The 144,179-nt window shown below is 41.8% G+C and overlaps 1 protein-coding gene and 1 non-coding gene across 5 annotated transcripts; both read right to left on the reverse strand.

The window, feature by feature from the left end:
- Positions 1 to 12,155: 12,155 nt before the first annotated feature.
- MME (membrane metalloendopeptidase) lies at positions 12,156 to 79,543 on the reverse strand. 4 transcript variants are annotated; one of them, XM_073359628.2, is made up of 24 exons: positions 75,284 to 75,325; positions 74,833 to 75,002; positions 73,747 to 73,782; positions 67,669 to 67,830; positions 65,162 to 65,242; positions 64,080 to 64,175; positions 63,854 to 63,972; positions 62,626 to 62,691; positions 57,889 to 58,023; positions 55,125 to 55,226; positions 51,006 to 51,142; positions 50,811 to 50,904; positions 47,708 to 47,836; positions 44,267 to 44,365; positions 39,993 to 40,073; positions 38,776 to 38,879; positions 36,503 to 36,561; positions 28,270 to 28,389; positions 27,381 to 27,514; positions 22,305 to 22,370; positions 18,910 to 19,005; positions 18,443 to 18,519; positions 13,791 to 13,927; positions 12,156 to 13,506 (listed from the first exon to the last, which is right to left on the reverse strand). In XM_073359628.2, exons 1-23 carry the CDS (start codon positions 75,298 to 75,300, stop codon positions 13,828 to 13,830), a joined length of 2,280 nt encoding a protein of 759 aa, XP_073215729.1. In that variant the 5' UTR covers positions 75,301 to 75,325; the 3' UTR covers positions 12,156 to 13,506; positions 13,791 to 13,827. The 4 variants fall into 4 exon arrangements, with proteins under 4 accessions (XP_073215729.1, XP_073215733.1, XP_073215731.1 ...); XM_073359632.1 differs by lacking the exons at positions 12,156 to 13,506; positions 75,284 to 75,325 and adding exons at positions 76,110 to 76,224; positions 78,986 to 79,543 and having other exon boundaries at positions 13,514 to 13,927; XM_073359630.1 differs by lacking the exons at positions 12,156 to 13,506; positions 75,284 to 75,325 and adding an exon at positions 78,986 to 79,543 and having other exon boundaries at positions 13,514 to 13,927.
- Positions 79,544 to 96,809: 17,266 nt separating this feature from the next.
- Positions 96,810 to 96,912, reverse strand: LOC140917804 (U6 spliceosomal RNA). Its single transcript, XR_012160996.1, has one exon. It is a non-coding gene; the product is annotated as a U6 spliceosomal RNA (small nuclear RNA).
- Positions 96,913 to 144,179: the final 47,267 nt, after the last annotated feature.

The following is a 144,179-nucleotide window of genomic DNA, read 5'->3' on the forward strand; positions in this document are numbered from 1 at the left end:
ATGCTTGGATTCAGTCTTGTGTGCTTTTACCCTATACTATACAGATTTCATGGAGGGAGATCAGATTTCACAGTCCGGGACACATTTATCATGGCTGTGAATTTAATATTTCATGCTATACACATATTTACATTTAACTATGGGATTCAAATACAATTTTTAGGCATGGTCAGTTAGACATTACGGCCTCACATGCTGGATTCAGAGGAGACTATCCCAAACCCATCTGTGATCATGAATAGTTGCACCATTAACATTCACTACTCAGTTGTTAAAATTACCTCCAATAGCATCCAGTTTTACCCCAGGTTCTTGTTGCCTTTTCTCTGTTTGCCGTCCCTTTTGGAATATTGTGCAACACATCTTATGTTCTAAAAAAGGTGGTCACAGCATCATCCTATCAGTGGCCTGGAAATCTAATGAGAGCTTCTTCCCTTCCTCCATAAGGAGTTGAAATGGACAGATCAGAAGTTCAAGTTTGGAGTTTTGGCCACAAATTTCAGTGAACTTGAAACCCTACTCAAAGCTAAAGTGCTTCTATTTGCATTGTGATATATTCCATTGCAGTGCCAGCTTTAGGAGATAGCTAGTTCAGGAAGTAGTCCTACGGAGCTCAGGGAGAATGAGCGAGCTAAATGTCTCCCTTTGAAATGCTGCAATGCCAAGGTTGCATGACCAAACTTGGATGTGTACAGATTCACACAGGCTAATTTCACAAGGCTCTGAATGTTTTCCCATGAACCATTCATCCTACTCTAATAAATAGCCTCAAGCTGTATGCTGGAAATGTTCAGGTTGATTGTGGTAATGCATTTTTAGATTCACATAGAAAATTACTCCCTTGAAACCAAAAACTAAAGAAGAAATAACACCAAAAACCCACTAGCGCATAAATCGGTCAATTACTTGCTGAGAAGATAATAATCTGTGATAACCCTTTTTTTCAAAAAAGTTTATTTTTTTTCTTACTGCTCTGAAGAAAGGCAAAGGGTCATTACTCTTGCTTCTCCTCCCAGGAAAGTATTAAACAGCAATAGGGAAAGGGTTCCTGAAAGAGCAGAAGTTAAGTGGTGTAACTGACTAACAGACTAATGATTCCGTATAGGCCCAAGTTCACATTTTGCTTTAGTCATAAGTGAAATAAGGTTAGGGATCTCAGTCTAGTGTCTAGACAGAAATTCATCCTTCGCATAAAACCCTCAATTAACTTACACCAACTGAGAGTCTGTGCTTTAGAGACACCATTTGCTATAATAATAGGAGTAGACGGAAGCACTGGGGATCATGATTAAATGCAACGGCAAAACTAAGCTGAGTAGGATGAACAAAGCTGTCAAATTTTGCCACCTATTTATGGCCTATAAAGATCTATTTCTAGAGTTGCACCACAAAATGCTCACATAACTCTCTGACCCCACACGAAGTCACACTGTGACTCCAACTGCAAATTATGTAATCTCCAGTTGCTTTGAAAGACTAAAACACAACATGCAAATGAAAAGGGGCTATTTTATTTAATTCATTTATATATTTTATTACATTTTCATTTACAGTATTTGGAAAATGAAGTTGACAGATGTAACCAAATATTTTGATTACATTAATTGCTTGCACAATAAACGCTTGCAGCATGGTAAATCATCTTTTACTTAAACATAGTACTCAATCAGATACATGATTTTTTGAATGCCAGGACAGTCTGCAAATAATAGATAAAAGAGGTATTGACAGATGTTCACATTATAGAATCATAGAATATTAGGGTTGGAAGGGATCTCAGGAGGTCATCTAGTCCAACCCCCTGCTCAAAGCAGGACCAATCCCCAATTTTTGGCCCAGATCCCTAAATGGCCCCCTCAAGGATTAAACTACACAGCCCTGGGTTTAGCAGGCCAATGCTCAAACCACTGAGCTATGCCTCCCCCCATTAGTCATAAAGCATTTCCAAACTGAGTTCAGCTAATACATTAACTCTTTATGAATGCTGTCATAAAACTGTTAAAGAGAAAGAAATAAAGAACTTCTACATCTTTCTCTGGGTGATTAGATTTATAATGTAATTTTTTGCTAAATACTAAAGTGCTGAATGAATAAATAGCCACTGGAAATAGGAAAACTTGGCCAATTTAATTGCACAAAAGTATTCACTGGAATAGAAAAAGTCTGTTGCAAAACAACACCTCTCACATCTCTGTCCATTTTGGGGGATACATTGTACCTCCAGGCCACATGGGGACACATTCAGCTTGCTTTTATCACATGAGCAGTATTTGGGCTATCATGCAAAAACAGTTGTTAGCAGTACCAGATGGGAAATTTGTGTGGCTGTGCTCTTTCCCTGCCATATAAATTCATTTTTCAGAGAACAGCACTGTTCATGTCCATAGGGCCCATTTCACCTTTGCTTACATGTCTGTAGTTGGCACTGAGTTTTGCGTTGGAAGTGTTGTCACAAGTACTGGAGGCCAGCTGGGATTCTCCAGGTCACAGTCCCACAATTTGGAGTGTTCTCAGGAAAGGGATTCCAGACTCAAGGATGTAGTTCTTACCCCTCTTGGTCCAGCAGAGCCCAAGGTGGTTGACATAACTCCTGCGGGAATTGTGCGCCACTGCGTATGCACAGAATTTATGTCCCCTACTGATTTATTTGTGTCCCTGCAGAAAAATGACTTTCTGACAGGGAAGAAAAGGGAAGCTGCAAGAGTGGTCATGTGGCCCTCCCCAGCAGTATGTTTTGGGTGCCCAGGGAGAGGGTCCTGGAGACAGAGAGAAGGTAAATCACGGTGGGGCAGGGGGCAGGACTGGGGAAGACAAGGCTGGTGGCTCCTACCCTGTGCCAGGCTCAGCTGCTAGTCCTGGCTGGACTGGGAAGGACAGGACTTCCTCTTCCCCTGCATGGCATCTGGGGCCGGGTCAGACCCACCCCCAGATTTCTCCCCCAATGCAGGAAAGCTCTGCAAACTTCACCCCCCCCTCCTGCCCTCCGCTTCCTGCACCCATTGCTCCTCAGCTGCAGGGGGATGGATCCCTGTCCGGGGAGTTGCTCCCGCATCTGCCTAACCCCCATGCATCCAGACCCCCTCACACCCAAATCCTCTGGCCAAGCGTCACACTCCCATACTCAGAACTGCCCCGACCAGTCCCACTCCCCCTGCACCTGGGCTACCCCAACAAACCACCCGCACCCGGATCCCCACCCCACCGAGCCCCACTTCCCCAGCTTCTGGACTCCCCACTGAGCTCCCCACACCCAGAGCCCCCGCCAAGCTCTATTCCCCCCCCCACACAGAGACCTCCTCCTGCTGAGCCCCAACCACCTTCACCTGGACCCCTTTGCAGAGTCCCATTACCATTGTACCCAGAATGCCCCAACAAGCCCTTGTGCAGCCAGATCCCACCCTGCACCTGGATCCCTCACTGAGCCGCCTGTATCCAGATTGCCCCACACAGAACCCTCTCAACCCACACCTGAATCTCCCCCACTAAGTCCCTCCACATTTGGATTCTGCCTTGCTAAGCCTGCCTGCTCACACCTGGTGCACCTGGCATGGAGGGCCAGGGTCCTGGGGTGTTTCTGGGGCAGGCCCTGGGCCTTGCACTGTGTCAGGGTTGGGCGCAGCCTCACTACTCAGTCCGGGTCCTGCGGGGGAGCTGCACAGTGATCTCCCACCTCTGTGCCTGTGCTCCCCAATGCCATGCTGGAGGCTTCACATTTATTTGACAAATACAATTTTCAGAATTTAAAAATATTGTGCACAGAATTTTTATTTTTTTGGTGCAGCATGCCCTCAGGAGTATAGCATTCAGGACATGCTACAAATCCTGTCTATTTCCCCAGGTCTTTTTCTGATGGGGTGAGTTGAATGGGGAGGGAAGTAGGTTGAGGATGGAAAGCTTTAGTTTTTAGTCTGGATGGGGTTTGGGAGTGATTAGTCCATTGGTCTATGCCTGTACAATCACTCCCCTTGTGCTCCATACTGAAGGCATAAGGGGCCGGGTGGACTAACACTTCTTACTGCTGCATGGCCTGAGTTGGAATCCTCTGTGTATTTTTAGTGTTTGTGGTTTTTTCGTTTAGATACTATACTTTAGTTTCTCTCTGCCTCAGGGACCCTCTCCCTGGAGAGAAGGACTATGCCTAGAGTCCTGGGATTTAAGACTGTCCTGGGGTTTAACTCCGTTGGTGGTGACAAACATCAGCACTGCCTTTACTGCCTGGGGGAGGCTCATATCTCTGCCAAGTGCAGAATTTGCAGCGTCTTCCCTCCCTGAACCAAGGAGGATGAGAACTTCGACTGAGGAAGTACCTCAGGGAGAAGACCATGAGACTCTCCTCCCCTGTTTGTACATTGGCTTCAGCCTGCAATGAATTGGAAAGGAGATGACCAAAGGAGATAAGATGTTCACAGGAGATGGAAGCCAAGGATGGAACCTTCAGGGAAAGCAAAGTGGAGGGGTTTAGCGAGAGAGGAAATTCGCATTTGACATTCACTAATAAGGAGAAATTGAAATGCTCAGAGATTAGCATATTTGTCTTTCATGTACACCTTGATACAGTCAGTGTGAGATTCTCTTTTGCTAAGAAAATTGAGGAAGAAGCAGTTGATCCATGCTTTATGGGACATCAGTTAGTTTTTTCTCCCAGACATTACTATTTCATGGTGTCTCTGTTAATGCCACTTTCATTCTACATGCATTTTTCCTTCAACAAAACCAATCCAAACCCCAGATTTTCATTGGCGACATTATAGCATTAGGAGCCATGTGCATTTTATGGAAAATGCAGACACTTGGTAGCACATTGTTTCCATCACTGGTACGTTGTTTATTCATCATGGTTAAGGCTACGATTTTGTCACAGAGGTCACGGTGATCATGGAAATCGTGAATTTGAATAAAGTCCATGAATTGTTGGTAGTTGCTGTAAAAACTGAGTGGTGTTGCGACCTAGTGCACAGGGTTGCAATGCCACTCAAATGTGGCCTGTCTCCATCTACAGAGGGGCGGACAGACCAAACCTGAGAGGCATTGCAATCCCATGTGCCAGGTTGCAAAGCCTGGAGCAGGGAGCTGGGCCTAGCTCTGTGGCAGAGGAGCTGTGGGTGGTTGCAGGGTGAATGTGGGGTGGGCTTGCACCCCAATCTTCCCCCTTTTTCTGACATTGTTTTTTCTCCCATACCTCTGCCAGGAAATTTACTAAACATTTCTGTGCCAAAATTGTGGACTTTATAATGGTTATAACTTCAACTTGTAAATCTGACAGTTTATTGTACAGTGAGCTCTACAGAGATCCAATGCAGTCACCCACAAGTTGAATTCCTGCTGTGAAATCTTCAGGGCATTTAAATGTTTGATTGAGGAAGCAGTAAAATATAAATGTAGGAGTCAGTGACATTTCCTTGGCCTGTTGTTTTTAAGGCCTTTGGTAAACACTTTCTATCTTATATGTTTTATAGGGCATATCTATAAATATTTCCCTGACATATTCATGCTTAGAGAAGGAAAAACCTCATTGTGGTTAATTAGTTTGCATGCTGTGATGAAAAGTGTGTTTTGATCTTCAGTGCTGTTAAATGTCAAATATTTCACCTCTGAATGAGGAGTGTTATGGGTTTTTTTTTAAGAAAACCAAGATTTTGCCTTCGCTTGAGTGAAAGAATCATATTCACTGCCTCATGGCTGAGTAATGAGGCTGCTTCTAAATCAGAATATTCTGTTGTTTCAGTTACTAAACCTGCTTATTAAAAACAAGGGAGAGTACAGCATGCACATTAATAGCACTTCTGCTTGAACACTTGAAGTCAGAATTTTCAAAAATATCTCGTTGCCTAAATCACCAGCTTGGTGCCTAGTTGAGCATCTGAATGAAAGGTGGGGGCATAAGTGATTTTCAAAGGGATGTCAGAGGTATAGGTAGGAGTCCTTCCTCCGAGGCAGCCCTTACCCAGTTTAAGAAACCCACATGGGTGCTTATTCCTTTACACTCCCTGTCTTCCATTCATGGTCATATGGAAAACCCCTCCCATTGGTTATTCCTATTTTCAAAAGTGACTTAGGAACCTAAATCAATGTCATGCAGGCTCCTCAGTGCCTAAATAACTTTTGAAAATGGGAGTTAGGTGCTTTTAAAAATGTTACCCTTACCTGTTGTCCAGGTATCTCATGCAAGTTCTAAATAAGTAACATGTGGTTATTTCTTGGAAGCTCTGTGTAGGCACACTGAACTTCGATTTCATTTGCCCATGTCAGAAAGATCTGCCACATTCACCGAGCACACAATTAACATCAAACCAGTGAAACTATGTGTCAAGGTTCCTTCCCCACTCTGAACTCTAGGGTACAGATATGGGGACCTGCATGAAAACCTCTTAAGCTTACTTTTACCAGCTTAGGTTAAACTTCTCCAAGATACAAACTATTTTACCCTTTGCCCTTGGACTTCCACTGCCACCACCAAACATTTATCTGGGTTTATTTTTATTAGGAAAGCATCGTTTGGAAACGTCTTTCCCCCCAAAATCCTCCCAACCCTTGCACCCCACTTCCTGGGGAAGGTTTGGTAAAAAACCTCACCAATTTGCATAGGTGACCACAGACCCAAACCCTTGGATCTTAGAACAATGAAAAAAACCATTCAGTTCTTGAAAAGAAACATTTTAATAGAAGAAACAGTAAAAAGAATCACCTCTGTAAATCAGGATGGTAAATACCTTACAGGGTAATTAGATTCAAAACACAGAGAATCCCTCTAGGCAAAACCTTAAGTTACAAAAAAGACACACAGACAGGAATATTCATTCTATTCAGCACAGCTATTTTCTCAGCCATTTAAAGAAATCATAATCTAACACATACCTAGCTAGATTACTTACTAAGTTCTAAGACTCCATTCCTGTTCTGTCCCCGGCAAAAGCATCACACAGACAGACACAGACCCTTTGTTTTTCTCCCTCCTCCCAGCTTTTGAAAGTATCTTGTCTCCTCATTGGTCATTTTGATCAGGTGCCAGCGAGGTTACCTTTAGCTTCTTAACCCTTTACAGGTGAAAGGATTTTTCCTCTGGCCAGGATGGATTTTAAAGGTGGTTACTCTTCCCTTTATATTTATGACACTATGTCATTTCATTTTTTCACACATTTTCTTTTATATTCTGTATCTCACTGGAATTTAACATACTTCCTTCCCCACAGCCCATTGTCACAGGCGAATGGACTGTAATATAAAACAAAACAAAAACCACACTCACCACACAAAGGGTCAGCTTCCTCCAGGACAGAACTGACTTCCTCCACAAATTCTACAACATTAACAACCTCCCTCAGAACACTGTCCTTGCCACCATGGATGTCACTTCCCTGACACCAACATTCCTCACAGTGGTGGCATAGCTGCCTGCCTCACATATTTACAAGACAATGGACAACCCTCAGATATCCACCCAAACACATCTCCAAACTCATCCATTTCATCCTCACCCATAACAATTTTACATTCAACAACAAACACTTTATCCAAACCATGGGAACTAGGATGGCTCCCCAATGTACCAAACTCTTCATGGGCCACCCTGAAGAAGAATTTCTGGACAAGTGCACTATGAAACTAATGATATACCTGAGATACATCAATGATATTTTCATCCTCTGGACAGACTACTTAAATTGCATCATAGATTTCTACCACAACTTCAACAACCACTACCCGTCCATTATTCTCTCTCTGGAACACTCCCACACTAACATTAACTTCCTGGACACCACAATCAGCTTCAACAATGGAACCTTACATACATGTGTATAAAAGAAACCCATGGATCACCCTGCCTACCTTCACAGATCCAATAACAGCCTCAAACACACCAAGAAGTCTGTTATCTACAGCCAGACCACAGAATATGCTCTGAGGAGAAAGTCCAGGATATACACCTTAACATACTCAAAACCGCCTTCACCAAACAAGATACTTCACCAGAGAAGTAGACTGCATCATGAAATAGGTCACTGAAAGACCCCAAGAGAACCTGCTTCAATACAGAAAGAAAACCCCCTCTGACTGCACACCCCTCGTTGTCACCTACCACCTCACACTGGAACCCATACCGAGTACCATCAAACAACTACAATCCATACTCAAGGCAGATCCCATCCTAAAATAAATCTTTCTTGACACCCCCCAACTTCTAACCTTCAAACAACCCTCCAACCTCTCCAAGTTCATTATCAGAAGCAACCTCCCCAGACCAAGACACACCAACTCAAAGTGGCACCAGACCCTGCCAGAACAACAGATGCAAAACCTCCAGACATATCTCTGCTGCTACAATGATCAACACCCTCCCAAAAACCACCTTTCAAGTTCTACACATGCCTATTACATGTGGTGTACCTCACCAATGCACTAAATGCCCCAATAACAACTATGTGTGTGAAACCAGACAATAACTATGCTGTCAAATGAATTCACACAGGAAAATGATGAAGGACAAAGCTATCACCTGTGGGTGAACACTTTTCACACAGCAATCACTCTATATCTGACCTTTCAGTCCTCATCCTCAAAGGGAACCTGCACAACACAATGTGGGAGCTTAAATCTGTAACTTTGCCAGACACTAAAACTCATGGTCTTGATAAAGACACTGGATTGATGGCTTATTACAACAATCTGTAATCTACTAACCCCTCTTTCTGTCCTATGCCTACAAGGGCGATAACCAGCCACTTCACCTGGTATGTTCCCTTAGCACACATTCTAACTACTTATGCTAAACTATGTGTTCAATCTTGTATTTAGCTGTGACACTCTGAGTACCTTTCTCATACCTGAGGAAGAGCTCTGTGTAGCTCGAAAGCTTGTCTCTCTCACCAACAGAAGTTGGTCCAACAAAAGATATTACCTCACCCACCTTATCTCTCTAATAAGAAAAAAAAGGCAGACAATGAAACATAGGGGAAAAATCACAAAAGAGAAATCTGGCCTCAGCAAGTCGTCTGGCCCAACTGTGATAGGGGTAGAGGTTCTGCTTCATCAAACAATTTTTCTGCTGCTGCTGCTGTGGCCAGTGTTTTTTGGGTACTTTCCATAAGATGAGTTGCTTCTTACTGCCAGCCTGAGAGAAACAACTGAACTACTGAGCAACATCATTGGCCATGTATTCCCCTCTCCTTCTCCACTAAGTTAGCTGTCTTCTCAAGCTGAACATGGCTAAAACAGAGCTTCTAGTCTTCCCCAACCAAGCCTCCCTACTACTTCTTTTTTTGGTTACTAGGGAAAATAACACCATCCTTGCCTGCTTCTCATCTTCAGCTTGGACGTCTCTCTAGGTTCTCACCTCCAGGCTATGTCTAAATTTTGCCGATTCTTTATGTAGACCATCTATAAGATAGGGCCTTTCCTGTCCATCCAGCTAAAACTTGTGCAAGCTCTCATCATCGCATGTCTTTATTACTGCAACATCCTTCTCTTTTTCCTTGACAAATGCAATCCTGCCCCACTCATTTCCATTCAGAATACTGAAGCAAAGATTATTTCTCTAGTCTGTGGCTTTGACGATGTCACTTTCTCTTTGCATTCCCCATTGTCTCCCCCTTGTCTATTGCATGAAACATAAGCTGCTTGTCTTCACTTTCTAGGCCCTTCACACTCTAGCCTCACGCTACCTATCCTCTCTTATTTGTTACCAAGCTGTTGACACCAGCCTCCAATGCACATTTGTTAAACTTTCCAACAAGCACCTTTGTGCTTTCTCATGCTGTCCCTCGTGCTAGGGAAAGAAAAGGTTAAAGAATATTTAGGTAAGTTTGATGTATTCAAGACAGCAGAGCCTAATGAAATTAATTGTACGGTGCTTCAGCTAGTTCCCGAAGTACATCTTGGAACCATTAGCGATTATCTTTGAGAACTCATGGAGGATGATTGAGGCCCCAGAGGACTGGAGGAAGGCAAACAAAGTACCTATCCTTAAAAATAAAAAGGACTTGGAGAATTATAGACCACTCAACCTAACTTTAATTGGAAAGACACTGGAACAAATTATTAAACAATTAATTTGTAAGCACTTAGAGGATAATAGGGTTAAAAGTAATAGCCAACAAGGAATTGTCAAGAACAAATCATTACTTAATTTTTTTCTTTGAAAGGGTTACTACCTTGGGGGTGGTTGGGGGTGGGAAGCACTAGGCATGATATATCTTGATTTTAGTAAAGCTTTTCACATAGTCCCACATGACATTCTCATAAACAAACTAGGGAAATGTGAAACACATTAAAGATTGTGAAGCATTCAGACAATACAATAATGGAGGCCATATAAGTACCTAAGATAATAGATAGAGTGGGGTGGGAGAGGGATCCAGTAGAGAGAGAAATCCAATACACAGTTGTCTTTTTTTTCTTGTTATTCCTATCCTGTAATCTCCTTTCTTTGGGGCCATTATGTGATACTTTAGGCCCGAAAGGTGTTCTGTCACTTCCTGCCCTGTAACCATGGGTGCCTCTCTGCTGTACAGCTTCGGCTCAGAGCCCTGATGCCAACAGCACTCTAGCCTCACCCTGGCTTTGATCATCCTGGTTACTCCTTGTAGGGTGACACCAACAGTCTTTCCGGTCCTGGGTCTCTCTAAAACTGTTGCCTCTGTAGCCTCCAGTCCCTCTCACTGGGCCCTCACAGAAGATATTCAGTTTGCTGCCTCCAAAGAGACACCATACATACCAGCCTGCTAGTTTAGCTGAAGGTCCGCCCACATGTAGTTGAAACACACAGCATTCAGATAGTTTGTGGTAAAACTAAAACGAAGTTCATTAACCAAAAATTTAGGATTAAGTGGGTTTCTAGTACAAATGAAAGAAATATGAAAAGTTACAAACTAAACATGCTTTCTAGTGACTAAATTTAACTTCAGGAAGTTACAGTCTGAATATAAGGAGGTTTATCACCTATCTTCAGTTTCCATAGACTTTCAGCCTCCTTGGTTGAAAACCTCTATTTGTTTTTCCTCAGATGTACAAGAGCCCTGGCCACTTGTATCTGTCCAGTAATGGATACCAAAATGGCTCTCTATCTTTGCTTATATCTTCCAAAGTTCAATGACCTTATCTCCAGGAGGTTTCCTGGAGTTGCATCTTCCATCTCCTATTGTTAAGAGGCCATCCCCCACACTGGTTTGCCTGATGACTTTACATTTACATGCAAGGTAGACAATTTCATTGTCTCGCCTTGCTCAATTTACTTTGGAAACACATTCAAGAACCACATACCTTTGTCTAAGGTGGGGGTGTCTTAAACCCTGTTTGCCAAACACATTTTAAGAAAATATTTCCAACACATATTTATAATTCATATATCACCTGTACATACACCACAAAATAATATTAATGACCAGCGTGGCACCAGTTTAGATAAAATATCTTACAGGGCACCTTTTAGGTACAGATTAGGACAATAGCGAGTTGGAGCAATGAGTGTGCCAAGCCTGATATGAGTTATATTATGGTGTGCCCTCTGCCAGTTGGCACTGAGGGGCTCCCTAGGTCACACATTGCTATCCCCTTTGCTGTGCCAACAGGGGGACCCAGATGGAGTGGAACTGGGATTAGAGTTCTCTTGTGCAAAGTGGGGAGTAGAATTTGGAAAGCCAGCTCAGGGGTCTACACTGGGAATACAGTGCAGAGCCAAGTTGTGTGGGGCTCTGTCAGGATCTCCGTACAATGGGCTTTGGCAGCACAGAGCTGACAGATGGCCTGGGGGCTGCCACTATGTTGAGCCACTGCTGTTGTCCTTTGTCGAGTGGTGATGCAGTGGCTGGTGAGCTGCAGTAGCATCCACAGAGTATTTTTTCCTCTTGCTCCTGCACTAAGCCTGACTACTTGGGCAGGGTGCAGGAAGAGGACTTGGTGCTCTATGTTTTGATGTATTTTGTTTGTCAGCCTGGTGTGATGAACGCATGTGAGACAAAGACTAGCATAGTCCATTCTGGTGTAATTTCCCTAGGTTCCAAATTATCCATTTATTTTTTTTAATTATCATCAAATAATTTGAGTTCTCATGTTAATCATAACAGGCACCCCAGGAGTTTGGAATTTCTGTACCTCTACTGCAGACGACACATCTTTGTTACTGCACATCTCCCACAGAAAACACACATACACTGCAGTCATTGTAGACAATAATGAGCAGTTGGCTCATAATTTCAATTTATTATCAAAAGGTTTTCCTCAGACGACAAACTTGGAAAGCTAAAATGAACATAGTTTTACCCATTATAGAAGTCATTGGAGGTATCTGGTGTTTATTTTTGGAAGTCTTAACTAGCTTCGATAGAAGAAGCAGTAAGTTCTTGGCAACCTGCAGGAGGGCATTTCATATGTATCATAGTGTATTTAAAGCCTTTTGCCAGTACCAATTAAGGATCCAATCTTGCAAACACTTGTATAACTCTAATGACATAACCAGTCTCATTGACTTCAAATGGACTACTGACATCAACAAAGTCAAAGTATTTACTGGATCAGGCCCTAAAAATTGAAAAAGTGAGTCTCAAAAGTTGTTTTTTGGTGCATCCCTTTAGAGATCTGTTTTATAGGCTTTGTCATTTCATATCATACTATGTGTAACTAAAATTTCTCAATTATATGCAGCCACTGATAAAATATATAACAATAACTTCAAGTCATAAGTGTAGCTCAGAATTAAAAATAAAAACTATGATTTATATATTATTACAAATCTTTTTAAAAGACCAAGTTTAGAGAAAGCAAGACAACTCTTAGAAACCTGTGAAGGGGTCTTTGATCACAACATTACTGATTGTAAACTCAAAAATTAATAAATTAGCTACATTTTCATTTTGGCTGGAAGGCGGTAAATAAAACCAAGTAAATAGCCTTTAAGCATTGGAATAATTACTGAGAAATTATTTAAGTGAATTACAACAGGTCTTTGGACTTTTCTCATATAAATCATTTCAAGTAAAAATGAAAACAAACATTTGGTAGAACACATTTATCATGACAGAAGAGGGTACAGAGTCTGACATTTTTTAGATGAACTGTTGTCTGATTATACTTTGATGTCCAAGCAGTAGCATAGCCAGGGGGGGAGCGACTGCTCCCCCTCTGAGCACAAGTGGCGCCTTTTTAATTTATAGGCTCCTTTTTTAATTTTTACTCACCCGGTGGTGCTCCTGGTCTTTGGCGGCGGGGGCCTTCACGCGCTCCGGCTCCTTGGCAGTACTTCGGCAGCACGGGCCTTCACGCGCTCCGGGTCCTTGGCGGCATTTCGGCGGCAGGGCCCTTCAGTGCCGCCGAGGACCCGGAGCGCCGCCTGGTGAGTACAAGCGGGTGGTACCTTTTTTTTATGTCTGCTGCCCTGTTCGCTCCACCTAGCTACGCCACTGTGTCCAAGATAATGTGTTACTTAATATCTTCTTCCTCCATCTGATCAGAAATATCAGTATACATTCTCAAAGGAGTAGGTGATTAAGTGTTCCCCAGTGAGAATAAAAAAATCTGTAGACCAAATGGGAAACAGAATTAAACTATAATAACAATGTTGTTTAAGAGTGAAGAAATAGGTAAACAATTAAGTGATTTATATTTTGCAAGGTTTGGTCATAAAAAAGCAGTTTATATATTATATTTGCTGCCTTGGCTATAAACCTTAATTTGAAGAATTGATTGTTTTGAATTTCTGATCTCACAGATATTGTTGGTTTTTTTGTCCACTAACAAATGACTTTTGTAGCACATTTCCTTCCCCCAGTCCTCCCAGTAAGTTCCAAATTTCTGTTTGCCTGGAAGTTTGTCCTTGGGGTGCCTGGTTTATAGCTGTCACCAAACACGGCACTTTTTTGCAGGGTCCATGTACTCTGTTGTGGTGCATGAAAAGGCCTCGGTAAACTCTGCAGAGTTCTGCAATGATCCTATGATCCTTTAAAACAAAAACAAAAAGAAGTTGGTACCACTAATTCTCTTTAAGACCCAACTTAAAATAAAACCGAACTGTTATTTTCTGCACCTCAAAATATTTCAGGAAACATCCATAAGCATTTTCAGGTTATCCCCCTTTCTCCTCTAAAATGGTAGTGGCCCACCTAAATTTTTATTTTTCCAGTTTGCACATTCCCTATCACATATAAAAGAAGGCGACCCGTAGAAACACAGGCCTGATATTATTTCCATTGATGTCTATTGGAGTCAAACTCTCATTGACATCATAGGAACAGGGTAATGGCCTTTTGTTCGTTTTGCTGGCAATTTTTCTGACAGCTCCATTTGTGCTTTAAGTCCTCTGTAAAAGTAGGTAAAACCTAGAGCTGGAGGAATATTGAAGATGTTTTTTGTTAGTATTCATTCCATTTGACTATAGTCATGCCCCTTTTTCTGGTCACTGCCCACAAATATTCTAGTGAACAAGTTTCCTGGAAGAAATGTTGACATAAACAGTAGATTTTAAGTGAATTTTGGGAAATGCTAGTCAAAAGCAATTTTCAGATTTGTATTGTGAAACCTGACTCTGAGAATTACACCCTTCCCAGGGCAGAAATATACCCTGTGACCTATACATCTAGTCAAAACAACTCCAGTATTTAGTGTCAAATATCAAATAGTGGCACTGAATTGATTGTGAAGCAAGAATTATTTGCAGAAATCATTTTCTGAATAATTTCAATAACAATTAGATTCAATATAATCAAGAACTGTCTGTGGAAATTGTGAGCAGTAATAGAGGTGAAGCAGTTTATCTGATTACATTTGTTACAAATTACCGGATCGGCCCTGTAAAATCAAAAGGGGAATATTTGGTAAGTATTTTCAGGAGCCATCAGCAGCACATGGGACCAAATAGAAGAGAGAGAAGACAAAGATTGCTTTCTAGTAAGTGATCCAGAAAAGCTTTGACCAATCCCAGGGCTGGAGCTACTGAAGTAGGATTTTGCCAAAAACATAGCCAAAAATATTCTGTGTGTCATAAAATCTTACTTATAGCTGTCATTATTTTTGATCTATTGGCAGTGGAGAGCAAATCCTGCTTGCTTTAGTTATGTCACTAATACCAATAAGGTGAGTCAGATGAGCAGGATTTGACTTGTATCTGTCATTATATCTGATTTGTTTTAAAATGGAATAACAATCAAATGCAAATTATCTGAAAAATTACTTCATTTCTTTTTCCTCCTTTAGATACCAAAAATCTAAGGCTTCCTTTCATATTTATTTTATTATACTTAGATATTGTATTCTATTGCTACATTTATTCTAATTGTAACAAATGTAATCTGATCAACAACTTCAGGTATATACAAGCTTCTGTCATTCTCCATCCAGTGCTCAAAACAACCAATCCATACGTTAAAAACATATAATGCAAATAACAAAGCAATATAAAGAACTGCCCATCCCACCTTGACAGAGAAATAAATCAGCTCCAGCAAATGCAATAGGCATAAAATAAACCTATACATTTTGAGTCCATATGACTTTTTGATACAAAGTCATTAATATCCTGGTAGTTTTATATGTTTAAGTTAAATATGTTGTAGTTTTAGATACAATTCTAATATGTACAAAGATGCTTTAGATTTTAGAGCTTTATGTTGGGCCTGATCCTGCAAATCATTACTGAGGCAAGCTGTCCTGGCAATATCAGTGAGATTTCTCATGTAAGATGACTTGTGTGAGTAAAGGTTTGCAGGATTAGGCACGTTTCGTTTGTAGCCACCTATATAGATATAAAAACAGTAGTGAGACTTAACGTATGACATTGAAGCAAAGTGCATCCAAATATAAATGCATAAGGACATCAAGCCGATCACAAGAACGAATGAACTGTACAAATTAATAACACAAATATGAGGCAAAGCTATAACGAACTGCCACAGATCCTCATTAACATTGTGCCTAGATTCAGCGGCTTGCAGGAGTTTTAAATATAATTGCCTTGGGGAGAGGTTTGCAGATAACACAGAAACGCCCACACCAAAATGCCAATTAATGACAACAGCAGGAACAGTCACTGCTTTCACCAAATATTTGAATATGTGGGATAAGCAATAATTCTCTGGTAAAGAGAGGGGGTTAAGAAAAAAAGCCCTTTGGAAGTGATGTGCTGAACTGTATCAGAAGATAATGTGATCAGCGGGAGTGCAAGTGCTGTAGGGTTCACAATGATTTTTGTGGCTAGCACAGGTATTGTGGCATCTACCATTCTGACGAGACTTAGCCGATCGGATATAGAAGAACAAACGCAGTGTTTTTATGTAGTTCAAACGGAATGTTGTGCTGGTTTAGGTTAAAATTTAAGGGTCCTAATCAGCCCACACCGTCTGCAACTTCTGGGTACCTAAGCCTCATAAGTTGGGCCCTATCAAATTCACAGTCCATTTTGGTCAGTTTCATGGCCAAGGGTTTTTAAAATTAGTCAATTTCATGTCTTCAGATTTTTACATCTGAAATTTCAAGATGTAATCATGGGGGTCCCAGCCCAAAGGTGGGAGGGTGGCAAGGCTATTGTGTGTGTGTGTGGGGGTGTGTGTGTCATGGGATTGCCCCCTCACTTCTGCCCTGGTGCTGGCAGGGGCACTGCCTTCAGAGCTGGGCAGCCAGAGAGGAAGGCTGCTGGCTGGGCACCCAGCTTAAAGCCAGCACCAGCACAGAAGTGAGGGTAGCAGGGTATGGGGGCATGGGTTACCATCTCTGTGGTTTTCCCAGCAGTCTCCCACCCAAATCGGGGGCTGACAGCTGGAGCTGCAGCCTCTCCGCATGGGGGAGGGTGACAGCTGGAGCTGCAGCCTTTCCGTGTGGGGGAGGAGAGGTGACATCTGGAGCAGCAGCCTCTCTGGGTGGGGAGGACACAGCTGGAGACGTGGAGCTTCCTGCAGCTGGGGGAGACCCCAGAGGTGGGTCTGACCTGCCCTGGGAGCAGCCCCTGCAGGGGAAGAGGAAGTCAGGCAGCCTAGCTGACTCGTTAGACTGTCAGGAGTACTGAGCAAGTGCAGCTGCAGGGCCTTCCTCCTGGCACCCCCTCACGCACAGAGTCAGCTTTCTCCAGAATGGGTTGACTTGCCAGGAGGAAGGCCCTGCACCTGCTCAGTACTCCTGACAGCCTAACAAGTCAGCTAGGCTGGCTGATGGACCGCCCTGCCTGACTGGCTGAGGAAGCTAGCAGGATGGTCCTTAAGCTCAGCAGCAGCAGCAGGTTGGTGGTTGCTCAATGCACATGTCCACAGAGTCTCTGCTTCCCTGTGCTTGTCTCTCTCCAAGCCCTTCTCCACCACTGCTCCAGCCTAGACCTTGCCCTGCACCCAGTCCTGTCCCAGCTTTGCTCTTGGCTCTGAGCCAGCCCTACTGCTGCCTTCCCTGACTCCTGGTAATGCAGTTCTGAGCCTTGGCTCTGATTTCTGGCTCCCACTCTGTCTTGACCCTTGGTTCTGGCACCTGGACTCTGATTTTGGTTCTGACCTTTGGCCCTGGTCTGACCCTATTTCACCCCTTGGCTCTGGCATTTGGACTCCTACCACTAGGCATGATCACCTATGACTCAGTTGCCTGATGGGAGGAAAAGTAAACCAATTCTCCATCACGCCACAGTGCGTGGGTCTGTTGTTGCTCACGGGGTGGAGAATCTTTGTTACCAGCCTTTTTTTCTTCCCTCTTGTTAGGGAGAGGGAGGGAACAGGGACCTTGTTTCCCTTGTGTTTGTACAGTGCCCAGTACAATGCTGCCCCAGTCCTGTTTGTGGCCCTTAGACAGTGCCTCAGTACAATTAAATAATAATAATGTAGGTCTAAGGATGCAGTCACACTGTCTGTGCCATACCAGTGAAGGAAAAGACCCAATCCAGACAATAAAAAGCAAAACAAAAGAACCCCTAGAGTTCTGGAAGGTGCTCCTGCTTCTGATTTGGTGTGATGCCTGCGTACCTTTAGGCAAAGAGCTCCCACCATAGAAAAAGGCCCATCCTCCTCCCTTCTATTATCCCTGTTTGTGGGGAGACCATTTGATTTCTTCATTTTTCCCTGGCTGAGCCCTCTCTCCTTAGAGCTGTCAAGAGAGACATACAAACTGAAATCCTTGCCCCGATGAAGTCAGTGGGAGTTTTGCCATTGACTTCAGCAGAGCCAGGATTTCAATCCTAGCCTTCAGGCCACGGAGCCCCTTAAGTCACTTCCTTGTCTGTCTTTCGGCCATCTTGGGGAGAACCTTAGCAGAGGCTTAAATGAACATGATCATAGGAGGCAACAAGGAAAGGCCACAGGCCTGGATGTCTGCAATCTATTCCCGGCTCTGTCACTGACCTGCTGTCTGACCTTGAGATAGTCATGTCACTTCTTTGTGTCACATCCATAAAATGAGGATAATGATACTTGCCCTGCTTTGTAGAGTGCTTTGATATCTACAATGAAAAGCTATCTTACAGCCGAGGATGATGATTATAAACACTGACCTGAATTTGCCTGGGCTATGCGTATCAGTTTTAATGGAGTTGACAGCATATTCTGGACGGTATGTTCCACACCATATCTAGAAACGTATCAGAAAGAAAGTGATTTGTTGTGAATAAGATTTTTCAGGAGAAGTGTTGCTTTAGTTTTATTATGAAACATTTAATGCTGGAGAACACATTTCAAATTGGACCACAGTGAAAAAATGTGGATTCTATAAAATCCCACATACTGTAGTACACTTTCACGGGCATTTGAGCCTAGAAGACTGTGCCTAGCAGACTTACTCCTGCATGAATTCACGTGTGTAGCTAGGATTAACATCCTGTCTGCTTTGCTCTGGACTCTGCTCAATTTAACAACCTTGCCAGCTCTTGTTAGAATGAGAAAAGTCAGACTGCTGTTCAGCTTATGGTGAAATTGTAACTCAAAATTATTTTCAAACCTCCAGTCAAGAAGGATACAATACCTGTGCAAAGTTCACGAAGAACAGCTGCTTATGGTTCATGTCAAGCCCGGGAAGCAGTTTTTCTTTTCCGTTTTTTTTGACAAAGTTTTCGTAGGCCTGCAAAACGAATGGAGCAGAAATGTTATGGTTTCCTATTTCCCTTATCAAAATGGCACTTTAATGAGAAGGAACATGGATTATTTGACATACTACAGCAAGACTATTTTAGGTATCCTCTCTGGCTGAATGCCACCCATGTGCAGAAAAAGAGTGGCCAGCACAGGAAAGAAATGCAATGATCTGATTGACACAGGGCCTGATTCTCCTCTCAGATCAGTTTTACAGTGGTGTAGCTCCACTGAGTTCAGGTAGTTACTCCTGATTTATACTGGGGTAAGTGAGGGGAGGATTAGGTCCAAGGAATGCAATTTACTGGTAGAAAAGTAAACACAGCAATATCATTGTCTCAGTAGGACAGGTGTGATAGCTGACAATATATCATGCCGTCGGCATCCAGACGTCATGCACCTTTTTATAGGAAAGATAATGTATAGGCGAATTGTGTTTGTATGACAATAACTGTAGAGACACAAACTCTAGACCAGTGGTTCCCAAACTTCTTCTGCCGCTTGTGCAGGGAAAGCCCCTGGCGGGCCGGGCCGATTTGTTTACCTGCCGCGTATAACCTCCCCACTTCAGCAAGCTTTACATTAGTTAATATTTTATCAGATCCCATTTAACTGTCATGTACTCATGCTGCATTTCCCAGCATTACTAATTACCTATGGCTCGATTGTCCCCTGCCATGGTTATATCCAGGGTTTACATTCTTATTGAGTATTTTCTGGAGTCCTCCCCCCACATCCCTCTCCCAAAATCCTATAAAAACTCCAGCGGGTTTGAAAATGTTTACCAGAGCTCTGCCCCGGACAGTACCAGGTGAATTTTAGCCCGGCTCATATCTCCTTGTGGACAGGGGGATTGAACTTCCACAGAAAAGAGAGAGGGGCCAACTTCCAAATCTGGCAGGCCCCATGGAAGCTCTGACCCTCAGCACCTTGGGCTTGTGCATGTTCCTTCGGAGCCACTCTAACAGAGACTACCCCACCACAGCCCCCAGAGGGGCTATGTAGAAAAGTTAATGCAGCCTGATATTGTGCTGTCTTCCTAAAGTACAGTGCATGAGCCCAGAATAAGGAGACTATGTTCATCTCACCCACCCACTCTTCCTCTCAGACCACCTGGACTATGCAGAGTGCTCTGCTGGCTAGGTGCATGGACTGCAGCATGGAGTGTACTGAGCTCCTTCTGCGCATGAAGGACCCCTCTGTGCCTGGGCTCCAGGGGGCACAGTCTGTCTCCAAGATGATTAATGTGTAAACAGAGGCTTTATTCTGCTGTTTAATCAGCTAACATTTCTAACCTGATCCTTTCCATGATACTACAGTTAGAGCTGTGGGGTAACAAGTTTCAGTTGCAGGAAAAATCACCATCTTCTCTGATTTCAGACAATACACAAATGTGTCATTCTGTTCCCAAATTCTTTGTTTTCTCCATGAATGTAAGTAATTTCAAGTTATTTAATTAAATCCATAGGCTGTTACCACAGGAATTATGACAATGCTTCAGTTATAAGACCTCTTTGATCAGAATCTGGTCTGACTTATAAGACCTCTTTGATCAGAATCTGGTCTGACTTACATGGTGTAAATGTGGAGTAACTCCACTGCTCTTGCTCCATATTTACACCGTAGGCGATCAGAATCTCATTCATACCTATGTCTGGTGTAAAACTGATTTTGTGGTGACAAATGCAACATTTCCTTATGAAAAAGGAAATTTTCCCTAGGGCTACTTTTATGAAAATGCAGGCCATTTTTCAGGCTGTAATTAAGTTGATTTGCTAGTTTGTGGATTCTTTTTATTTTGAAAAGAAAAAAAAGTGTTCATTGGCAGAAATGGTGAAACTTTTCCCTGAACTAAATTCTTGTAAAAAATCTGTTGTCATCCAGTGAAACTTGCTCCTTTCACATGTTCATAATACAGACCATATCTGTGATATCACAGTAACTCTGAAGACCCAGTTCCTTCTTGGTAGTACTGCTGACTTGCTATTATTCCCTGTGCTAGGTTTGCTCTGGGCTCCCATTGACTTGAGACAGGATAATATCCTGTGTATTTGTGCTTTCCTGTTTAAATGCTACATAAACCAGGTCTTGGATTTAGCTTGTACGTAGCAGTATGACATACCAGCTCCTCTTTCTGGCTGCTGCCGTCTTGTCCAGAATCTAAGCTTTCCAGGAACTCCCTAGTGAACTGAGTATAACTGATGCAGTGATTCCTGTGTTTGCAGAACTTGTAACAATAGCTCTGAGAGGTCTGAGCTGCCCCATTTGTTCCAGGGGTGCTCTGGTATGGAGTGATATTACATAAAGTGTCAACATTGTGAAATATTTCACTCTGATTAAAGTGGAAAAGGAGAGGGTGGGTCATATTATGAGGATCTACATCATCTGCTGTGATGGAGACCTCACTGTGGTGCCACAAGAGTGGAACTGGGAAAGTACTGCCATTTTACCATTCCAAACCCAAGAAGCCTAGAAGAGCCTAGCAGGGCATCTGGGCCTAGGGTTGCCAACCCTCCAGGATTGGTCTGGATTGGTCCAGGATTGGTCTGAATTGGCATCAATTTCCCGGTGACTACTGAAAGCAATCCAGGAGATTTTAATAGGGTATTTTAAGAAAATGACATTATGTAATATTGGAAAAAAAAATCTCCGGAATAGCTTCAGTCAGAGTTTGCAACCCTATCTGGGCCCGCACCCAGGGGTAGCCTGGCACACAGAGCTGATGGGTGTATATGGACCTCAGTAAGGGGAAACCAAGCCCTGAAAGCAAGCAGGATCATATTTTGAACATCTGAGCAATCTACTGTGAATGGCGTTCCATGTGGGCAGAGACTGTTTTGTGGGAGGAACTTGGAAGACTACCATTACCGTTCGCTGCCATTCATAAACAAGAATGCTGGTGAACAGACATAGACAACAGGTCAATATGATCATTTCAGTCAGGTTAAAGTTTGTGTGGGATTGATTCACTAAGTGTTTTCATTCTACAAATTCTTTATGCCCAATCAGTAATAGTGAGAGAGAGCTAGAGAGAGCTGTAATGGGCAATAATAAACAAAAGAGCACTAGGAATAGAAAATCCCTTCCCTAAAGTGAGTAATATACTGAACAAAAGGTAACAAAGTTTCAGTTGTTTTAGAAGCTGACTTGGTGACAGAGAATTACAGTAAAGTGTCCTTCTGTCTTTGCCACACATAAAAACTGCTCCCCCCCCAGGAACTTTAATAAATGTGTTTCAACAGTAATAATCTCAACTGTGAAGACAAAGAGAAAATGGATCTTTCTCACCTTATACGCTTGTCTAACACCCCCGTTATCAGCAATGTTTTCTCCCAGAGTATTGATTCCACTCAGCTGCAAAGAGAGAAATGAAAAAGTTGCAGGTTTTCTTGCAGGAAAAGCTTCTCTATCCTGGGAATTACAGTGCTAAACTTCTGAATATCTCCTGTTTATTTACCCACTTTGGCCTTGACTAGCAGCCTCAGGTTCCAAAGCAGAGATGAGTGAATGGCAAAAGTTTCAAGCAAGCCCTCCCAAATTTCAATGTTTAACAGAAGATTTATGTTAATGCATCTGAACATTCTCTGCCTCCCTTGTCTCCAAACCCTAACTCCAAACTCCCTCTCGATACAATGAGCATTTTATGGCTGTCATATCTTTCTTGCCCAGACTCTCTGATGTCTGCTGATTAATTCACTCTTTCTTGTTCTTTGTGTCCTTAAAATCTAGCTTCTTATCTTTCTCAAACCCATCCCCCTTACTTCTGCTATAATCTAAACGGTGGGTCTGGCTGATTCTGTTGGGCTCAGTGTGGCTTTTGTCATCACTGCTCAAGGTCTCCAGGCCAGTGGTGGCCAGAATACACTGGAAACCCATGAAGCAGGGAAGACCCAGACTTCATGATGTTGGAAGACATGAGTTAACAGAACCAAGACTGGCAAATCTGCTGGAACCTTACTAGGAATTTTGCTGGATATCAGGCAAGGTGGGTGGCCCCTTAGCTTCATGTTCTAATCAACATGCTGGGGCAGATCCTCAGTGGGTGTAAATCAATGTAGTAACACTAAAGATAATGGAGCTATGCTAGTGGAGAACCTGGCTCTTTATTTTTATTGAACAACTTTGCCAGTCCTTAATCCAAAACTGCATGTCATCTGAAGTCATAAAACTGCAACTCATCATTAGATTCAATTCTGAGGGTGGATAAGTATCAGGACAAAAACCTGCGCTGTCATTTCCCCAAATGATTTTAAAAGGATTCTGGTGATCTTATTGGTATAGCTGATAGATTGAAAACTCCTCTGGATGGGAGTTTGTCTTTTGCACGTTCTGTATGGCAATGAACAGACTTGTCAGCTGTCAACAAAGAGACAATAAGAGTCAAAGGTACAGCTGGGAGCAACCCCTCATTCATCACTTGCAGCAGGAGGTTCCATCCCATTGAAACTCTGCTCTTTAGACAAACAGCTTTCAGCACTGCTGAACACTGCGTGTGGTTATCTGGAGAAGTCCCAAATAAACAAGACAGATGTTGTAAGTAACTGGCCTTTCACAGTGGAATCAGGTGCTATTGTAAACACCTTCCACCCATTTACTGTCCAACAGTGTTTCAGGGGCTCATCCTCATTTGCTGTGTGGCCTTCTCTGTGAAAGAAACAACAACACAAACTGCAAAGCACAAGCCCTTACAAGCTGTCCACAGAGAATGCAGGCAGCTCAGCAGAAACTTCAGGTGAAAGAGAATTGAAACTCAGTCTTTTAAACGTGTGAAATGCAAGTTTGGAACTCCAAAGGCACTCAGTCTGTTTTACCTCTGTCTAGTTCTATCAGCCTTTCTCAGCTAGTCGAGATTCTTAGGGCTCTTTCTGTGTCAACATGTCTTTGCGCTGTTTGGTTAGGAGGATGTTTTTTTCTCAGTGCATTTTCAGTTTGAAGGAGGTTCACTGGGAGAAGTTCCTTGGGACAAGTCACATACTGCTATTCTAGTGAACCACCAAACCTGGTACAACCCCATGAACATGTACGCATTCCAAACCGTGGATTGTAGATACATGAGATTTAACACTTATTCATCGGCTTTTCTGTGGTGATATCTGAGTGCCTCACATACGTTAATGAATTCATTCTTACAACATCCTGATGAAGTAGGGAAGTGATGTTATCTCGGTGTTACAGATGCGGACTGGGGACAAAGAGAGCTTATATGATTTGCCCAAGATCACACAAGGAAATCAGCAAATTCAAGATTAGAACCCACCTAACCCTAAATCCTAATCCAGGTCTTTAACTGTCCCTTCCTCTATGAGAGAGCCCCAATTGTTTGAATGCCAACTTTGCTTAACTTCACGGCCTGTGAATATATGCAAAATGGTTCTGACAAATTCATGAAGCTGTTCAAATTGAACTTTGAAGGGTTCACAGCTCTGCTTAGACTCTAAGCAAATTCCAGACCAAAGGAGTAGAGGAGACTGCAGCAATGGAAGGAAAATGTGCTAATACAGGTCTCTGTTTATAAGAGAAATAGAAATACACTGATATGACTGAGTATCCTTCAATACTTTTTCAACTGGAAATTTTGCCATTTGAGTTAAATAGGCTGGACTCATATTCAGTTAAAAAAAAGAAGACAGATGTTATCGTCACCTGCTTTTATGAGTTAATGGAACGTTAAACATACACAAACAGACTGAGGGCCTGAATCTGCAAGCCTCTACTTATTCAGGACTCAAGAACTATAGTGATGAATACCATAGCTCTCTCCAGACTCATTGGAGGCCTGTCTCTACCTGGTTTGGGATCTGTGCTGCTGACAATGCAGGGGGAGAGACTGAGTGGGCCAGGGAAAGTAGCAAGTACGACGAGTTTAGACTGGGAGGTACATTTTCCCCACCTCCAGCTCCAAGGAAATGAAGCCAAAAATAAATTATCTTCCCTGTTCTACCAGGAAGTTTAAGTGGGAACAGATGGCAAAATCTGCAGATGACTCACACATATTTAGGTTAGCCAAGCCCAGAAAAGACTGTGAGGAATCTGAGATACCTAATAAATCTAGGCAAATGGGCAATACAATGGCAAATGAAATTCAATGTTGAAAAATATAAAATAGTGCACCCTGAAGGGAAAAATATAAACACTTTACAAAGTTCTAAATTAACTGTATCAACTCAGGAAAGGATATGGCATACATGTACACAGCTCAATGAAAACCTTTGCCCAGTGTGCTACTTCAAGGAAGTAAATAAGATGGTAGGAGGTGGAAGACATAAGATGGGGAATACAGAAAATATCATAATGCCCTTACCTAAATCAGTGGTGAGTCCTCATCTAGAATATTGTGTAAAGTACTGGTCAACCTATCTAAAAAAAGTGTATTGAAAAACTAGAGGGGGTTCAGAAAAGGGCAATCAGAAACCATCTCATGAAGAGAGATTGAAAAAAGATTGAATTGTTTATCTCAGATAGCTGATGAGTAAGAGAGGGGACTGTTCGTAAAATAATAAAGGGAATAGAGAAGGTAGATTGGGGGCTCCCTGTCTAATAACACAAGAACAAGGGCACATTCATTTAAACAAAAAGGTGGCAAATTCCAAATTAATAAAAGGAATTACTTTTTCACACAATGCAAAGTTACAGTGTGGAACTTCACAGCAACAGAAAGCCATTGAGGCCAAGAATTTAGCATGAATGAAAAACAAGTTAGACACTTTATATGGAAAACAAGGCCATTCAGAGTTATAATAGTTAATTCTCACAAATTTAGGAAGGGATATTAAACCTCATGCTTAAGGGTTTAAAACAATCTCTAAATATTAGAGATTAGGAAGAAACCTAATGTGGGGACAGATTATCTGATGGGTTCCTACTGCAGGGTTCTGTGTTCCTGTGAGAAACTGAACTACCTTTAATTATGTAGAGGTGGTCCCTCTGTGACATTCTGTACCTTGGGGGAGCACTCTGTAACCCTCATATTCCTCATTTTTATATAATAGTGATCTTACATATAAAGCGTGCCTTGTAAGGGGAAATGTTATGATCTGCTGAAAGTCATTTTTCTATCCATATATGTATATCATTAATGCATATTAATGCATCAACAATCATTGTCCAGCAAGGGAGTTACAATTCAATGACTCACCTGCATCAGGAGAGGTATTTCCAGTAGGGATAAGGAGGTTTTAGTACCGTTATACAAGGCACTGGTGAGACCTCACCTGGAATATTGTGTGCAGTTCTGGTCTCCCATGTTTAAGAAGGATGAATTCAAACTGGAACAGGTACAGAGAAGGGCTACTAGGATGATCCGAGGAATGGAAAACTTGTCTTATGAAAGGAGACTCAAGGAGCTTGGCTTGTTTAGCCTAACTAAAAGAAGGTTGAGGGGAGATATGATTGCTCTCTATAAATATATCAGAGGGATAAGTATCGGAGAGGGAGAGGAATTATTTAAGCTCAGTACCAGTGTGAACACAAGAACAAATGGATATAAACTGGCCACCAGGAAATTTAGACTAGAAATTAGACGAAGGTTTCTAACCATCAGAGGAGTGAAGTTTTGGAGCAGCTTCCAAGCAGTGGGGGCAAAAGATCTATCTGGCTTTAAGATTAAACTCGATAAGTTTATGGAGGAGATGGTATGATGGGATAACATGGTTTTGGTAATTAAATATTCATGGTAAATAGGCCCAATGGCCTGTGATGGGATATTAGATGGGGTGAGATCTGAGTTACCCAGGAAAGAATTTTCTGTAGTATCTGGCTGATGAATCTTGCCCATATGCTCAGGGTTTAGCTGATTGCCATATTTGGGGTCGGGAAGGAATTTTCCTCTAGGGCAGATTGGAAGAGGCCCTGGAGGTTTTTCGCCTTCCTCTGTAGCATGGGGCCCGGGTCACTTGCTGGAGGATTCTCTGCTCCTTGAAGTCTTTAAACCATGATTTGAGGACTTCAATAGCACAGACATAGGTGAGAGGTTTTTTGCAGGAGTGGTGGGTGAAATTCTGTGGCCTGCGTTGTGCAGGAGGTCAGACTAGATGATCATAATGGTCCCTTCTGACCTAAATATCTATGAATCTATGGCTTTCAGGGCTCAATGCCGGTGCAGATTTGCAGTCACAAACCATGGTCTTACAAATGGGGGGGGGGGGTAAATACTGACCCCTGCTGGATCAGACCGTATGTATGTGATCTTCTTGGAGATGTCATCCACCAAAGTCTCCTTCCACAGGTTTTTCTGAGGGAGGCTAATCTGGGCCATACACCACCATGGCACTACTCTCATATATAAGAGTTTGTGGGACTGGGCCTTAAATGTCCATCTAATTTCATTTAAAATGACATTGTATAGACAAATTATGAATGACCTACATGTTGTCCACCTGCTAGGTCCCACGAAAAGTTTCCATACTGGTATACCATACACTGCGACTGATCCTTAAAATGTTTTGCTGATTCTGGAGTCCACCAGTCTATGAGGTCCCCATTCTCATTAAAATTTCTACCTGTAAGGACATGTACACAGAATGATGTATGTAAGAAACAAGCTGATGATGCAATGATGAAGGGTAATAAAAGTTACTTTCTCAGTTAGAAGAAAATATATTACAGTGTAATTATCCATGCAAATAGGTGTTTCTGTAATGAAGCAATCACAGAAATGATGCCTTTTTTCTTCTTTCCAAACAAGCCTGTGTTCTAGCCAGGAAGGAAAGGTACGGTTGCCTAGAACATAAGGCTCTCTCCACAACAGCATACAAAGGGCTTTGGGAATAGCCCGGGGAAAAAGCAGGAGAGCCACTGGTCAAAAAACCATGATGGAGGGAGAGCATGTGCTGTGCTACTGCTCAGGAGTGACAGAAGCTTCTTAAAGGTGGCGTGGGGGCATCAGTGCCAGAACCAGGGTTCCGCCCCCTGTGGCGCCCTTTCCCCCCAAGGCCCTGCCTTCATCCTGCCTCTTGTCCCCAAGACCCCGCCTCCTGCTTTCTCCTCACTTTTAAAAGTGGTGGGGCCATCGCCCCCGGACCTGCCTGTTCTGGTGCCTCTGCTCCTGCTGCAGCCTTGAGGCTACCCTCGTGCCTCTGTAGTGCTTTGGCTGTTGCTCTCCAGAGAACACCAGTGCAAATCACACGGAAATAGGGATTGGGTCCTAGAAGCACCATCTTTTTATCTGCTACCTTGAATGACTAGACTGCAAAGTATGCAGTCAATAATGTAATATCTACCAAAAGGATTATCCAATAAAAACCCTGAACCTTACCATTGTCGTCAAATCCATGAGTGATTTCATGGCCAATGACCATACCAATGCCACCATAATTCAGCGATTTGGATTGAGAGGCACTGAAGAAAGGTGGTTGCAAAATGCCTGCGGGGAAGACTGCAAAGTAAGAAAACACAGTAAGATGCTGATTCATTATTTCATGCATTCAACTTTAATAAAGTAATTCGTTCATATGGGATCACTTACAAGAAATGTACTTTATTACAGAATCATCTACATGAACTTCCGTGAGGAAGTCAAGCTGTTTGCCCTCAAATACAGCAAAAAGGGTAAATATATTTACATGTGGAAGCTCTGTGAGAAGTGAAGATAAATGAAAAAAAAAAATCAAACATGGGGGAAAGGGAAACATCCCTTCAAACATTTGCTTGGCAACTCACAACTGGATCTTCGCTGTTTTACATTGGATCTTCGCTGTTATGTGCAGCAAAAAGAAGTAATGGTACTTAGCTATTATACAGCATTTGGCACCCCCAGACCGATCTAGCAATGTTAATTAATCCTCACAACACCCAGTGAGGTCAGAGACCATACCAGGAGAGCGAATAAATTGTTTGACCAAGGCCCCACAAGGAGTCATTGTCAGAGATAAGACCTTATTCTCCCAGCAAAGGATATGAAATGATTCCATGAGAACCAATATAAGTAAGTTGTATGCAGTAGGGGAAGATTTGGGCCACAGGGGTGCCTTTCACTCAGTTCTGTGTTCATTTCTTTAGGCCATTAACAGAAGAAGCAATGTCACAAATACATAAATCAATTAAATTAAATGCATGTTTCAATTGTGACGTGTTTCTGTAAAGATGAAGAATTAAAAAAATCTTCAAATATGAATTAGAGAATTCTGTTCTATTTTGTATTCTATGCAGGTTCTTCTTTTCTACACTCATCACTGGGGTTCCCCGAATACGAGGGATTAATTCCCATTGTGAATGGTATGGTTGTGGAACTACAATATAACAAGGGTGAGGAATTAATGGACAATTTTCCCATAGGGAGAATAGATACATTCAGTATTTTGCTATAAAGCCTAGTTTGGCTCAAGTTCTTCCTCAAATATTGAGGGAGGGGGAATAAGAAAATATTAAAAGACAAAATAAAAAGCCACAGTAATTGTCCATGAACGCTGCCTACTGAGAATAATCAGCAAATTGATTAATCAACACCATTTGTACTGTAGAAGTAATGTCCAAATGCTTTGATGTTAAATATTTTCAGGAAATGCAGTAGAAATGACAAGAAATTAATGATATTGCAGGTACTTTGTGACAACTTAACTATTGGCAAAACCGGGCAATATGAAACAAAGCATCAGCTGATTATATTCCTATGTAGAGGTGTGGCAGAATGCACCCCTATATTCGCACCCTATACCAGTGGTGGGCAACCTGTGGCCTGTCAGGGTAATCTGCTGGCAGGCCACAAGACAGTTTGTTTACAGTTGCACGGCCATCCACAGCTCCCAGTGGCTGCAGTTCACCGTTCCCGGCCAATGGGAGCTGCGGGAAGCTGGTGTGCTGGCCGTCGCTTCCTGCAGCTCCCATTGGCCGGGAACGGCGAACTGTGGCCACCGGGAGCTGCGGGAGGCTGTGCAAATGTAAACAAACTTTATGGAGGCCTGCCAGTGGATTACCCTGATGGGCCACATGTGGCCCACAGGCCACAGGTTGCCCACCACTGCCCTATACACTATTGTAATAATATTTGTACAAGGTACGCCTTCCGAGGTATCATCTGAAAACGTATAACTTGCTGATCAGTAATATGGTAAAATGTGTGCAGCAGCATTATGTGTAAAGTTATAAATTTCCCCCTTTATGATATTAAAAATACATGTTCAGACTCACATGGCATCAAACTGGTCAAACAGACCTGTCTTGAACAAAGGAGTATGTGTTTGCCTTAATTTGCATTTAAGCTGTAAACAGAGTAATCAAGCAGAAAGGGGGAAGGGAGGAAACAAAAGAAAACCTGTATGTGAGCAAACACAGGTGAAAAAAACCCAGCAGGGAACATTTTTCTACACAGACTCTTTGGTTCCTGGTTCTCAGCTGGAAATGCTTTTCAAGAGGGGGACTGAAACTCTAAAAAGGAAGGGCAAATAACCCAAAGGCACCTCTCTTTTCTCTCCCTGTCCATCTCACTCTTTGCACCTGAGAAGATAAAAGAAGCAGCTGTTGGACTCTGGGGAGGAGTCCTGACAATACTGCTGGAAGCATGTGGTGAGAAACTTTGCTTGGATCTAATATAGATTGTTAAGTTAGGCACTAGACAGTGTTTTATCTTTATTTTTCTTGTAACCATTTCTAATCCTTATACCTCCTCACTTGTACTCATTTAAAATCCATCTCTTTGAATTAATAAGCTTGTTTTATTGTTTTATCTTATCCAGTGTGTTACATTGAAGTGTCTGGCTAATTCCATTTAAGGTGGCAAGTTGTTGTATATTATTCCCTTAAAGGAATAAGGGACTCTAAATACAAGAAAAATGTATCGAACAAACATGAATCTGTTCAGTGTTTTCACTGATCTCACAAAAGCATCTGATACAGTCAGTAGGGAAAGATTATGAATGATCCTCAGAAAACTTGGTTGCCCACCAAAACTGGTAAAGATCATTCGTTTATTTCATGAGGGGATGCAAGGTCAGGTACTTTTTCTCACTGACTCCTTTCCCATTTCAAATGAAGTCAAACAAGGCTGTGTCCTTGCCCCTGTGCTGTTCAACCTCTTCTTCACCCAAGTTCTCAACCATGCTACAGATGGGCTCAACAGTGGCATATACATCAGATACAGACACGACGGCTCAGTCTTCAATCTTACAAGGCTTAAAGCAAAAACAAAAGTAACAGACTGACTAACAAGAGAAGCACTCTTTGTGGATGATTGTGCCCTCCTAGCACACACAGAGGGAGATCTGCATCGCAGATTGCTTCGCTGAAGCATCAAAATTGTTTGGCCTCACAAGCAGCCTGGAGAAAACTGTGATGTTGCACCAATCATCTTCACGGCTCCATGCCATATCCCCTAGCATGTCCATCAGTGGAATCCAACTAAAGCAAGGATTTCCCATCTCGGCAGCAACATCTCCCATGATGGATCTCTTGACAAAGGGATCACAAACAGGATAGAGAAAGCTTCTCAGTCATTAGGAAAGCTATGTAGCAAAGTCCTGAAATCCCACAACATAACCCTCTCAACAAAAATAAAACTTTACAATGCTTCTGTGCTCACATCTCTCCTCTATGGCTGTGCAACCTGGACACTGTACAAATGGCATCTCAAACAGCTAGAGGCCTTCCATCTGCAGTCTCTGCAACTCATTATGGGATCGGCTGGCGGGACAAGATTACCAACTTGGAGGTTCTCCAAAAGTCAAAGACCACAAATATCAAGGCCATGCTGATAAAAGCCCAACTACATTGGGTTGGACACATCATTAGGATGTGTGAATATCAACTCCCCAGAAAAATTTTCTATGGATAATTGGCACAAGGACACGGGAATAAAGGCCACTCCAGAAAGTGCTGCAAGGACAGCATCAAGAACAGCACACACTTTTTGGTGCAATAAAACTGGATGATGTTGAGAAGGCTGTGTTAAATAGAGCAGCATGGCAAGACACAGCACTCAGAGCTTTCCAAGCCTTTGAATAGGACAGAAATAATCGACTGTTAGCTGCAAGGGAAAAGCATCATACTACTGCTGAAGCTACCAAGACGCTCACCAATTACTTTGTCTGCTCGATCTGCTCACAAGCATGCGCGTCATGCTTTGGACTTCACAGTCACTCCAGAATCCATAAAAAGAAAGAGCATGAAAATGTCATTGTCGAACTGATGGACTCTACACACACACATATTTGGACTGTCCAGGCGAGGGCTGGACAGTACAAAACATACTGTCAGGACTCATGGGTTTTTACCCACCCTCCTATAAGAGCATTGATTCCATGACTCCTGTTACATAACAAAATCCAGACTTAACTAGAGTTACCTGAGGCACTATTAAAGTTATGGGGTACATTCAGAGTGGAGATTTTAAGACTATGTGCAACTCCTGCTGAGCATTGAGAGCCTGTCTGTGCCCTGCTACTCTGCGGGCTCTTAGGCACCTCACTACACCAGCCCTGTGCACACCTGCACAACACAGCTCTAGTCCCTGAAGCACAAAGCCTGCTTCCTCGAGGCACTCCTAGGATGCAAGATACTCCAAAGACGACAGGGATGGACATGGGTCCACTGCCTTCTTCCCATATATTTGCCAACAAAGACAACTGGCTGCATGGGGGGGATCTATGGTGCACCTTCTGAAGGTCTCAAGCAGTGGGTTATTCCCAGCATTCCCCCTGCACGCCCAACAGCTTAGGGAGAATTCTCTTTGAGGCAGAGTGCCTCCCAGAGGTCCTGCTGAGGAAATGTGGATCCATATCACCCCAGCCCTTGGCTGTACTGAAGCCCCAGAACAGATCCCTAAATTCCCTAAGCACTGTGCTGAAAGCTCTGCTTTAGAAGAAATCTTCTTAAGTGTGTTACTAAGCTATTCAAGCATCAACTTTAAAGATCATGCTGCTTTAATTATAAAGTGACACGCCATAGCTCAAGGATGAGATAGTAAATATGAGCCATAAATTCTTATCAGTCATTAGCTTCAAGCTTCCAAATTATGACTCCTGTTCCACTGATTACTAAGCAAAAGCTATTTTAAACAAAGCTCTGTGAGCAGATTTTTAGGCTGCCTGTTGAAAGGTACTTTCAGAATGTTTATTTGACTTCAACACCCTTGGCCTCATTCTGCAGTCCTTACCCAAGTGCAACTAGTCAGTGAAGTCAATGGAGTATTGTCTGTGTTAAGCTCTTACTGTAGTCTGTTTGTGGGAGCTCTTGTAGCTAAAGATAATTGTGTGGCAGTTTTGCTTTGCTGGCATTTGGGTGATCATGTACTGCTGGTTTCAATCTGTGTGGTTGGAACTCCATCCCTACATGTTTCATGTTCAAAAACCCCTACCGTGTCAAAGGGGTGCTCACTTGGTGCAGTGCAAAACTGCAAATTTCACATGATTTTGATTTAAAGACAGAAATTGGCTGAGGTTAACTGGAAAAATTTGTGAGCAAACATTATCTGAGTTTCAAGTGGGTGATGAAACCTGAAAACTGGCGCGTTTGGCATGGTTTCACATGTTCATGCAAATATTTCACACAACCCATCTAATCAAATTGCCGTGGGCTGCTACATTGTCCCTGGCTCTTATTTAGGTGCACCAGGTGTAGGGTGCCTGGAGGCTTCCTCCTACTCCCGTCAATCTTGCCTTCCCTGTGCCAGGGCCAACATTATTGTAGTCCCTGTGCACTAGAGACTACAAACTTCTAGTGCCTCTCTGAGTGCAAGCCCAAAGGCGATGGGGAGTTTTGGGAAAAGGTGGGGCCACATTTGCGGAGCTGTGAACAAGATATAAACAGGCTCAATAAAAACTATGGACCTAGGACTTCAGGACCATTTTGAAATTGTCTAATTTAAAAAAAAAAAAGAAATATTCCAATCAAACTAGTAACCTTCTTGGAAGTATTGACCTTAGAATTCCAATTCTCTTTCATTCTGGGTCTGATCCTAGACCTTCAAAATCAGTGGGAGCAGGAGCAGGGTTTATATGATCCAAGATGCAACATTAACTTTTGTTTTCTTCTGGGTAGAAAATACATACTCTCAAAATGTTAGCAATGTAAATATGCCCCAGAAATATGAAAGGAAAACCGCATCCATTCAGCTCAGTGCAGCTGTGCTTACAGAGTGTGCAATGGGAATCACTTTTTGCCATGCAATAAATTGATATATATTCCTAGAATAAAGTTTCAAATTGCAGTTGAACCTCCTGCTGGAAGTGACTATGTTGCAGAAAAGTGACATAATTTTTAACACTAGCAACCTGAGAACCCAGTGGAAGAAACTGCACACCAGTCTGCACGTTGATTTAATACTTCGTTTGAAAATAGAAGTAAGATTGTAATAGAAACAATTTTTTAAATATTAAACAGCCCTGGTTTAACTGCAATGAAACCAAGAGTGTCAAATATTTTCTTCAAAGGCTTTCCATATGTAAACCAGTAACACGTTATTTCTTCTTGTGCAAGCAATGCAAGATCAGGTCCTATAGTTTCTAAACATGGTACAGCTTTGTTTTCATGCAGTAATAAGAATTATATATGGTTTATGGTGTCTCCATAAGGGGTTATAAAGGCCAGAGGCTGTACCTGTGAGTGTCCCTTCTGTCTTGGTGTCGCATATGAAGCAAAATACTACACAGGGGCACCAAGATGAAAAAAGCAGAAATAACAGATACTTGAATTGAAATAGACACAAGGGGCCAGGTCCTCTGCTGCATCCACCTAGCACAGCAGACTGAAGGGACTATTAGGGGGATAGTTATATGTGCCCCAGTCCCAACACAGGTTAGAGCAGGCTGGGGCTGCTCTAACTTGCCCTAGTTGCCTATGGCCCCCAGGGTGCCCCACCCATCCCCTTCCCTGTCTTCTTCCTAGTCCTTTCTGCTCCTGACATGCCTTAGCCCTCTTGCACCAGGAGTCATGGAAGGAAAGCAGAAATGCTGACTATACCTGCTCTGCACCCACTTCGGCTTCTTCCTTGCCAGGGGCAATCTCCAGCAGGGGCCCTGTGAGCAGTTTCTTGAATAGTGTAAAAGGAGAAGATCTTCCATTTGAGAATTGAACAAATACATAATAGTAAGGAAGCACCCAGCAGGGTTGGGAAATTAGGAGTTCTGGCTTCGGCACTGATCTCTGGTTGACTGAGGGAAAGCCCCTTCAACTGCCTGAACTTCAAATTTCTCTAAATTTCTATAAAATGAGGATAATACTTACTGCATCTATGGTATATGCACATTTGAGATCTTTGGATGAAAGTGTCTGCTTTGATGCAAAGTATGTTATTGTTATATAGAAGGGGGAACCTCAGAGGTTTCTCTCATTATTACTATATTCTTTTCTTCAGACAAAGCCTATTTTTCCATATTCATAAAAATAATTTATCATCTTTTTATTGTTTCTCTTCTATTTCCAAATTATATATAACCAAAGGCGGGCCTGATACGCTGATACTACAAGGTTTCTAGCTATACCCAAAAGCATTGCTAAAGATATTTGATGATTATTGTGTCTTCTTCTCTTCTTTAAGCTGTTTTTGTGCTGAGTTTAATCTGCCAGGTTGACATTTTCGTTTTTTCCAGTACAAAGGAAACCAGAATTAAAGAGAGATGAAGCATGTGACAGACCAGGAGTTTCAGGTCATCTAATGGATGACATGTGCTTAACAGAAATAGGAACCAAGGAGCCCCTAGACTTCACAAAATTTTACAGAGCAGTACTTTATAGAATGTGCCGTGTTGTAGGTTTAAGATAAAAAAATGACAAATGCCAGCTGAGCCTATTGCAGTGGAAACAGATTTCCTTACAGGCTAAAGTTAGTTACACTCGTATTTCAAGATGATTTAACATGGGGCCATCTTCTGTTACCTTGCCAAAAGGACATTTCTCTGAGAGTAGCCCCGTTGATTTAGATGAGAATACTCCCAGGGGAAGGAACCTCCATGAACGTAAGGGCAGGAGATTTATGGCCCATAAAGAGGACATGAAAAGGGATGTTAAGGGATTGTAAGGAATACATTCGGTAAGTTCATGCTTCCATTATTCACCTGGATGAAATTCACTGTCCCGACTAAAGCTAGAGTAAATAGGCTTTGTGTGAAGGAGCTATGGAGAAGGTGTAGGGAACAGAATCAATCTCTAATCTACAGACAGAACCCTGGGCAGCTCAGGCCACTGCTTCCTCTCTCAGGCCAGTACAGTTACTGCAACTCCTGGGCATCCCCTAGGCAAGGTTTGTGGTCACTGTAATCTTTGACCCACTGGCCACACCTCTTTCGCTTCCACAGCTGAACTCCAAGCTCCCTTCCCTACTGGCTTATGCAGAAATGGTCCACTACCCAGTTCTTCCATGTACAGAAGATGTGGAGTCCCCATCCGTGAGTGAGAGCCCCACAATCACCTAATCCCCAAGTAATGAAACCTCTGTCATTCTGCTACACTGAGGGCCTTCTGCAGTCCATATGCTATTGGATGCATATCACTTTCAGGGCTTAAAAACAAATAACCAGGCCATTAAAGAACTCTACCTTCAGTATGCTAGTAAACCTTACCTATCTGATTCCTGGTTGCAGAATAAAAGGCATTGACGACAGCGGCCCCACTTATCCACCTACAGAAAACACATAAGAAGTCTAGTTAGAAATGCAATTCTTAACAGCAAGCTCAATGGGGCATGGGAACAGACCAGGAAAGTGACCCTCTCCTTCACCTGTTACTGAAAATATTTAGATTTCCTTTTACTGGCACTAGAAGATTTCGCTGGCAAAATTTCAAACACAAAAAAACATAATTAATCCAGATTGCCTATCTTCAAGTAGTGAGACACACCAGCATAGATTATTGTGATTTCAAAGTATTTATGATTAATTAAAATTGTGTTTATAGTCTTATATGTCAATGTTTTCAGGATCCATCATCAGCTATAAGTCCAGAAATCTAGATAGCAGACTTGAGCCTGTGGTCATTATGCAGGGATGTGAGGCCCACACAGGTCTAGAACCCAGTTCTGTAGAGTTCTGGTCAACCAGGGACTGGGCTGATACAGCACATGCTTGTTTCAGCCTTTGAGTGGAAAGTAAAGCTGCCCTCCCCCGTGGATGCTAGCCACCCTCTTCAACTGATGAATCCTCACCCCATTTTGCCATGGGTTTTGGTGGAACAGTCCTTGTATGCCAGCAGGGGGCAGATCCGGTCAAATAGCCACAAAGTATATTATCTCACAACAGATGAGACAACAGAGACTTTGATGCATTAAGGCAGTTTCTCTAAATCAGAAACCACAGAGTAAAATTTACAAAGAACATGAGAAACTGTGCTCTGGTCTGAAACAAGAAGCAGCATCAGCTAGTGAATCACAGCCTTTGAACCCCTCCACGACAGGTAAGTTCTTTCCATTCTGACACTGGTCAATACTGAACATTTTCTCAAAAGATGGACAAAGTTTTTAAAAAGCTAAAAGCTGAAAAATAAAATTGTAGCTTTGAGATATGCTAGTGACAGCAGAGTTTAGCTGAGCCCGGACAAGAGAACTGGGTAATAGGACAGTTTATTGTAAAAGCAGAGTGTAAATGAAACTATAACAAGAGAAGTAGGTAATAGAGCACTGCAAGGGAGCCAGCTGGAGAGAGGGATGTGCACAAATTTAGTCGTTAGCTTTACTCATACAGTTGCACAGATGTCAGTGCTTAGATCAATTGCTGTCAGTCTATAGTAGTTACATTCTATGTCACTAAATTAAATGACCTAAGTGAAGTATCATAGTAATATTTCAGGTTGGAAGGAGGCCCCCGGGACCATTTAGGGCGTTTAGCTTTTTTATATCAGCTTCTCTACCTCTAAGGGTATGTCTACAGTACAAGCACGACAGTGGGGCAACAGCAGCGCGGCAGCTACACCACACTGTAGTGTAGGCACTTACTGTAGTGACGGAAGTGGGTTTTCCATTGCTGTAGCAAATCCAGCCCCTTGAGAGGCAGTAGCTAAGCTAAGCTAAGCACCACTGGAAGAATTCTTTCTTTGACCTAATGATGTCTACGCTGGGGCTTAGGTAAGCTTCACTACATCTCTCAGGGGTGTTAATTTTTCGTACCCCGTGAGCAACGTTGCTAGGTCAACCTAAGTTTTAGGTGTAGACCAGACCTGAAGTGTTTGCCTAAGTTTTTGTGACTTCTTATCTTATAAGATTTGCAAAAAATGTGTATAGTAATTAAGAGCCATTTCCTGCATAGCTAGGTAGACAAACTTCCCATTGATTTCACTGTGCTTCACAGCCGGATCGTATTTATAAGATAAATGTATACATGATGGATTAAATTTGTAATATAACTGCATTATGTTTCAGTTATTCCAGTATCATTCTCAACTCAGTACCTCACAAGCTCAAGCTCCCAAAAAACTCACCAATATACATGCTGCATTCTTTTATATTACCTAAATAAATGTAATCACCTTTCTTGTTTTGATAAATACTCGGACTTTCCTGAATTCAGATCTATCTTCAAACACCAATTAATGAGAGAACATCCAGAGACCGTAGATCCCTGGTAACATCTGTGCTGATTTAGGGTGAACAAGCAAGTCAAAGTGCTAATGCTCTGCTTTCAGTGTGTGCAGGAAATGTTAGTACACTGCTCACATAGTGTGGAGAAATGTGCACATTGCTCAGCAATGGTAGCAAACATCTATGGCCATGTGGAACTGAGCCCTGGTGAAAAGAGGAGTGCTGGGGAGGAGTGTGGCCAATCCCAGGTGCTTACCTGAAAGCCAGTTATGTCTTACTTTAAACACATGTGATAAACAATACACAGACATTTAAAATACATACTGTTCCTTGTCCACCTTTTCTCTGAGCTTCTTCAGACGCTTCCTTTGGCTAAATAGCAAACTTTGAATGATGTTCTCAAAGTACTCGTCCTCTTTGTAGTTCAGCTTAAAAAAGGAGAAATAAAAGAAAAATGATATTGCAGGTTTGTTACTTGACTGCTACCGAAGAGGGACTGGATTTAAAAAGTCCATTTCGAGCATGGTACTCAGAGTGATGAATTTCCTATGAAAATTTCTAAGCTGCAAAAGCAGATCTTGGTTTGCAGTGCTCTGTAACATCATTCCCTGGGTATCACAACTACATCAGCACCAGGACATACGCTAATGTAATGTTGCAGTGCAGTGTACCCCAAAGGATCATTATTTGCCACCACTATTTCGTATTTGTAGATTTAGGGCTGGATTCTGCCATCATTACTTGGAGTGAGTAGTACCTTATTCTAGAAATCACCTAATTCAAATCAATGGTGCTGCTTCCCAGGAGTATGCATGTCAGAATCAGGCCAGTAGGTTATTTTAAGAAGATATTCTGATTTTTTTTATGACTCTCCATTCTTTTTTAGCTTTAAAAATATTAACAGCACTTTGGACTCCTACCCCACCTTCTATCTGAGGCTCTCAACATGCTTTACATACTTTAATGAAAGTAACTCATGATATCCCTGCAAGGCAGGAGAGAATTATGAGCCACACTTTGCAGATGGACAAACTGAGATACAGTTTACACTAGGTGACTTGCAGAAGGTCACAAATGAAGGGCCAAATTCAACCCTGATATGGGCACAACTTCTTTGAATTCCATGAAACTGAAGTCACTTAAAGCAGGACTGTTTAATTCACACATAGTCAGTAGAAACTGGGCCTGATTCTCCATTGCACTACTCCAATTTTATGCTGATATAATGCCATTGGAATCTGCACTTATGCACCATCCCCATGGCATTTCTTGGCTTATACCAGCAGCAAATTATACCACTACCCATGCTGGATCAATCATCTGTGCCACACTGCATATCGGGGGGGAGGAGAGCGGATGTGCAGAACCTAAACTCCACCCACTCCCTGACTCCTGCTCCCCTGAATTCAAGATCCAGGCAGCCCATGTGGAGGTGAAATCTTACGCCTTATATCCCTGCATAGGCGTGTAGTACAATCACAGAATAGTTCTTAAGAGCCTTTGCTAACCATTGTTTGCATGATGACTTTATGGATACTTACATCTTGGTATTCATTATTCAGTTTATTATTATCTGTTATGATATCATCTGGATAGCCGATCCTCTCTGTAATTGCTGCAGCCTAAAGGACATAATAATATTTAAATGGGTTTGCTATTACATGCCAATCCAAATACAACTATACCTCCAAGATAATCAGATACTAGTAATGTACCAGATGTTTACAGGCACCTATTTGGAAATACCTGTGTAGGAGCCTTCAGTCTCATTGTACAGAGTTTTTGTTGAGGTATTTTTTTTCTTTTCTTTTATGGATTTTAAGGATTGTAAAGTCCTATGGTTAATTACTTTATGACTCTAAAAGAATTAAAAAAATGTGTCCCATTCAACAGAAATACTATCATATGCTTTTTCTATAAACCCGTATGCTAGAGCAGGACCCCATATCTCAGCAGCAGTTTCAAATGCAATACTTATTTCAGTGAATGGAAGATTATCCCAACGTATCTGATATTTCTACAAGACAGAAATTAAATTAATAATTTTAATTTGTGTAACTTCAACACAAGACAGGCAAAATAGTCTTGTTAATATTTGCAGGGATAAGTACATTATATGGAGAGATGGGATCAAATTGAAATCCTGAATCTGAACAAATCCTAGCTTTTGAAGACAGGAATTTTCAGAATCTGAATCTGGATCCAAATTTTAGAGCAGGCTTCTACATCTACCATTGACTGAACCAAACCCCTGTATTTGAACACCCCTGTATGTTGAGGAGTTTGATTGAAATCCAGATCCAGTCTTTTCAGTCCAGACCATTCAATGTCCATTACTTTGTGTAACTAATCAGTGTTTTCTATTTGATGACACGGCCAGAAGTTATAAAAATCCTCATGATAGTAAAGGCCTCCTTGGCAATCCTTTCTCATATTTTCAAAATATAAATGCCACAGTGAATTTAACTGTTAAACCATTAACTGATATGTCTGTAAGTAATGCTCTGACTGGCTATGCACACAAATAAGCAATATAAGTAACTCATCTCAGTACATTTGGGAATCTTAGGGCTTGTCTACACTTACGGGGGATTGATGAGCGGCGATCGATGTATTGCGGTCGATTTAGCGGGTCTAGTGAAGACCCGCTAAATTAACCAGAGATTGCTCTCCCGTCGACTCCTGTACTCCAGATCGAGAAGAATAGGGGCAGTCAACGGGAGAGCATCTCCCGTCGACATTACATAGTGTGGACCCTGCGGTAAGTAGGTCTAAGCTACGTTGCTTTGAGTTACACTATTCACGTAACTCAAATTGTGTAGCTTCGATCGAATTTCCCCTATAGTGTAAACAAGGCCTAATACTAATTAGTCTGAAATGTAATGATTTGAGTCAAAGGCTCATCCATGTGAATCTGCATAGTCTTGCCAATGTTTCTTAGGTTGGAGAGGCTGAGCACATATCAGAACTAATTATAGTACAGAGTGTACAATAGGTGCTCAATATACTACCTTGCTTAAAATACCATTCTTGGACTCAACCTACTGTATTGTTGAACTGTTGATATAGATTATAACTAACTATTCTCTATGACCATGGATGTACATAAATATAATATAGTATAATTGCATCTACATTGCATAAGCATGTAATGAAAGACACTAACGTAAAGCAAAATGTGCAGGGGAGATGGTTAAACTCATTGGGGAATACTAACTTTGAACTTCCTGACTGTAATGTTGCAATAATGACATTATTTTATATGTTGCAGAACCTAGAGCCTGTTGAAAAAACAACAATACATTTCACAGGAATTTTTCAAAAAAATTAATGGGTTTTTCCAAATTTTGAAAAAATACAATTGTCAAAAAAAAACTGACCAGCTTGATACTAGGTAGAAAAATCCTACCATTTTCAGGGTTTTCTTTAAAAAAAAATTAGAGACAGCATTTGATGAAAAAGTCATTAAAATACTCAAAATTGGGAAAATTTCAACCAGCTCTAGAATATTGTTGATAAATGCAAAGTAATGCACATACTCCCAACTATGCATACAAAATGATGGGGTCTAAATTAGCTATTACCACTCAAGCAGATCTTGGAGTCACTCTGAGTAGTTCTCTGAAAACACCTGCTCAATGTGGAGCAGCAGTCAAAAATGCTAACAGAATGTTAGGAACCATTAGGCTTCAGAGTAGCAGCCGTGTTAGTCTGTATTTGCAAAAAGAAAAGGAGGACTTGTGGCACCTTAGAGACTAACCAATTTATTTGAGCATAAGCTTTCGTGAGCTACAGGAAGTGAGCTGTAGCTCACGAAAGCTTATGATCAAATAAATCTGTTAGTCTCTAAGGTGCCACAAGTACTCCTTTTCTTTTTAGGAACCATTAGGAAAGAGATAGATAAGACAGAAAATATCAGAACACCACTGTATAAATCTATGGTACACCCACACCTTGAATACAGTGGGCAGTTCTGGTCAGCCCATTTAAAAATAGATCTATTAGAATTAGAAAAGGTGCAGAGAAGGGCAACAAAAATGATTGGGGGGGATGGAACAGCTTCCATCTGAGGAGAGATTAGAAATACTGGGACTGTTCAGCTTAGAAAAGAGTTGACTAAGGGGGGATATGATAGAAATCTATAAAATCTTGACTGGTGGGGAGAAAATGACTAGGGAAGTGTTATTTACCCCTTCACATACCCTAAGAACTAGGCTCTCCGAAGGAAATTAATAGGCACTAGGTCTAAAACCAACATAAGTGTCAGGAATTAGGAACTGCAGCAGAGCTAGTCTCCACGCAGCCTCATCAGTACAGCTGACCTGCAGAAGCCTGCCTGATTAGCGACACCACCTGATTGGCTGCTGAGGCCAGAAGGCTGGCTTTTAAGCCAGCAGCAGCAGCAGCTTGCTGGCTTCTCAGTGATCATACTGTCCTACCCTCCTCCCCCATATGCCTGCTCCTGCCTTCCACCTAGCCTCGCTTCTGTCCTGACCATGCCTTGAACCACTCCTTGCCTGCTGCCCTGCTTGATCCAGTTCCTGACCTCGTTTGATCCTAGGCTCTGGCTCCTGACTATGGACTCCAGCTTGAACCTGTATCTGATACTCAGTTTCTGCCTTCTGGTTTGACCCTTGGCTCCCGATGACTGACTATGGCTCAGACTCTGGCCACTAGGCTAGGCTGCCCTCATCTCGGTCTGCCAACAATAAGGATGTACTTTTTCACACAATGCACAGTCAACCTATGGAACTTGTTGCCAGGAGTTGTTGTGAAGGTCAAAAGTATAACTGGGCTCAAAAAAGAATTACCTAAGTTCATGGACGATCAGTCCATCAATGGGTATTAGCCAAGATAGGGATGCAACACAATGCTTTAGGTGACCCTAAATATCGGACTGCCAGAAGCTGAGACTGGACAACGGGATGGATCACTCTGAAGCATCTGGCACCAGCCACTGTTGGAAGATAGGATATTGGGCTAGGTGGACCACTGATCTGACACTATGGCCATTCTTATGTTCTTATTAGAAATCATCCCATTTGGTTATCTCCCCTGCAAAAGAAGGATGGTCTCCTACAGTATGTTGTCTAGTGTTTAATTCAGCCTAGTTTTAAACGTCTAAAGCAACAGGACTTTATCTCTGCCCTTAGAAGCCTGTTCTACAGATCTCACTGTCCAGGAGTTTTTCACAATATTCAGCCTAAATGTTTCCCTTCTTAATTCCATCCCATTACTCCTACAGTCATTTTAGCTCAGTGAATTACCTTAAATCATTCCTTTACATTTTGGTCTTTATAACTGTCTACAAATATTGTATTTGAAAGGGTATCTACTCCCTTTGTCCCTGCTCAGCCCAGTGATTCTCAACCTTTTCTATACATGGATTTCCTGTTCCATGCCAGGATCCTCCAATGTAACCAGGACTTAACTGAGACCCCCTTCTATTCAGTAAATGGGAAAGGCAGGGTGGTTGTGACCCCTGCCCCCAGTTAAAAACCCATTAGTCGAACCATGCATATTTATCTCTTTTAACCTTTCCTCATCAGTCATTCCCAGACAATCTGAAAACTGCTAATGTAGTGTCTGGAGCTTGAAAAACTATGATTATATGTGTGATTGGTACACTTTTAAGGTCTGGAAAAACAAGGGATCTCCATATTGTACTATCTTGATTGCTGTTATTCTGACCTAACTAAAGGAACAGTAGATAAATGCAATGGTATGACTGTCTGATTAGATTTTTTGGTCAATTTAAGTTACCACTCTCTACAGTAGGGTTATAAAACAAATCAAAACTTGTTTTTTCACTTACTTTTTGTTCTGCTTTCTTTTTGGTTTCTGCATCCATCCAGGTGAGTTCATCTAACGTTGTTATAAAAACCTCACGGATTTGTGTAATCATTTCTTGAACCTGGGAAAAGCCATCAGAATACAGTAATTTTTCCCTAAATCATCATCTGTTCTGTACATTCTTGTTGTTACTCAAATGGCATATTAATTGAGCAACAAACAAACAAAATCTTAAGGCCAATTTTATCAGAAAGCAAAGTTTCCAAGTGGAAAGTGTTAATAATAACAATTACCTTTGTTATTTAAAGAATCAAAAGTTAAAAGTGGCTATTACTTATTGCAGCAATAATTATTTGGGAAGATGTTAGGGTCAGTGATCCTAAAGAATGTATGATTAGACAATAACCCTGTAATAACCTCAAAGGAAAAATCATGTATTTTCACATCATTAGCCATAATAAAATACTGTTTTAAATAACTAAATTCACCCTCCTTTCATTGAGAAAATATACCTTACAAAATCATTTTACTTAAATATTTAATTCATCAATTTATTTTAATTAAGTTGATTTAAAAGAGTTGGTTTTCAGAAAAGGTAATCAAATTCAGTGCCTCGCTCTGTAACCTTCTCTGCTTTATGATATTGCCAGCTGCAGTTTGCCTAAGCTGTAGATTGCCTAATCTCCACTGACATCCACTCTTAGCGTCATTTGCTAATTGCTTGTTTTACTGTCCTGGAAAAGGTACATAATCCCATCACCACAGATTGCTGACATGGGTGCTTCCCAGCGTATTGCTGAGTAGCATTTTCTTCACTGTTCTTAACCCAACCTGAACATCTGAATGTGGGAAATAACATTTTATGCTTTTGCAATTAGTGTTCCCTCTGTACTGGATGAGGGAACTAAATCTATTTGCTTAGAAACATTAGCAGAGTAGTACTGCATGATGATGTACTGTGTAACGTTTGTCAGATAACTCAAAGATTCTCTTGAACTGATAAGCTTGCTTTTCCTTTTCCTGATCTAGCCCTTGGTAGCCATTAGCATGGGAATGAAACAAAGCTACTATATTTTCAAGGAACAAGTTCTGACACTGGATGAATGAGTGGTGCAGCTCCCATTTATGTCAGTTGGAGCAGCTGCAAGCATGCCAAGACAGAATTTGCCCTGGGCATCTGCAGTGGAATGAAATGAATATCAGCAATAATTGGCAGGTTTCAGAGTAGCAGCCATGTTAGTCTGTATTCGCAAAAAGAACAGGAGGACTTGTGGCACCTTAGAGACTAACCAATTTATTAGAGCATGAGCTTTCGTGAGCTACAGCTCACTTCATCAGATGCATAAAAGTGGAAAATGCAGTGAGGATGTTTTTATACACACAGATCATGAAAAAATGGGTGTTTATCACTTCAAAAGGTTTTCTCTCCCCCGACCCCACTCTCCTGCTGGTAATAGCTTATCTAAAGTGATCATTCTCCTTACAATGTGTATGATAATCAAGGTGGGCCATTTCCAGCAAAAATCCAGGGTTTAACAAGACCATCCTGGCCACTATGGATGTAGAAGCCCTCTACACCAACATTCCACACAAAGATGGACTACAAGCCGTCAAGAACACTATCCCCGATAATGTCACGGCTAACCTGGTGGCTGAACTTTGTGACTTTGTCCTTACCCACAACTATTTCACATTTGGGGACAATGTATACCTTCAAATCAGCGGCACTGCTGTGGGTACCCGCATGGCCCCACAGTATGCCAACATTTTTATGGCTGACTTAGAACAACGCTTCCTCAGCTCTTGTCCCCTAACGCCCCTACTCTACTTGCACTACATTGATGACATCTTGACCCATGGAAAAGAAGCCCTTGAGGAATTCCACCATGATTTCAACAATTTCCATCCCACCATCAACCTCAGCCTGGACCAGTCCACACAAGAGATCCACTTCCTGGACACTACAATGCTAATAAACGATGGTCACATAAACACCACCTCATACTGGAAACCTACTGACCGCTATTCCTACCTACATGCCTCCAGCTTTCACCCAGACCACACCACACGGTCCATTGTCTACAGCCAAGCTGTGCAATACAACCACATTTGCTCCAACCCCTCAGACAGAGACAAACACCTACAAGATCTCTATCAAGCATTTTTACAACTACAATACCCACCTGCTGAAGTGAAGAAACAGATTGACAGAGCCAGAAGAGTACCCAGAAGTCACCTACTACAGGACAGGCCTAACAAAGAAAATAACAGAACGCCACTAGCTGTCACCTTCAGCCCCCAACTAAAACCTCTCCAACGCATTATCAAGGATCTACAACCTATCCTGAAGGACGACCCATCACGCTCACAAATCTTGGGAGACAGGCCAGTCCTTGCCTACAGACAGCCCCCCAACCTGAAGCAAATACTTACCAGCAACTACATACCACACAACAGAACCACTAACCCAGGTACCTATCCTCGCAACAAAGCCCATTGCCAACTGTGCCCACATATCTATTCAGGGGACACCATCACAGGGCCTAATCACATCAGCCACACTATCAGAGGCTCGTTCACCTGCACATCTACCAATGTGATATATGCCATCATGTGCCAGCAATGCCCGTCTGCCATGTACATTGGTCAAACTGGACAGTCCCTACATAAAAGAATAAATGGACACAAATCAGATGTCAAGAATTATAACATTCATAAACCAGTCAGAGAACACTTAAATCTCTCTGGTCACACGATTACAGACATGAAAGTTGCGATATTACAACAGAAAAACTTCAAAACCAGACTCCAGCGAGAGACTGCTGCATTGGAATTCATTTGCAAATTGGATACAATTAACTTAGGCTTGAATAGAGACTGGGAGTGGCTAAGTCATTATGCAAGGTAACCTGTTTTTTCCTACCTCCCCCCTTCCCCGTTCCTCAGACGTTCTTGTTAAACCCTGGATTTGTGCTGGAAATGGCCCACCTTGATTATCATACACACTGTAAGGAGAGTGATCACTTTAGATAAGCTATTACCAGCAAGAGAGTGGGGTGGAGGGAGAGAAAACCTGGATTTGTGCTGGAAATGGCCCACCTTGATTATCATACACATTGTAAGGAGAGTGATCACTTTAGATAAGCTACTACCAGCAGGAGAGTGGGGTGGGGGGAGAGAAAACCTTTTGAAGTGATAAACACCCATTTTTTCATGATCTGTATGTATAAAAACATCCTCACTGCATTTTCCACTTTTATGCATCTGATGAAGTGAGCTGTAGCTCACGAAAGCTTATGCTCAAATAAATTGGTTAGTCTCTAAGGTGCCACAAGTACTCCTTTTCTTTTAGCAATAATTGGGTTTCTACAACTCTAATATGAAGCCAATTTCTATTAAATCATCATCCACTAAACTTTAACCACTTGGATGGTGAACAAGTTAAGTGAACTGAAAACATTACCACATGTTTACTGTCTCCAGAAAATGCTTCCTCTACATACAGTCGTCCCACTGCGTTCTCCATATTGCCATTGACATAGTTTGCACAGCGCCGCCAAACAGCTGTTTCTGATGTTGTGCCATAAAGTGCCTGTTAAACATAAACATTAAAGGAATGGCATCTGGGTCAACATAAACAGAAGGAGAATGGTGGCTGATTGCCAGACTATGAGTTTTGCAGGAGTCTAATCTACCCTCACTGACTACATTTAATTATCATTAGTGTTAGTGGGGATGAGGTGTACTCTCTAAATTGAACACTGATCTGAGCAAACATACGGGAGTCACTGGCAACATTTCCTATCCCTCCAGCAGCCAAGGAAGGGAGTGGGGGAAGAAAAACACCCCTAATAGCCACAAAGGGGAGAGATAAGGAAGGTGTTGCTGCACATTGCTGCTCTGGTGCCTGTATTTGAACTGCAACCCTGTGCTCCACTAAGGGCCACTGTGACCAGAGGACAAATTCACACCCAGAGGTGGAAGGTTGAGCTTTCCACCACAGCCCTGCCAGCAGCTCCATAAGAGTGTCACTGGTGGTATCTGAGCAGGGGATCTACCTAGTCAATACCCCAGATACATAGGCTATACCACCTTTCCAGCGAGAGCCACACATTTTGGGGGCAGCCCTGACTGTTTGAAGGGAGGCTGTTGGTATCTCGTACTATCAATGTACATGTTGCAAAGATTTTGTCATGATATTTCATTAATAAATGATGATGCAGAGATGTTGATGTGATGGTGTGACATCACAAAATGATTACAATGTTAGGGAGTCACACCGTGATTATCTGGTGGCTCCCTGGAGCCCTGTTCAGTGAGGAAAGAGTTATCCTTTTCTTCAAGATTGTAGATCTGGGACTTCATGTATTAAGAGCTACATAGTTGCTGCACTTTGCACTGAATTAATGATAGTGAAAAGGAAAACTTCTGATATTTCCTTTCACCTCAACAAATACATGAAGAATTAGGAGGAGAGGAAATGGCTTCAGTGGGACACAATATAGAATTGTCTACGACAGGCTTCCCTGAAGACCTTGCATTGTTGCAGCTTTTCCATGACTCTTACATGATTCAACACTGCCACTGAATAGAATAGAAAATTCCTCTATTTCTAATTTTGCTTCCTTTTTCTCACACAGATACACACATATACCCTGCATCAGGGGAAATATGCATGTAATACAATACTGGCACAGTATGCTGGGACTGATTCACTTTTAAACACAAAAAGAAGCAGACATAGCAAAAATAAATACAAAAAAAAATCACGCTGTCATGTTATGGTCGACATTTTTTACTCAGAAATCAGGGGGCTAGAGTCAGTAGGTCAGCCAAGCTGTGCTCAGCACAAGTTCAATGGGAGACCATGAAAGTGACCTCAGTGCTGCTCAATCTTACACCAGCTTCCCACAAACCAAAGCGGGGTGGCAGTTGTTGCTGCAGCTGTTGCTCAGGTGCCCCCTTACACCTGGCCACACGCCACATACATGGGCTAGAATAGCCAGGAGAGAGATTACGGTGCTCTTTGTTGCTCAGGGATTCTCCTACACCTGCGGAATCCTCAGGAAGCGGCTTTTAAGTCTGTTTTGCCTCACCAGCATGGCGCAATGAACTGGTGAATCTGGCACTGGAAATCCAAACTTATGTTTCCTACAACAATGGAAACTCATCCGCTCTGCATGTGATTATCAATGGTGCTAAACTACAATGCATTGATATAGATTCATGTGTGTAAGGCGACCACATGGGTCTATTAGAAACCATACCACTAACTTTCATTATTTTATTGTGCATAAACTCTCAATTACAGTGTTCTATTAATATAGCTTTTAACATTTAACTTCTGTTTTTTAAAGAATAATAATAATAGAAAAAAGAAGGTGCCAGTGACTTTCTTTAAAGGAAATAACTATATCCACAGTTGTACAGTCACTTCAACTCCAAGTGCTATGCATCACCATACTAATGAGCATGCCATTTTCACTGTCTTTCCAAGTCTCTCAATAACAGATCTGTTGGAGGGGCAACAACTGTGATGGTGCAACCTGACAGTTTGGCCTCAGGGAATAGAATGGAACTCCAGTGAGCTAGGGTCATAGTCCTGCCTTTGTAGCAGATGCAGGTTTATTTGAATATGCAGTCTAGCAATCTGCCAGGCTCCTTCTGCTGAGATTCTAAAAAGTGGTGGCAACAGGTTTGATGGCCTTTTTGCTAGGGTTCTGGCATCTTCACTTGCAAATTTCAAGCATTCTGTCTCCAGCTCCAGAACATGTGAAATTTTAAATCAATAACTGACTGAATGGTCAAATCTTCAGAGAAAAATGCTCAGGGTGAATCGGGGAAAGGATCTTAATGTAGTTATGTTAGGGAGGTAGATTAACTACAGTGATGGGAGAACCCCTCCCGTCACTGTAATGAGTGTTTACACTGACATGCTGCAGCATTTTAAGTGTAGACACAGTCGGTACTTGGCATCTTGCAGGTTTGTGCCATTAATGACCGCAATATTGGGCCCATAATGTTTGGCTATGGGTAGGGTGACCAGACAGCAAGTGTGAAAAATTGGGACAAGGGATTGGGGGTAATAGGAGCCTATATAAGAAAAAGACCCCAAAATCGGGACTGTCCCTACAGAATCGGGACATCTGGTCACCCTAGCTATGGGTCATGATACCGTAAGATGCTGGAAAGCTTGCAGCAAGTCAATAGGAGTCGAGGAGCCATAAAATATTAAATATTACTAAATACTAATATTATTAAAATATTACTGTACTGCCATAAAACTGATCATGCATTCACTTGATTGACTCAGATTCAGAATAACACAGAGACAGACCTTAGAACAATATGCTTCCCACCCTCTTTCCAAGTATCAAGGATACATCATATAAATTATAAACACACTCCATCAGGAACATCAGCAAACATCTACAGCTTTGTTAGTTGCAAAGTTCAAAATGTATTAAAAAATGTATATTGTGTAGCTGGTTCTCGGAAAACATTTACCTTTAGTGGGTGTTAAAAAGTCAAATTTAAAATTTAAAAAGAGAGATGAATTTCTGCACCTTACGAAAAGCATTCCTTGTGTCCTTGTAGTTACGGCTTAGACTGTTTACAAGATCCATTACGTATCGCCAAATCATGTAATTTTGAATGTCTCTGTGTAATAAAACAATAATAATAAGCTGGTGATGTTTCTAGGCTTTTGGAACTTATCGGCAATAAAATGCAAATTTTAAAAACATACCTGACATACCTACCTGGAAGTATATTTATTAAGAATAGGCTTTAGTTTGGTTAGATATTCTGGAGCATAAACAACCACATCTTCTGCATTCTCAACATTAATTTTCACAGTTGACATTATATTATTTATGAATTCTGACCAGTTGAATTGCTGGAAAAAACATGCATTTTAGGGATAAGTATTAAATAAGATTAAAATAATGTGATTGTTACCCATTTCTTTTTGGGATTCGACTATGTTTGAGTGAAACAAATGTTTCAGTTAATCTTTAGTTTTCCTAATAGTGACACTACTGTAACTGAAGCTATCATGGTAATACTTGATTTTGGAGGATTTGAAATGATATTACTCCAGGCTGACAATTACTGTGCAGGATATGGAATTTGTTGTTTTTTTAAAGTACAGTGAGTTAAATGGTTATGGTACTATAAAATAAATCTGGAAAAGTGGAAATGATACTTTATGCAGTTTCAGGAGCTCTTTTCTTTTCTTTTCTTTTCTTTTCTTTTCTAATTTCTAGTCAAAAGTTTTTAAATTAATAATTCACTGAGAACCTTATTTTCATTTACTCTAAGGCCCCTCTGTATTGCTTTGGGAGTGTAATAGCATATAAACTAAGGCCTTGATATATATGATAATCTGGTCCTGTACTTTCATATGCACTAAGGTCCTGATACACAGCACAGTGAAATCAATAAGATGTATTCCAGTGGGCTTTGGAACATACCCCAAATCCTTTTACTCGTGCTCCCCATCCTGCCATATTTTCACTAAAACAAGATACTTGAAAAGGATATGTTTGAAAGCAACACTGTTTTCAGTGTAAAGAGGCAGTTAAATCTCAGACCAAGGTTAGCGCTTGTCTTTGGAGACCACATTAAAATATCAGTAAATTAAACAATGCCTTTGTATTTACACGGAGAGTGTACAAGGAGACCAAGGCAGGCTACAATAAAAAAAAAAAGTCAATGTGAATGGCAGGTACACACCTGCATAAACGCAAACTGTTTGGACACATCTCTGAATGAGCACCCTAGAACATGGGCATCCCACATTCTGGCTTGTGCAAAATGTCTCCTCTCAGAATTCCATGTCATTCACGTGTGAACAAGGTACACAGACTGAAACAGACCATGTCTATGGTTTATGTGGGTGAGTTACACTCTACCATTAGAATAAAGTGGCTTTTCTCCTCCCCTTCTGGTCTCCAACCCCATATTCGTTTGTGCTGCTGTTCATTATTACAAGGTCTTCAGAGCTTGGACGAACAGCTATCAAAGCAATTTTCTATTAAGTAAATTCTTATTGAGTAATGCCTATGCAGTCTACACAGTGTGTTATTTTAAAACGTGAACATGTTAAATTTGAAACTGTGTGAAGGTATAAGGGATACCATTCCTCAGGGATCAGAAGCCTGCAGCTGGCTGGCTGATTAGCTCCACCTGTTGCACTGGGGAAAAAGAGCTGGCACTTAATTGGTTGATCCTCATAAAAGAAGGCAGCAGGAAATGGAGGGAGGAGTTGGTAGTACCTTCCAGAAAACTGATGGGTTAGTGGCTGTTTGCAAGACTGCTGCTGGACCAATTGTGTTACTAAGGCTGAGAGGTAAGAGGCATGACATTTTGGGTTGATGAATTTACTGGTGTGAGGAGCAGACTTGGGGAAGGGACTACTCAACTTGCACAGACACTGAGGGAAGAGTCTATGAGGTTTTGTTTTCTTGTGTTAAGAAGGCTTGAAATAAAAAAAAAAAGCAACTAACTGTGTGGGAAAACTGCTTCCCTGGATTCTATGAGAGAGCATCAGATAGAATTACGCTAGGGAATGAGCTGGCTCAGCAAGAGCAAAACCTGGCCTGGTAGGAGGAAGGTGCTGTAAGATAGGTCTCCAATCCTTTATGCTCTGTAATTGTGAACAACCTTTGAATAAGAAATATCATTGCTTGCCATTATGTTTTCTGTTTTTAATAGCTCTTTGCTCAAGGAACTAGATGAAACTGAAACTGAACTGGATGAAAGGATTGGTAAGAGGTTATAGAATCTTTCACTGAACACTGAATTTGTCCCCCATACAGGCAGTAGTTATAAAAAATTGTTGACAGCTGGAGACTATTTTGTGGATTATGAAGAATGAGTTACTGGTCACACTTTATTATGTAGTGGGAGGGTATTTGTACGACTAACCTCACCAACATGGCATCTTTGTTCATAGTTTCATCAAAGAACAAGGTCTGAGTAAGAATGGAGACTATACTTCTACAACCTATACATGCTCCCTCTAGGTCAGTACTGAAGCATATTGGCAGAGTAATGGCCTTTTCCACAGACAGTTATATTGACAGCACTGGAAAATGTGTTACTTTTCACATGCATTACACTCCTATTGGCCTTATCCTGTGCTGCCCCAAACACTACATGGAAGATGCTTAACTCCTTCAACTACCAGAAACCTCAATGGAAGATGGGGGTGTTCAACACATTGCAGGATTGAATCCTATGAAAAAACAAAAAACCTTCTCCATTCATCACTTTACCAAATGAGCTTCCCGTGTGAGTAGATATGGCAGTTTCCATTAGGAAAACTGCAACTATACACTGCTTTGTGTAGAAGTTCACATGATCTGTTAAAATCTGCATATTGGCCCATAACTCCCTGTTCCGTTGTGCTGGGAATTCAAGATTAAAAGAGGGCTGCAGAGCCTTTGTGGGCCAATATGAAGACTGAGGGGGTGGAAATTTTAGAAGAGGATGGTTGTCATTGGAGACAATAATTGAGCTGCTATTTTCCAGTATTTTCCCCCTGTTCAGTTAAATCTGCTCTTTAAATAGTTGAGGAAAGTTACTGTATTTAGCACAAGCAGCTTTGTACTTTGACACCTGAGGAAGTTTGTCACTCAGAAAGGTCTGTCTCTTATTTTGAAAAGTGGCTTGGTCTTGATTGGTACCTTCTTAAGGCATTTTTGGACAGACTTTCAGGAGAGAGGTGGCTGTTAATTTCCCCATGACATTAGAAATAGCCAGGGCAGTAATGTTTTATGAGCAAACTAAATAAATTCCTGATACCACAGTTTATGTATAGTCATTGTTTAATTGAGATCTGTGAGTGTATGTGATGTTTATGAAATCAGAAGTGCGATAAGCTGAGCTGAATTAAATTGATATTATTTAGGTTGGGACATTTAAAGTCATTGACAGTCTTTGAGATTAAGAAGGATACTATGTAACAGGCAGTGGCAGGAGGTGTATTTCAAAGTACATTACTTGGGCGGAAAGACTCAGTAATAATACACTCCTGCCTAGCATTCCAAGTTCTCTTCCAGTGACCATTAGCTAAGACTGTATGTCCAGAAGTGGCAAGTTTCACCCACCTGCCCCGCCAAGAGTAAATCAAGTCCACGGAATTAATTTTTAATGAGAATTTTCTCTCCTCTTCTCTAACCTTACCATAGGGTGGGTGTGGGTGTGGGATGGCAGGGGCAAGGCCAGCCATAATCTGGCTCAAAATAATGTGTTTAGCTCTCAGATATAGAGACGTGTGGATAACTTTATTTTTCAGGCTGCTGGCTGTTCTGAAAAATAAAAAAACAACTTGCTTTGGGTCAAACAAAACATTTTGTTCAACCTGTAATAGAACATTTCATCTTGATTTCTGGATATATATATATATTTTTACTCTGTTTTGAAATGTCCTTCAATTTTATTTTAAAAATGTAACTTTGAATCATTTAGAAAATGAACCAAAACCTTCTGTATTGGGGGTTATCTTTTCAATTGAAACCATTTGGTGAATTCGACACATGCATAAAACATTTTGGTTTATCAAGTCTGCATTTTTTGGTCTTCTCCCCTCCCCCCAAAAAAAATTGGGGTTGAAAAATTTTGACCAGCTCTAGTCAATGCTCTTCCAGCAATCCTGAGTGTTGGCTTTAAAAGAGCACCTCCTTGTTTTTAATTTAGTGGCACCAAATCAGCCAGTAATAGCCTATCATCTTCAAGCACTTCATGTACATAGTTCAACTTTAAATACCTCAGTTCTAGATAAAAGCTTTATTTCAAAAAGAATTCTATAATACGACAGTTTCTTTCATCAGGAACTAATAGGACTTGAAAATATTTGGATATTAATCACTCACCTGATGATTGATCTCCAAAGAGAAGTTATTTTGGAGTTCTGTTAATGTCATTTTATTATATAGCAGAACTGGATTGTTTCTGTCTTCAGGTTTAGATGTAGCCTACACATGTTAATTACAGAAGAAGACTATATAAGTTGAGGCAATTTATAGCAATAGCAGGAAAAGGAAGTGACAATGATGAAAGAACTGAAGGTCTTATGGCTTGATACATTGATACATGTCTACTGTATATGGGCAGTATATATATTGCTCAATGTCTTGCAGGTACATGTAGTAGGCTTGAGTCAAAAGAGAGGACAAAATTGCACTGACTAAATCTCTGTTAATACTATAGGTCTCTACTTTTTGGATTGGTTTTGGATTAGAGAGCCAGTATCACTGCCTTTTCCAAGAAGCTCTCTTGCTCTGCTAAGATACTTTCAACCCGTGGGATATACTTCTACTCTTTCTCATGCACCACGGCTATCCCCAGTTAAGTTGCTTAAACAGCCATCTGGCACATGTTCTCTTGTCCTCAAAGATCCACTTCATTCCTGGGTTTCCGTCTGTCCTTTCCAATGTACAGCATCCCCCCCCCCCCGAGCCAGATCTGCCCTAAGGGTAGGAGAGGAGCAAGCACTTGCATGATGCAGCACTGAGCAGGGAAATACTGGCTTTTTGCCATATTGCTACTTCCCCTCTGTCTCCTCCTATTGCAGCTTGTCTGACTAGAGAGGGGGAGGAAGTATCATCTGGCAGCATATCGTCCTTGTGTCCCTTCTTACCTTGGCTCCCATGATGGTGAGTTGAGAACACAAAACAATAAGGATCCAAGTGATTTCTCAAAGGAAGGTGATCTATCCAAGGCAGAATCCCCTACCTTTATTGGCACTGCCAACTCTGCTGGTGTAGGGTTAGCAAACTTTGGCCTCTCCATTCATTTTTAATTTAGAAATTCTCTCCCCAGCTCCAATCCTTTTTAAGACTTCCTTTATATTTATTTTTTTTCATTCCCTCCACCGTGCTCCATTATTCCTCACTCGGCTTCATCATACCTTTTTCTCTGCACTCCTTTTCCTACAGGCTTTTCTAAGCCAAATGCAGATTCCACATCCATTACTGTTCAAACTGGAGCTGAACTTTCAAACTTAGGTCAAATGGGTTCAAAATTAGGCAACAGCAGGTTGCCCATCACTAAGCGTGGCATTTGCCAATAGAAATGCTATAGAGAAGTGTCAGATGTGACTTCGTTTCTAACTTCTCATTTCAATCCCTCACTCTTTATCAAATAAACTCCTCTTGGTTGAAAGTTTTCCATCTTTGGCCTCAGCCAGAGGTGACTTTCTCAAGATTCTGAGGAAAATCAAAATCATCTGGTTTTGATATGGAAATGGGGAAATTACACTTCCTCCTTGACACACATGCCATTAGTCTGTTGGTGTGACTCAAATGGCTGAAGCTAGAAAATGCAAACTTGGATTGTTTTATAGTCCTCCTCATTGAGAAAGTAAAAACAACTCAAGGGTGAAGAAAATCAGTCCAGAATCTTCAAGTTGTGAATGTTTTGAGCCCATATTTTTGTGCATGAGTACCAGAATTTTCCATTTGGTTTTCCCCCTTGACACATTTAAATTCTGGCTGCCTGTGTTAGGGATGCTACTGTTGAAGAAAACTCTTGGCTAAGAATCTGTTTGGGACAGCTGACTAAGGGAGGGACTGAAAAGGTGGTGTGGGCCAAATATTACTCTGTTGTAATACTGATCTATAATACTGCTCTAACCAACCCCCCCAAAATCAAGAAGGGTTGGGAGGAAAGAGACCCCTAAAATGTCCCTCAAAGTGCCTTTTCTTAAGCAGATGGTATGTGAACCAAGTCTCTTCTGTCATTTTCCCACTCCCCACTAGAGCTATGGAGGGCTGAAGTAAACAATGTGCAGAGGGTCAGGATACTACTGCTTGGGAGGAGACACCTAATGATAATATCTCCTCTTTCTCATTGTAATAGGCACCTTCAGGTCCATGTGCCCTTTAATCTCCCATCTTGTGTACAAGGCCTGACCTTCTTCAGAATTGGCCTGGTGCACATCCCATTTACAGTCTCCTGTGTCTTATGGACACCATACTGCCATATAAGCTAGTCTTAGGATTTGGAACCTAAAGCGTTGTATAGAGTTGCTATGTTTAAATGAAGAAACTCTGTGTACACGAATCGCTTCAAGTGGTTTGCAGTAGGTTGGCACATTACATGTAGCATTCTCCTCCTAATTTCCAGCTGCTTTATCAAATTAAAAGACAGCTAAAAATATACTCAACATTTTGCTAATAATACTTTCCAGACAAGCAATTGCTATAGTTGCCACAAGGGTGTTATGAAATCCTAACTCATAGGGGAAGGGGTCCACAGGATTGTGAATGGGAGGGAAGGTGGCCCATGAGACAATCTTTCAGGTCCTCACTTTGGAAAAGTCTGACACTTCTGCTCTACCCTATACAGTTGGTATATCAGTTTAAGATGTAAAATGTTTTGGGATCCTTTGAAGATGAAGGCCATTATATAAATGTAACATGGGCTGTGTTGTCTTGAATACAGCTTCCAGTTACAGGGAGACAATGCCTATTAATTATCTCAGGGCAGAATATGGCTCCATGTCTTCTTAGTGTTCACATTTAAGGTAACTTCATAACTGTTTATAATGTTCTTTCCTAAGTATTCCTACTGCTTATCTCTTTCAACCGAGAATAAAGTCAGTTATGTAAAACTCACAAAGAAAAGTTTCCTTACATTGGCAATCTCTATCTCCAGATCCATAACTCTTTCCATTTCTTTAGAAATCTGGCTTTCATTGATGGTGAGATTTTTTTCTTGGAGAATTAACTTAGCCACAGAAATCATGAAAGACACATAGGCTGAACATGCCTGCAAAAAAGAAACCATTTCAAGACAAACCTCTTCAAAGTACTGTGTATCATACATATCTTAGACTAACTTTGATTTCTGTGAATCATTATTCTTTAGAAATGTAGCTAACAAGTGCCAAGAACAAAATCTAGTACTACATTCTGAAATGCTGTGTTATAACGTGGAAATTAACTTTAAAAATTTCCTCATGGCAAATTGCTATATGTTTGCAGCACTAATCAAGGCTAAACATTGCAATCTATTATGCCATGCACTCTATTTAAAATTAAGATGTTTACAAGTTCATACTTAAACCCCACCCCTCATTTGTCTGGGAATTACCCTAAATTTCCTAATCATCTTACTTACTGCCTCCAGGCAGCAGAAGCAGAAACGTTAACATCAGGGAAATGCTGATGGGCTAGTGCTGAATTAGCATTTGGGAAACATCACTCCCAGAAACAGTGATTCATTTTTTTAGTCAAGTAATTACTATATCTTTCTTGTGAGTCCATAGGAACCTCTGTGATGGCCAGTTTCCTCAGTCTGCAGTGATACATACTTTCTGTCAGAACATCCTGAGGTCTGGCTAATGGCCGTGCACTCCGTTATGCATTCAAAGGCTAGGGGAAAAGTGCTCTGTATACAGCTTTTTATGAATTGTGTTGGCTAAACAGTTTGTAGCAGGGATATTTCTGAATCTCCTGTGGAATTTAACAGAAAATGATAACCTTTCTGTAGGCTTTCAGATCATCCTATTCAATGTGATGAATAATAATATCCCTGCTATGGATATCTATAGGGTGGCTAACATGTAGTATGGATATAATTTTCTATTAAATTTTATAAGATTAAATTTCCATAGAACCCTCTTGGTGTCATCTGTTCGGTTCTATGGGACTTTTCCATAAAGGAAAGTAGGGCAGGAATTTCATTACAATGCCTCTTTATAATTCCCACTCACTTTGCTTTACCTTCTCCCTGATAGGAATCCTACTTTCAACATGTTCCCTTAATGCAAATATAAATAAATTAAACTAAATAGAAGAACAAAATTTTTAAAGCATATGTGCATTTAAGGAAATATACTGGGATGTTTTTATGTCTGCTCACAAGCTGACAGAATCTGTGTCCTGAAATGAGACATTCAGGTGGACATTTTAGTGACTACTACCAATCCCATTCATCTGCAGTTAGCCTCTCATATGTGTGTTAAAAGGCAGTGCTGGTAACAGTCTGTATGCACTTGGGGCTTAAACCTACAAAGCACTGGGCACCTCCTGAAAATGATGTTGACTTCACTGGGAGTTGGGAGATCACTGCACCTCACAGGATTGGGCCCTCAGTGATACTTTTCACGAGTTAGAAAAGAACATTTTAACAGGGAGGAAATGGCATGAAGTTCCTGGCAGTTAACATGAAAAATTGTACCATGAATTGTGCTTATCAAGCCCAGAAACACCACTTAAGAGTACACAGATATGTACACAAATCTTAAGCTTTCCAGGAGCCCAATCCAAATCCGAAGTTAATGGCAGTCCTTTAATTGCCTTCAATGGACTGTGGATCAGGCCTAACCTGGAGACCATTGCATGGCACCTAGGAACAATCAGAACAGCCAAGAGGACAATTCAGCTGATCTCTAGCTACAGTTGTAAATAGGTGCTGGATATACTGCAATCTTAAAGGGCATTCAGGGTCAAAAATAACTGTCAGCAGTGGGGTGATATGGCTTCTGAGCAGGGGTGAAAGTCGGCCAGTACGACATACCAGTAAGAAGTGGCCGCCGATACTGGCCCGCATTCAGCCGACGTTAGAGCGCTTCTTAAAGCCGCAGCACTTTAACGTCACTGTCCCCTTTGCCCCCTGTGGGTCGCCAGTGGAGGGGTGGGGGCAAAAGGGGCAGCTGCCCCAGGGCCAGCAATTTAAGAGGGCCCGAGGCTCCCAGCCGCTGCTGCTACCGTGGCAGTGGCCAGAGCCCCGGGCCCTTTAAATGGGCGCCAGAGCCCTGGGCAGTGTGGGCCAGGCAGCGCAGATGCGCTGGCTCGGAGAGACTGACCCCTTACCCCCAAACCTGCCCCTTCTGCCCGAGGCCCCACCCCTTCCAGGGTCCCCGAGCCTGGCCCCTGTACTGGTAAATGCTTAATGTTACTTTCACCCGTTTCTGAAGTACCATTAGTTTAAAAAAACCTCACATGTAGTTTTGGAATGAGAAACACCCCTTCTAAAGCTGAAAATGCTTGGGTTAAAGAACAGGAGATAGACTGTCTGTCTGTTTGCCACATACAGCTCAAGGATAAAAGCAGAATGACACAGCAGGAACCAGAGCCAAGAAAAGGCTGCTGGCAGAGTGCAGGTGTCTACTCTGTTGGGAAGAGACTTTTCCCATTTCCTTGAAGTCTTTGTGGCGGTGAGAAATTTAGATTCTTCTGGCCTAGTGCTTACTCTTGGCATTGCTAAGAGGTTTTGTTGGTTTTTTTGGGAGGGTTTCCCCCCCAAACATTTGTCCATACTTTCTTCCTTATTTAGTGGTAGAATGTTTGAGGTTTTGATGGTAGACAATTTTTCAGGTCACAGTGTAAGACCATCTAATTTGTTCACTAGATTCTGTATCGAAACAAATACTAAAACCAAGTATCTTGCATTTAAAAGGCCCAAGAAATAGCTATTGTTACAGCCCAAATACATCCTTAAGGGGGATGGAATTTGGATGAAAATTTGAATGGGGTGCCAGCCCTTCATGTTAAACATTGTACAGATTTGTATATCTGAGAACTCAGTGGCCTGATTCTCCTCTCACGTATGCTTGTGTAAATCACAATTTGCTCCACTGAAGTAATTAGTGCTATACTTTGTAAAAACTATTGTAAGATCAAAATCAGGCCCACAGTCAAATGAAAATACCAGCAAGAGTCACAATTCATACAACTTACATAATTTCCTCATGACCTACTTTCTGGTAGGCTGTAAGCTCTTTGGGGCAGGGGCCATCTTCTTGTTCTGTGTTTATACAGCACCTAGCATAGTGGGGTACTCGTCTGTGATGGGCTCCTAGGAACTATGCTAATATGCATAATTAGTGGTTATCTTTATTAGTAAGTAAACTCTCTAATTAAACATAATGTTACAATTTAAACTAGTTAAGTATCATATGTTAGCAAAAATCAACAAAAAACAATCATGCATTTCTCACCTCTTCTGCCTTTAATTATATGATGGGAAAACTGGCTAATTAAAGGCACAATTTTAGCACTTAGATGACTTCAGTAAATAAATATATATATATATTTAACGCCTAGAGGATTAAGGTGCACCCATTGTTGGCAATGGGGAGAATATACAATTCTAGTAGCAAGGAGTTAATGAAAATATACATGCATGGTAAGTAAACATGAATTAAAGATCAGCTAGAACTATAAACAGCTTTAGTAATTCTAATGGCACGATGTAATGTGGCTGCTAGGCTCTTTGCTTACCTTCAAGCTTAAGACACTTTTAGATCTTTTCTGCTAAACCATGCAATACAATAGTTCGATTGGAGGCTCCTTTTTGACTGTAGGTTTCTTACTGTCTTCATCCCATTAAACATATCAGTGACAACTAAAATTTAACATTTTTTTTTTCAAAATGATCAAGTGTCATCTCCATCCTTAATCTTGTTTTCAAAAGTCAAATACAGACAGTGTCAATGAATCCACTACCTCCAACTCTAGTCTATAAGCTCCCGGGACAAGGATCTCAAGAAGGTGGCAGCAAATCTGTAAAGCCTGGCCTCCACTGACACCCTAGACTCTTTCCAGTCTTGCTTCATTCAAGATGTGATAGTACAGAAATGGCCTTGGCTGAACTGATGAGACAACCTCTTCATGATGATGGAACACCAAGGCTGAGACCAAATCTTCCATATTAAACACTTTTAACACTGCCAGTTTCAACTATCCCGGTTTATTTTTTGTGTCCTGGCAGAAGTTGATGGAATGATGCTACATTTATTCCTTTCCATTTTTGGCAACTGCTGCTGCTCCATAAGAGCTTCAGCTTGCATGCTCCCACAAGGCTCAGCCTCATCATTGCTCTTCTTTGAAATCTATGTGCAGCCATTAGGGACAACTATGAGGCAACATGAGCTAAGTGCATCCTTCTCATCCAGCACAGAGTATCCCCATTATCTCAGTGCATATGGGGAACTTGACTTTGGATAGAGAACAGCTGGCTCAGAATGAACCCAGGAAAACTGAACCAAGTCCCTACCTTCACTACATCATATTCATAGCACCACCACGGTCCTATGGCTCTTGTCCCCCTCCCCTACTCTAATTTATATCTCCTTGCCTTCTCACTTGCTACTCATTCATATTCAATGTTTCCTTTTTCTGTTCCTGATTTTTGTGCCTTTTCTTTGTTTCTTCCACCTTTTCCTCTCTGCTAAGCACACTCTCTGATATCAGATCAATCTCTTCTTAAAACTCTTTATACCCATGAACCTCTCTGTTCTCCCCACCAGTGTGGTTTCCATGAGAGTTAGATTGCAGGCTCTTTGGGCCAGGGACGGTTCTCCTTTCAGTATTGCCTCTGCACACGGGAGAGAATGTGCACCCCTACTTGTTAGCCATGGCTTACCTCCTTATATGCACCAGTACATTCATAGTAGTCACGAGAAGGCAGACCGAGCCCAGGTTGATCAATCTACAAAAACAATTAAAAAAAAAATAGCTTACAGACAAAATAGTACCACCCTGTAGCACACTAAAATTTTGGAAATAATGAAGTATTCTCTGATTTCATTCTTAATATTGCAAATCCATAGGCTGACTGAGGTGGGTCTCTTTCTCTTCCTACCTTCCTCTTCTTCCCTCCCCCCCTTTTCTTTTTCCTCTCCTTTTGCCTCCCTATTACTGGAAAACTTTAAATCAAGACTGGATGCATTCCTAAGAGCCATGCTGTAATTCAAACACAGATATTGGACTTGAAGAGGGTTTATACAGGGAAGTCTTCTGGCCTGTGTCCTGCAGGATGTCAGACTAGATAATCACAGTGGAATCTTCTGGCCTTAATTTATGAAGCATCTCTTCTTAGCTCTTTCCCTCTGCTGCTGCCCTATAAACAATACAGTCCATTGTGGCATTGTCTTCAGAGGTAAGCAGACAATGCAACTGGTGGCAAAGAATACACAGACAAAATCTATAGATGGGCACCATGGCTCTTGAAGACTCTATATAATGTGTAAAACAGAGTAGATTCACCATTGCTAAGGGTTGCATGAGAAAGCTGGGCTGTAAGTGGATTCACCACTGCGCTTCCCCAGATATTCTCCTAGAGGAGGCTATTTTAAATTTATGGCCAGGGCAGGCTGCACAGCAGCTGCTTGGAAAATGTGCTATTTAATCAAAAAATAGACTGGTCACCCTGCCCACATCCCTTTCAGAGCTCTGCTGGCTGACTGCAGATCCCACAGTGGAGTAAGGGGTGTGACTGTCTTGTACAGCTGCAGCTCCCTTGTTGGTGGGTTTTCTGCCTTAGAATCTTGCAATCCTGAGTTATGCTGGCTGAGTATAGTCCAGTGAATACAAGAAAATACGCTGCATGCATGCTATTTTCATACATATACAGATATTTGTCACAGTCCTATTAAGTGTCATTAAAACCCCTCAGTAACTGAGATTCTCTGTACCAGACTGATAAACCCTTTAAATACAAAGGGTACAAACATAAGATTTGCTATTTCTTAACTGCCAAAATTCAAATCAGTAATTTTTTCCTTCTGACTTCCTTTAGCTAATAATTATAAAAGAGTGAAATGTGTATGGCGATAAGGATTATTTAGTCAATGCCATCCTAGCAGACTTACATGAATGATATGCACTGTGGAGTTCTTATCATTGGTGCCAACAAAAAAATTAATAAGGACCTTTTTCCCATATTGTGAATTCAGTTGTGCAATAGCTGTTTCAGCTGTCCAACTGGCACCTAAGGAAATGATAGATGCATTTAGTCTCAGTATTTTTGGAAAATAAAGAAAAAATACAATCATTTAGAGATTTTAACAGAAAAATAAACAGACAAAGTTGGCCTACCATATGCAGAGTCCCAGTTATCTGTTGCTACAGGCCATTCAGACACATGTGGCAATATATTGATTAAAGGTTTTCCACCTCTACTATCAATAGTAGCTTTTGGAAACAAAATTAATACAGTATGAGTTATATGCCCAGTTTTTTTAAAACATCCAAATACTATACTGACTTGTATAAAAGGTTCTCCGTATTCCAGGATTCTGCAGCTGAAAAACTTTTCCCCAGAACATACCCACCAGCAGCACTGCAGATTTGTGCTCCAGAATCTGAGATTTCTTTAAAAAAAAATTCTCTCATGAATGCAAAACAAACCAACCAAACAACAAAACCTTAAAATGTGAGCCAGTGTAAACTGAAGTACAGTTTGCTGCAATCACCTTCAAACAATAGCTCTGAAAAGTTTGAGTTAACATTTCACTCTGACACCTAACAATGATAATTCAAAGGGCTACTGTTAGCTCTTTTACTGATGATCATTTTAGTAGAAACATCTGGCTAACACTCTTATCCCCAAAATCCAAAACTGTTTCCCCATGCCTTTCCTGATGTCAGAAGTCCCAAATGACTGCTACCCAGCACTCAAAATCTTCATCTTCAAGAATTTCTACAGTGCAGTTCTAAGTTGCCTACAAAAGGCTGTAGCACAGAGAATAGGGAAGAGTAATATAAACTGACATCAAAATTAATAACACAGTGGCTACTGTACTGAGGTTCATATTTAATTAAATACAAATCTACATAAGAACAGCCATACTGGGTCAGACCAAAAGTCCATCTAGCCCAGTATCCTGTCTTCTGACAGTGGCCAATGCCTGGTGCTCCAGAGGGAATGAACAGATCAGGTAATCACCAAGTGATCCATCCCCTGTTGCCCATTCCCAACTTCTGGCAAACAGGCTAGAGACATCTAATCTAGTTCACATGAAATGGGGTCAGAACTTCCAGTTTGCTTCCTGAGATGGCTCCAGAAGCTGGGAGTCTTGTAGCATTTAGTTACAGCCCCCATGCACTGTGCAGTATATGCAGATTATGCCCATATTTACATAGAAATCTTATGTACAGTAATTTGTGGAGAAACTTACTTTCATTTATACATGATCTGTACAGAGTTTTTGCTTTCTGCACTGCCAGTATGTCATTAGTGTTGTCCCTGTCAAGGACGTCTGAAACAAAGAACACATACATGGAAAAATATTACAGCATTTCATCTGCAATGGGAGGAGCCTGGAGGAAAACATGATAGAAACCAACTGGGAGCACAAGGATGGGGGATCCATAACTCTTCAGCATGCTCCCTGTTCAGAGCAAATCCCATAGAAGCCCCTCCACGCCAAGTCTGAAAGGACAGGGCCCTGGAGGTGGCATGGCTGGGTGGGGAGTGGTGATACTCTTAAGACAAAAAGAAAAGGAGGACTTGTGGCACCTTAGAGACTCACCAATTTATTAGAGCATAAGCTTTCGTGAGCTACAGCTCACTTCTTCAGATGCATATCGTGGAAACTGCAGCAGGCTTTATATATACACAGAGAATATGAAACAATATCTATTCCCACCCCACTGTCCTGCTGGTAATAGCTTATCTAAAGTGATTTCCAGCACAAATCCAGGTTTTCTCACCCTCCACCCCCCCACACAAATTCACTCTCCTGCTGGTGATAGCCCATCCAAAGTGATAACTCTTTACACAATGTGCATGACAATTAAGCTGGGCTATTTCCTGCATAAATCCAGGTTCTCACATCCCCCCCACCCCCATACACACACAAACTCACTCTCCTGCTGGTAATAGCTCATCCAAACTGACCACTCTTCAAGTTAAAATCCAAGTTAAACCAGAACATCTGGGGGGGCACATCCACCAATGTGATATATGCCATCATGTGCCAGCAATGCCCCTCTGCCATGTACATTGGTCAAACTGGACAGTCTCTACGTAAAAGAATAAATGGACACAAATCAGATGTCAAGAATTATAACATTCATAAACCAGTCGGAGAACACTTCAATCTCTCTGGTCACGCGATCACAGACATGAAGGTCGCTATCTTAAAACAAAAAAACTTCAAATCCAGACTCCAGCGAGAAACTGCTGAATTGGAATTCATTTGCAAATTGGATACTATTAATTTAGGCTTAAATAGAGACTTGGAGTGGCTAAGTCATTATGCAAGGTAGCCTGTTTCCTCTTGTTTTTTCCTACCCCCCCCCCCCAGATGTTCTGGTTTAACTTGGATTTTAACTTGAAGAGTGGTCAGTTTGGATGAGCTATTACCAGCAGGAGAGTGAGTTTGTGTGTGTATGGGGGTGGGGGGGATGTGAGAACCTGGATTTATGCAGGAAATAGCCCAGCTTAATTGTCATGCACATTGTGTAAAGAGTTATCACTTTGGATGGGCTATCACCAGCAGGAGAGTGAATTTGTGTGGGGGGGTGGAGGGTGAGAAAACCTGGATTTGTGCTGGAAATCACTTTAGATAAGCTATTACCAGCAGGACAGTGGGGTGGGAATAGGTATTGTTTCATATTCTCTGTGTATATATAAAGCCTGCTGCAGTTTCCACGATATGCATCTGAAGAAGTGAGCTGTAGCTCACGAAAGCTTATGCTCTAATAAATTGGTTAGTCTCTAAGGTGCCACAAGTCCTCCTTTTCTTTTTGCGAATACAGACTAACACGGCTGTTACTCTGAAACTCTTAAGACAGCCACTCTCCATGGTATCACCTCCAGTCTACAGATGTTTACCTGGCAAACATTATTGGGAAACTGTCTATGGAGTCCTCCAGTGTAGAATGAAAATTCCCTGACCCTGGAGGGAAAGTTTGCAGATGGTGGGGAAGCTCTGTAAGTAGAGGGAGCTGTGTTGCCATGCAAGAGGTGAAGCCTAGGAAACAGTACAGGAATATTGGGTTTCCCTGCGAAGGCCCCTGACCACCATGGATGCTTTGAGTTTTCTGGGTGGTGTCCCCCAAATGATCTGCTGGGGGCAGCTGGGAAGGGTGCTTGCTCTTCCTCCCCCCCCCCCCCGACACACAGTGGAATGATTAGAAAAACACCCTATCTGTGGAAACTCAAGTGAGGGATTATATAGGCCACAATCCTGAATTTGGTCTTAATACCCTTTGACATCTCGATAGGAGTACAGACATGCTGAATGTAAAGCTGGCACAGAGCAACTTCTAGCATGTGGAGCGTGCTCCAATGGCTCACACAGAGGGAAACTCCTTTTTTTCCCCTCACCTGGGACAGCTGTCACTTATAGGTCAGGAGGGTAGTGAATTGGGTTTCAGCTGTTGTAATAGGTGGATAAGTGCACACACAGAATTCAGTCATCACAGGGGTCAGGTCTGGACAAGTCTGCTTCAGTGGTCAGCTACTATTTTTTCAGAAACAACCGCATTACTACCAAAACTCAAATTACTATCCAAGCAAATAATCTGGGTTGATTTATGCTGAACTGAATACAGATCTTGACTAGTCTATCACATATAAACCTTTATTACATAACCTGTTTTGTTCTGATTACACACAAGCCAAAGAGGAAACTTTTATACGGTCCAGCTCTCTAGTACATGGACAAACTCCACTGACCTTTCAAAACAACTTCTAGTTCGTCTCTTAAAATGTCAAAGTTGCTGTAACGGGAGCTGGTCTCTGGAATGACGTTCTTCTTTAACCATCCTCCACAGGCATATTGGTAAAAATCTTTACAAGGTTCTGCAGTAGTGTCCATATTCTCAATGATTCGGGCTGCTGTAATATGAGACAGATGGACACATGTAGAAACCTTAGAAAATAAATAAATCTGGATTCTGATGTGGAAAGGGACAAATATAATCCCTGAGTTTAGGATACCCTGGCTTCCTCCTTCCCTCTCCAAAACACATACACAATCTTCTTAAGTTAAAAGAATTTTTTTCTAAATCAGGCAGTAAATTTAATAATTTAACACTTTATGTCTTTAAAGCCCTGTATAGACAATGACTAACTCATCCTCACAACAGCCTTGTTTGTTGGGTGGGTATTATCTCCATTTTACCACTGGGAACACTGAGACAACAATGTAAAGTAACTTACCCAAGGCACTGTCAGTGCAAGAGCCAGGATTAAAACTTAGAATCACCTGACTCCCAACCCTGTAGTCATTCTTCCAGACCACACCACCTTTCTAATTTATACTGTAACATGATAAATACTAAATTGATATCTGATATTGTTCACTGAAACGCCTTCATCCTCAAAGGGCAGTAGAGATGGACCCGCATGTAGTGGTGAGTAGGCAGCCTTAAAGCAAAACTCCAGTGATTGTTTGTTATCTAAAAGGTATTAAAAAAACAACCCCATTTTTGGGGCATATTCCTACTCAGTATACATTTTTAAATGTCAAAGCATCTTTTAAAAATCCTAGTTGCTTATTCAGTATCAATATTTGCTGGGCCAAATGCTGAAGAACTTTCTCGCTTTGAGTTTGAGATCCCTGGACTAAATTAAATCACCATGAGGGCCACATGAGGACTAGTACATGGGCCCAAGGGCCACATCACTTGACACCTTTTCATACAAAGATACAAAAGCCCCAGCCCTGCTTCTTCCCACCCTTCCCCGGCCCCATTCCAACCCCTTCCCCAAAGTCCCTGCTCCAACCCCTTCCCCAAATCCCTGCCCTGGCCCCGCCTCTTCTCTGCCTCCTCCCCTGAGCATGATGAGTCCCCACTCCCCTCCCTCCTGGAAGGTCCTAAGCGGGTGGCGGGAAGTGCTCGGAGGTAGGTAGAGGAGTGGGGATGCGGCACGCTCGGAGGGGGCAGGGGAGTGTTGAGGGGAGCTATGGCGGGCCGCAAGAAATAACTCCATGGGCCGCCACGTGTTTGAGACCCCTGATTTAGTCCTTACTCAGGTAAATCTGCCATTGATTTTAATGTGCCTAGATGTGGAGCCAAGTACAATTAAACAGCCCACAAAATGCAACACATACAATAACTTTTTTAGTTACCAGTTTTTTCTAATTGTATTTAGCATAATCAAATTGTCAAGATGATGACTCCATGACTGATGATTTGTTTTTAATTATATACAAGGTACTTGTGTTTCCTTTACTCATTTATACTTCTGTGTAACAAAATGTGGCTAAAATAGCATTTAAATTACACACACACATTTTCCCTTTAAGGAGTGGGAGACATTTTCAGAGGAGATTAGAGTCTGGCAAATGAAGGAAACTAGAGATTGGAGGTGAGTGTTAGGAGTTAAGTCTCCTAGAAAGCCTGTGGCTCATGCCTTTTTTATGCCATTGGTAAGTTGCATGAAGGGCCTAGTATTTGTGTGTGTGGTGTTTTGTTTTTCTGTTTTCATGGACTTTTTAATGACTTGAGACCTTTTTGAAGCCAACATCTGTTTTTTTCACAATGCCCCAATTCTTGGATCATGCAAAAACTATGACTAGAACAAATCCTGCATTATTTGGCCCCAAGAAATAGCTCCCATAAGCAGTAAAGGGCATGGAAACAAATAAAATACAGCACCTGATCTTTGTACCACTGAATACAATGGCAACACTCCCATTGATTTTTAAAGCATACAAGATTGTGCCCACCATACAGGGAGATTGAAGTTTGGTTGTGTTTCCCCATGTTTGGGTGTTTGTTAAGGTTCTTGTAGAATCCAAACCCCAACTCTACTATCAAGTACCTTTTGGTCAAAGGGTTGCCTACTTTGGCTGTAATCTCTGATATCCCGGTCACAGTCTAGATTTCCCGCCCCGCGCCCTACTCCCCCAAGGTGTCGTGAATGTTTTGAATTGTGCCTTTTATCTTGTCATGGCTCCAGCTTCTTTCTCTAATAGGTTTGGTAGTGCCCTGTCACAAGCTTGCAGTTCCATTTTCATCCATTCCTTCCTTTGTTTTTGTGGTCCACCATTCTGCCCAAGTAAAATCTCTCTTGCTCTCACTTTTTTTTGTTTGTTTTTGGTCCTTGTCCACCAGAATCTAACATTTCACTGGCTTCCATTACTTGACAGCTTCTGTCTTAAGATAGTAAATTACCATTTTTTTTTTAAGCATGACTTCATGAGTTTCACTGGCTGGGCAGAAGCTCAATCCAAAAGGCAGCATTCTCCCCTGAATTAAGTTGGAGTGCATCACCAGGCACTTCACTCTTGGTTTGCCCAGGGGACAAGAAAGTTTTTAATATCCTAGTCTGCACCAAAGCTGGCTGACTTCCATGACAGTGCAAAGCACCAGCCATGTCGCAAAATAATTTTGTACTGGAAAAATCTCCTGTTGAAAAGAGTGGATATGAAACATTTTGGTTTTTTGTTTGTTTGTTTTTGTTTTTTTGCAAAAGTGACACATCTTGCATGCATCTGGCAAACCATTAACAGGCTACATAAAAGCAAAGACTGTTTCACCCTTGGAATTAAACTCCTATCTGCATGTACTATGACCTACCTGCTATTGAGATATACACTTAATCACAACACTTTTACTGAAAAGCCTATTGTCATAAATATAAAGGGAAGGGTAAACCCCTTTGAAATCCCTCCTGGCCAGGGGAAAGCTCCTCTCACCTGTAAAGGGTTAAGAAGCTAAAGGTAACCTCGCTGGCACCTGACCAAAATGACCAATGAGGAGACAAGATACTTTCAAAAGCTGGGAGGAGGGAGAGAAACAAAGGGTCTGTGTCTGTCTGTAGTCGTCTTGGCCAGGGACAGAACAGGAATGGAGTCTTAGAACTTTTAGTAAGTAATCTAGCTAGGTATGTGTTAGATTATGATTTCTTTAAATGGCTGAGAAAAGAATTGTGCTGAATAGAATAACTATTTCTGTCTGTGTATCTTTTTTGTAACTTAAGGTTTTGCCTAGAGGGGTTCTCTATGTTTTTGAATCTAATTACCCTGTAAGATATCTACCATCCTGATTTTACAGGGGGGATTTCTTTATTTCTATTTACTTCTATTTTTTATTAAAAGTCTTCTTGTAAAACACTGAATGCTTTTTCATTGTTCTCAGATCCAAGGGTTTGGGTGCAGGGTTTTGGGAAGTATTTTGGGGGGAAGGACGCGTCCAAACAGCTCTTCCCCAGTAACCAGTATTAGTTTGGTGGTGGTAGCGGCCAGTCCAAGGATAACGGGTGTAATATTTTGTACCTTGGGGAAGTTTTGACCTAAGCTGGTAAAGATAAGCTTAGGAGGTTTTTCATGCAGGTCCCCACATCTGTACCCTAGAGTTCAGAGTGGGGGAGGAACCTTGACACCTATATTGGCCAGTGTGTTAATCAAAGAGCTGTTCCTCTCTGCCCCTGCATGGCTTTGCAAAAGTTGTTTTTAGGAGCAAAACTCTGTGACAGGCAAATGGTTCATAACCTCCTGTTTGGCTCGCTCACCTCTAAGCCCCCCCTACTTTGCAAAGCAGAACCACTATGGGGAGTCTCTACAGCCTGAATGATGGATTTGTGGCTCAGTTAAATTTGTACTTTATCACTTTCCCCAAAGCACTACTGCTCTTGTTTTTCCTTTATTTGTCAATACTGCATCTCTCGGTTTATTGGGCCTGCTCCCATTGAGATCAGTAGCTAAACTCCTATTAACTACGGTAAGAGCAGACCCACTGAGCTTGGTTAATTGGCATATATAATGCAAGACTTTCATTTTAACCCTTTTTAGGGGCTTGTGCATATTGCAAAGTTTTTGAAAATGAACACACAAAAACTGTCCCAGTACATTGTTCATATCTGGTGTAAGTTCAAGGCTTTACCAGTTTATTTAATTTCTATCCCTAATAAAATTGTCCTGATTCAATTTCTTTTGGGACCTCTGTATAATTTCCTAGCATTAGTAATTTGATCACTTGCCTTCCATGTGTGTACCGCTGCCATAGTACTACTAAAAGTAACCTGAGCAGTTTATCCAACTAGCCCTTGATACCAAAGCCCAATCAGATATTGAATGGACACCAACTGTTGATTTAAATACTGAACTCAGAGTTATGGATCATCATAGTGGAAACATTAACACATGGTAACTAATATGGATCGACAACTATTTCTCTGGTTTCAGGGTTTTTTTATTATACTAGTCTTTCACAACAGAGTGAATTTTATCATGCCATTGAATCACTTCATAACTGTGGAAAACCCATGAAAACCACTATATTGCCAAATCTTTTGAAGAGCTGGGTGCCTTGAACTCCCATTGACTTGCCAATACAGAACACTGATTTAGGGCTGGAGCGTGGAGTCCCCATTCACAGTAGTGAGCATTTAAACCCAGGAGTAGTCCTGTGAGTGAAGGAGTCTGTACTCACAGACATGAGCAAGGACTCCACAATCTGGCCCTTAGGTCATGTGGCATATTTATAGGTCTGACCTCCTACATAAAATAGGCCATAGGACTTCCCTGGAAGAAGAATTCAGAATACATGATGGGTTATACAGTATGAGGTTTTATAGGTGCTTGCTTGGGATGATCTGTGTTATTCACAAGGCTCATCTCAAATTTATACTAATTTTAAAACATTTTATCTATGCTTATTTAGTCACATAGCACTGAAAGCATATGTAGAAAAGATGGAATGTTCTCTGGGTCTCTGTCCAGAAGAATCTGCAGTCTAACTCTCACAAATATGATATATGGACAACAGTTCAAGGATGAGCAGGTGTGGAGATAATTGTATTTTTGTATCCCAATGAAAACCAAGTAAAGGCGAGACTGCTGGACTGAGTTAGTGATAGCTCCCAGAAATATAGGGTGAGCTCCCAGAGACATTGGAGTCAGTGGCAAAACTCCCATTGACTTCAGCTGGGCCAGTATTTCACTAATTGTGCCTCAGGCAATACAATGTTTCCTGAAACATTAGGTGAGTGTCCACAGCAAAGGCATCTGCTACTACCACAGTGCAGTATGTGCTTCCCATGCCAGCCAATGATGAAGGAATGATGAAATTCTATTGCTCCTCCTTACAGTATTGTCCCCCCAGTCCTTTTACTCTAAAGGGCCAATGACTGGCTATACTTAGAGAAGTTAAGTGGGGTACAAGGTTCCTTGCTTCCTCTTCACCCCAGCCTCTTTCATGTGTGCATGCAGGGCAGTGCACAATTTAGAAGATAGAGGATGAAATTTGGAAATATAGGGTAAAATCCTGCCCCATTGGAATCAATGGGAGTTTTGCAATTGACTTCAATGGGGCCAGGATTTCACCCATAAAATATAAATCACTACCATGCTAGAGAGCTTGAAGGTTTGATCCTGATCTCAGACACGCAGAGAAGCTGATTGTTGACTGTCTTGCAAAAATGAAGGCCTGAAGGCTTTGAGATCAGGATTGAGGTTTTAATGTGCTTTTAAAAAAGTAAGTGAACTATTGTTGCTATATTTCATGAATTAAAAGTATGATATACAATTAAATCAATTTATTTTACCAAACATTTTAATTACTTAAATAAAACTGAGATTATAAAACTCCCATGAAGGTATCTATTACAAACACATAAAGACCATATGAAATCAGTACTCTAAGTGCCTTTGCTTTCCTGAAACAGCTAAAGTGTTACTAAATAAAGGATAGATTTGTGAAGAGGAGAATATTTAAGGTAAGCAGGGTGACAGTGTAATGGATTCTACAAAGTACTAACACAGGCAAAAGTAGTAGAATCAGTTGAAAAGCTATATATCCTTACCTGATTTTACACAGTCTGAAGACTTGCAAACACCATCTGAAAAAAGTTATGGGACAAAAATTCAAATCCTTAATTTCCATTTGAAAGTCTCCTTAATGTACACTACACTAAATTATTGATTTTCAGTGCTACTGTCATTTCAGAATTGAATTTAAAGGCAATGCAGAAACTAAACACCACCTAAAATTTTAATTAATTCAGGGCCTGATCCTTGAAAACACTTGTACAATTGAATATAATGCTAACTACTATGTCCTACTGACATCAATTGGATATTCCACAATAGTTAGTGCTTCAACTGGTAAGTAAGTGTTTTCAGGATCAGGCCCTAAGATTGCTAACATCTTCATTTAGTTAGGGTCATGCACTGCTTTTGATCCTTCTGATGAAATTCCAGTTGACAACAGTGGGAGCTGTACTTCAAATCAAGAGCCTTAGTTAGGAAGAATGGAGTTTTCATGCTGGGTACAGTAAGAATGAACAGAAAGCTTTCCTATTTCATTTATCTTTTCCCCAGCATACTGTGTAATTAAATTATAGTGTATACAGTAAAGCACAGACTGTAAACTACAGAATTAGTATATTGGAACAAACAGGTGTTTTTGTTAAAATAAATGTAGCATTTGCCACATTCTGTTACTTGAAGTAAAAATTCTTGGAAAAGGAACGTTCATAGTAAATCAGAACTTTAAATGAAATATTAAATTTGGATGAACTTTTAAATTTCAGTTGACCATGTAATGCTGTCTAATGACTCTTTTATGGTCAGCTGCCAATAAATTGCAGCTGTTAATCAGCTAATTTTATAAAAAGTATAACATAGTAGTGACAGGCAATTTAATTCTTGGCTGAGCCCCTCTAGGTCAAACATAAAATGGTTTTTCTTTTATTAGCTAAATTATTTAGTTAGCAATATATATGCACTCAGACATATTGAAACTTTAACATTACATTTGAGCCTACCTCACTTGTGTGCTACTATCTCTTATCTTATTCTATCAGGTTCATTCTATTCTTGAAAACATTTTTTTGCAGACTATTAACAACTTTAACATTCAAATTGCAATAAGATGAACATCCACTTACCATCATATGTTGCATACAGAGCTATCATTGTGATAGATATAATAGTTAGGAGAATCACTACAACAACGAGCCCTATTTCGAGGGTGCTCCATCGCAGTTTTTTCTTTGGTTTTGGAGTGTTCATTTCAGTTATATCCATTTGGCTTTCCGACTTGCCCATAACCCAAATTCTGAAAAGGAAAAAGCCAAATTCACTAAGAACCTAATTGAATCGTATTTCCCAAATACATCTAGCCATTTAGCTCATCAGCTACTAGGATTTTTCCATGGTGAGCTTTCACAAAAGGAAAGAACGTTGGCTTGTTGAAAAATCCAAATAGCATGTTAGTCATAAAATTAAAGTGACTATAACCACACAGCTGTTTTGCCACTCACAGTTCACAGGACAGTTCTTTCACACATACAAGCCACCAAAAAGGAAAGAACACAAACCCATGGTTTTAACACTTACCCTTGTGATTTAATCATATGTCTTGGGACAAGAGTTCATAGGCAAGCAAAAGGCAACTATTACTGTCTGAATAAAAATTAACTTAACATTCCACTCTTTGATCTAATGCCAAAGGTCAAATATGCTGTTTTTGCCTCAGTGGCATTTTTTTAAAATCCTTTGAGCAATTAAAGTTTGTAATGTTGAGGCTATGACTAAATAGAAGCAAGAAAAATGGGCTTTGTTCTGGGCTCAATCCCACTCACACTGAAGTTAGTGGGAGTTGTTATTTTAATTTTAATGGGAGTAGCATCAGAACCACCGATCTAACTTTAGATGGGTGTAAATTAGGAATAACTTCAATAAATAACTTCATAGTGGAAGTGAGATCAGAGAATGTGCAGGTAGTAGGATATGATTGTGGTGACAGTCCTTTTTGTTTATATTTCTTTAAGGGCAATTTTTGGTTTACCTCTTACAGTACTGCTGAGCTTATACCCACTCCTTGCATCCTCATTTGAATATTGTCATTCACATAGGGCCCTTTCATTCCCTCTGCTTCTGCAATACTGGGTCAGATTCTCCTTGATGCAGGGTAATTCTCCCTGCCACAGAATGGGAACTCTAACCATTTCAACTCAGTTTCCTTGAGATCCTTTTATTAGGGGGTAGAGTTCACCCCCTGCCCTTTTCACTCTACAGGGAAGAATAATGGATTTCTACCAGCAGGAATGGTGGAAATCCTCAAACTCTTTGGGTTTGTCCCCCCAAAGTAACCAACCAAGGGCACAGCAGTAAGTCAGGGCCTTTGAGTCCTCCTGCCTCCATCATACCGAGAGGGACCCACCTGGGGCATCTGGCCTAGTGGCCCCGCCTTCCCATCATCCAATAAGGAACGACAGCTGGTGGCGACCTTCTCAGCATCTTGTCATCATCACTCAATCAGCTCTGAGGCTTGTATTCTAGAGATATATATATTTTTATTTGCTGTAATGCTATTGGTGGCTGGTTCTGCTTCATCCCTATCCTCTCCTACCACCATAGCCATTCAGCTGCCCAACCTCACTTCCCTCCCCATACAGACTGAAATTCTCAGTCATTCCCACTCTTTTAAACCTATGACCTCTTCCTCCCCTCCTTTCAATTTCAAGATCTCCATGCCCCGCCTCCCCCCAAACTAGCTCTCTATAACTAGTATTTGTAAGTTAATAAATAAAAAAACATGTAAAAGAATTCAACAGCCTGGAGATACCTGTCCCATCACCCTGATCACTTTGTGTGAATGTTCCCCAACTCTTCATCTCTTTTAGACTGTAGGCTGTCCTGGGCAGGGCCAGTATATGTTTGTCCAGCACCAAGCTCAATGGAGTCTGGGGCCCTGAGCCTGACTGGGGCCTTTGGGGACTAATAATAACAACAGTAAATAAATGAATAGGATGATATGCCCTCCCATCGTCTCCCAGTTCTACTTGCAGTCCCCAGACGTCCCAGTACTTACAGACTCTCCTGACTCACAACTGTTCCCTTAAGGGATAGTTCTTGAACCACAGAACAGGGAGGCACAGGTCATCCATAGGAGACTGAAATCCTGCATAGCCTGTCTAGCCCCTCCCTTTCCAAACATATAGACTACCAGAGCCCTACCTCCTGGCCAGTCCACATGGGCTCCCGTTTTACTGTGAATTACAGGTTTTTCATCAAATAAGTTACAGCTTGCCACTCATAAGAGTGGAATCCCATAGAAAATGGATACAGAAGAGTGAGAATTTCCTATGTTTGGGAGAACTGGGACCTATATTAAACTGTGAAATCTAAATTCACAGATACAAATGTATAACTTTTTAAAATTGCTTTTATCTTTTCACCTCCACATACAGCAAGCAATAAGGCTTGCTCTTTATTTATATTAAGAGCTGACCAATTCTCAACACTCTCCTCCTAAATTAGAATATAGTGTACTCTTCTGATTTTGGAAGTGTTTTTAGTGCTCTGGAAATGCTATATTTTTTCATGTGCAAATGTGCTTTTGCAGTCAGCAACTTTTTCCAAGTAAACTAGTCTTTCTGTTGCTACAGGAGTGTTCCTCTTATTTAAAGGTATCCCACTGATTCATTCTTACTTTTAGTTCTTTGTAAAATCTATAAAGAAAACCATTAAAGAACACCTAGTAAAAGCCTCTTTATGCGTTAATTGCAGACACAAAAGCGTAGGAGTAATTTAAGCAGATATGAGCTTAGGTATTATAGTTTCATTATGTTTCTCTCAGTGCTCCTGTGATCCTCTACCAGCTGCCCACTAAAGCTTAGACAAAACAGACAACCATAATTATTTTGACCGACTGTGGCCTAGGTGGCAGAGTGAGTTAATGCATTAGCTTTTCATTTCTGGATGCATATGTTTAAAACTGACTTCTGAGATGAGCCACATGTTCTCAATCAAATCTCTAAAGAAATGCGAGTGTGTCCCAAAAGTACCACACACTTCCACATGAGTTAAAACTTATGTCCTGAGGAACTGAGGAGTAGACACACCCCGGCTGTTACAATAAGGGTCAGAAAGGATTGACAGAGATGACTAACAAATGCCTTCAGCCATCACTCAGATAAGCATGAACTCTTGGGCTAGAGCTACTATCTCTTCTACATTTTATCAGACATGTGAATGTGATCTTGGAGTAACAATGTATACCTGCAAAAACCTTTACCATTTACAAATGTAATTTGTTTTTAATTAAAAAGTGAACACAAAGTATTTGTTACAGCCATACCACTTTGTGTTATGATTTTGTCTGCTCCAACAGGCTAAGTAGTAGCCTGGATCAGAAAAAGGATATCAGAATCTTATTGACACTACAATTTGATTGGTTATGGCATCCATTGCTCATCTTTTGGAGGAGATGTAAAACCAAAGTTATCAAAGGTGTAAAACCAGAGTCACTTATGATCATTTCAGTAGGATGCCTTCCATAAGTAAAGGATGCAGGATGTGGCTACTGGAACACTAAGCTGGATCCTGCAGGGCAGTTAGCTATGAGCTGGTACTTAGCATCTCACTGGTGGCACTAAGCTTCTTGCAGGTTCAAATCCATAGTGATTTAATATATAAATTTTATGAAATGTGTAATATCAACTTTTATGTAAAAGACAATGTGAAAAAATAACCAAATGCCATCAAAGCATAATCAGTATCACTGTAAATTACATTTGAGTCCAATGGAGGAAAACAGGGTACTTGAAAATAAGGTATGACTTCATGATGACAAAGGTAGCAGACGGAGAGCATAATAACATAAATCTAGACGGTGTTAACTATATGCTGTATATAATCAAAAATCACAGTCCAATGAAGGCTTGGCCACCATAACCTCAATATCCCATTAAAGGGAGACTCTGCTACAACAAGCTCTCGGCGCACCTTTGTTGAAGAGGACAGCCAAGTAACTGTGTAGAGGGAGGTGTGATAAGAGTTTAGAAAACTGCATTCTCTCTGTGCCTATCTCCAGAGCTCTCCAGTTGCATTTTCTCCCTGTCCTCCTCTTCCTCCCTCACCTCCAGAACCTCTCCCTGTCCGACCCCACTCTCACTCTCTTCCCCTTTTCCAGTCCCCGTCTCCTCGCCCCCCTCGCCCTGTCCTCTTCCCCTGCCAGTGCGGCTGCCCCGTCTCCTCTTGCTGCCTCAGTCCCCCCGCCAGTGCCGCTGCCCCGTCTCCTCTCCCGGGACTCACCAGCTGGTGTTCGGAGAAGTTCGGTGCTGATGTAAATAGACACATCACCGACCAATGAAAAAGCGAAGGCAGCCTCGGGTGTCCCCGGCTGAGCAGTCGCCGGGAGCCGGCGGGAAAGCGGCTGGGGAGCTAGAGCGGGGCAGAGACTCTGCTCCTGGGGCGCCGGGCTTAGACTCCGGGTGCAGCACGGCCGGGAGCGAGGAGCTGCGGCATCTCCCAGACATCAAAGCCCGGCACAGCTCTGCCTTCTTCCCGCACCGGCTGCGGTGGCAGTTCGGCGGCGGCGGCGGCGGCGGCTGCAGAGCCAGGCTTTGGTGGCGGCGATAAACCAGCCCTGGTCTGCCGGCGGAGCCGTTCTCCCCCCGGGCACAGTGGGATGGGGGCAGGAAGAAGGTCACCTCGCTGCCCACCGGGCGGGGGGGTTACCCAGGCGCTCCCGCCACAGCTTGCTGAGGGATCGCGAGGGAAGGAGGCGCCTGCGGGCGGCCCTCAGCGCAGGGGAGCACTGATCCAATGGAATTGCCCCATTTCCTGACTTCGGACCGCAGCCTTGGGGCAGACTTTAGTCAGCTGCTCTCTCTCGCGTGTGGCAAACACACACACAGGCCGTACGCAAAGTGACAGCCGAGCTGCAGCGGGAGCTCAGACTGCACCTTCCTTCCCGGGGTTTTCATGTCTCCCCAGGCTCGGGGGGGGGGGGGGGGAGGGGAGGGGGGAGAGGGGGGCGGAGGATGCACAAGCGGGGTTAGCAGAGGAAGTTCTGCCGTGCACAATGCCTGTTTCGTGCCGGCGCGTTGCCTTTGTCAAATGAATGCCGTCACACCGCTTCTCTGCAAGCTTCCCTTCCCCAGGCGCACTTCATGCTTTCTGAAGAGGGAGAGACAGACAGGGGAGACTTTTTGCATTCAGAAGGGGGCTGGGTATGGGAATGGCCCTGACCTGTACTTTTCTCAGGATTCTCTGACAAAGTAAAGATAGCCATGTGCGTGTTTGGCGCCTTGCTAGTGGGAATCACGCTACTAGCTACACCGTTAACGGCAGTAGTTTGATTGCTGTTACTAACGTGCCAAACAGGCAACGGATAGATTTTTATTACCATTCCCCACACCCCCTTTCCTAGAAGCCCATATAGTGTTTCAGGGATGCAAGTGCCAGTTGAAATGTCTCAGCTCTGATATTACCAGCTCCGCAAACGAAAATATCTGCCACCTCAGAGCTGCACCCTTTCTTTAATGGGGAAGGGTGAACATTAAGAACTAATTTCCTTTCTGAGCTGCACAGCAAATGGTCCCAACCACCCATCAGTAAGACGAGGGTGAACAGCCTACAATTAAGTAGGACAGCCTATTAAAGGAATAAAAACGAACAGAAGTTTTTTATAGACTGAGCAGAAAGGCAGAGAAGCATCCAGTGAAGGCAAGAAAGGGGCACATTCAAAAACTAACAGAACAGAGATACCACATTTTCTTCCAGTGTAAAACTAAATGCAGAGTAATAACCACCCTACTCTAATCTTTTCTAGAGACTTATTAATTCAAACGTCTCAATTTCAACCTCTCATGCATTAGTCTTTCATTCCTGCCACTTCAGTTATTACAGCAAGCCATCTGCTTCCACGACTATCCATCTTTCTACTGCCTTAAAATCACCCTTTACACAGTCATAATTCCAAGCCTTCTACCCATTATCCTTCTTACAAATGGTGGCGGCAGACTAGCCATTTAAAAACATTTTAAAATGAGTCTGATTATGTGAGTGTAGTAGGTTCTCCCCCAACCCCCTGATATTTAAAGTACAGTAAAGTTCCAGAAGTAGAGGAAAATGGGAGTGGTCTGAGTTAAAATGAGCCCCAAGGTTTCATTTTTCAAAATGTTCTGAGGTGAACAAAAGAAGTGCCAATACTTTGGGGCCCATTGCAGAGGGAGGAAGAGGGGAAAGTAACTTTAAAATCTGCTCAAAAGAGACTAAAATACCTAAGTCTGCATCCCTTATTTGTCCAGTTGTTTTAGAGCCCCTAGTTTGGAGGGGATGGGGGAGAGAAGAGATTACAGGCTAGCAGATGTAGGGGTTAATCAGTTGTTTAATCTGTGGATCAAATTCTGAAGTTCTTCCTCAGCCTTTATTCAGGCAAGAATCCCATATAAATATATCCTGCTTAAGAGATGAGTGAAGAGGTAACAGTTTGGGCTCAATGGGCCACATCTTCAGCTAGTGTCAATTTGCACAGCTCCCTTTACTTCAGTAGAGCAACATCCATTTTCACCAGCTGAGGATCTGGCCAGTGCAGTAAAGGGTACCAAAAATATGAAAGGATTGCTAAGACGACTTCAGGACTACATTCTCTAATCTTTTTATGCGCTGTATTTTTTAGAGATAACAAAAAGGTCATTCCATTCATGGAAAAAATAAATATATTTATTAGATATGCCTCTACTGCCATGGTGAACCAAATAAATGACAGCATAATGCTTTAACTCATGTGATGTTCTCTCAGAATATTTGTGTGCATGATCAGATTCCTTACTGTAATTCAATTTGCTCATTTGTTCGTGTTATTTAAAGAAAAAACAAAGAAAGAAAAGAAACAGAAACAAGTTCTCCCTAAATTTTATAATAGTTTATAACAGTTTATAATCCTAGGCATTTTAGTGTCATAATAAATGGCCAGTTCTCTCAAATTGTACTCATGTAAGTAACACTTAGTCTCTTGAGTAGTCATATTGGTTTCAGTGAGAATAACCACAGGAGTAAGGGTTTGCAGAATCAGGCACTATGTGGTAACTTTAATGGGATCTGGGGTTACTCCCTGATAACTTTCTGTATTCTAAAAGATGACTACTAAGTTGAAGCCGATACATGAAAAAGTGGTAATTTGGTAGTCAAAGAGAATACAGCATGCCACTTACAGAATCAGAGAATGGAAATAGTATCAATAGAATGGCACATTGCCATTGAATCAATGTCTCTGGCTTGAAACATACAGGTTTCTGTGCCAGCAGTTTGTCTAAGGGAGATCTGATGGCAGTCCTTCATACTAGTGACATGATCTCTTCAAAAGAAGAGGTTAAAGAAATCTGCTTCTTCTGAAACTTTACTTCCAGGTACTTTCCCCCCAGCTTCATGCATCACAAGTCATTATCTAAATTGTTCAGCCATCTAACTGTTGCATCATTGAGGGTAGTAAGGTGTTGCTGTTGACCATCCAATCTTCTAATTGTGCACTCCACTACATTTGACTGTCTGCATCACTGCCCTGCAGTCACACTGTGAAGACTGGACTAAGCCAAATTTCTGCATTGTGGGAGCCACTATGTCTATTCTAGTCAGTAGCCTATTAAGCCTAGTTCAGGATAAGCATCCCAGATTGTAAACTAGGGCTTCTGAAGTTCATCAGCATGCCTGTCTCTCTATCCCAGAGTTGGTGCCACTCCATAAAGTCATAGCTGTCGGCCCTGATATGTTGTTGTTCATTTGAGATAGGCACTGGACTGGCAGCACTGGACATGAATGCACGAATGGCCACCTCAAAAGAATATTGAAAAGTCAGGTGTGGAAAGTCAGCAGGAACTACAGGGGCAGGTGTTTTCCTCTGGAGGTGGGCAGATCTTGTGGGAAATGTGAGTTGCTTATTTGCACGTATTGGAACCATTGTCAGGCCTTGTGTGCAGCAGATGGTTTCATCTGTCCTATCCCTCCATGCAGTTTTATGGGTGATGGTGTCTCTGTCACATTGCACTCTATATGATTTTATAAAAATATGCTAATGAGTGTGAAGATAATGTAATTGGAATATGCTTCATGCAAAAGGTCTCTTGTAAGGTATCATTACAAAGCTTATAATCTACCGAGTGTGGTCATCCTATTTGTATAAATGTATCACTCTTGTATCTGAAACTAGAAATGTGAAATATAACTCTGAGGTCCTATTGTAGTTATGCAAAGTGTGGGCCATTAATGGTGGTTTGGAATCTTAATGGGTCCCATTAAACAGGACAATTACCTGTAGATGGCTCTGTTTTACTTGTAAGTCTTCCTGTATATCTGTGGGCTGGCAAGTGGGTAATGAAGTGTTACAGTGACATGTGATAATAACCTGAACTGGAATCCATCTTTAACCTGGTGCTTTTCCATTGAGAAGGAGGGGTGGCAACCCAGGGGGACAAAGGATTCCCACCTTATGCAAAAGATATAAGTGGGTGGAATAGAACAAAGGGGGTGGCAATCATGAGAAATCCCCTAGCTACCACCTGAACTGGAACAAGGGCTGTATCAGGGGAAAGGATTGTGCCCAGATTAGGAAGGTATCTAGTCTGTGAAAGAAACTTATTGAAACATCTGTGAGGGTGAGATTTTATCTGTACTAGACTTAGACTTGTGTGTTTTATTTTATTTTGCTTGGTAATTCACTTTGTTCTGTCTGTTACCACTTGGAACCACTTAAATCCTACTTTCTGTATTTAATAAAATCACTTTTTACTTATTAATTAACCCAGGGTATGTATTAATACCTGGGCGGGGGGGACAGCTGTGCATATCTCTCTATCAGTAAAAAGAAAAGGAGTACTTGTGGCACCTTAGAGACTAACAAATTTATTTGAGCATAAGCTTTCGTGAGCTACAGCTCAATGCGTCCAATGAAGTGAGCTGTAGCTCACAAAAGCTTATGCTCAAATAAATTTGTTAGTCTCTAAACTGCCACAAGAACTCCTTTTCTTTTTGCGAATACAGACTAACACGGCTGCTACTCTGATCTCTATCAGTGTTATAGAAGGTGAACAATTTATGAGTTTACCCTGTATAAGCTTTATACAGTGTAAAATGGATTTATTTGGGGTTTGGATCCCATTGGGACTTGGGCATCCGAGTGTTAAAGACAGGAACATTTCTTAAGCTGCTTTCAGTTAAGTCTGTAGCTTTGGGGCATGTGGTTCAGACCCTGGGTCTGTGTTGGAGCAGACTGGCTTGTCTGGTTCAACAAGACAGGGTGCTGGAGTCCCAAGCTGGCAGGGAAAGCAGAGGCAGAAGTAGTTTTGGCACATCAGTTGGCAGCCCCCAGGGAGTTTCTGTGATCCAACCCATCACAATCTCATCAAAGTTTTGGGGGAGCTATGTGAGCCAACACATAAATTAGATGTTAATATATGGTTAAGGCAGCCACTAATGATATGGGTGACAGTGTTCAGCTCCAAATCAATGAGATGCTATGCCATCTTTTTCCCCACACTGCTGCACTGCATTCCTCTGAAGCGAACAGCAGTGCCAGAACTGAGGTTTGTAGAACATTGCTTCGGCTTCCCAGGAGGTTCCTGCTAGCTTTTGGATCAAGGCTGTGTAGGAGATGATCTTTTTCTTTGTGTTCTACTTGGGACCATTAAGATAGACTACAGTACAGTTTGACTCCTAAATAAGTGGCAACTAGCTAAAAAGGGAGTGAACAATCCTCAGCAGAGACTGTAAGCGGTAGATTGGTTATAATAGGTGAAGAGTTGGGCTGTTTTGAGGGAACTCTTGGTAAACCCAGGAGGGGGCAATAGTTGAGCTATTCTGGGGGTACTTAACTTCTGTTTTTAGGGTAACAAGTAGCGTCTAAGACAGTGGCCACAATCTTCCATCTGAATGATCACCTGGCCAATCTGTTCTCCTCAGGTACGGGTCTCCAGGATGTCTAAGGAATTTCTTAGAGGATACAGATACAGCCCTCTGATAAATGATTGACACAAGCAGTGTTCCAAAACAAAGCACCCTTTGTTGGTGCAAACACAAGTAACACAAATCCCTAACACAATAACAACCTAACAACACCCCTTACTGATGCTATAAAACACAAAACCCTCACAACAAGCTAGAGAGCACCCCAAACTCAATTGCCATAGAGTTTGAAGTGATGCTATGTGGCTGCGCCTTGCTTCAGATGGCCAGTCTTCCACAGGTTGCTGACAGCTGCTGGTAACAGTCTTTCAGTGTCTTTCATGTTAAGTCTCATCTTTGGATCCTTCTCTGGTTTCTGCTCCTCCTGTTCCAACTTCTACATGCACTCTAGCACTCTTACTCTCTGCACAGTCTCTACACTCCTTGCACCTTCTCTTCTGCTATCTGTATCTCTGAAACGCTGTTTATATACTATGCTGAGAGGCTTGATTGACAGTTGTTTTGCTTACTTTTGCTAATATTTTCCTGTCAGAGTTCTGCAGAGCACCTACCACATCACAATATTGTTTTTAATGTACCCAACCTCATGATCAACAACTGCCTCACCTCTGCTTTTGCTGCCAATAAATATAATTAATAATAAATATAATAAATATAGTAATAAATCTACTGTCAATTTCAGTGCTAAGTGACCTACAGCTTTCATCTAATGGTGGAGTGACTCTTGCTCATTCAACATAGAGGCTGGGGTACAAGATGGAGTCTGGGGACTTCAAAATGGAGTTTCTCTGGTATCACACGGACAAAGGTAAGTGGCCAGGGCATTCATGTCTTGGCAGAGTAAATCTTCAACATTGCGTAGAATGTTACCCCCATCAGTGGGATGGATGTCATCTGAATATACATACTAATTGGCTTAGGTGTTGGTAGTTTATAAGTATATATGTTGAAAAAGAGAGGAGCTAGAATGGATCATTGTGGGAGTCTGTAACAGAGATGCCTAAGCCAGCAGACTTTGTCTCCTGCTTGCAAGATGAAGCATCAATTCATTATGATGAACCGTACTCCATGGGCTTGCAGTCTGGAACAACTTGGCAGTCAGCCTTGTATGCCAGACAGTCTTATATGAAGCTAACATATCCACCAGAATGGAAGCAACTTTCTTGCCCTTCTCAAAGGCATCTTCAATGTCTTGTATTAAGCAAATGACTTGATCCTCGGTACACCATCCTCATTTGAAGGCAGTTGTGGTTTGATAACCTCATTGATGGACATCAGAATCTGTCTCTCCATAAGCTTGCATAGACACAAAGGAGAAGAATTGTTTGATAGCTCTTGGGATCTGCCACTAGTTTTTCTGGTTTCAGAATGGCTACATTTTTTTCCCTGCACCAGATTTTTGAGATGCAGTTATCCTGGAAACATGTAAAGTACACACAGTAATGTGCTTCCAGATAATCCAGCACTATCTATAATAGAAAGATGCACTTTACTGTATACTTAGAACAAGTTGCATCACAATAGGTCAACTCACAGTCACATGCAATCAATGGAAGAACAGCGAGTAATCCATTCAATATTGTATTGGCTCATATGACTAGGGCAGCAACATCAGGCATTTTGTTGTCAAGGTACTCTCTGAATGACATTTAACAAAATAAGTAGCCATTTAAAATGACTATGTGATAACGTTGAGAAAAGTTGATACATTCCCTTTGAACGCTGGTCATTTTGATGAGATCTAATGCCCACCCTTAATATATAAATTATATTACAAAACACTACATTAAAAGAACATTAGGTTGAAAAGTCAGGCATTCGAAAGTTAGGAAAGGCCAAAATTAGGGTTGCCTAGACTGCTTCCTCTCAGGTCCTGCGTACAGTGCCAGAGTGATCAGCATCAGCAAGAAACAGCTATTGCAAGGAAAGTCCTGCTCAGCCCTTGCATTCCCAAGAGGGAGCATGCTCAGTGCAGATGGAATCTTCAGAGAATGGAACTGCTAATCTGCAACAAATCTCTATTGAGTATGTGCAAACAGATTTTTCAGAAGCTTATAACTCGTCCAAATTTGTGGGAATTTTCATGGGGACAGCAAAAGTCACAACCCTGGCACCATGTCAACTCCTCCCACCCACCACTAGCCAAATTACAAATCTTTGCTCCAAAGTATGGAGGTACTAGAAATTCTCAACAAAACAGTTGTAAGAAATTTTAACATGGGAAAAACAACATATTGCTGAACTAGTTTAGCTGAAATTTGAATAAAATAAAATAAAGTCAGCCTGATGCAGTCACCTGGCATGGAAAATTTCAACTGAAATGATTAAAGTTTGGCAACGTTATAAACAACTGAAAATAGGGTCTCATAATGGAAATTGTCAAGCAACTATAGGCATTGCTGGCTGTGCTGCCTATAATAATAAAAATTTTCCACACTCAGATAGCATTTTCCGCTTGAACCTCTCAAAACATTTTGTGAATGTTAATAAATTAATCTTCTCAATGAGGTACGTTATTATTATTACAATATTATCTCCATTTTACAGCTTTGGAAACTGAGACACAGACAGGTTAGATTACCTGTCTAAGGTCACACAGCAAGTGAGTGGGGAATTGAATTTTCATCTCCTGACTTTCCATATTCCATTTTTTAGCTACTAAACCATGCTTCCTAAATGATCGCTTTCCACACCCAAACTTAGGGACACAATTTCTCAGTAAGAAGCTGTCAGCTCACTCAGATAGTTCTTTCCCTGCTGTCCCCAGCGCTGCAGCTTGTTTTGATTGAGGTTGATTTATTTATTTTTCTTTCCCAGACTTTAATTCAACTCCTGGCTACCGATGTTGCATTCTCTTACAATAGTATATAATTGTAATGTCTCCTTTACTGTATCTAAACAAGTCTGTGGTCTGAGTATTTTGCTTTGTAAATTATTCATTTAAGAAGATGGTTTCCTCCAAATGACTCAGTGTAGAGTAAAGCAAAGCAGGTTTAACATCGTCTATTTTGGTATGAGGGCCTTGATTAAATCTGTCAGCTTCCTCTTGCTTCAGCAGCAGAGAAGTTATCCAGGAGGCTGACGGACCAGATGATGGTTGCTGTAAAACAGATTGTGAATTCATGGCTCTAGGTTCATCATATACAAGATTCAGAATTCCTTTCTCTGTGTTTCATATGATTGCAGACTAACTGGGTTATAATCCCTGAATTCCAAAGAGATCACAGCTCTCAAAAGGTTTGTTAGAATTTCTAAATGATTCAGGCTTCAGTAGTAGAGTACTGTAAACCCCTCCATGGCTGGTGTGAGCAGGTTGATAAGTTTTATACCACAACTGATTCAGATGAGTTTGCAATCCTTGACGTTTGAAAAGGTTTGGCTGCAAACACATCTGGTTTGCTGTATGTTTGAATCTCACTGCAAACCCACAGGCAAAGTTTGAGTTAACATTGGCTCACTGGGACCAGAAATTGGACTAGTGACCATATTGGAAAATATGATTGTAAGTGTTGATTAGAAGACAACACAGAGGCTTTTTCTTTTGTGAGAGGAGGGAGCAAATTAACTATAGATAATAAGTGACATACACACTTTATACATGGGGAAGAGGAGACACCACATTGGATGAGCATAATATAAATGCAGTAAGAAAGAGAAGGAGAAAGCAAGCATTGTGGGAGATTGTAGTAATAAGGACAGTAGGCAGATGGAGTGATAACCTGGGAGGCAGGTGCTGTCTGCTGGGGATCAGATTAGAGTGTGGTCTGTCTTTGGGGACCATTTTCCTACAGGAGATATCAATCAGATTGTCACTCAAAATCAGTGCTGCAAAGAGGTGAACCGTGGTCAGGAAGGATCATAGGAACTATAGGTAAGTGGGAGGATAAGTAAATATAGGAATATGTTATAAGGGTAGTGTTATTAGAACAGTGATCGTGGGGTGACAGAGCAACACTGTGGCCAAGGGAAGAAGCTTGTATGTGCACCTGCTGGGTAGCCAGAGCAGACAGCTGGAGCTGTAGGAAAGTTGGACCTGGTTGGCATAGGATGTAGTGGCATTAGCTGAACCAGGATTTTGAGTCAGAGAACTTTTCTCTTGCAAAGCTATACAAGTAATACATATAATTAGGCTAAATAATAATAATAATTTAATTTTCCACTAACTGATGGAATGAAGGCTAGTAACATACTGGCCTAGACTACTGCCCAAAGCTGAGTTGAAATGTTTATTTTCTCTGACTTTTCTGTCTGGACAAGCGACATAACCTTAACTGCAACCTAAGAAACAAAGTGATATAGTTTCTGCCTTCCCTTCTGATTGCTCACAGTAGACACCACTAGTCAGGGACACTGGGGAAATGCTGTGTAACTTGTCTCACTTCAGAACTGAGATGCACAATAGCCTCAAAGTGTCTGTGAGCTGGGATAGAGTAAAGAAACTCCTATCCCACTTTGATAGAGCGTTCACAGACTCAAGCAAATTTGTGTGAATCATTGCTAGTTTCTGAATGCAGGCTGGATTTGATCAAAGGTTTATTTGTGTGTGTGTGTGTGTGTTAAGGTTCAAACTGAATGTGTTGCATAGCTCTGCTTTTAAGTAGGCAGTAGTTGGTGAGTTTAAGAAAGAAACCAGACAGCTCTCATCAAGTGAAGGAGATTACAGTGAGAATGGGCCCTCCTACTTTTAGGATGGGAGTTGAAGGATCTGGGCATGAATCACTGGAAATATTTTAGATACACAGTAGCTTTGTCCAGGATAATAACTCTTCTTGGGATTATAACTCTTCTTGTGGTTGGGGGTTGACTTTTAGAGGTTGTGAAGTGTAGTGCAGTCAGAAGGTTGACAAATCCGTGAAATGAGACTTTATTCAAGTGTGTAAACTGCAGACTTTGTCAGCTCCTTGCATCGTGTATGCTGACTTCATGTCTGCAAATTCAATTATTCAGGGAATCAGGGAAACATTTCATGATATTATCCATATCAATACAAATCAATTCCAGGTCACACTTACTCTGTACCTATTAGACATGAAAATCAGTTGATAGTAAAACATAAAAGAATCAGTTCCATTAACCTAGTTGAGTAGGAAGAAGTTGATGTTTCCCAAGGCGTTTTCTACTGAGGACTTACAGTACTGGCTGGTAAATGAAGCTAAAACTGTATAATGAAAAAACTGCTTGTTAAGGGAACATTATTTCTGCAAAATGCTAGAATTAAGTTCTAGAAGGTACCTTAACTCAGGCACAGAGGACTTGTGTGGTTAGACTTTATAATGTGCAACATCGCATGGTATATGTTTGAATGAGGAGAGTAGTTTTATATGATTTTCATTAATATTTTTTATTTAGCTGCTTGGTATTCACAGGCATGTGCTTAGTATTTTTCTGTGCCAGTCCTGTGGTATTATACATTGTTTGTATGAAAAATGAACAGCACTTCAGTATTGTATTTGCCCTTGGTTTGAACTGTTTTCATTTGTTTTATCATCACTACCTTTTAAACTTTAATATTTGCATATACGCGAGCAAACCTGGAGCAATGGCAGTGTCTTTTTTTTGTTAACAGTTTCTGGCATATCAACACTGCAGGGAGGGAGCTTGTTGTGAACTCTCTTTTATAGTAACTGGCTTTTAAATGCTTATCTGCTGTATACTAGTTTAGAGACACATGCAGTGCTTCACTTAGTATTTTCAGTGCTTGGCGTATTAAAGTTAGAGTCATAGAGTTTAGGGCCAGATCACCTAGCTTCACCTGCTATATATCACAGGCCACCAACACCAACCAGTACCCACACACTAAACTCAACAAACAAAATGAGACCAATGTATAACAGTCCACCGGAGACTAAACTATTATGTTCACAGGGAGCGAATAGGAGGGATTGGGGTGCACCAGTGCCCAAGGCCCCCACAATGGCAGGGTAATTATTAAGTGAGATATGCCCAGGTAATCCTCGCAAGTGACCCACACCCACACACTGCAGAAGAAGGGAAAAACCTCCCCCCAAGATCACTGCCAATCTGACTTGGAGGAAAATTCTTTTCTGAACTCACACATGGTGATCAAGTTGCATTTGTTCCTTCCTAGTTATGCAGTAGCTGACTGAATTTTTATATTGTCTTCCTGCTCCTCTCCTCTTTGCAATCAGAGGCCACTGTTATTTTGATGTTTGGATTCTATTCTTAATCCATTAATCTATTCTTATCTATTTAAATTATAATTTAGCTGTCTTGAAAGACTGTATGTGCATATTCTCCCTCTTGTTTATTTTTGGGGGTGGGGTAATACTTCCCCTTTTGTGCAATCTGTACATTTCAAAGTCAAAAATTCCTCTTTGGTATTTTTACTGCATATAAATTGTACTCCTCATTTCTATAGTTCCTAATCCCTGTGAATTCTCTAAATTTAGTAAATATCATGTTCACTTTTTGACATGCTTAGCACTTTTCAAGATCTAGCAATTTTAATTGCTCAGAACTGCATGCCACGTACAGGCAGGATCTGCCTCTTTCTCTGACCATGCACTCTCTCTAGGGGCAGATCTGCTTCTGCTTGCTACATCTTGAATCAGACAGTCTGACTACCAATGAACATCAACAAAATCTAGGGGAGGTAATAGGCTACCCTATTGCTGCCTCCTTAAATGGTGCACCTGGGAAAATGCCTCTTTTTTTTTTTTTAAACACAGGGATGTGGCAATAATTCATTTGGGCTATAATGCTGCAGAAAAGAAGTATTTTCTTGTGCTGCATTGGATGGCTGAATAACTAAATTCAAAGAACAAGCTCAGCAAATTCAGTTTGACTCAAAATAAAGTCTCGCCCAAGTACATTCTGCTCTTTAATACACCAAAATAACTGGTTTGGTGGATAGGGGAATGCAGTGGACATAATATACCTGGACTTCAGCAAGGCTTCTGACACAGTCCCACATGACATTCTGATAAGTAAGCTGGAGATATGCGGACTTAGAGGAACTACCATTCAGTGGATACATGATTAGTTAAACAACTGCAAACAAAGAGTAACTATTAATGAAATGATGTCAGATTGGAGGAAGGTCTCAAGTGGGGTAATAGTACTGCTCTTCTCAGCAGTGGTTAGGCCTCAGCTGGAGTAATGTGTCCAGTTTTGGTCACTACTGTATTGAAAGGATAGAGAGAGACTGGAAAGGAGCCATATGAGCAAAGGCTGAAGGAACTGGGAATGTTTAGTTTGGAAAAGAGGAGACCGAGGTGGGGACATGATAGCAGTCTTTCAATACTTTAAAGGCTGCCATAAAAAAGATGGAGAAAAGTTGTTCTCTCACATAAGGCAGGACAAGAGGCAATGGGTTCAAATACAGTGTAGTAGATTTAATCTAAATCTCAGGAAAAACTTCCTAATCGTAAGAACAGTTTCCCCAGTTGTGAAAAGGAACGTCGGGGATAACCATTTCTCTCCACAACTCTACATTCCCTCTTCTAAGTACGGCACAGAGAACCCCAATAGCAGCTTACCTCAATCCCCATATCTGAGAAAGGAATGAATAAATCCAGCAAAGACAGCAGGAGGCCAATGGCATCTCCTTCCTCTACCTAACAACTCTATCATGAGACAAGGGCAGGAAAATCCCCTAGCTTCCCATTCCTCCAACTTGAACCCAGGGTTGGAAAACCCAGCAGATCATTTCTCTTCTTCTGATCTCCTGTTGGACAGAGGTTGGGAAAACGTAGAGGCTAGGTGCTGCAGGATTCTACTAGTTATTAGTATGACTTTTGGGGGAGAGGGTGAGTCCCTTTACAGCCCACCTTGCCTGCCTCTCTGTCTCTCACTCTCACTCTAGTCTTCTACTACACCTAATCACAGGAGGTAAATATACTGATAAGCTGGATCTTTCTACTAAAATGGGCAGCAGTGAAATAGTTAACACTGGGTTTTAAATTGTAATCACTGAGTTTCAGCACTAATACCAGGTGAGATTAACGGAAAAGTTTATACCTCTTATATTGTGTTTTTAGGGACTCAGTAGGCAGTAGCAGTGGCTCATATTTGAAGCTCGTATTTGATTAGAAGAGCCAGGAACTTAGGCCAAAAATTTCAAATGTCTGAAGTTAGGCAGTTAAATCCCCTACCTGGGGACCTAAGCAAGTGGCTGGATTTTTAGAGCTGTAGGTCAGGCCCCTTAGGCCTGCACCTTGAAAGTCAATGGGAGCTTTGCCATGGACTTCAAAGAAGGTAGGATCAAGCCCTTATTTAGATGCCTCACTATGGATTTGGTTGTCTATTTTTAGGCACTCAAGTATGCATATTTTGGCCTTTAAGGTTTTTTAAGAGACTCTGCAGAAACTAATGTGGGCTATTCAGAATGGCCATTCTTTTCCTCTCCCCAGATCTATTGCTGGAAGTGATGTAAGAAGCATGATTTGGACTTGATTACATGAGAATTCTCACTGTGGTCTAACAGCCAGGAGACCCAAAGGGACAGGGATTTCCATTCTCTTTTTTTTCCATTTTAGTACAGGATTTATGCTGTGCAACATTCTCTTGAATGGCTGCACTTATGTGAAAGCATCCAAGTAGCAGCTGATGCAGGCAACATCAGAAACATGTATGACGGGATCAAGAAAGTCTTGGGTCCAACTTCAAAGAAGACAGTCCCATTGAAATCAGCAACAGGGGAAACAATCAACGACTGCATCAAGAAGATGGATTGCTGGGTAGAACTCTACTCTGAGTTTTATTCTCATGAAAATATTGTTACGGATGCAGCCATCAATGCCATCAAAAGCCTGCCTGTTATGAACCAACTCGATGATGAACCAACTGTCGAGGAGCTTAGTCTTGCCATAGATGGCCTCCCCAATGGAAAGACCCTTGGAAAAGACTGCATACTGTCTGAGGTCATAAAATGCAGAAAACCTATTCTACTGCAACATCTTCATGAGTTGCTCTGCTTGTGCTGGAAATGAGAGACACCAGCATCATCACTCTCTATAAAAACAAGGGTGATGAGCGACTGTAACAACTATCATGGCATTTCCCTTCTTAATATAATGGGAAAAGCCTTTGCCCGAGTTGTCCTGAACAGACTTCAGACCCTTGCAGACAGAATCTATCCTGAATCACAGTGCAGCCCCCCCACCAAGCTCTTAAGCATGATTCGATTCTTCCATGAAAACATGTACAGCACAGACCAATTGGACAGCTCAGTTTTTGAGGCTTTTCAGATTCGTAGCGGCGTTAAGCTAGGTTGTGTACTTGCCCCAACTCTGTTTGGGATCTTCTTCTCTCTGCTACTGAAACAAGTTTTTGGTTCCTCACCTGAAGGAATCTACTTGCACACAAGATCTGATGGAAAGCTGTTCAATCTTGCAAGACTCAGATCTAAAACCAAGACTTGGGAGGCCCTTATTCAACGCCCCCTCTTCGCTGACAATGCAGCAGTGACAACCCACACAGAAACCTGCCAGGACTTTGGGCTTACTATAAGCCTAAAAAAAGACTAAAATAATGTGCCAAGGAGTTGAGGAAGCAATCTCCATCAAGATCAACAAGCTTGAAGTGTTGAACAAGTTCACATACCTGGGGTCCACTATCGCAGTCCACCTTTCCCTTGAAACAACTCAGCATCCACATTGGAAAAGCCACCACAACAATGTCTAGACTGAACAAGAGGGTCTGGCAAAACAACAAACTGACAGAACACACAAAGATCTGTGTATATCATGCATGTGTTATAAGCACACTTTTGTATGGAAGCGAGACATGGACACTATACTCTCATCAGGAAAAGAGGCTCAACAGCTTTCATATGTGTTGCCTTCGTTGAATCTTTCGAATCTCCTGGAGGGACAGTCACCAACACTGAGGTGCTCGAACGGGCCAGCATACCCAGCAAGCAAACACTGCTGAAGCATAGATGCCTCCACTGGCTTGGGTATGTGTGCTGAACGAATGATGGGCACATCCCAAAGGACATCCTCTACAGCGAACTGGTATCTGGAAAAAGACCCAAAGGACATCCAAAATTGCGTTTCAAGGATGTGTGCAAGCGAGACCTCAAAGAAATGAATATGGATGTGGACAAATGGGAAGAACACACTCAAGACCGAAGCCTTTGGAAACAAGAGCTTAACAAAGGTCTTTGGAGTTCTGAGAGGAAGCTGTCCAGCTTGGCAGAGGAGAAAAGAGCTCGGAGAAGGCAGAGCCCAAAGGGTCGAAACATCACCTTTAAATGTGACAGATGCAGCAGAGATTGCCTCATTTGAGTGGGTCTCCTCAGCCACGTTCGTGGCTGCCATAAAACTAACTGAGTAAATTCTTTACCTCTCGGGGGCACATATCCATGGACTGAAGGATGCCTACTATTTATGCTGTGCAAGCCTTGTATTTTGTCATCTGGGATAAAAAGACCCAAAAGGGACACTTAATTGGAGCAAAATCCATTATTTATCTCATTGTGCACGGATGTAGAGCCGCCTAATCTGTGACATGGAAATAGAACTCATTCTTCTTTCAGGCTATTTGCTTACATCATTGGGAAATGAGACTACAATATAGGTTTTAAACACAATGTGAATGATGTGGGTTGAAATTCTATAGTTGCATTGATTTGTTGCTGCAGTGGATGAAGTGCAGTGGTTTGTTATTTTGTAGGGTTGTGCAATATTTGTCCAGTGCTCTAGATGTTACTTTGAAACAATTTATATATTTTTTTCTTCCTATGTTTAGGCCAGATTCTCCTAGGGTGACCAGATAGCAAATGTGAAAAGTCGGGATGGGGTGGGGGAGAGGGGGTAATAGGAGCCTATATAAGAACAAGACCCTAAAATCAGGACTGTCCCTATAAAATCGGGATATCAGGTCACCCTAGATTCTGCCCTTATTACTCATATCAAGCAGTGCCATACTTCCTGAGTAATAACATTGATTGCAATGGTACTCAACAGGAGTAAGAATGGCACAATGTAGCCCTTAGTATGTAGCAGATATATAATTGTACAATCCATCCATGGCTCATTGTATTATAACAATGAGAACTGTACCCAGTATTCTTAAACTCTGTATAAGGCTATGTCTACACTTATTGCAGCATGTACAATACATACACTGCATGCCCTCCAGCAGGAGTATATATAGAATATATACAGTGAGGCACTGCTTATGCCAATAGAGTAATGAGACGACAGACCCTTAGGGTCCTACACAATCCTCTGCAGGTAGAGAAAGGCTCTGGCAGGGGAGAGGCAGCAAAGCATTGATAAGTATTCTCTGAGTATGGTCTTTCAGACTTTGACATTCTGCCCCGCTTTGCAGCAGTCAGTAAGAAAAATCTGTCTTTTTTCCTCTCTTCTCAATTTCTGTCATATTTTTCTCCTTTTCTTTTAAAGATTAATATCCAGAGCATATTATACACATGAATTTACTGCAGTTATGCATCTATAATACTGAACTAGTACATTATCCCTTATAATGGGTCTAAGCCTGATCCTTAGTCTGTGATCAACTTTTTTTGAATTACCAAAATCATAACTCACACTCTGTTGTGTTTATTTTTGTTTCCATTGAGATCCATGTTAGCTTATCCTGATATATGTAGCAGGATAATCTATCACTTTTTCTGTCTTTGTTAGAAGCCATTCCGTAAACTTTACAAAGTAGGACAATTAAATTTGTACTGTAGATTCCAAGGTGTTTTTAACAAAGGTTGGAAAGATAGTTTGTGAATACAAGTGGCTAATAATTTGATTACACCAGAATAATTTAGGAGTAATTCTACTAATGTGAATGATTTACTTCAGATTTATTTTAATAGAATCATAAGGTTAGAAGGGACTGCAAGAGTCGTCTAGTCTAACCCCCTGCCAAGATACAGGATTTGTTGTGTCTAAACTACCCGAGACAGATGGCTATCCAGCTTCCTTTTGTAAACCTTCAGCAAAAGAGCTTCCACAACCTCCATCGGAAGTCTGTTCCATGGCATGGGCTCTGAGGGTGGCAGCACACTTCCAAGTCCTATCTCTTTTCTCCACTTCCTATGTGGACACCCAACTGAAGTGAGAATTGGGGATGGCTGAACCCTGTGGAGTTTGAGATTTGGCAAACTGCTTGAAGTACTCTTTTGGGTTAACAGAGTTCACAAAACTTGCTCTAGTGTATGAACCTTTTATTTCTGTAATTTAAATCCTTTAAAAAATAAAAGGAATGCTTTGCAAATATTCATGTCAGGCTTGTGCAGAGGCCATGCTAATTGTCTCCTCATTGTTCCAGCATCTTCTATGGTGCCAATCAAGCAGGGTTATTTCCTAAGGGTGATTCAATTAAAAAAGTTATTCTGACTGAAAGAGAGCCCGTGCAATTTATGAAAGCAAGACAGAATCCCTCCCTCCACTCCCACATAAAGATACGAAATGACAAATGGATACTCACTGTTGTACATTGTTCATTTTGTAATTAGAATTTTTTCACTCCCAACCCCCAGACTTTCAGGGGAGTTCAACCTTACTCTTGTGTTTTCAGTCTGCCCACTCTTAGCACCAATATTCACTTTGTTTTCATATTGGCTATGTCCTCTCTCACCCTCTCTTCTTCCCTTTTTGACAGCATCGCCTAATTATGAAGTGAACCAAATATTGTTCAAGGTTAAATCAAACCCTTGAACTCACAATGTTTAAATAGGTTTGTAATTAGCCCACCCACCCCTACTGAGAAAAGGACAGCCTTGGAATTTGCCTGGATTTTCAGGGGGATTTAGTAGTCTACTTACAAGCCTCTTAAATGCCCCTCAGCTCAGCTGACAATAAGGCATTCCAAAGACACCACACACTGAGACCAGAGAGGATTTTGAATGAAGCTACCTTAGCCTACACACAAAAGCCTAAAGGAATAAGGAAAAAAGTTATCTTTTTAGAAAAATAGTGTAAGAAAATAAGTGAGAGAGTTTTAAAGTTTTTTACATCTAAAATGGAAAATAGCATCTTAAAACTTTGTAAAAGTGATAGGGGACTTTCAAAAATCAGCTGGGCAAAACTTGGCCGGTTTGGTTCCAAATGGTATGATTTTTCTGTTAGTATTCAAATTGGCATATGAATAAAAATGTGCATGTTAAAGTGTATGCCTGCCAGACACTGCACCTCACACTATCAGTCCACTAAAACACAGTGTTTGTGAACAAGGAATTTCACAAATTCTCTTTTCTCTGGTGATGCTTTGAAATGGGTCTCAGTGTTTGTCCAACTCAGGAAGAGACTTGCTCCCAAAACCTTCACCCTCTTAAAATCCTCAGATGCAAGGTGTCTGTTAAGCATCAAGTTTTACTGCTGTGCTCGCATTATGAAAGTAAGAACATATGAATCACCATACTGGGTCAGAACAATGGTCCATCTAATCCAGTTTCTTGTCTGCTGACCGTGGCCAGTTCCAGATGCTTCAGAGGGAATGAACAGAACAGGGGCAACTATTGAATGATCCATCCTCAGTTGTCCATTCCCAGCTTCTGGCAGGTGGAGGTTTAATGCACACCTGGAACATGGGGTTGTGTCCCTGACCACTCAGCTACTAGCAATTGATGGAACTATGTTCCATGAATTTGCCTAATTCTTTTTTTGAATCAAGTTGTACTTTTGACCTTCACAATATCCCCAGGCAACAAGTTCCTGCCCTTATTTGTCTCTCTTTTCTAAGATGAATAGTCCCAGTCTTTTTAACGTCTCCTTGCATGCTCCATGCCTGAAACAGTTTTGTTGCCCTTCTCTGTAGCTTTTCCAATTCTAATATATTTTTGGGGAGATGGGACTACCAGAACCGCACACAGTATTCAAGGTGTGGGTGCAACATGCATTTATATAGTGGCACTGAGATATTTTCTGTATTCTTATCTATCCTTTTCTAAGGTTCCTAACATTCTGTTAGCATTTTTGACTGCTGCTGCACATTGAGTGGATGTTTTCAGAGAAATATCAACAGTCACTCCAAGATCTCATTCTTGAGTGGTAACAGCTAATTTGGACCCCAGCATTTGTATGTATAGTTAGGATTATGTTTTCCAGTGTGCATTACTCTCCATTAATACCATTAAAAAGTAATTAGCCCAGTCACATTCTTCCTGACTACAAGGGCAGACCTCCACTGTAGCTTTCCTGGCCAGGAAGAGAGTGCAATCCAAGTTCTTTAACTGGGATCTAAGTGAGTAGCCCACTTTTCAGTGCCGTTAGTTGAAAATAGCAGTGTACGTGTGTTGGAATAAAGGGATAGAAGTAGAGCAAACGGTTGTTTTTGAGGCAACATGTCATTGCTTTTTCTTCCAGTTTGGGCCTGGACCAAACTGCAAATGGGCTGTTCCTCTTTCACTTCCAGTCAATGCCCTGTTAAAAGACCAAAGTCACAGAAATAAGAGGTGGAGAATTTATACATCAAAGAAGCTGTATCAGAGTGTGACTTAGGTTTGGACTGTCCAAATCTATGTTCCGATTATATATGGGCTTGAGCTGTAAAATTCGGATCCAGATCCAAACCCAAATTTTCCCAAAGTCCAATGGGGAGTGGGATCCAGGGTTCTGATTTGGGCCTCTCTCTAGTTTTATTGTCCAGCCAGACTTTCTTGCTGACGTAAGATCTCTCCATTTGTTCCCACTGAATTCACAACTCAGACCTCATAAATGAAATGAAATGAAACGGATGTAAATGAATGAGAAATCATTAAGCTTTGCTTCAACTACTAGCAGTGCTTCAATCCATCATGTGTCTGAGTCATCTAAGATGGCTTTGCATCCAAAAAGAGTGTATTTAAGAACTAATAACTCATCTGTTACAGTGGCCACTCAGTGTCTCCCTCAGCTTCTCCATTACTGGTCTGGTGACATCCGCAGGACTGAAAGTGAACATGCCTAATAGTATTAATATACATATTTAATGCTCTATTGTGCCTAATATTGAGGTATACAGGAAAACATTAGGGTTTTTCGCTTGGCTTTTGGCCTATGCCTTGGATGTATAAAGTCATAGATCCAAATTCCGTGCTCGTTTACCCAGGTGAAACTCCAGAATTTCTCTATTACCTGCAACTGAAGATATTCCATTGCAGTCCTTAGTTATATTGGATTTACACTCACAATCATATAACCGGGAGTATAGTTTGGCCCTTATTATTTAAATAGTAGTAGTAGCAGCAACAGCCGTTAGTAGTTCATTGTGTCACACTGTGTATTCCCAAAATGTAGCCTGAACTATAAATCTGAAGAGTTTCTGGAAAATAAAATTGCTGTTTGAACATCAAGCACACACTGTCCCTTCCTCTTCCTTCACTGAATTAGTTTTTAAAAGGCCAAGAGCTGCTGCAGAGATAACAAGGACTAAAGAATTTACAGCAGGTGGTACCAACTGTGTAAGTATAACTCCAAGCCAAAATAATATGATAGCAAGCTGTGGAGAAGCCTAGGGGATCTGAGAGTGACTCAGTTAGGTGGAAGTGAGAGTAGAGGATCTGCTCGACTCCCCAGCCTTCCAGAAGTGTATTACTATTCTCTTACTTTATGAGATAATCTGGGGGGATGCTATGTTAAAATTAAAATAACCTCCTGGCTAGGGAGCAAGCAGATACAGTCGAGAATACTTGTGGACCAGTTAGACAATCTCAATCTCTATACGTAGAGAAATTGCAGAACAAAGCTATAAAACATTGTGTCAAACAGTGGTGCTCCCAGTATAGTTTGAGAAGTAGAAGTTCATAAACATTATAAAATCATATAAAATCATGCCATTCCATACATGATGCTTAAAAACAGCCATAAATCAGTAACAAATATGTTACAGGGAGCCAGTAAACTCCTCCTGAGTTTGCATTCTGCCTCTGCCACTGATTAGCTATGTGGACTTGAGTAAGTCATAGTGGTATCGTCCAGTGGATAGAAATAGCAGTGAGGAGGTTTCTGCTCTATATGTGGCTCTGCCACTGAATCACAATATAGTCTTGAACATATCACTTAACTGCTCTGTGCTTTGGTTGTCTCATCTGTAAAATGAGTATCTTGGTACTTTTACTGTATCCACCTCTTCAGGTCGGGGTGGGGGGGAGTGCTAAGTGTTAACAGTAAGAAGAAACAATATTATTTTTATATTATTAAAACCTCTGTGTTTCAGTTTTTCCATCTGTAAATTGGGGATTCTAATACTTATCAACCTAGGGTGTACGAAGATAATTCTCACCTTTTGTGAAACTGTAGAAAATTCATTTTTAAACCCCAGGAAATAGGTGCTTTGTGTGAAATTCACACAAATTGTATGTGGATTTTACTGGCAATTGCTATCAATTTTGTGAAAATAGTGGGAATTAACCCACAGTACTGTGCTGGCCTAAGTCCAGACATTTGCACAAGCATTTACCTTTCTGCATGATTAAAATATTGTTAGTCTCACCATTTGACATTGACTCCAACGGGATTACTTAAGAAGGAAGGGCAGGTGAATCAGTGGGATAAAGAGAAATGAATAGCCTCTTCCAGATATAGTTGCTGGCTGCGTGACAGCCAAATATTTTACTTTTCAAAATCTTGTCTTAAAGCTTTTTGGGGTGTTTCTCAGAGGACTGTTGTAGAAGTGGGGGCAAGACTATGATTCCAATCTAGTTTCCAATGGCATCAGATATGGGAGCTTGATTCTGCTCTCATGCTGGGGTTCTATGCCCATGTAATTCTTTCAACTTCAGTGAAATTGCTCCTGAGATAAACAAGTACTTCTCTCTGCTGGTTGCAAAATAATATATGCTTTAATTACTAAATAGTTACTCTTTATTGCAGGCCTTATTCCAGGGGTATGCTTTCTCAGTACTGTCAATCTTTCCACAATTTTCAAAGTAGTGTTCTTTCTAGCTACTTTCCTATTTTTATTTTTGCATGGGGATATTAGGTCTCTCCAGAAGTTCTTTCCTTCTCTGAGTGATCCAAAATGTGTACAGATATTGAAAGCATCTGCTAGAAGATATCCAGTAGAATGTTCACCCTCAGGAAAATCCTACATAAGCTGTGGCAGACAGCTGAGAAAGCAAAGCTCATGTGTGAGTTTGTTATCGCACAAGGAGCTTACAACATTGTCAGTGATGATGAAACTGGGGGAAGACTTTGGGAGGTACGCCCCATTTTTGTTTAGTCTTTCAGAGCAGATGGTACAGTTGTGCTGAGAGTTGTGTGGTCTTGTTATAACCAGAGGTGCACAGTGCAGCTTTCACCTGAAAGTCAATGCCAACGGTTGAAACAGATACGTTGTAGAATGACACCCTAATGAGCTCAGACAATATATATATATAGTCTGTTCCACCTATGCCTAACACCACATATATAGGGGAGAGAGCTAGTTTGGGCTAAGTTGTCTTTATGTTCATCTTATTCTGGGCCAGTTCTCACTACTTATTCCAACGTGGTTCTGAGTGAGGTATCTATATGAACAACTAACCTGTTCTGCAGATTCTTTTCCTATCTCAAACATAGCTTATATCAATCTTTGCTAAATAAGAGCTGGTCACATTATTTATTGCAAATAATTTATTCAGAGATTTTAGCTCAGAGGCGACGTGTGGTGGGAGTCACATGTCCCTCCAGGGTGGGAATTGGACTCAGCACAGCTTAGCAGGATGTGCCTTGGGAAGGCTCCAACACCTAGTGCTCCTGCTGAGTCCTGCTAGGAGGCACCTGGAGCAGAGAACAGAGACCGGACTGGCAGCACAGCTCTGCCAGAGTGGGTGAGGGGAAACCCACTGAGTCCCATCCCTTCCTCACCCAGAACTGCAGTTACCTGCTTGACAGTGTCTGGAGCCTGCGCCATGCCCGTAGGGAGGCAATAGAAGCAGTGGGGAAAGAGCTCTGAGGGGAGTGGGCGCAGGGTAGTGCTGGCTTGGAACAGGTGTGGGAAGTACAGGGCGAGTGGGGAAAAAGGACCCTGAGGCAATGCATGGGATAGTCATGTGTCCCCCACAACCCTTAATTGTGCTCCCCCACCATCAGGTTGTCTCCGTGTTCCGCTCACAAATTGTCTATGAACATATTACAGTTTTCAAAGTTTGTTCTTTGTTCAAACTCGTTTGCTGAACGGTTTATATGAATACATGTCAGTTAGTGGATTGTTCACATATTGTTCAAAGTGGTCCTTCAACTTTTGGACTTTGCTGTTCAAGCTGCATGATGAGTCATATGATGTTGCTCCTATTTTTGGCTGACTGGATGCCCTAATATTTATAAACAGCATCTACTTCTATGCAAAATGCATTTTGTGCCTTGGTTCACAGATCCTGGCTCCAGCTTTAAATTAATTTTCTGTGAGCTTCTCCTCCTGTGAACAAGGCTGAACTGAAATGTAATTCAGAATTCACAAAAATGTTCATAAATACTTCCCCCCCCCATTTGCCCAGCTCCAGCTACAATGTATTATGATTCACTTGAGCTCCTGGTGTACCTCAGGTAGCTTGACCATCCCTTTGACTTCTGTGGTGAATCTTTGTGGGGAGACTGACCGATAATGACAATACTTTAGTACTTGCCCTTTCTCTTTTAAGTTAATTGCATGTTTAGTCTGGCTGGTCTGTGTGTTAAATTCAAGGTGGAAGAGGGGAAAACAGAGTACCTTCTTCTGATACAGACCATGGATCTATGAGATAAACAGGAGCAAGTCATCTTGTCCACATATGGTGCAGGACCAGATCAAATCAGTATTACTGCTTCTGATATGGTCAGTTTCTAATTGTATCGTATATTCCTCTAATTATTCACCATAGTTTGAAGACTGTACAGTTGCTTTTTGTTCACTGCATGATTCCTTCCCTGACTACAGCCTTGAATACGTCCCACATAGAGCTATTTGGAGACTCCTGGCTCTCATTCAGCCTATTGAAATCTATCATTTAAGAAATGTTTCCACATGAAGTCAGACCCTTTAACAGGAGTGCATTATGAGCCAATGTGAATCTTCCTACTGACTGCAGTGGGCACTGAATCAAGCCTTATACCTCCTTCTACAGTCACTGGTATTGATGATATTCAATGGATCAGGTATCAGCAGGTTCAGGTATTCATTAGGATAAGCACACTGCTTATCTGAACTATCAGAATTTTTTTGTATGCTTCATGCTGTTGGATGGCCTGGAAATACCACAGCAGCATTTTTCTCATGATATCTTGGTACATCAAGTTTGTTCCAGTTAGAAAGAGGATGTGTGGAAGTAACATCAGTAAATTTCTGTATCATTATAGCACTCAAAACCCTCAATCCTGACTACGGCCCCTTTGTGCCGTATAAACACATAGCAGAGACCATCCCTGACACAGAAAAAACACAAACAAAGGGCAGGTGATGGAAACATGACACACAAACAAATGTGTGGCACAGCTTTGTTAATTACATGTGGTAGTGGTGGTATTTAACACAGGGTAGAAGTAGGCAGTAAGGGAATAGGAAAAAGAAAGAAAAGGAAGAAGAACAATCATAGATTGTCACCTATCTAGACATTATGTATCTGGATTCAGAGGCAACACAGCTGAAATGACTAATAAGGAGGAATTTCAGGAAAGATAAGGTAGTGGCTGGACAGATTTTGTCAGGGAGTTTTCCCCATGCATAAGGGTGTGTGATGGGGTATGTAAACCCCACACAGGGCACAGAAGGTTAACTGGATCTGGAGAGCTTTATTAGCCTCACCTAGTGCACCTGAAGTGTGTGTGGTAGGCGGAAGGAGGAAGCTAAAGAAGGGAGTACAGGGCAGTCAAAGGGAGAAGACCCTGGGGAGAGGTGGTTTTGGATCCTCTCCTGTAAGAGGATTGGCAAGAGACAGGGATAACGGAATTCAGGAAAGCTGCAGGAGAGGATTAATTTTCTGGTGAGCCTGGGAAAGGACAAAACTTGAGGGGAGAGGCCTTGTGAGTCAACATCCTAAGAATAGGATGGTGGACTGAGAGGAACAGGAAAAGAGACTGGAACTTCATGCCCCGCAGGGCTGGAGGTTGGTTTTTTGTTTGTTACTTCTCAGCAGAGACACTGGGACTGAAGAGAGACCTCAGGAGGTACAAAAGACATTGGAGTTGAGTATATGTAATTTGCCAGCTGTGGTGGACATTTGAAATTCTAAAGACCAGTTGAACCCAGGAAGGGGTGTGGCTAGAATGTGACCTGGCCAAGACACCATGATGCAATATCACGGAAGTCCTGAGGCAGAGCCATGGAAATGTCATGTCACATCACAAGGGGGTACACTGGGGTGATGAGTCAGTTACAGGGAGAAAGTGTGAAGGTATTTAATGGAGAAGGCAACTGATGGGTAATACAGGCTGGGAACATTGGAGGAGTGGTGGTGAGGTGGTTGTAATAAATTACAAGATTAGTGAGATAGAATGGGCTTAATTGTGAAGGGCCTTAAAGACAAGGACGAGACACTTATGTGGAACTGGTTTGCTTCTTCTCTTTCCAATCTGATCTATATTTCATAGCGGGATACCAGACTTGGCTGACTTTCATATAAATACAGGAACAATCTACAAGGGTAATGATAATAGCTGCAGTTTCCCCTTTTGTTCCACCATGCTACCCTTCCAGGACCTAACTCCTATCTAAATCATGCGTTAATGCATAATATTTTCTAAAGCTTTAACTTTGTGGGCATTTGTAATTGGCCAGATTCTATATGCACATTGATCTGGAACATTCCTAGTGGATTCTTTGAATGCCATGAGGGTTTTTCCATCTGGGTTAGTCAGTTGGTTAGTAGAGGAACTTTTATTGAACTTCTAGATTGATATTATTCTTGGCCTGACTTCTCAGGTGATGATTATCTTGGAAGTATGGTCCATTAGAGATGGAAGTAACCTGGAAAGCTATGCCTACAAAAGCAACTGGACCGATACATCTGGCAAGGAAAGGGTACAGATGGGGAGGAAACACTGAATATAGGTGTGTTCTCTGAGGTTTCATCCTCTATCATTCACTAGGCAAATTCCCTTGTTGGGTTAGGATATATTATTCTGAGGAGGGATGAATTACACTAAATTAATATTGGATCACTTCAAATGTCTGAACATTTTTTAAAAAAATTGTATCATGCCTAAAATTACAAAATTTAGGAAAAGGTTGAGGATATGCAACAGGATATTTAGAGCTTTTACAAGAATGGGATAATATGAAAACTAATTGAAATACTTTAAAGACATGAGCTAAAGACAAAGTTTTGGCAAGCAATACTCTGTTCTTGACTGTCTGCCCTGGATGTGACGGAATAGCATGTTAATGTCACTCCATCAGAGATGAGTGCTACTGTTGTCAGATATGATCTGTCAGATATTTTAAAAAGAAGAATCCATCTACATTAGGGGACTCAAAATATATGTGGACATGAAGTTCAGATGTATTTGTTCAGCTGCTCAGATACCCTGGTGAAGAGTGTGGTAGAAATGCACAGATAGATAAAATCTGCCAGTTGGTGGTCAGACACTAGAGCAAACATAACCAAATATCAAGATTCCTCTGCCGCTGACCATGCAGCATGGTCATCCCACATATGACTATAGCAGAGACTCAACAGACTAAGAGGCTCTCAGGTTTGGTTTGTGGAGAGTCAGGAACTTCTGAATTCTATTGCCACTACTGCTATTGAATTTCTGTGTGGTCATGGGCAGTAGCTTCACTTCAGAGTCTGTTTACTTTTCTGTAGAATGGAGATAAAAATTATCTACTTTACAGTGATGTTACAAGAGTTAGTTATTTAGGCCCTGATTCAGCAAGGTGCTTAAGCATATGCCTGACATTAAGCACATGAACAGACTCATGCTTAAAGTTAAACTCATGCTTAAGTACCTTGCTAAATGTGGGCCTTAAGGCTTTTCTAGACAAATAGTGCACAGCAAGCTGGGTTATAAGTCTACAGCACACTAGCATGTTGCACACCATAGAACTGTCTACACTATGGGGACTGTAGTGGAATAGCTACAGTGCTGTAACCATGCCAGCATAACCCCGTAACATAGACAAAACCTACAGTGACAAAAGGGGTTTTCCTTCATTGTAGAAACTCCACCTCCTGGAACAGTAGCTTAGGTCAATGGAAGAAGGCTTTTGTTGACCTAAATCTGCATCAACACCAGGGGTTAGAGTGGCCTGCCTAACTGTCCGGGCAGACAATGTGACTACACTGTAGCAGGGCAGCAACTCACCCCTGCAGCGCCTCCTGCTGGTCATCCAGGGAATTAGCATTCCAGCCTCCAGAGCACCCTCTGCAGGCCAGTGGGCCACTTGCTGTTGCTGGCCCCCCCGAGTCCCTCCTGGACCTCGGTGCCCCCTTTCACACCAGAGTGCTACCACCTGCAGTACCCCACACAGATCTGGGAACCGCCAACCCTCTACCCCCACCTCATCTCAGTCTGTGGCAACTGCCAGTCATCACCTAGCCCCCATTCCCTGTGGCCGACTGCAGCGTAAGTACCCCTCATCATAGGCAAGGAGGGTTTGGACCTGCTACCTCTGCCTACCCCTTGGGCTCTCCTCTGCAACCCCAGTACCTATTTGGCCTTCCAGCTGGGGGGTTTCCAGGCTGGAGCGCCCCAGCTCCTCTGGCCTTCCCCTAGCCCTGCTCACCTCAAGTACCTTGATACACTCCCAGCAGGCTTCACTGGCTTTTATAGGGCCAGCTGGGTCTGTCTGGCGTCTGGCCACAGCTGAGGCTGCCTCCCAATCAGCCCCGCTTTTCCCCTGCCCCAGCCCTCTCCCAGGGCTGTTTTAAGTCCTTCCAGGCAGGAGCAGGTGACCATCCCGTCACACACACATTAAAAGTCCTCTAGTGCTTTGAAACGGGAGTAGGTCATTATGTACTAGGGATTTTTTAGTGTGCAGCAGCAAGGTCCACATGGACAATTAGTGCACAGGATGTCAGAGCACTGTAGATTTATATCCTAGCTTGCTGTGTGCTAACAGTTTGTCTAGAAAAACCCTTAGTGCTTGTACAGTGCTTTCAAACGGGAAAGTGTTCCATAAGTAGTATTATTGAAGTCAACAAACAGTGAAGTAGCTGTGCCAGACAAGCCAAATGGAATCTCTTTCTAGTTTATCTGAGTTCAACTTGGCTCCACTAGAAGTTACTTTTCCCGTCTATACTGACAATCCATTCTGCATGCCCAGTTGCTGCTTTGATTTGATCTTTGCCAATCAAAACAGCCAGCCCAGTTTTTCATAGAGTCAGTTATTACTCCACTTCCCTCTAGAGTCCCCCAGTGAGAATCAACCTCAGAGACCTATTACCTAGTTTGCTGTGAAGATTTCTGGGCATAGAGATGCATTTTAAAATAAGAGCAACATTGTATTGTTTTATAAAAATGTCAAGAATTTGTTATATTTTATTAGGTGATTTTCCCTCTTGCATTCTAGGATTCCATATTCATACAGGAAATGAATGATTTCTGACCAGTTTCCTCTGACCATTCTTTTTAGAATCTAGCTTTTCTAAGCCCAGTATACCTACTGCAATACAAAAAGCGGCATACAGTATAATACTGAGGCAGATGAGAACAAAAAAGGCATAAAGGGCATTAATATTTGACCAGCTGTGAAAAGGCATTTTGAGTGCACGTGACCTGTCAGTCCATTGTGCAGGCTCTTGGCTACTAAGTAATGAATGAAAGAAAAAGCTCTTACAGTCTATGGCTATCCAACAAAGCTCTCAGTGCAAAAGAAAGGGCTTAATTCTGATCTCACACCAGTTTGCATTAACATTAATGAGATTACTCCTGATTTACTCATGTGAGATGCCCAGAATGTCCATGATGACAGTTGCTATGGTTGCTCCTTAAGGAATAATGACAGCTTTTCCATACAAGGATTTTCATTCTAAAAGATTGTAGCAATCCATTGTATAAATGGACAGGGCTGGCTCCAGCTTTTTTGCCACCCCAAGCAGCAAATGAAAAAAAACAAACCAAGCCTGGTTGAGCTGCCACCAAAGTGAAGAGGAAGAGAGGGCCCGTCGCTGAATTGCCGCCAAAGACCCGGACGTGCCGCCCCTTTCTATTGGCTGCCCCAGGCCTGCTTCCTTCGCTGGTGCCTGGAACCGGCCCTGTAAATGGGCCCACAGGGTCTGAGATGAATTAGCTAACATTCTATATATATATGTTTAGGCTGAGATTTGCAGAGCTGCCCAAAGGACTTGGACACCTGATTCCCATTAAATTTAAGTGGAAATTGAGCAGCTTTGAAACTAGTTACCCTTAATAAACTCTGACTCATGTTTGAATATTGTCATGAAGATATTCAGTCAGGAACAAATTTACCCTACACTGGATGGTTAGGAGACTGTTAATGGGGTATGGATGTAGGTCTCTGGATGTGTGAGGGTCCCAGCCATCAGCTGGTCCATATTTGGTCAAATATTGAGCCTCATCTCATCAAAGTATTCAGGTAATAACCACTTTGGCTGAAGACCCCTCAGTCCTGCTCATCTGCCTCCTTCCCACAGCCTTGGGGAAGGAATCATCAGGTTGTGGATATCTCTCCTCACACACTATCTCTCTCCTGTCCTCAGGAAGAGGGGCCACATAGCCTGGAGGGAACTTCCTTCTTCCTTTCCTTCCTGGAAAAGTGGAAATTGAGAAGATCCAAGCTGTCTGAGTAATTTTAACCTCCTGAGGCATCAGGAGTCTGGCTTGCCAGGATCTTACTCCCTTTGCATCCAGGGAAGGGAGCTAGACCGCTTGAATAGTCACTCTCTTCCCACTGGAACTAGGAGAGCGGTAACTGAAGTATCATTTTCTTCCCCTCCCCCTCCAAGATTTGGTGAGGTAGGCGGGAGAAGGGGGATAGTATAGATGAGCCACTGCTGTGCTTACAGTTTTGAGCTAGCTGAATGAGGAGTGGATCTATGCTTCTTTGCCTCTCCCTGTCAGATTGACATCAGCTGGGTATAAAGGAACACCAATCAGCCTGTCATTCTTCCTGGTGGTCCCTGGCATCATGCTCTCCTGAATCTCATTTCCTGTCCCTGAATCATAACTTATCTAAATAGCCCTGAATATTAGTGATGTTTGGGTATTTCTCTGAACCCAGTTGTCACCAATTTAAGATTATTTGGGTAATTTATTATTCACTCGGCCCACTTGGAGTCATAGGTTTAAATCCAATGCAAATCAGCTGTAACTGTAAGGGGTTGTCTCTGAAGGCTGTTCAGTGGAATGAGCCATTGGTCAGTATCGTGATGTTAATGGACAGGTGGCCAAATTACCCAAATCATAATAAAAAGGGAACTTAAAGCTGCCTTAAAAAAGCAGCTGAAAATTCCCTGCCAACATAGGAGGTATGCTGAGCAGGGAGAAGACATGTCAGGATGGGAAGGGGTGGAGTCAGAGTGCAATATGTTAAGGTGATCATGGGCTGGCTCAGTGGTCCATGGAACTGCTCCAGCAAGGGTAAGCTTCAGCAGTCCTGTGGCCACTCTGACTTACACCAAGAGCTGGCTATTGGACTGGGGCAAATGGAAAGATGGCTAAGTGCCCAGAATGTTAGAGGCACATTCCAAACACAGAGGAAGGTATAGTCCCTGCCCCAAAAAGCATAGCATGGTTTTTCAGCAGACCATAACTGATGCTGTGCTGTCTTTCAAGAGAGAGTTTTGTTTTGATGGCTGTACCTTAATTACATTTGAAAATATGCAATTCATTTGTGGAGGGGAGAAATAAAATTATAAATTTTTTTTAAAGTAGTGACTTTGGTTTACAGTGTTTTTGTTTTCTTTTTTTTAAAGAGACTGTTCTGACACTCTCATAAATACTAATATCATTTGTTTTTAAAAATAGATTAACAAAAGGAAGACACCTGAGCTCACAGAGCTACAAAAATTCTTGCTCAAAAGTGTCTGATAGTGCATAAATAGGCACTATGCATTAAATGCATATATTATTACATGTATATGGAATCCACTATCTTGGTATACAGCTATGTCCTAGATGGCTTGCATGCATCCTGATTTGTAAGATCTTACATATAATTAGGATTATCCATGGACTGGGAAGAAGCAGGCTGGAGCTCTGCTTGGCACCACAGATACCCAGCTGGCATAAATTAGACCAGCCTTGAAGCTGTTCTAATTCATGTTGGGGCTGGCACCAGTAGAGACTAACCCATGGAATCAGGGAGTTGGAATCAGATTTGTGATGACTTCCTTGACCCTGCGCTGCGTGGATCTCAGACGCAGGAGAGAATCAAGCCCACCTTTGTAGCTGGAATATCCATTTTGACTAACATTCGCAAAAGCATCCATTAACTTTGGCTCTTCCATTTTTGGGTGCCCAGCTTGAGACACAAAATAAAGGCACCTCAAATTAGGTGGCTGTTTTTAAAATTTTTGCCATAGGTTCTTCATGTTAGATGCCCCAAAACTGAGGAATCCAAAGTAGCGGACACTTCTCAAAAGTTTCTCCTTTATGTTTTAATAGGAAAGCACCATATTACTATTCACCATATAGAAAATTATTTGTATTACTTGTAGCTGAAAGCCCATGCTGTGGCACAGGTGTAGCATTTAAGCCAAGTAATCTACCATCTGTGCAGTCTACCTCATATAACCAATGTAACGGTTACATGCAAATTAGCTGTACAATGAGGGTGGTGATTGGTTGAGTTACCTTTGATATCACAATGGTCTAGAACTCTTGGCCTTAGATACATGCCTTACTGTAGCTGTAAATGGCATAGGTGTAATTCATAAAGACAAAATGGCTGAGAATTTAAAATTTGGACAGTAGTAGACAGTGAATTCCATTGATGGTTGAACCTGGTGATATTCTAAACAAAAAGAGCTCTCAATTTTTTTTTTAATTTCTTTTCATTGCTTCATATTGACTCAGATATCCTAGACTTCAGAGTGACAATCCTGGAATCTTATTCTGTATGTGGAATTTAAAAGGGGTAGCTCCATGTTCTAGGGACTCAGAGTTGATTGCAATAACACAATTCAGCAATGTATTATTACACTTTTAAATGTATCAAAATATTCACTGCATCATAGCAAACATGTTCAAAGCAAAGAAAAGACAAAGTGCCCTTATATTATCATACAATTTTAAAATATTACCTTTGCTATATATAGATTTGCTTGTTCCTTTACTAAAATAATACAGTTGTTTTTTTTTTCCTAGTGTGGTTTAAAAAATGCCTATATATAGAATTTTTCCTTCAACACTTCCAGTTTCCATATAAATCATGATGTAGAAAAACATTCATCTGGACGTTTGGGGTCCACTGTAACACAGTTTCACTGTGCTGCTCAGAAGATGTTCTTAATGACCTCAAGGCTATGAGATTTTAGATAGCTGAAGAGACTGCAATCTGAAAGTATGATAGGACTGTAATAAAGACACTTTTCCCCATTCATCCCAGCTAGCCTGAAACATATAGTCCAACAGACACCAATAAACGTAGATCTAGAAGGACCAAAAAAAGGAATGTGTCAGATTTAAATTAATGAGGAAGAATAGAATGTGGTGACAGACATAGGATGGATTTTGATGCCAAGTGGGGAAGGTAGCACCCACATTTTTAATATTAGATTTGAATTTACAAAGCGTTCTGATTGAAAATATAGTTCTTCACAAACCTGATTTATTTAAGGTATAATTTCCCATCAGCACATCTCCTTTTTGCCCCCTGGAAAATATAATAATTAACCACTGATGAATTGAATCATCACCTCTTGAAATGGCCAGATATGCTGAATAATTGAAACAAAACAAAGCTTTTTATCTGAATGTAAACAAAATAACAGAAAATTATTCATACATTTCTTTTTTGCATAGCATATCAAATTCAATTGACCTACTAACTAAGGAATGTTAATTTAATTTGCTATTTCTTCCCACTGTCCATCTTTTTCTCATCAAATACAATTAAAACGAAATATTAAACAAATTGCTATGCACAGTAATGGAACAGGATGAACTAAACTATAATTTAAGCACATGTAAGTGGACTGAGTGAGCAGATCAATTTCAGTGATTAAAGTTATCACAAAAGAAAGAGTAGCCGCCATCTCATAACCTAAGCAGGTAACAGAGAGGTGTAGGGAGCCAGGGTGGCTCCCCTCCGAATGAGAGGGTAAAGAGCCACCCTCTCTGCCTGAGTGGGCGGGGCCAGACCAAGCTTACGCCAATCCCCGGAAGGGATTGCATGCATCTGATGAAGTGAGCTGTAGCTCACGAAAGCTTATGCTCTAATAAATTGGTTAGTCTCTAAGGTGCCACAAGTACTCCTTTTCTTTTTGCGAATACAGACTAACACGGCTGTTACTCTGAAACCTGACATTTACAGAGGTTTACAATGCAAACATTTGCTAATGCTTTATAACATTGGGTACAGATAAGTGAGACTAATACAGCATCCTACAAGCTATTCATAAGGTCTAAACACCAAACACATTCTTACAACTCTAATATCTATCTTAACAATACTACCATACAGATAAGCCAGACTGGTTTCCATGCTGATTTGTTCAGTGAGGCAGGGGCCCTTGGCATGAGCTGGCACCAGGTCTGCCAGAATCACAGTGTCCTGGCTCCAAGAGTTTTTCTTAAGGTTTCTCTTGGGCTCCCTCGTTTCCTCACCCTCAGGTGGTTTCCATTTGACAGCTACATGTGCAAATCTGTGTGTTGGCCTCCAGAGTACATACCCTAGATATGTCCAGCACTTCTGATAGAAATGAGCTGCTGGTTGGTGATTTCTCAAATCTTGTCATTAGTGATGAAGGCTTTCCAACCAATGCCCAGAATCATTCTTACGCATTTATGTTCGAAGGCCTCTAGTTTTCTGCCCACTGTGTTAGTAGCTGTCACAGCCACATGTTAGCATCGAGATTATGGTTAAATTGAAAATTCTCAGTTTCATTCTGGTACTGTATATCTTTGATTTCCAAATGTTGTTGAGTTTAGTAAGTGCTGTGGATGCCTTTCCTATTCTTGATGTCACTTCCTTCTTGAGATCTCCACTGCCCAGATGAACTGATCTACTTCCATGATATTTTTGCCTTCTAATGTGCTTGACATCTGGGTTTCGAGGGCTTCACATGAGCTAGGAACCTGATAGCCAGTGAATAATATATTGCAGACTCCAAACCAGATTCCTAAAGATGGCCATCATACAGAGGAACATGAGGAGTTCTACGGTTGCCTCCAAAATGTGATTGCCAGAATATTTAAACATTACTTACTTCTTGTGATGGGTGACTTTAATGCTGAAGTACAATATGGCAACCAAAGAACAGAAAGAACAGTGGGGAAGCACACAATGGGAATCATCAACCAAAATGGCAAGACAGTAATTGAATTGTTTGGTGTCCAGCTTATTTCTTGCAAGTACCCTGTACTCTCATAAAGGTCCACACAAAGAAACATGGAATTCACCAGATGGCAAAACAAAAAATAAGATTGACACATCTGTGATAATTTTGAGATTCAGGTCATTGATTCACATCACAAGGGAATGTTGAACAGCAGATGTTAGCAGTGACCACAATCTTTGCAATCGCAAACTGAAATGCAATTTGAAAAAGATCAACTTTAAGCAGAAAGCAGGAAAGAAAATCAATGGTACATAACTGAAAACAAAAGATTACTGCGGAAAATTCCAATCTGAATGAAGGAATAGTTTTAAGCTCTGTTGTAACCTTCATTTATTAGTATTCATTTCAAAATTGCACTTGTCTTTTACTTGGCTTCTGGTTTTCTAAGAGTATGTCTTGTCCACTGCCTTTTGTTTCTTCTCAACACCCTCTGTCAATTCAGCTTGTGTTTTAGTTGTAGTTTTCACTATTTCTCTCTTGTGAATTAATGCCCCTTTTAGCTCTTTACACGTGATCTTGGTTCATCCTGCTTCTTCACTTTTGTGTTGAAGGACAATATTTCCATCATATTACATGCTGTTCAACAGAGATCTCCAAATTTAATTTCTAACTGTTTCTGTTTCTCTAAATAATTCTGGTTTAATAGTTTTCCAGTATTCTAAATTGCAGGGATATAAAATGATATTTTAATTGCAGCTGGAAAACCTATATGGAAGATTGCAGCCATAATATAAACATGGCTTACAAATGTAATTGTACCCTTCCTTTCTTAAGTGTGATTTATACATTGTATAAATGCTTTCATGAAAACTTGCATTAAATGCCCAGCTGTGAAATCATGATTATAATGGGACTAATCAGTTTAACTAAATGGAATAATTCAAAAATACCATATTAAAGGAAACTGTTGGCATATGTCCTTTTGAAATAGCACAATATCTCCCTTTTTCATGAAAGCCAAATAAGATTCAGGATTGAAGTGAGTGGAAACTCATGCCTCTGGAAACACAGCTGTTTTTCTTTTCCTTGAAATTCTTTTCTTTAATAACCTTTATGGGAATTCTTTTTCCCTTCTGTTCATGTGAGGGTCTGCAGGGACAGTTTGCCAGAAACATAGGCCACACCAGGACATTATTTTCAAATGTGGGTGCTAAGCATTAGGCACCCAAATACCTAAATAAGTGGATGGGTGTTTAGAGGTGCTGAGCACCTTGCCTTGAGATCAGTGGGAGCTGTGATTTCCCAACACTTCTGAAAATCAGATCCCCTTCTGAAAATATTTGTCACAATGGTTTTCAATATACTTTCCTCAGCCCCAGTATAACACACATGTGAAGGTCTCTCTGCAATTCCATCACTACATCTGGAGGTTTCCCTAATAGTGCCAAGTTTTTCCAAGATATTCTCACCTGCAGTTTTTCTGTACTCTTCTATGGGATAGAAAAGCAATCCAAGAAGATCTGAAAACCTGCAGTGGCTTAACTCCTAAATGGGGTGAATGTCCCTGTGAACATATGACTCCAGTACTTTATGATCTGCAGTGGCTTCCTGTTTGTTTCTGGATACAATTAAAGGTACTGATAAACCTTTTATGTCTAGCACTCAGGTATCTGAAAGATAGGGAAGAGGCAATCTCTTGTCACAACAATTGAGATTTGCTGATACATTCTTGCTGTTTCCTGAAATGGAATTATCCAGGAGTAGGTAGCAAGACATTCTCAGTTTAAGACTCTTGGGTGGGATTTTCAAAAGCTGTAGTCACATATAGCATGAGTCCCACTGAGTTTCAATGGGCCTGCATAGATTACATTGGTAGTTTATAAAGCCGCAAGGGACCACTGTGATAATCTAATCTGATCTGCTGTATAGAACAGGGATTGGCAATGTTTGGCATGCAGCCCGCCAGGGTAAGCCCCCTGGCAGGCCGGGCCAATTTGTTTACCTGCTGTGTCCCCAGGTTCAGCTGATCGAGGCTCCCACTGGCCGTGGGTCGCCGCTCCAGGCCAGTGGGGGCTGGAGGAAGCTGTGGCCAGCACATCCCTCAGCCCATGCCGCTTCCCACAGCCCCCATTGGCCTGGAGCAGCGAACCGTGGCCAATGGGAGCTGCGATTAGCCGAACCTGCGGATGCAGCAGGTAAACAAACCAGCCCAGCTCGCCAGGGAGCTTACCCTGGTAGGCCGTGTGCCAAACATTGCCAATCCCTGGTATAGAACTTCCTTGGTGACTTAAGTGCTTTTGAAAAGTCCACTCATCTCCTATACATTTTGCTTCCTCTGATCTATCAGAACATGAATTCAGCAATATCAGAATATGGTATGATCAGGTTCTTAATTAATCAACCAACTGTCACCATCACTGGGGGGTTGTGTTTGATTTCATTGAGTTAATTGTTTGTGTAGTTTCTTTCAATGTATTTAACAATTTTGTTTTAATTGCAAGTGAGATGCCCAGCTAGTATGGAATGGATGCTGCATAACAACATCAATGAATGAATTGGCCTAAACATTCTTTGAAATTCTCCAAGGACATTTCTAGAAATGAAATGGGTGCTTTGAAAGAGGGGATGCTGTCACAGCAATAGGAACCTCTGTGAAAAGGCATTGTCCCATAGTAGTGTCAGATTCATTTAGCAAGACAGTAGGATGACTGAGAAACAGGCTCAATCAAAAGCTGATTCTAAAGACGGTGGGATAGCTGGAGTGGAGACATCATCACTCAGTGTAAAATTAAAAAAGGCATCAGTGGTAAAAGTGGCTTGGGGCAGAAGGGGTTTCATGCATCCCCACACCACAGAACTTAATGACTTAAGGTCTGAATACTCAGTTAGTTTACACAAGCTGAGGATCTTGTCCTTATTTTACATAAATCAGTTTGTATGAAATAATAATGAGGCATGTTAAGGAAATCTCAGAACCGTTAGCAGTTATCCTGAACACTCATGGAGGAGGGGTGAGGTCCCAGAGGACTGGAGAAAGGTGATACATTTGCCTATCTTTAGAAAGGGGAACAAAGAGGACCTGAAGAATTGTAGACCAGTCAGCCTAACTTGAATACCTGGAAAGATACTGGAACAAATTATTAAACAATCCATTTGTAAGTACCTAGAGGATAATAGGGTTACAAATAATAACCAACAAGGATTTGTCAAGTACAAATTATGCCAAACCAAACTAATTTCCTTCTTTGATAGGGTTATTGGCCAAGGGAATTGGGGGGGGGGGGAGGAGGAAGCTCTAGACATGCCATATCTTAATTGTAGTATGGCTTTTGACACAGTTCCGGATGACATTCTCATAGGCAAACTAGAGAAATGTGGTCTAGAATAAATTACGATAAGGTGCATGCAAAATTGGTTGAAAGACCATGCTCAAAGAGTAGTATCAATGGTTCGCTGTCAAACTGGGAGGACCTATCTAGTGGGGTCCCGCAGGGGTCTGTCCTGGGTCTAGTACTGTTCAATCTTTTCATTAATGACTTGGATAATGAAGTGGAGAGTTTACTTATAATATCTAGGGCTTACACTAAATTGGGAGAGGTTGCTAGCACTTTGGAGGAAAGGATTAGAATTCAAAATGACCTTGAGAAGTTGAAGAATTTGTCTGAAATCAACAAAATGAAATTCAGTAAAGACAAGTGCAAAGTACTACACTTAAGAAAGAAAAATTAAATCCCCAACTACAAAATGGGGAGTAACTGGCTCAGGAGTAGTGCTGCTGAAAAAGATCGAGGTGTTTGACTGGATCACAATTGAATGAGTTGACAATGCGATGCAGCTGCAAAAAAGGCCAATATAATTCTGGGATGTATTGATTGAATTTATGTATGCAACATACTGTGGTGGTTGTCCAGCTCTACTCAGCACTGACAAGGCATCAGCAGGAGAACTGTGTCCAGTTCTGGGCGCCACACTTTAAGAAATATGTGGACAAATTGGAGCGGGTCCAGAGGAGAGCAACAAAAAATGATAAAAGGTTGAGAAAACCTGACCTCTGAGGAAAGGTGAAAATATCTGGGCATGTTTATTCTTGAGAAAAGAAGACTCAGGGGGACTTGATAACAGTTTTCCAATATGTTGAAGGCTGTCAGAAAGAGGATGGTGATCAATTGTTCTCCATGTCCACTGAAGGTAGGACAAGAAATAATGAGTTTAATGAGCAGCAAGGAAGATTTAGGTTAGATATTAGAGGTTGTAGAATCCCCATCATTGGAGATTATTAAAGACAGATTAGACAAACATCTTTCAGGGATAGTCTAGGTATACTTGTCCTGCCTCAGTGCAGTGGGCTGGCCAGGATGACCTCTCAGGGTCCCTTCCAGCCCTGCATTTCTATGATTCTATTTTAGGAATTTTCCTCATGCTCCACTAAGAACTGTCAAAATCTTTGGTATTGTTACCTCAGTTTCCCCAGTGTCCCTAGAAACCAACCCAGGGCTACACTTATATTGTTTTTATTAAATGCTGCTGTTGGATCAAACAGAAAAGGCATGGGGCTTATTCATGCATGCACACATTCATCGCATTCATACCTTCATGCACCCACACACTCACACAGGCTGACAGTTACCAGAGACAGCAAAGGAAGCAGAGAAGTCGAAGCATAGTAGATCTGGTGTGTCTGCCTGTGGTCACGGGTCCCGGACGGCGAGCAGGTCAAGAAGCAGGGGGCTCAAGTGCATGCCTTCTTCCTTTTATTGGAACTGGCAGCTCCTGTCACATACACTGAGTTTCCCTTCTGCGTCTGTCATCGAGACGTATTCCCAGGCCTCGCTCCTTTCATGCATACCAGGTTCTTCTTTTCTTTACGGCACCCCATGATTGCCTTCTCAGGGCAGATTACATCAGACACACCTGCTTCCTGTCTCCGGGCTCTATTCTCCTTGCAGTTCCTCTCCGCCCAGTCCCACACTCACTCCCTTGTTCACACTCTCTCTGATTGATTGATGGGGTATTGCAAAGCTTGGAGGTTTATACAAGTGGTAACTGAAAAGGTTACAAAGCTTGCAAGCGTTATGAAGCTTAAAAGGAACAATAACTAAAGTTAACTTTCTGATCATACTAGCAATGACTGAAAAGTTACAAATCTTACAATTGCATTCTGCTGGATTGAGCCGAGGCTTTACATAACCGGTACCACAAGAGTCTTCTCTTACAATGGGCTATAAAGTAGAAATACTCCATTACTTGCAAAGGAAAAGGCAAATTATGTATGAGACCACCAGTAGTGTGGAAACAGAATGTAGACTCAACAGCTAGCAGCAGGCTACGGTTTTCCAGCACACACAGACTTCTGGGTTACTGTTTTATTAAAAATGAATGGCCTGGTTTACAGAGGTGCTGAGCCCCTGCAACTCCCATCAGAGTGCTCTGTCAGTCTGAAAATCAGACAAAATTCTCAAATCAACCAGTTTTTCCCAGTTCAGAGTCTTGGATTCCCCCCCCCCATATTCTCCAGGTTGTTTTTTTTTACAAGACTAATATGTCCCATAACTGTCACATTTTTGTTCTATGGTTTGGATCTACCTAAACCTTCTTATGAATGCACTTTACTCCCATTCCCCCACTTCTATGGGCCTTTTTATCTTCCCAAGTTTATCCTTGGGGATGGGAAGAGCAAAAAGAAAGAATCATATGTGACAGATGCTAGACACGTCAATTAATGTATTTCTGGAAGCTTCTCAGATGTTACAGTGATAAAGGCTGTATAAGCCCTGAATAGAATGGAACAGCATATGTTTGGAGCAGGAACCATTTTCCAGTGCACCAAATGTTCTTACTGTCCTTCACTTTTCTTCTTTAAATGTCTTCCGCATTTTATTTTCTCTTCTGGGCAGAGTGGTCCTGTGGGAAGAGTACAGAGATTTGGATTCTGTTCTCAGCACTGCCACAGGGTTCGTGAGTGAGCCTAGGCTAGTCACTTAGGGCTAGGTCCACAAAAAGACTTAGGTGCCTAACTGCCTTCTTAGGCACCTAAGTCCAACATCTAGGCAACACTGAGATCTTCAAAACCCTGACTCAGTGGATGTCTTGCTCTGTAGGTACCTAGATTTCTGCCACAACAGCCTCCGTCTAGCGACCACTCACCTACCTCATGCTGTAGCCCCAGCGGGATCCTCAGACTCGCATTACCTGCAGGGCCTGATCTAGGTGTTCTCAGAGCTATCCTAACTCCACACAAAACAGCCAGAAGTGGTGATGCCCTCACAATGGTTAGCCCAGTAATTAGAGTGCTTATTTATGATGTGGGAGACCTAGGTTCAATTTCTCCTTCTATAAGTCCAGCTTCCAACTTTCAGCAGACAGAATGGTGCTTTCAAAACCCCTTGTTAGTACTAAATCATTCACTGGGGTTGCTGCTGAGTTATGCAAGGCTCATATTTCACCCTGACCCCTATGTACTTTACCACTAAAATGCTGAAAAACAGAAGATCGGTCTGGAAATCAGACTTGGGTCTTTAACATGTCCTCACAAAGAGTTACAACCAATCTGTATTTAGAGATCTTTGAATGCTCTCCAATGTGTTTCAATACTATCTTGCTTCAGAAGTAAATATCACTTTTCCTATCTGCATAACATTTTATTGACATCAGTAGAATAAAATTTTAAAAATGAAATATGCTAATGTATGAAACCCCAATAATTTGGCTATATACACATCTCATTCTTTGTTCCTCCCACATTTACTTATTTAATTTACTTAAAGAAAATGTACCACAGATTTAGTTTAGTTTAATGTTAATGTCTGATGCACCTTCAGAGCAAGGCTTTGCAATGTACTGCTGCAGCTCTGACCTTGAAGAGTCGATTTGCTATTATGTTTGTATTTTGTCATTTTCTTTATCCAAAAACAAAATAGAGAATAATACAAGAAAATAGCTTGTTCCAAAGTGATTCACGTAAAGGTCTGAAAACATGAGCATGCAATACAATCACTTACCATCACTGTTAGTTTAAATTTGTTTGATGGAACAATTGTTGTAGGTCAGGGGTGGGCAAACTTTTTGTCCCGAGAGCCACATATGGGTGGGGAAATTGCTTGCAGGGCTGGGGCAGGGGGTTGGGGTACGGGGGTGGAGTGTGGGAGGAGGTGCAGTGTGCAGGAAGGGGCTCAGGGCAAGGGATTGGGGCAGAGCAGGGGTGTGGGGTGTATAAGGGGGCTCATGGAAGGGGGTTAGGGTGCAGGAGGGATGTGGAGTGCAGGAGGGGCTCAGGTCAGGGGGTTGAGGTGAAGGAGGGCTGCAGGAGGAGGCTCAGGACAGGGAGTTGGGGTGCAGGAGGGGTGTGGGGGGCGGCAGGGGGCTCAGGGCAGGGAGTTGGGGTGCGGGGTGCAGGAGGGGTTCGGGCTCCGGCCCGGCACCACTTACCTAGAGTGGCTCCGGGTGGCAGTGGCATGCACCGGGGCCAGGGCAGGCTCCCTGCCTGCCCCAGCTCCAGCCCCGGCCTCATGCCGCACCACTCCCAGAAGCAGCCAGCTCCACATCCCTGTGCAACCCCTGGGAGTGTGTGGGGGGGCACAGGGCTCCGCGTGTTTCCCTTGCCTCTGGGTACCACCCCCGAAGCTCCCACTGGCTGCGGTAACCTGTTCCTGGCCAATGGGAGTTTTGGGGGAGGTACCCACAGGCAAGAGCAGCATGCGGAGCTCTGTGCTCCCCCATCCCCACCCCCAGGGGCTGCAGGGACTTGGTGTGGCCGCTTCCTGGAGTGGCGCATCACCACGGGGGTAGCAATCCCGTGGGCCGGATCGAAAGCCCAGAGGGGCCGGATCTAGCCCCCTGGCCATAGTTTGCCCACCCCTGTTGTAGGTAGTCACATTTAAAGGATCCATATCAAGGACACCAATTATATAAAATACAAAGTAGTATTTTCAAATATACAATGAATTCAAGATAGCTGGGCAGTCTCATGCAATTAAATTCACAATCTCATAACTGAAGAAATAGGACTTAGTATTATAGATAAAGCAATGCCTGGACACTGGATCTAAAACCCTTGAATTCTGGGCCGATTCTGACTCTGAACTTAGCATTTCATGGCCATTTATTCCTGAATATTAAACATTTTATTTAACTATGGTATGTAAACAATTAAGAAAAAAGTATTCAGTTAGCAGTAGTTCATATTAGAAGAAAAACAAGTAAACGGAATGCACAGATTAGTTTAAATCAAAGTATAGTGACCTATTCTGAACATGTGATTGATAGGTAACAAAGATTTGCATTTTTTGTAGAAAATAGGAAAAATTGCAATATGATATTACTGTACTGTGGACAATAGCAGATGTAGGAAGATGTACAATGGATGATCCTAATCTGGTCTGCATGAAATAACTTCATCGTTGTCTAAAAGTGCTCGTTCATTGCTGACTGTCGGCCACGATTAAGAAGGAGCATACTGTTCACCAGCAATTTGAATTAGCAGGCTTTCTAACATTTAAATGAAGAGCACAGATTAGCTTTATATACACAAACATTTCACTATTTCACAGTTTGAAAGAAGCAGTAGGTGACACACAGCAGTGCAGGTGTGGTGGGATGTGCAGGTCATTGGGTGCTACTTGAGGCCCTGGGGGCGGGGCTCACTGAGCCAGATAGTGGTGTGGGGTTTGCTAGGTTTCATTGCAGCAGGGCTTCCAGAGTCCCAGCTGGCCGTGCCTCCCAGAGCTGAAGCAATCAGGGGCAGCTGAGCCTATTTGAGCTCAGACCCTTAAAAGGGGTGAAAAGAGGCTGGCCTGACCTTATGGGGGCGGATATGGATGTTTGCTAAGTAGAAGCTAGGCTAGGGAACTTAAAAGCTGTCCCATTTAAGTTGTTTTGTTGAGTTTTATATTTTGTGCAGTTTACAGAGAATGTATGAAGGGAATGTGGCCACAGAATTTGCTTTGTGTTGTTAGTTTGGGGTGGGCAAACTTTTTGGCTTGAGGGCCGCATCGGGTTTCCGAAATTGTATGGAGGGCTGGTTAGGGGAGGCTGTGCCTCCCCAAAACAGCCAGGCATGGTCCGACCCCTGCCCCCTATCTGACCCCCCCGCTTCTCGCCTCCTAATGGCCTGCCTGGGACTCCTGCCCCATCCAACCCCCCTGTTCCCTAATGGCCCCCTGGGGATCCCTTCCCTATCCACCCGCCCTGCTCTCGGTCCCCTGACTGTCCCTGGACTCCCTGCCCCTAACTGCCCCCTGCCGCCCCATCCAACCTCCCCTCTCCTTCCTGACTGCCCCCCCGGGACCCCTGCCCCCATTCAACCCCCCCCTGTTCCCCACCCTCTGACTGCCCTGACCCCTATCCACCCCCCCCCCCCGAGCTTCCCTGTCCTCTATCCAACCCCTCCCTGCCCCCTTACCGTGCTGCCTGGAGCACTGGTGGCTGGCAGCGCGGCTGCACCAGGACTGGCAGCTGTGCAGCACAGAGCACTGGGTCAGGCTGGGCTCTGCAGCCCTGACGCCCGGAGCATTGTGCTGGAGGCAAGGTGAGGCTGCAGGGGAGGAGCCAGGGGCTAGCCTCCTGGGCCAGGAGCTCAGGGGCCAGGTAGTACAGTCCCGTGGGCCGGATGTGGCCCGTGGGCCGTAGTTCACCCACCTCTGTGTTAGTTGAACAACATATCTAAAGCAGAAAAATGCAGAGAGGGAGTTTTGGTTTAATCTGGGCCTTTTATATCCCAAGCAGCTGAGCATCTGGGTCACATGCAGTGGGGCAGATGAGTGGGGTCCCAAAGTAAACCTTAAGAAAGCAGGGAATGGTTGAGCAGGTAGGTTCCATGGACACATTCCTCCAGTCTTGAGGTTTTCTTTGTCCTAAGAATCAGTGCCTTTCATCACATCTCTTTCTGTGCAACTTATGACGCAAATGACATGCTTTATTAAACAAGTACCTTAGAAAAACAAGAACGAGAAGACCAGCTACTGATAAAAAATCAGAGGGGAAAGTGGAAATCCTGGCCTTCCCACAAGGACTCTTCAGCCTTTCTTTGAGTTGTGGGTCTGGAGCTCTGAATATAGATCAGTGCAGGCTGCCATGGCCCACTGATACAATTTCGGAAACCCGATGCGGCCCTCAAGCCAAAAAGTTTGCCCACCCCAAACTAACAACACAAAGCAAATTCTGTGGCCACATTCCCTTCATACATTCTCTGTAAACTGCACAAAATATAAAACTCAACAAAACAACTTAAATGGGACAGCTTTTAAGTTCCCTAGCCTAGCTTCTACTTAGCAAACATCCATATCTGCCCCCATAAGGTCAGGCCAGCCTCTTTTCACCCCTTTTAAGGGTCTGAGCTCAAATAGGCTCAGCTGCCCCTGATTGCTTCAGCTCTGGGAGGCACGGCCAGCTGGGACTCTGGAAGCCCTGCTGCAATGAAACCTAGCAAACCAAGAAATAGTAAAATTATATTGAAGTGAAACATAATGTAAATATTGTCCAATCATGCCATAAAGTTCAGAAAAAAAAAAACCCCAACCACTGGCACACATCAAAGAACTCCAAATCCTCTTTATAAGAGAACAAGGCATCCTTTTTCCTGATAACAGATTTCAGATCAAACTCTGAAAACAATAAGCTGTTAATTGTCAGCACTTTATTGAGCATTATGGCAAGTCTATCCTGCAGAAAATGAAGTGCTTGTCTCTTCCTCTTATCTTCTAAGCACTCTCAGGGTAGTGCAATTTAAATGAGTAACCACTGAAATTAGGTTAATCCCATGATGTGTGAAAGTGTAAGTAAGATTTCCACTCCTGCTTCAATGGTGAGTTAAATACAAATCCAATCCATTGCATGTGTTGACAGAAGACCAGACTTAGAACCATAAGACCGTAACAGCTTTTGGTCACTACCAACCTGAACTGGTTTCTAGCCAGGGACCTGGATATGAAAGAATCTGTATCCTGTTTCAAAGCCCAGTGCCTTATAATAGACCTGATAATCAAAGTGTTATTCATGCTGTTATTTGGACATGCATGTCTGTATAGCTGGACACTCATCACTGCAAGTACTTGAAACTCAGGTAGTGAAAGGCATATCAGATTTCCACAAAAGAAGACTGAGGACGTCATATGATGCAGAATCGAATACTTGAATGCTATTGACTGTAGGGATGGGCTTCAAGAATTTCAGGAACAATTGCTACGTTAATCTTAAAGTTTTAAGTCTAATACCAAATGGGATTTACTTGATGCTGTTACAAAAAAAGCTCAAATGCTCTTCTGGTGGTCCTGATGCTTCATATGTCACTTATCTTGGGTTATTTTTCAGCAGAGGATGACAGGCTGTTTCCCTTTGGGATGACAAGTAGGTATGGAGGGCTCCCCATGGTATGACCGTGGAATGTCTGGCACTTCAGAGCTGGCAATGGCCTCACATGCACTGGTTAGCAACTGACACCTCCAGATTGGATGTGAATACCAGGAGAATTTAAATCCCTAAACTGGCAAGTTGGGTTCCTCCTCTTAAATCTTTCCCCCTTTTTCTCTCTCTGTCCAGAGTCTTCAGCACAACCAGTCTTTGTGATTTACATGGTTCCTTCCTCTCGGGTCCTAGTGGCAGACAAGACTATCTGGAAATGAGTTATTTCCTACCATTGTAGGAAAGGGAGTTAGGGCTGGACTCTGAGTTAGGAGAGTTTGCATGGGAGGTTGAGCCATCAGATCAGCAGAGTCCTAAGATCTGCTTGCTCTGCTTGTGCTTTAAAGCCAGCCCTAATCAAGAGACTACAAAGGCACCACCTAGTTTCCTTGACTGGGATGTCAGACTCCCAAAAGCAGACAACTTCAATTTTCCATTGGAGTGGTTGGAGGCAAGAAACAAGAGGAAGAAGTGAGGGGGGAGAGAGAGATTCTTACAGAGGCAGAAACTTTGCCATGCCTGACTCAATCCTGTGAGGTGCTGAGAGCCCTCCATTCCCAGATGCTGACTGGGAATTGAACAGGGTTCAGCACCTGGTGGGAAACACTTGGCATCCACTAGACCCAGAGTTTGTGCTGAGGTTTTGTGTAAACTAATCTTTCACACTAAATTTGGTTTCCCTTTCTTTTCTCCCTACCCACTTCCCCTGCCGCCACCTGCACACTCTTTCTTGCAGTGCAACATTATATTATATTATATCTGACTTCTTTGACCCTTGTCATATGGAGTTTGAATCTGGGTAGGAGATAGAACCTGCACTGGTTGATGATCTTTCTGGTGTAGGGTAAAGATCAGGGACCAAATCTCTGGTCTTTCTTAAATCCTCTTTGCTCCCATAATCCATGCCTTTGTCACCTGTAGACTGGACTACAGTAATGTAGGCGCTATATTGTTCAGATGCTGAAACTAGTGAAGACTATAGTAGCTCATCTGAAGTGGAGTACCCCAATGTGAACACAGGACATCAGTGATCTGTGACCTGCAGTGGCTGCCCATTGGAGTTTAAGATTATGACTGTTGTTCTATAGAGCACTTTCTGAGAGAACCTTCCTCCTCTGGGCCACAGTACCATGGCTGGGATCAGTGGAAGCACTCAAGCTGGAGCTCTCTTGATCTATAGAAGAGAGGTGGATGCACTCAGGGCATTCTCTGTGGGTGCCCCTTCAGTTGGGGGACTCCTCACCGCTTGGGTATGCGGCCTAGTTTATCTTTTTGAGCAGGGCTGAAATGACTAAGATTAGGGTTTCTTTGCAAATCTATAGGTTGCAGGGAGAAAATGTAATTTGGTTTCTGCTCTATTTTGCTGCCTGACAGTGTTATGAATAGGGAGAAACATGTTGCTGTTCTGGTTTTGTAATGATTTTTCTAGTGTATTTTAATTGGTGACAGGGGAACCTGGAGCCTGGCCATGGGTTTTTTATAAAATCCAAACAAATAAATGCATACATGTAAATGTGTGGTGTTTATTTTATTTTAATGTTTTAAATGCCTGCTAAATGGAACCAACAGAATGTTTTTATTTTAAAGCAAATGTGAGTGTGCTTTCCTTGCTCCTTCTGTACCTGAGCCACAAGAGGATACGAATCGGTTATAGCCAGACCTAATACTCCTTGGTTGTTTAGCTCAAACTAGAGTAGTTCATGCTTTTTGTTCTGGAAGTCCCTAGTTCAGTCTTTGTTGTTTCAGCCAAGATAGCATCTGTGATGTAAGGGGACTCATCCAGGATTCAAACTGCTATGGGCCTCCGACACTCACTATCCAGTGGGTTATATATGTATGCTGCACTCACATACACACAAATGATATGGTGGTGATATCCAAATTACATGTATCATAAACCTCTGACCCAGAAACCTCTGGAACTGCAGTACTTCTAACATTGCTTGGGGAATGTAATATGCCAGTATTTCCTTCTTGTCTGCACAAATATGGAATTTCCTTCCAAAAATACACTTACTTGAAGCTCAAAGTACCAATATTTTGTGCTGTACCACTGATAGATTTAAGGTGAAATATATCATGATCCTTCAGCCTAGCAAGTGGCATTTTTATTGATAGAAAACCTAATTTTTAGAGGCATTTAAAATTTATCAGCTATAATTTTTTCTCTCCCTCACTGCTCTGTAGAATTCAGCTCATGGTACAAAGGGACCCTAGCTTTATTTAGCATATTGGTTTATTTCTCTTTCTAGATACAGGAGATGCCATCCATAGGTCTGGGCACATCCACACTATTGCAACCAGTGTTAAATATAATCATCAGCAAACTAGAAACCTTCAACAATCTCCAACATTGGCCAATTAGTTACTGTCTGGATTAAGGTCAAAGCAACCTCCTAAATACCTGAGAGAACTGATGATCTTTTCAGTATGCATGGAATGGCAACAAATCTGGGCTCCAGACGATCCAGGAGAAGCACATTCCTGAGTCAAGACTTGATGGAGAATACCCTGCCAGCTGCTTTCTTCCATTCCTCACAAGGGAGCTCTGTGCTGAGTGCCCCTGTGGATCACAACTCTGGATGTATTGTATGGGGAGTAAGATGATCTCTTAGGTAGCTGCATCCTAAACCATTTAGAGCTTTATAGGTTAAAGCTAACATCTTAAGTTCCACCCAGACAGCTAGTGCGCTTATAGAGGGTATTGGTTTTATGTATCTGAGTGACGTTTCACTTAAACAGCAGGCAGCTGCATTCTGCACTAGTTTCAGTCTTCAAGTGATCCCAGGATGTAGCCCTAGGTAGAGCACATTGTAGCCCCGAGGTGAGAAACACATGATTAATTATAGCAATCAGACAGAAATACATACACACAAGTGAAAAATAGAACTCTGCTACAGCTATCCCCTGGGCATCAGGAGCAGATACCTGTATCATGCAAGATCATATAAAAGGTTGTTACAAGGAGGAGGGGGGTAAATTGTTCTCATTAACCTCTGAGGATAGGACAAGAAGCAATGAGCTTAAATTGCAGCCAAGGTGGTTTAGTTTGGACATTAGGAAAAACGTCCTAGTTGTCAGAGTAGTTAAGCACGGGAATAAATTGCCTAGGGAGGATCTCTGTCATTGGAGATTTTTAAGAGCAGATTAGACAAATGCTCCCTCAGGGATGGTCCAGGATAATACTTAGTCCTGCCATGAGCTCAGGGGACTGGACTAGATGACCTCTTGAGGTCCAGTCCTACAATTCTAAGTTTCACTGTGCAAGATTTCACAGATGTTATGGTAGAGGTAAAATTTGATGACTTTGAGAATGAACCTAAGCATGATGACATTTAGGGGATACTGTGTCAATGATCAGTGGCCCCTAAGTAAAAAATCATTTTAGAATCAATTCAAGACATCAACTGAGTGGTCTGCTGGCAAGGTACATGAATTGAATACAGCCACTAGGCAAACCATGCAAACAGTTAACTTTTGAGGGGTACAACAAAGTGGAAGGGAAAATATCAGAGTCATTCAGTCTTCCAAAAAGTAATGGAAAGTATAACTTGTGGGGCTAACAATTATATACTTTGACAAATTCAGATGTGATATTGATGAAGTTGTTTGTTTATATATGGCTGACTTTGGTCCAGTGACTCAAATGACCTTAAACTCTTAGGGAAATGTAATAGTGAGTAAAAAAGCCTAGATAAAGAACCTTGGATCACATGGTCCCTGCTACAACTATGACTCATAGAGACAAACTGGCACCCTACAGCTGTTCAGAGCCCTATGTCAAATGAGTTCCTTAGGTCTGAGTACTGTCCGTTCCTTGTCGATAGGTGTCTATCACAAAACCCACTGCCATAACAGACGCTGATTGGCACTCTTGTTGGCAGTGTCAATGGAGAGGCCAAGGACTGAATAAGAATGAAGTATAAATTGTTCTTTTTACAAGATGTGGCTCAAGGCCTACTGGCAGGGTAGGAACACTTGCACTTCAGACAGCAGATTTTGGTATGTTCTTCAGTGACCCAGGAGTGCTATCATGCGCTGTGATTTTCTTAATGGACAGTTTAAAAAAGTCTATTCCTCCCACCGCTTTTTTATTAGCTAAATTTGAGGCCACTTGGATTTAATAATTAAAGGCCAGCTTGTGCCCAGTTGCTTGGTTGGTACACCAGGAGGGAGGCAGGGCCAGCTCACAACATTTTGGCACCTGAGGCGGGAAGCTCAAATGATGCCCCTGTGCTCCCTCGCTTGGGCCAAAACTTTGAAACTCTGGGTCCTAGTGACGCCCCTCCACAGTCTGGCACCTGAGGCAGCTGCCTCAGTTCACCTCATGGTAAGGCCAGCCCTGGAGGGAAGGCAAGTGTACAGAATCTCGGATCAGTGTGTAGCTGGTGTGCACAATTCCCTGTGCAGCCCATAGAGGACAAGACACCACAAAGAGGGTGGGGAGGAAATTATCAAGGGGAAATTATCAAGCAACCTATGAAAAGTTGTATCCGCAGGTGCACTCCCCTTCTTGTTGGTAAAAATCCCATATTTCCACAAGTTCCCTTTGGAGTGCTGCAGCTTCTTCATCATCCCTAATGTATGTCTGAGACCTAAGTATTTTCTTACCATAATTCAATGCGTTAGCATGTATTAAAATATATCAGAGATGTTGATTGTACTTCTTCTAAAACATGTAGAGCTTATGTTTCTTTTAATTTAGTTTAATTTAAACATAGATGTGGAATGACTGTGGCTATGTAGTTTTAATAATTAAAGATACCATCACAAACATATTTTGCAATCTGCACAGTGCTTCCTCTGGATACTACTATATTTAGCTTAAGAGAACAAACTTTGAAACATGTAAAGAGCTTTAGGATCTTTCTTGATGAGAATATTGGACCATATTCACTGGAATGCTCTGGCAGCTTTATGCATCTGGCATTATAAGGCATTATTGTTAAAAAACCCAAAGTGAGTGTGAACATAGTCATATAGCCAATGCCTATTGAATAGAAAATGTTTGGCCTTTTAAATATTATGCCTTTCAAATATAAACAGCTAGTTGCATCTGTAGGGCAGAACCTCACTTAGTATAAATGGCCATAGCTCCATTTAAACTCATTGAAGATCTAGCCCTCTGACTTTAAAAAAAAGATTACACGGCAACTGAAATACTGTACCATGAACATTTAAACATCTGCACAGATTTCTTTCTGAGTGTGCTATCTCTGACGTATTGGAAGAGCAGAGCAAGATGGAAATTTTACCTTGTTCCCTCTCTTTTCTCTAGCAAACTGAATTTCTAATCTTCCCTCCCATATTCAGGCCTCTCCCTTTCTCCAGCCTCATCCTCCTCCACACCACAGCTCTCAGCTTTGGAGTGATTGTTGACTCCTCTCTTCATTTCTCTCTTCACACCTAGTGTGACACTTCCTGGGGGTGACCAGGGCTGTGAGGCATCTTGCTACCATCTGTTCTTAGCATGAGGAAGCCTTGTCTGTGCATGCTGTGGGTCAGCTGCCCCACTGCACCACAAGTGCTCCCCTCAAGGCCTCGCAGGCCCTGCTGTTACTTTACAGGTTAGTGATTGGCACAGCCTAACCACTGAGCCCTCCAAGTGTCTCCCTCTGGAGTCTCCAGTCCCTGGTCCACTGGACACTTGCAGAGTTCACAGGTTTGCTGCTTCTAAAGAAGCCATGCATCCCAGCTTGCCACATTCACATCAGATCGCTGCTCGTAGATTTGTATTTAGTGAAAACAAGTATAAGTTTATTTAACAAAGTATAGAGATTCAAGTAAATGTATTGGACAAAAATGGCAACAAAATAAAATCATAACATGCATTCTAGAGCCTAAACTTAATTAACAGGACCCCCTTTGTGTCTCGTAGAGTATTACTCACCCAAAATACTTCCAGCACTTCATAGCCAGGCTGGCTGTGATCCTCCTTTCATAAAACACACTGTCAGTTTCCCTCATAGGTGAAGGATTCTGTGTGTCTTCTTGTATTCCAGGATATACCAGAACAATCCCTTGTCTTTGTCATAAACAGGACAACCACTGCTGTTTGTTTCATCTTGTAAATTTCCTTTCTTGTAGATTTGAAATCTCTCATTCTGCTCCTGGCTCAGTATCCATATAGGCCTATGGTGTGAGGCATACAATATACATTACACAATGGGACAGACAGGGAGATAGGCATCTGTTACTTACTGCCTGACAGGAACATTTCTGAGGTATGTCACTTCCTGGTGGCTTTAAGAATGCAATTTTTAATATTGACGCATCACTTGTACACACATATCACAATGATTATGACAACCAGTGGGCTATGGGCTGTTGGTAGAGACCTCACATGCCACCTTTAAGTGAACTGTTACACATATATCTGACCCAAGAGGTCCCTGTAAAACCCTATGCACCTCCTATGCCTTCTGCCAGTTGGCACCAGGGGATTGCTGGGTCACACTCAGGCTCTTGACAGTTTCTGTTACTACTGCCTCTACAATAGCACCGAAATCCACTCCATCCTTTCCTAAACGCTCATCCATGCCTCTCTATCAGCCTCCTCTGGCTGCTCTCAATGGTGCTGCGGTAATGAAAGATCTAGATGCCACCATCAGCACTCTCCACCCCATTCCCTGCCACCCCATTCCACGCCATCAGGTTGCTGGAGACAAGAGGGCAAAGAGAGATTTTCCATAAATATTTCTTGTCTGAAGAAATAAAGGGCAGGAGATGTAATTGGTTTATACCCCTCCAGCCCCATTACCAGCTGTCATTTGTAGCAGACAGAGAGAGGATTCACAGTTGGACAACAAAAATGACTAGAAGCATGGAAAAACTTCTGTATAAAGAAAGGCTGAAACTAATGGGATTGTTTTGTTTAGAGAGAAGATAATGACTGGAATAGGAAGGTAAACCAGACAGCCCTATATCTACTTTCTCATATACAAGAACAAGAGGCACTGAATTAAATTTAAAGGAAACATTTAAACTTGATGAAAGAAAATACTTAGAGAAATACAGTTTTCTATTCAATGTTATTAAATTGCATATGACATATGTCTTTTTCAAATACAAAAGGAAAAGCATACACTATGTAAAACACCACCAACAGCCATATACTACATATAATACATTAAAATGTCAATCATAACTTGAAAAACTCTCTTTGTCAGCCCAATGCTAAAAGGGCAAAAATTGCCATGGATTTAATTACTATTGAGGATTGAGAAAATATTTAAAACATTATCTTTTGAGATGGTAATAGATTCTTCTTTATACAAAAGAGGTAAAATCCAGTGTGCTCTCAGAAGCTGAAAAATCCTACAAACCAAAAGATAATAAGGTAGCTCTTCCAATGCTCCAGATTTATGTGGGCAAAAACAAAGATTTTAAGGGAATTTTCCACATCTACCTTTAAGGACAGCAGTTATTTTAAAAATACAAAATCTTTATGACAGTTCCCTTTATTTCCCCTCTTCTCTCCTGCAATGCAGTATATCCATGGAACTCATTGCTACAACAATTCACTGAGGCCAAAAGCTTTAGAAAGAGTCAAAGAACGTTTATATGGATAATGAGAAAATCTGTAGGTAGAATAAAACAGCATAAGGGATATAAAGTCTCATGCTTAAGGGCATAAACCAACCTCTGACTGTGGAGATTTGAAAGTAACTTCCCTTATGGACTGGTTATTCTGTAAATGTATTAATGTCAAAAAACATGCAATAGAACTTAATTCTCTATTATCAGCAGAATTTAATTAAGTCTGAAGCTAGTCCAGAAATATTCAGGGATGTACTAATTGTGTGTTTCCATTCAGCATGCCAGGTGAACTGTTCTATTTTCCTAAATTGCAGAGATAGAATAGTCACAGATCAGGACAAGTCAGTCTATCAAAAAGTGAAAGTGACAGGAGGGCAACCGGTCAGGTAAGAGTCTAAATGTCTGATCTGGCTGTGACATCTTCTTGATGTGAAGAAAAACTGAGCCCTAATGAAAGGCTCTCAGTTTTCTTTCAGAGATGTCCTACAGGCCAGTAGTCACATACATGTGCATAACTCCACACCACTTCTAAACCCCCACCCCTCACCCCAAGGTCAATGATATCATTGCACTTATGCAGGTGGGTGTCAGAGCACCGAGTTTTGGCAGCAATTCTATCACAACCTCTGCCTTTTTTGGAATGAAAATAGAAGAGGAGATGTTGTTGGTGCCACAGGCGCAGAACAGGTTGACCTTAATTTTCAAAGCTGATGAAGAGCACAATTAAAAAATGATGACTAGCTGCATAACCAATGCTCTGGCTGCACGACAGGAAAGGAATAATTTAAGATATGAAGTAACTTTTACACTTGATCCCTGGTGGCATCACTGAAGTAAACTTGTTGGAACATAGCCTGAGAAAGCAATTCTGAAGTTTTTCCTAGCACTCCTGTTGACCCAGTACTTTGCCAAGAAAGCCCAGCAAATGCCTGCATAGCTATTAGATCATAAGGGTGAGTCAGAATATTGGTGTCTTTAGATGCTTTTCATATTAGCTTTTAAGCTGGTGAGATGTTCTAATTCCAAAAAATACTTTATTTAATACATTTTTAAGACACTTATCATCTAAGTGCAGCACAATCAGATCATAAATCAAAAGACAACAATAATAATAAAAAAAATCAAACAGATCCCCAGCCAGCACCAAAGGGCAGACGTTGTAGTTCTCAGACAAGCCATCTTGCCAAATAAAATGCAACAATTCTCATTTCACATGCAAAATATTGAAGAAATGCAAAACTGAAGAAATCTAATTCTCTCACACCACATCCCTACCATCCACCCCAACAACATCAATGACAGAGTCAGGATTAAAAAAAGGAGTATTTGTGGCACCTTAGAGACTAACAAATTTATTTGACCCCCATTGTCCCACCCCCACAGCAAGGGATTCAAGGTTCTTCTCTCCTGTGGGAGAGAATTCCACAAGCAAGACCCAGAACAAGAAATCTGTGCTGCTGGCTTAGTCCTGGTCCTGAATGGATTTAGGGCCCAGGACCCGACCCACTGATTGACTGACTAACTACTGGGCAGTGATTTATGGAGAGGGAACAATTCTTGTCCTTAAGCCCCAGATTATGAAAGGCTTTATATACAATATATGAAAACCTTGAATTGTACTGAATTAATTTACATATCATTCAGATCTGCCGTGCAGTTTTATGGGTGAAGAAGAAGCCTACAAACCATAATGGTGATTGAGGGAGAAGCAGAATCCTCATTGACATTTTTCACTTAGTATTAAGCTGGCTGCTAAATGTTTGGCATCTGACCAAACTGATTTGAATCATTATCAAATGATTCTTTCGCACATGTGTCTGGGTCAAGTGCAGGTGGTTGGCAGCATAAGCCTCAGAGAGCACAAACACCCAGTCACAGCAAAGCTCCTCTGGTTGAGCAATTCACGAAATATCATTGTCTTGAGTGAGCAAGATTGTATCAGGTTATGAATTGTTGTTGGGTGACTTCCCTCCTTTCATTAAAAGTTTCTTTTCTACACTCAGAGTCTGTACTTGCGAGAGGGGAAGTATTGCCTCTCAGAGACCCCCAGGAGTGGTGTGTAATTTTCCCAGGTTATTGGGTGGGGGCTCGAGCTGGGTTTTGTGATGTATCGATGGAAAGGAACCCCTAGATATTGAACCCAGCCCTGGTTGCTGCTGGCTCCACCTGGCAGAAGGGTTACATAATAAACACAGCTATACACATTGTATGATGGGATTACATGATTTTGGCAGTTAATTTAAATATTCTTTAAATATTCATGGTAAATAGGCCCAATAGCCTGTGATGGGATGTTAGATGGGGTGGGATCTGGGTGACTACAGAGAATTCTTTCCTGGGTATCTGGCTGGTGAATCTTGCCCATATGCTCAGGGTTCAGCTGATGGCCATATTTGGGGTCAGGAAGGAATTTTCCTCCAGGGCAGATTGGAAGAGGCCCTGGAGGTTTTTCGCCTTCCTCTGTAGCACGGGGCACGGGTCTTTTGCTGGAGGATTCTCTGCTCCTTGAAGTCTTTAAACCATGATTTGAGGACTTCAATAGCTCAGACATAGGTGAGAGGTTTATTGCAGGAGTCGGTGGGTGAGATTCTGTGGCCTGCATTGTGCAGGAGGTCAGACTAGATGATCATAATGGTCCCTTCTGACCTTAACATCTATGAATCTACATTTTCCCTGCCACAGTCCCCTTACCACTTGGGAGAGTTCTTTGGGCATAGTCCAGAGTCCTAGGAAGAATCCAGTATCCTTTCACTCCCCTCTGCTCTCCTGCACATGATTTTTCATCCAGAATATAGAGTCTCAGGGTCTTTGTCTTTGTTCCTTCTCGCTTTCAAAATGGCTGCTGAGAGACCCTCTCTTTTGTAATCTCCAGCCAGTTTTGTCAGGTGACTCCCTGATCAGCCTCAACACAGTTTGCTTTGAAGTCAGCAGGTGCTTTGAGTGCTCAGCACCTCTGAAAGTCACTGCTCCGGTGCCATGTTTCCCTCTTAGAAGTGGCTGCATTTCACTGGGGTGTGGCATAATCCTCACGCATGCAGGGTGAAATTCGACCCACACATGTAGAGCAGAGTGTCTTGTAAGGGATCTCTGAACGAGGGAGTCTATTTCACTCACAGTCTGCAGAATACTGGGTTGGCATTGTAAATTATTATTAGTTCCCATCAATATATATTCTTTGCATGAATTGTATTAGTTTTATTACACCATGTCATTATTAATAAAAAACTAATGTGCACATGTCAGCTGAGAAGGTAATAGACTTGCTACCTTTCTTTGACAGCTCCCATTAAGTTGCTATCTGGTTGTTTGCACTGAAAGATAAAACAAGTTTTCCACCAGGAATAACAATTTATTTTTCTGTTATTAACCAGAAATGTCTTCAGTGTGAGTCTAGCATTTATCCAGGAAGTGATAAGCCCAATAAGTTTTCTTGTATTAGGCCTTTTTATTTTGAATGGCTTGTAGCCAATCTGGCTAGTTGTACAAGAACAAGAAACGGTTCTCATGACATGTGCATCTATGTTCACTTTGCATTTAATATTAATTCCAAACCAGTGTTGTCTGAATAAAGTTCAGTGATGCTACAAAAAATGTAGTGTGTACTAAGCTCTGCAATGCATTGCAGCTACATCCCATTCTGTGTAGACTATTTGCTGACAGGATGCCCACATATATCCCACTAGAAAAGTATACCATCAGGAACTGAAGAATCTGTAACATTGGCTACTTAGGATTCAGGAGTAGCACCTCTAGGGAGGGAAGGCAGGATTCCTTAGAAGAATTTCATTTAAATTGTGTAACAGCTGGGCATGGACGCTACAGTGCCATAGGCTGGTTTGGTTTTAAGCTTTATTGGGCTTTTTCTCTTTATGGCAGCTTGTTTCTTGAACTAGCTAAGCTCAACTCTCTTCTCAGCTACACCACATTGACATCAGCATTTGAAGCCCCATCTCCCTTTCTCTCTCTTTTCCAGCTCTCATCTCTCCTTTCTGTGGCTCCATTAGAGTTTTCCTTATTATGGGTCTTTTGTGCTGCTGTTTGTGATCTTTTTTCTGCCATCACATTTATTTGGCTGAATAGGTTTTTTTCTCACTCTCCCTTTCCCCTCCCCCCCCATTGACCTTATTTCTATCTGTTGGCTACTTCTCCCCATTGGCTCCACTAAGTCTTATTGTCTGGAATCACTGGATTTCCACCCTGTTTCTTTCCTTTGCCCTGGCCAGTCTCTCCCTCCATTTACATGCTCCGAAAAAGAGCAGTAGATTTCTGGTTGTTAATGTTATTTGTGCAGTTGGATCAAAGGAAATTAAACAAAGACTGTCTCATTGCCCATTTTAATTTGATGGGTTTGCAATAAAGCAGCTATGGCTGAATCCTGCCAGAGAAACTTTGGGGATTTTGTTCTGGAAGTGTGAAATGGCATAAATTCTTGGAAGCAGAGAAATTTTCTACCTGAAGTAGTTACTATAAAACCTGCTTGCACACAGAAGAAGACAGTGCTTATAATAATAGGCTGATATAAGCTTTCTCCAGGAGTATTTTACCTAAAACTATTGACTTTCTCAACAGCACACTTGAACTGAAGAGAAATGGGATGATGAAGGATACAGCATCAAGATTATTGCTGCTAGATGCACTGCGAACCAAGGCATCCAATTAAGGAAGATCTAGGAAGCATGATGTGCTTTATTGGCTTGGCTTTGTGTTCAGATTTAAATGATATTCTATGACATACTAATAGTTGGTGGAGTTAAATGGACAAAAGATTTCTGTAAGTCTTCCATGTTCTACTCTTATCTAGCTGGCAATCTCCTTTGCTTTAGTTTCTGTAAACAGGGAACTAATCAAACTGTCTTTCCATAGTAACATCTTGGGTTGTCTTAGTATTTCTCTGAAAAAAATCCATCTCTTACATCATCTGTAGACTCTTTAGTTGTGGGCCAGATAGTGTGGTGAGTGTTAAGAGCCCCTCTACCTTCCTGCGTGTGCAGATCCCACTTTTCTCCGTGGAAGTGTATGGGGGACTGATATCTTCATAGCATCAGTACCAAACCTCCTGAATTTCCTCTGTGGGATCAGAGATCTGCTGCTTGAAGCTAGGTGGGGGGGGGGCACAAAAAAGGGAGGGAGAGGGTCATGTGTGAGAGAGACGGAGAGTTAACTCAGCCTTACTTAATTTGTCAATGGTTTATAATACCAGTGTAACCCTTCTTGTCAGCAGCAACAAGATCCAGGTTCAAATATCTAGGGATTCCTCTTAAAATTAACATACCATTGTCTCAAGCCCCTACCTCGAGACCTGAGGAAATTAAACACCTTCCCTGGGCACCCTTAACAGGCAATACTTCCCCACAAACAGGCACTGAGTCTGTGTGTGAAACAAGGAAAACTTTATAAAGGGACAAGGGGACATGGCATTAACTTGGGAAAACCGCAACAGTAAATCAGCAATATATTTATATGAACCATAAATAAAACCCTCACGCCAGTGGTAATTTTGAGAGTCATCCTTTACCTCAGTTCCCCACTAGCTAGTGTGAACATTTGATAGGTGAATGCCCCTTTAACATGTCACATTCCACCTTCCCTCTGAGCTACACCCTACTCCATGGTTGGTGTCAGTAGTTAGGGTAGTTCCAGAGTGCACTTGGGCAGTCCTGTCTGCAGCCACTAGGCAAAGTGATGGCTGATCCAGTCCTGAGGTTCCACCACCTAACCCTGCTGTTGAGATTTCAGCTTGATTTGATGCCGGGGAGGGAGGGCCTCAGCAGAATTCGTGCAGCTCTGTTGCTGCCCCCGTGATTTCAGCCAAGAGCTACCTCAGTGCTGTGTCTCACTGCAAAGCATGATCCTATCACAAAGTCTTCAGTGGAGGGGGTGAATGGCCTATAGGACCCCTGAGCAGAGTCCCTTTCCCCTCCCTCTGTCTCTCTGTTAAATTCCACTACCCCACCAATTCCCATCACTCACTGACACCCCATCTGACTTGCATCACCACTTGGATGGTTTTGGGTGGAAAGCTTATGTAAATGAACTCTCTCGGCATACATTTCCCCTGGCAGTACTGAGATCCCTACCTCTAGAGCAGCGGTTTTCAAACTGTGGGTCAGGACCCTAAAGTGGGTCGTGACCCCATTTTAATAGGGTCACCAGGCTGGCTTAGACTTGCTGGGGCCTGGGTCCAAAGCTGAAGCCCGCGGACCTCAGCACTGGGTGGTAGGATTCAGTTTCCAGGCCCCCTACCTGAGACTGAAGCCCCTGGGCTTCTGCTTTGGCTCCCGCACGTGCAGTGGCGGTGCTCAGGCAGGCTCAGGTTTCAGACCCCTTCCCGGGGTCGTGTAGTAATTTTTGTTGTCAGAAGGGAGTCTCAGTGCAATGAAGTTTGAGAACCTCTGCTCTAGAGTGCGGACAGGGCTCACACATTATTTGAATATGCTATATCATTAACTTCTAACAGGGCCTTTCCACTTCTAGGAAGGTCTGAGCGGCTTCAACTCCCAATGACTTCAGTAGGAATACAGTCACTCTGCATGACTGGATTCTTGATTGTCAGGAGTCATAAACAATAAGTAAGAAAATGATACGAGAGCATGATAAAAAGTGAAAGACTTTCCCTAGTGATCAGCCATCTGCCTTCTCTGCTTCCCCATGCCAGCTTGTTTCTGAAGCCACAGTTTTTACTGAGCTGACTCAAGGCACTAAAAGAATTCAGCAGTTCTGCAGTTACTGCCAAAGAAGAGAATACTGTAGGAGGATAACTACAGAAGTCATCATGACACAAGAAGTGCAAGACATCACAATCACTGACTTCCAGAAGACTGCGCTCTTAGGCACTGTGAGAATTTTGAGGAAGGTGAAGAATGAGTGCTTTTGAGCACCTAAAACACAGGAACTCTCTGGAGGGTTTAATAAAACTCCTGACTACCCAAACCTACAGTGTCAATGCATGGTCAGATGTATTGGTGACTCCAGGGGATAAATTTAAGACAGTAGCTCCCCCTTTTATATGCTTAAAGATCTTGTATGTTATGAAGGCTTTTTGTCTGAAACAAACACATCACATGATGTAATACTGAGGGATAATAATAATAGTAAGTTAAAAAGTAGAGAATGGGATGATTTCTGCAGTGTAATTACTTTATTCATGCTAGCTGTATTGGAGTGGTCTTTTGGAACTGGAATAACTTCTCCCTTTCTTTACATTTTACCTTAAATCTTTTATTACCAGTCTATCAGGAGTGATGATTTGAAGTAGTTCATTTTAACAAAGTCTGTTCATAATTAAGAGCTATGTGGTGCCTAGTTTCAGAGTAACAGCCGTGTTAGTCTGTATTCACAAAAAGAAAAGGAGTACTTGTGGCACCTTAGAGACTAACCAATTTATTTGAGCATAAGCTTTCGTGAGCTACAGCTCACTTCCTGAGCTGTAGCTCACGAAAGCTTATGCTCAAATAAATTGGTTAGTCTCTAAGGTGCCACAAGTACTCCTTTTCTTTTTTTGATGTTGTGCCTAGTATCATTTCATAAACAAAAACGTATTTAAAAAGGGTTAAGGTTAATTGTGTGTTTCATTGGACTCTGGCTAACACTCAATTACATTTTCTTTACAAAAATTCTACAACCTCAACAAAAACTCCCAACACTGGGGCTGAACCATAAAGGGATCCAGCCTCTTGCCCACTGCCATCACTCACTGACATCCCATCTGACTTGCACTACCAACCTAAACTTTCCCCACTAAAATTTGCAAAATTATATTCAAAGTAAAAAATTACCAAGAGGTTTACATAATCCCACTTCCTACTCAAGGGAATCATAGATAATAAAATTAACATGTTACAATATTCCGAACTGTAAAAAAGCCTGACCTATATTAGTTGCTACAGAATGTTATTTAAAAAAGCCCACCAAATTAGTAAGCTCTACATGCACTTATTAAACCTACAACATCATATAATCAATGGATTTTGTAAACTCAGACAGCTAAATTGTTACATTTCATGTCCCTCACTTCTCAATTCAAAATTGCTGTTTTTATTGTACTGTATTTTTCCTTTTGATTATTTGTGCACTTCCATTTTAAAAGTCAGTGTTAATTCTTTGTCTTAAAGGATTGAGAACTGAGTAATGTACATATTGTGGTGTACCTTCAGCCAGGTTGAAGACGGACTTTCCCCTTTGTGTGTGCACTTTGTGCTCACAAATTTTATGCTAGCAGTTTTCTGCCAGTAAAGTAAGTGGTCAGCACAAATCTATGTTGTTGTGCCTCTAACCACTTGCCCATATGAAAAAGTCCTGTAGAAATTATTAATGATGAGGCCAATAGGGTTCTATAGAAATTAAAGTGGTTTCTGTAGAAATTACTTTAAAAATACCCTAGAATTTATTAATGGACTATATCTTTCTGTTGAATTTTTAACACAAACTATAGCAACTAGGATGCAGGGAGTCTCTGCAAAACTCTGTTCCGTGGCTCACAGTAGATATAGATCTCCTGCATGAGTTCCTGGCATCCTGCTCCTGCCTGGGCAACAGACCACTGTGTTCAGAACACACCTATGCAGGACGAGATTTCTCCATCCTTTTGTATCCAGAACTCCCATTCACTCCGCTAAAGACTTCTATTAATTAGAGCAGCACTGCAGCAGAGAAGTTTTAAAATAGGTTTGTAAAATATTTTGGGCTGGAGGAGATGTCATCCATGTTGGAACTAAAATGGCTGGTGATCCCTGAAATATTGCAAGTGTCTGGGCTCTGGGGTGGGCAGAAAAGGAGAATTCTCTTAGGTGGAGAGGTAATAAATGAATACTAGAAGGAATCATAAAAGACTGGACAATTTTCTAAATTCTTGCTGAAAGGCATGTGAGTGTTCTAGGACAGAGGTTCTCAAACTGTGGTCCATGGACCACAAGTGGTCCGCAAGCTCCATTCAGGTGGTCTGTAGATAGTTCCCTCTAAGGTGCATACCTGGGCAGCTGCACACAAGAGATTGAAGGGCCACCCACCTAACTAGTGGAGCCACACAGGCGTGTCTCCACTAATTAGGTGTCTGAACCCTGGAGAAGATGTACTTGTGCCATAAATATACACAGGGCAACTGTACTGAATTGCCTTACCTGTATTCAATTAACCTAGTTGGCCCCTGACCAGAAGGACCAATGGGGAAAGAACATACTTTCAAATCTTGGGGGGGGGGGTTGTTTAGGCTCTCTTTGTTTGTTCCCTCTCTGGATGGAGAAATAGACAAGGCAGGAAAAACATCTCCTGAAAACATACCTGAAATGAGCATCTAAGATTACAAAAATTGTAGGTAAGGGCAAAGAAATACATTAGATAATCTTTTGTTTTAGCTTGTGAATTTTCTCTATGCTAAAAGGGAGTTTTATTCCTGTTTTTGTAACTTTGAAGCTGAGCCTAGAGGGGAATCCTCTGTGTTTTAAATCTTATTTACCCTGTAAAGTTACCTTCTATTCTGATTTTGCAGATGTGATTCTTTTACTTTTTAAAAAATAAAATTCTTCTTTTAAGAACCTGATTGATTTTCAGTGTCCTAAAAACCAAGGGGTTTGGTCTGTGCTCACATTGTAACCAATTGGTTAGTATATTATTCTCAAGCCTCCCTAGGAAAGGGGGTGAAGGAGCTTGGGGGGATATTTTGGGGAAATAGGGACTCCAAGTGGCCCTTTTCCTGAATTTTTGTCTAAATCACTTGGTGGTAGCAGCAATACCATCCAAGGACAAGGAAAGGATTTGTGCCTTGAGGAAGTTTTAACCTAAGCTGGTAGAAATAGGCTTGGGGGTCTTTCATGTGGGTCCCCACAACTGTACCCCAGAGTTCAAAGTGGGGAGGGAATCCTGACAACATGTAAGGTGAGGTGGTGGCCTTGGGGGGAGTAGGGGGTAGGTGGGGGAGCAGTGGGGTGAGATGAGGTGGTGGGGGAACTTGGGACAAGCAGGGCTGTGGCGGCCTGAGAAAGAGGTGACTTTCCCCAGCTCCAGGGCTGCGGCTGCTAGGGAGAGACAGCTCTCCTTCCCAGCCCCAGCTCTGTGGCTGCTGTGGTGGGGGAGAGACCCCGCCTGCTTCGCAGCCCCACCTTGGGGGCTGCCTCGGAGGGGAGAGAGGGCACATCCATTGCATTAGAAAGGTAAGACTACTGATATTAAAATGTGTGCTTTTATTTGTAGAACCAAAAAACATTAATTCTTATTTTTTTTATATAGCGCTTTTATCCAAAGCGCTTTACAATAGTTAGCTAACATTTGGAAAGATCATTAAGTGGTCCGCCGAGACCCTCAGGGATTTTCAAATGGTCTGCGAAAAAAAAAGTTTGAGAACCACTGTTCTAGGAGAAATTAAGGAGCTAGAGACACTCCTACTGATTTAAGGATTGAAGGTCATTAACATTAACTTCAGGAAGTCATGGCCAGTAGACTAATATGAACATGTGGTAGGCACTGATACAAGACAAATGGATTCTAGTTTGGTGAAAAGGGGTTTAGCCTTCATATCAGTGGACTCAGATTGCTAGCAATATATAGCAGTAAAACCCTGTTGGCAGGAATTGCTGTTTGCCTGCTGTCTGCACAAATTATACTACTGTATATTAGATTACCTTAAATCCTGGATTGTTTGGCTATCACAACTGTGATTTACTAGAGAACATTTTTAGCCATTAAGCGATTATGGACAGTGTGGTCCACTAAAATGACTGACTGAGGAGCATGCCTGTAATATGCCATAGAGCAGACTGAGGGCATACTCCCTGAATTCAGTGAGTCATAGCAGCTGCCGTGCAGGGCACTAGCTGGGGCAGCATCACAAGGGAGTGATGCATCTTCAACTCCTGCACAATATGTGCTTTTCAGTACGATCCTCCTTTAACCCAGATTTACAACTGGGTTGATTGAGTCATAAAGAGGTTGTGAACTTGCATATCTCAGCTTGGATTTAAGCCCAGGATCCTTACCCTCTCTAACCCTTTGCTGTAACCAGCAGACCATAATGGTCTTCCTTCTTTCTCTCCCTCCTCCCAAACAAGTAAAAGGATTGTATGTATTTTAAGCATAACGCAAACATCAGGATGAACCAGATTCATTTTTCATGGCTTTCCAATATGGTTTTGCAGCACATGGTAGTTAAGTTATTGAAAACTGGATTTCTCTACAATTTAATGAGCATTTAATTCACCCTGTCTCTGCATAATGAAATATTAAATGAAATACAGGCCTTAAATGATAAAAGAGGGAAACATTTTTACTGGAGATGTTCAGAACAGACCCCACTTAAGCTAATGTAACTACACATCCTACTGGAGCTTTGTCAACACACGTGAAAAAATGCTTCATCAG

This window comes from Lepidochelys kempii, chromosome 9 (genome assembly GCF_965140285.1).
Source record: "Lepidochelys kempii isolate rLepKem1 chromosome 9, rLepKem1.hap1, whole genome shotgun sequence".
NCBI lineage: Eukaryota > Metazoa > Chordata > Testudines > Cheloniidae > Lepidochelys > Lepidochelys kempii.

Bases quoted from the DNA above. Each gene is read 5' to 3' on its own strand.
- MME (XM_073359628.2), bottom strand. The intron at 58,024-62,625 runs GTAAGCCATGGC...TCTTTTTTGCAG, and splicing joins GTACTGGTGCATATAAGGAG to GCATGTTCAGCCTATGTGTC. The intron at 13,928-18,442 runs GTCAGTGTTTAT...TTTGTTTTAAAG, and splicing joins CATAGCCCAGGCAAATTCAG to GATCATAGGATCATTGCAGA.